Here is a 144,179-nt window from a genome sequence, read left to right as displayed (position 1 = left end):
ATTATATTAAAAAATTGTTTAGACCCAGATTAAACATTCACAAATCATTTTCTACATTTTTCTTAGATAAAATCAACATAAGAGGATAGTTGTTTTTCATGAAGAATTTTAAAGATCAGTCCGCGTGTTTGGCAATACACTACTGCCATTACTTGTGAGAATTACCTGGATTGTAAAGTTTTCAGTCCAGAGATGATGCTGCAAGTGATACGGTAGATGCTCAGGCAACACCTTTTCTTCTCTCACGATGCCCTGAAGTCAGAGAACATTTATTGCGTCTGATGTAATATAAAGTCAATGGCGTTTTGGTTACCTGCCATGTAAAGCCTGGACAGTATTATTTTTATGAGCTCACACACTTTACATTTGTATTGTGTGTGACAGAAATACTTTAAAAAAAGATGATTTAAACAAAGTACAAATATTGTTCAGGAAATGTGTTTCACCATGGAGTTGCTGATGATGACGTAGTAGGCGCGGATAATCCCGTGTTTGTTTACAGGCTCCTTCCACGTGATGCTGAGTGTCCTCGGCTTCTTGATGTCCACTTCCGGGTGAACAGTGAGATCAGTAACAGCCTCTGGTACTGTAAGGGAGGCAAATACAGCATTTGTGTTATCTGCAAAAATAAATCTGGTCCAAAGGAAAGGGTATATGATAGGAGGAAATCGTCATGAAAACCGAGGTTTTCGTCGATAATTCATCTGAAAACAATCGACTCAATCCGAAACCGACGAAAACAAAAGCAATCATTTTTTATGAATTAAGGAAAATACAACTAATTCGTTTCATACACTCCGTTATGTATACCAAAAGCACATTTTGTAGAGAGTAAATATCGTGTTTGATATTAAAAACAGTGAGAAATATAAAATTAATATAAAAGACAAAAATAAAGAGCTGTTGGCTTTGGAAATTCTTTTTGGCCTCGTGATGAAGTTAAAAGGAAAGAATTAACTCAAGGTTTCACTATATACTGATATCCAGGCACACAGAGCTAAACGTTTATTTTGTTGAGTGCTTAAAAAGAAGTCAAAGAAGAAAATAACTACAATAAATTGTTTTCTTTCTTCAGGCAGGCACATAAACTATTAAAGTAGATTGCGATAGCATGAAGTCTGGTCAGAGAGGTTCAGCAAATGTGAAGATAAAATAACGAGAAATGTGCAAAACTTAACGCAACAAAGAGATACAGGAGAAAGGAGGAACACTAGTGTTACACCCTACAATAAATCCCTGTAGTTTATTTTGTCAACCTAACGAATTGCGATGTCTCTGCTGTTCTCACCAAATTCTGCCGTTTGAAAATATTTCTCCTGGACTCGTCCTTCGCCCTCTTTGTTGACCGCGACGATGGAGAAGGTGTAGTTGGTGAAGTAGTCCAGTCCACACAGGAAGAGATTCGTTTCACTTGTATTTCTTGTATAACTTGGTTCAGTCGTTTCCAGTCTCGTGTCAGAGTTCTTTCTGTATCTCAACACAAACTGGAGTACATCCGAGCTGTTGCCGTTTGTCGGGTAGCCCCAGTCCAGTGCAAGACACGAGGCGTTGTGTGCCCCGCCTGAGAAGTTTTCTACTGCATCCAATACTGAAATATCATGTAAACATGTAAACATGTAAACATTACTCCTGTCTTCTTTCCATACTCTAAGTACAAAAATGTCATTAAATGTTGGTACACGAACTTTAATCAAGACAACAAAGACGATGACAATAAAAGCAGCAGCAACAACAACAATGACAATAAATAATGTGATAGGAGTGATGACAGTTGTCAGATACCTACACTGATCGTCAGTTTTTAACTGAACTGCTGGGCCTGTAAACTGTGACGTAGAAGCAGTAACCCGGATGTCGTAATTCTCGTACAGCGAGAGATTCCTCACGAGAACTGAGAAATGTTTCTCGTCTCCACTGAAGTAGGAAGTAGAGCCGCCCTGGACAGTCGCCTTTCGCGTCCGCTGAGAGAAGAAATAATTTGTACAACAACTACAATTAGCTTTACATTTTTTTTTGTTTTATTTAAAAGTGTTTGTTTTTAATTTTTATTATTATTACGTTGTTATTGTTTGGTTTCTATATTGTATTTTTGTAAGATTAAGCACACGTACAAGCTTCATTCTTGATTGTCTGTTTATCTAAAGTGTCTAACACTACTCACATGTTTGTTACCACAGTGTAGTTTACAGTGATTTCCCTGGCAAGTTAAAGTCTGTAAATAATTCCCGCCTCGTGTGCCAGTGACAGACAGACGATATTCTGTGATGACTCCATTCGTCACTTCCGGTCTGGACCATGAAATATTAAGGGACGTTCGATCTTGTGTTAACCGTTTGTATGTGAGGTCAACGACCGGCCCAGGAGCTGAAGAAATCAAAACATTTTTTTTGTATATAATGTTTTCTGATATTTTGTATAACATAGTCTGTTGGGTCATCTGGTATGGTAAGAGAAGAGAAAAAAAAAAAACAGAGTGAGAGGAACGAAAATAAAACCGAAGATTTGTGAATATGTTTCTATTAGACAAATCTTTGGTAGATCGCAATAATAAAATTATTTAAATTTCACTGGGAAGATTAGAAAAATTGTGCTTGTTGATAGTCTCTGTTACCCGGATGCTTAGCTAAATTTACAATTGAATTAACGTCCCAGATGTCCTCATGTAGTCAATTCAAGTGGGTGTTGATGTTGAACAAGAGAAATATCTAAAGAAGAGGCCAAATATACTGGATACCTTTCTCGGGCGTTGATATCCATTTGGTTTCAGGCATTCTTCTTGGTGTTCCGGTTACTAGGAGTGTCACAACGAAGCATTTTCCTGCGAAGATCGGATGCGAAGAATCCATTAAAGATAAATCTTATAATAATTAGATGCAATAAATATCATAAAGGTGATCTCACACAGCCCGTTTGCATACCATTCCTGTAAGTCTGTATTCACTGATAGAATTAACAAGTACCCGAATCAATCCAAAAGTAAATGACACAGAGAAAAAAAAAAGAAAGGAATTTGAATTATTACATACTAGCAAACTTACCAAATGAATTAACTGAGACACTGAGGGGTGACTGAGTAATATTCTGGTTGTAAATAACGGTTTCATTGTTTTCTGAAACTGTTAAAAGGAAGGCGACACCGCCCTTGTCTCGCAGAGGATGCTCCCATATAATCTTTAGAACTGGTGAGTCCAGTGAGGGATGTACCTCAAATTCACTCAGCCCTGAAACACATCAAGATGCTTATTTTGCTTACTGGCCTCTTTCACCTGAGAGCAGTTTATTTCTCATTGATTGACTACCTTATTGCTTACATTAGTTTATTGTCTTTTTCAATCAGTCAATTAAAATCTTCCTTTTGTGTCGAAGTGGAATGTACTGAAAGTGTTTACACTTCTTCAATTCTTGTGGCTTCAACACAACATGTATAACTGAATTTTTGCTGTCATCTTAATGGCATCTTATTTTCGTAAATCACTCATTATCTGTCAATCTGTGCCAAAAAGTAATAATTTGGGGTAAACCAGGTATCTACATATGGACTTGTCCCCTCTACCTCCACTACCTACCCTCTAGACTTGTGGCTCCACTGACAGTTGTATAGTCACTCGTTAAATTGCAGAACTTCACCCTCACTTTCAGAGTGTAGTTTGTTCCAGGAGTAAGGTTGCCCACCTTGTATGAAAGTTTATCAGTCACATGAACACGATCACGTGACCCGGGTTTCTGAACTGTGACCTCATACTCAAAACTGTCGACGTCTCCAGCAGGTGGGCTCCACTCAAGTTCAATCCAGTTATAACCCGAAGACACAACGGTCAATCTTTCTACCGTGCCCGGGGCTGAAATGTTTAAAAAAAAGTTTGTCTCGTGTAATTTCAAGAGAGAACATTTTTACTCTTAAAAATACATTAAACTAATTTGCATTTTTTCAAAATGGTGATCTTGGCTTGTAGTAATCTTGCAAAAAATGCAGCTAAACAAATACAGCAAATGGGGATGTCACCAAACAAGGCATTTGAATGACGAAAACTAGCATTTTGTTCTACCAGTGAAACAATACAGCGGTTAAAACAACGCGTCTGTGTACGCTCACGTTTTCGTATTATAGAGTTTTCATATAAACAAGTACCAAACAACATATATTCCACCATGTGGATGGAGGGTGACAAAGAGAAAAATCGTTGGGTCCTTTGGGCGCACAGGAGGTAACAAAGAGGTGTTCATAAAAGGGGGTGACCCAGTTATAGACAATATTTACCTGTACATTCTGTGATCTGTAAGGGGGAACTCTTTTTTCCATGTTTCACAGCTTGTATACTGATGGTGAACCTCGATCCATATGAAATGTGAATACGAGACGTGTACCTTGGTCCCGAAGGTGTCACCACACTTGGATTTATATCGGTTCTATTTTCAACTGTAACAACAAATTCTTTGTCTTTGTTGGAACCAGAACTCCACCAAATATCCACGCGCCATGTGTTTGTCAAACCAGTGTTTTGTAGTCTTCCGTCTCTAGGTTTGGAGGGAGCTGTAACAAAACTGAAATGCTTTGTTTCAAGACGAACTCACGCCCACACACACACACATATATATTTATCAAGATCTATAAAACGAGCTTTTACTCAAAGCTTGTTTATTAAACAGTTACTTAGATACATTAGACAAGTCTCACTAGGCACAATCAAACTATTTTCTTTATCTAAACCTTCAGCTTTGATACTCGTCAATACTTCAATTGCGTTTAAGGTTTGTTTTGATTTATTATTCAAATGTAATGAATAAAGTTTGTTAAATATATTAGCACTCACAAGATTAAAGCACAATACTGATAATAGTATTGTAAAATGTTACCTTCCTAATAACGTGTAAGTATAAATTCACGTAATTGTTTTTATTAAGCGAATATTATAATTAACTAACACATGGACTTCAACCGTACATATGAGAACCATTATCGTAGAAATGTATGTCAGTCCACTGAACTGTAACAAGTTAGGGGACAGACGGATGTAGAGATAGAAGTTAGACACATAAATAACATGGTGGAGTTTTACCTTCAGTTCTGGACGATTTAATAGTGTGGTTAAATGTGACTAAATGTAATAGCAGTTACATGTAAATCACGTGCCTTGTGATCTTAAACTCGCGTGATGTATTATTTATAACTATATCTATCGGGTGCGTTATTACCAAAATTACAAGTGACTCACTCGTGTAATCAGAGGTGGATGCGGGTACACGACTCAGGACTGAGTTACTCATGGCGTAGACAGAGACGTTGAACTGTTCTCCAGGAGACAGACCACAGTAAGTCCAGGTAGTCTGTGTTGTTACATGTCGTGTTCTTCTATCCAGGTACATGACATAGACTCTGTACTGTTCTGTCACACCTGTTCCAGGTGACCACTCGGCTTCCATGCACGTGTCGTTCACAAAGGTGATGTTGAGGCGTTGAGGTGAGCTAGGTGCTAGAAAAGCAGCAGAACGACCGTTTAACAAAATAAAAAGTGTACAAAAGGATATAAAGAAGGGTTGATCCCTTCATAGATGTCCTCGTCGTCTATAGAAAATCAAACTTTCATGATACTATGTACATGAACATGTAAGGCCAGTGAGTGTAAAGCAGAGTCTTTGTATTTCAATCTCAATCATTTATTACCTCAGTTACAATAAAAATAATACAATAGTAAAATGTATGTAAATATTTTAATTAAAACTGCTTTTCAAGGATTAGGAAACCACTTGCTAGCAATGTACACATTTTTCTTGAATCACATTTTTTTTTAAATGGCAATTTATTTTAGCATTTCCTGTTTTCAGTAGAATTGTTCTTAAAGAAATACAAAACAAAGTGAAGTAGCTGCTGAGATTGTTGGTGAGATGCTCAAGACTTACCAATAGTCGCATTGGCCGTACCAGTGGAGCTGTTTGAACCCCAGACGCTGACCACGGCTTTAATCCCACTTCCCGGGTGGATGGGAGAGAAGTCTACTTGTGTTCCAGTGACATTTAACATCTTGAAAGTTGTGTTGTACTTGTTGGAGATGTTGATGTAGACTGTGTACTCTATATTGTCTCCCTCCCAGGATATGTTTACTGAGTCGTTTCTCTGTGTTACTCTGAGATTGCGCGGCTCTGTAACACCCAGCATTACATTGTAATGACCAGACACTTGACACAACCACATCAATGTAACGATGCTTGCTAAGCAGGTTACAAAACATCTGGTAACAACCGATTTCGTTAATCGTAGGATGAGAAACAGAAATCACTGAATGAATAATAAAAATATGCTATTAGTAATTTTCACATCTACCAGATAACCTTTTATCATTTCTGCTAGTAGATAACTTTGTTAAAAAAAGGTTTAGCTCTCAATCTTTTATTAGCACTACCTAACATCCATTTAAAAAATATTTAGAAAATCCCCAGCAGAGAATAACACGAAACGCTTTCATCGACTTGGTTTATCTGCCACTTTCTCTAGAAATAAACGAAACTAATGCGCCTGCAAATGACTTCCTCCTCAAAACTGGTTAAAGTGCTGTAAAGAAAGTTGAACCTACACAGTAACTAAACAAATCTACAGAAAGAGAAAAATATTTATTTTTTATAAATTTGTGGGGTTTTTTTTTTGTTTTTTCTTTTTTTGTAGATTTGTTCAGTGTAGACTCCACTTTCTAAACAGCCCTTAAGGATCTCGACTTTGCGGATGACTTCAGCCTGTTGTCCCACAAGCAGCAACGTCCACAGACAAAGCTCACTCAGCTCTCAGATGAAACAGCGATGACCATCAACATCAAGAAGACGGAGGTAATGCTAGTCAGCATCCAGCAAGAAGCCCCACTCCAACTACATGGGGGATGTATTACAGAGTTTGACCGTTTCACATACCTTGAAAGCATAGTCAGCAAATATGGAGGTGCAGATGAAGATGTGAGAAGCCGAATAAACAAAGCCAGGCTTGCATTCCACACCCTGCGACCTATCTGGAACTCCAAGGCTTTATCTCTACACACCAAGATCCGCATCTTTAACACACGTGTAAAGTAAGTCATTCAATATGGATCTGAGACATGGCGAGTGACAAACACGATCAACAACATGCAGACATTCATCAACAGATGTCTGCGCCGCATCCTCAACATCAGATGGCCCGAGAAGATCTCCAACACAGACCTGTGGGGGAGAACCAACCAAAAACCTGCCAGCCAAGTCACCAAGAAACGGAAGTGGGGCTGGGTCGGTCACACGCTGTGATAGCCGACCGACAATTTAACAAGACAAACTCTGGGCTGGAGCCCAGAGGGGAGGCGCAGAGCTGGGAGACCTAGACAAACATGGAGGAGATCAGTCCACAGAGAGGAGGAGGCAGCTGGCATGACATGGTCCCAACTGGAAAGGGACGCTAGAACCGTATCCGCTGGCGTGGTGTAGTTGCGGCCCTATGCTCCACGGGGAGGGGGGGGAACAATAAGAAAAAAAAGTGAAACTATAAAAATAACCTGCATAGCAACGGGTTTCTATTTTGAAGTAGCCCTCAGCGCAGACACATACACCAGAAGCACAGGTGCTGCGGTTAATGTTTTTCTGGCAGTCTGAAGGTGAACGGCACGTGTCGCCCAGAACCAAAGGTCGTCGTGTAGTTGTTGTAGATGTTGTCGACATCTCAGTCGTTGTAAGAACCGTTGACATATCGTCTGTCAGGTGCTGAGATGCCAACATCAGCTCAGCCGACCTCGTGGTCTGCGTGTTAATTTGAGTGCTCTCCCCTTGTTGTGTCCCGCGTCGCACTTTCGTTGTCCGGACAGGTGTAACCCTGGCATACGTACTTCTTTTCCTGGAGACCTTGCCCTGGCCTTTCTTGTTACCTCTGGTAATAACAAAGTTGGGTACATCGGACTGACTTGTCAGGGCGTCGCTGGATCTGGAATGTTCGTCCGACTTGGTCACTTCCGTCCCGTACTGTGCTCCGGTGGAGTGTACGTCGCTGACCTTTTGGAGTGATGACGCATCACGTGACGAACTGTCAGCAGGTAGAGTAGCTAGATCGTCAGTAGACGCAGAATGAATGAGCTAAAAGGAGAGACATTTTAATAAAAAAAAATTAAATTAGCGAAAAATCATTACAGATTATAATAATAAGAAGAAATGCAAAATTTATAAAGCGCATGCTCACACTCCTAAGGAGATAGTCTTAGCGCTTAAGAATAAAAACGAAAATAGACAGCATACGAGTGAAAGGAAAACAAATAACATATGAACTATAAAAGAATAAACTATCCTACTAACGAAGAATAAAATCAAATACAGAAAACACAAAAAGGAACAAAATTATAAGAATAAGAACAACAGCTGAGTTTCTGGAGTTTGTGAAGAAGGTATACAGGGCAGCCAGCAAGCAAGGACTTGCAGTAATCAAGTCTGGATAAAACAAACACACAGACAAGATGTTGGTAGTGCATGTAGACAGAATGTAACGGATGGCGCTGATCTTGAGTAGTTTATAATAGGCAGACTGACAGACAGCTGTCACTTGTCTATTGTATTATATATTATGTAGAGTTGTCCTCTCTCTCACTAAATATGTAAGGATGTGAGAGACGAAGGCCTCTTCAAGATTTTCAAGCAGACAATGAGCTTCCTGCAGTTTTAGCCTCAGTGCGCATGTCCTACACCAAACTCCTCGCGCCCTCTGTGATGGCGATGACTACTATCCAACGTTCGTAAAAGGAAGATAACAGACGGCAACCAGGATGTTTGTTGAGGAAAGTTTCACTCACATCCTCATTGGCTGATAAAACCTCTTCCGCCGTAGTTTATCAAATTGCGGTTACTCGTTCACCATATCTATAAACTGATCACCGATTTCCACTACCATTATCTTCTCCTTCTTCTTTTTCTTCATCCTTGTAATCATCAAAACCATCATCAGGCAGGAAGTAAGTTACAAATTGTCACTACTGAGACAAAAAACGGGTAGAATGTACAGACAGTAAAAAATGTAGACATTGTGTGGGTGAAAGCCAGGCTGGCGACTTTTCGGGAGAAAAGCTTTATATAATAACCGTTCTGACATCATCGGGTGGCGCGCGCACACATACACACACACTGCATGTTTGGCTGAGTTGCTTTAAAAGGCATGCAGATGTCGGTAAAATGATGACTAGCAATTCCAGATACAATCATTATTCAACAGTCAGCGAACTCTTCTTTCCATCATTAATCATCTTTCCTGCCATTTTTCCTTGTCTCGTTCTATTAGATGCATCTCGATACAAACTCACGAAACCATGTCAGCAAACAGCTTCAGCTGTTAAAATATATTTTTTTCTCTTAACGCCATTTTAGAAGAATATGTTTTCTAGAGAGTGTCTATTTTAATAGTTCTCAATAGTAAAGTGACCACATCATATAATGAATAGGATGTAAAATGAAAATCTCTCACAGCACATCATACTTCCTCATTCGTCCCTCATATTCTGCGTTCACCAAACGATCTCGACCGTTGAACGGCACTACCGCTGACACAAGCACAAACACATCCACCAAACCTATTCTTTAGTGACAAACAATGTTGCTTACCACGCAATGCAGCATCACCATCATCGCCGTAACCACCATCTTGGCTGTCACCGCTGCTGTCATTGTCCCCAGACCAGTCTGTCTAAACCATCTTACCATGGTGACAGGCTGGTGAGCAGTGGAGACTGGCAAGAGATGGGAGCATGAGGCTGAAAGGTCCTGAACAAACTGGCAGAACACGCAGCCACACTGGTGTGACTCGTCCTGTGTAGTGCCCACTTCCGCTTGTACAGGATGCCGCCTGAAGTGGTCGGCCCTGGGTACCAACATGACCAATATATGGCAAGTGCATCCGTATACAAAATCCCGGCATATTTTCTCCAGCATCTAACCTCTTTTCAAAAACAAAAAAAATCCACCACACAAATTTGCGATTGGCTCTTTCTGCTAATAGGGTCTGTCTGTGACTGGTGCAATCTTCAAGACTTACTTTAGTATTATTTTTTTTGTACCTCAGTAAACTTCTTATAGAAAAACCTTAAAATTGTGCGTGCATGCTTGTGTGTATGGCATGTGCCAAGAAATCATTAGTGGCAGCCATTGTTTGTCAGCCGTGAATCCATGTGCTCCCCTGAGGACCTGCATCATTTAAGGGACGAATGCATGGATACGGCCGCGTGCAGTGTGTCTGTCTACCTGCTTGTGCTTTAATTAATCTGTATAACAACCGGAAGAGACCATCTAGGATTATTACATAAAGCGCTTTTTTTTGTTTTTGTTTTGGTGAAACCGATGTAGTATCTCGATTGTTGCTTGGATGACTAAAGCGGATGTCTGTTTCATTGCGATTGCCTGAGGGGCTCGCTAGTTGGTGACAATAAGCGGATTACAAAATACATCTAGGTATGTGTTAATATGATATTTAATATGTTATTTCCCGAATTTTTAATGTCTCCATTTTTTCCTCATCGTCGACCTTCACGGTTACAAACATCCACGTGTAGATATAGGTCAACAACCACCATCATAAAAATGTAACCAGTGAGCCAGTGAGACCTGTTTCTGTACTTGATTGTTCTGAAAAAGGAAGAGCGTTTATTCACTAAGATTTTGAAAAACAATGGTTAACAACGATTTGAAAGAAAAGGTTTACCTTCCTGTCTTGTGACTAAAATTAACACTTGTTTCCTTTGTTAAAAACAAGTATGTCAAAAGAAATACTGTTTCTTCGAGAAACACAGAACTGGCATTCGTTTCCTTATCATTAGAAAACATAATCAAATAGTGTAACATTCTGATTCAAAGGTAACAGGATTATCATTAAAGTTCCCAACAGAACCCACACAAACTTCCACGCCGTCGCGTCTCACTGACAAGGGAACTAACCCAGAGGGCATGTGTAAACGTGTATGAACAGCAGTTGTTCCCCTTAACATGCGCGTCTGTTTCTTGTTCGTCAAGTTCTCACACTAACAAAGTTAAAGTCTCAGTGCCATCATGAATGAAAAAGAGAAGAACAAATAGAGAAAGTCACAAAGCCTGTTTCGACTTCATGAACATGAGGCAGGAGCACTCACACTCCCCGTGCTCTGTAGGAGTAACCACTGACTCCAGTTATTGAAGACAAAATATATTCTCACTCTTTAAAGCACAGTTTCAAAAGACACAATGCTCCAGCCACCCTCTGTTGAGCAGCTGGACTATGTTTTGTGTAGAATTACTGATGACCATGCCCCAGTGTCTCCACATATGATGCACCAGTCCACATGTCTACTGTGGTATTTGAAGGTCGGTATTGAACTCCGTGACCTTAAGTGCACCCGCCGGCGAGCTGAGTGTGTTTAGTGGAAGACTGGACTCACTTCGAGAAATTACTCTCGGGCCTGACAATCAGACTATTGTAGCGCTAATTTATCCCGTCTTTCAGTAAATGTTCTTGTAATGATAAGTACGAGAAAAAAAATAGAAAATTTCCAGCGAGCAAAATTCTTGGGTTGACACCATGGAAGTGAGAAAAATTGGAGACAAAGCGTGCTAATTAAGAAGCAGACAACAAACCAAACTAGAATTGTGTCTAGACGAATCTGTCTTTTTCTGGGACAGATGATTACAATGGTAGAAATCGGACACGAATCGAACCGTCTGTTGGATATTATCTGAGTGTATAGCAAATGCTTCTATCCGGCAAATGGAACAACTGATAAAACTTGTTTAAAGAGCATATAAGTTCAGAGCACTTTTCTATCTATGCTAAATTCACTCATAATTTTTATTTGTATTAATATGTCTGCTAATGGCTTAGTTTCTGTTTGTTTACAGTTGTTACAGCAAAGAAAAGAATTCTTCGTTTGTCCAATTTGTTTATATATAATAGTTTGATTTTTATCTCTTTAAGTACAAATTTTAGCTCTATTCATTAGTTTACTGAACGTATTTTTTCTGTTTGCGCAGCACACACACACACACTCACAAAATACACTTACTGTTAGTTCTGTCTGTGTTTATTTCAAGGAATTTACTTTTGTGTCTACTAATTTTCACGTACTGCCTGCTACATACCAACATCATGACGAGTGTCACTGTTTCTGTCAGTATTTATTTAACTGCTCATAAGGGACTTATTTGCTAAGCTTAACAAAGCCTGCGCATAGTTTTTTTCGTTTGTCCTTTTATTTGTACTTTTTATGGCGTCTAACGAAAACGCGCGACATAACGGCTTTTGTTGAAGCTTCTGTACTGCTCTTGTTTTATTAACAGTATTATGCTTTGTCTTTTTTACTTTTAGTAATCTCTTTTATTCTAGAGACACTGTGTGTCCTCGTGCAATCCTGGTGTTGCCGTGCTAGCTGATTTCAACAAGGTCTAAACAAATTCGCTTCCGGTTTAACTGTCAACATCAAGAAGAGCTGACTACGCGAGCTCTCATATTGAGGGATGAACAAAAGCACACGCTTTATTGTCTTTGTGTTTTCAGTTGTTGGCTTCGTGTCATAAACAGATTTTTTGTAAACAAATAATAATAAACTAATAACAATAAATTAACAGAAGTATCTCAAGCCTATTGTTGACCTTTAAAATGTTATCTCGGTTTCGGATGTGAAACGGTCCACCGAGACCTGACAACCTACAATTTTGCGAAGTTAGTCTCGGACAGCAGTCCAAAAGACATAGAAACGACGTCAACGTTTGGCTGTTTGCGCATGCGTACAATAGTTCAGTGCCAATAAAAAAAAACCGGTCGCTACTCGTACTGCTGCGCCAGCAGCTGCTGCTTCCGTAAAAACACTCACTTCACTTGAAATTATTTTACTGTTTCCTTGCGAGTTCTTTGTGTCACCTCACTTCCACTTCCGGTGAAATCCGGATTGGTAATGCAAGGACAGCAAAGGGAAATGAATAATGCACCATACTGTTCCTGCGGACTTGTTGGAGCCAATCATCATGGGTTGAGGTTGTAGGTCAAGGACGAGGACATATGTGTCAGCTTTTGTTTTTTTAGGTCAGACCCTCTCAGACCGTTACTTGTAATTTCCACTGAGTGCACTTCTTTCCCGATGACGTCCCTTTCCTGCATGAGTAGGTTTTATCCACACATACATTTAGTCATTCATGCCTTTTTATGTCTCTGTCTTTATACTTTTCTTTGCCAATGTCTGGGAGGATGTCTGGGGATGTATGTGTTGGTGTCGTGCGAGGCTGTGAATGTCACTATTAGAATTGGTAAGAATTTATGGAAACATGCAAACGGGAGATAATCTGTGTCTTTTGGAGTAATACATTATAGAATTGTAGCGTGCATGTCTCTGGGAACTTAATGAGCTTTTGGCACGAAAGACTAGAAAGGAACTGAACCGTACAACAAAGATGGCTGTTTTAAGGCTTAACTTAAATTTTTCAAACATTAAAGTATTGTTCTCTAGTCGTTCAGGCCATGACTTACAGATTTCAATAAACTGAAGACTTGTAGCTACTGTTAAATTAAGAGTGAGAACGATTGGGCAAATGAGATTTGGTAATTTTTATGACTGTTGACCCGACTCCTGACAGTACAACAACAATACCACAACATGTTTATACCCTCCACCAAACAGACTCTCAGGCGTATAATTCAGAAGTCTAAAGATCATCGTACCAGGCAATAAATTCATGCAAGGCTATCCCATGGGTATCGTTGGTCTGTTAATAGGTAGTTAGTATGCTCTGGTCTTCACCATCGAAAATAAACTTTGCTTGATGTAGAATAATTGTGTTGATGTTAATTCTATATCACATCACCCGCCCTGGCTTTGATCAGTTTGCTGCCCACCATTTGTCCTCACTATTGTAAATATGCGCCAAGAGTTGCTTGTCCGTAGATGCCAATTGATCATACTTATTGGATTTTGTTATTGTGTCTTGTAAAAGTCCTTTGACCAGGCAGCCATTACAAGTGACCTGGGGAGCTTACGGCAATCCCGTTATTTGCTTAAATAATGCGCATTAGTCGTGAGTGAAGGAGTAGAGAGACTCGTTCGGTTGTAACAGTGTGCAAGGGAGCGTGGAAATAAGAGAGAGAGAATGAACCAGAAGATAAGAAGAATTCAGCTTCGTTGAGGACCTTTCACTGCTTCCACACCCTGTCCAACCCTTTTCCTGTTTTTCTTGCCTTTCTCGAGGATCACTTATGTTCTCATCTGATCACAAAAGAGAAGAAACGAGACAAGAAAGCAGACGGCAGCCAGCCAGATACAGTGTCGTCTGATGACCACAGGAGCCGGACAGCGATGCTAAGAGCGACTTCCAGCAGTCATCCGCCGCCTTTTACAGCGCACTGAAAGAAAAGTGGCGATGATTAGATCGAGCCTTTCAATACTGGTGATAATAGCACAGCGGGAAGTTCACCCGACAAGTGAAAGACCCCACTCAGAGTCTCCTCTACATGGTGGTCTCTGCAAAGTGGAGCCAATCTCAGTTATTTCACGACTTTTCCTTTACCTTGTCACGCCCTTCACCCCTAGAGCCCTCTGGGAGAGGTCATGGTCAACAGTTGACCATTGGGGTAGAGTGCAAGAATGAAGAGGTGGACATTCAACCATCGTCAAAACAAGCCATCAACTCTTTTAAAAAATTTTAAGTTTTTTCTGTAAAAAAATCTAGCAAAATAGTTGTGGAAAAAAATTATTATCAATAAAGAAATTAAATTAGATTGTAAAGCTCTTTTCTTCTAGTTAAAATCTTTATGAACCTTTGCAAAATTCTTAGCAAATTTAAGCTAATACAAGGACATATTAATAAGAAATTTAACGAAATACATAGACAACTGAAATAGAATCAGATAAACAGCTAATCTAATTTCTATTAAACAATTATAAAGATTGCTGATCAAATATCTGACCGACAAAGAATTGGTAAATGGAGGGACTGAGGCTGTCCTTCCTGAGTTCATGAACAGGAGGAACGCTGCCAAGTGCAAGAGTTTAGAGAGGAGGACAATTATAAATATATTTTTGTTGCATAAAATTCTGATGTTTGGCAATGACAGTTTCTAGCCAAGCTTTTGACCATTGTATAATCCTTTTAGAAAAAAAATGTATTTCATAAATGATTATTGTGAGTATTATTATTCTATTTTGTTTCTTCAGGAGAAATAACTATACTATTACAAATTCTTTTATCAGGAGAAATAAAAACGAAAATCAGAGTGCCTATGACAAATTTTAATCAACCTGCATAGCGAAGAGGGAAAAGTGGCTGTCTTTATTAATTTCATTAATAAAGCGAATGTACGAGGTAATTGAGCATGGAAAGAAAACTCAGTCATCTGTAAACATGCCATTTTCATTATCTGAATCCTGTGCCTGGTGTACTCTCTAGAGGAGGTGAGAGAGAAGAAAAAAGAAAGAGCAGCTGCCCCCAGGAGACGTTCGGAACCTCTGTACGTTGGCCATGTCATGGATGGTCAACATTATTTCGGACGTGTCGGTGACGTGTGGGAGGTCAAGGGTGACATTTATCCCCCACGGGGCTCGGCAACTGTTGTCCAATGGGAATCACTCATCTTTGGACCCTTCACGTCCCCAACCCCACATCATTCATTGCTTATACCAAAATGAACACATAATGAAATAGCTGCTTAAAAGTTCTCAGAGCTGCATTTACTTATAAAGAAACCTAATACTATTCTTTATTCTAAGTCTATTTTGCATTCTTTTTTTTTGAATTCGTCATTTCCATTTTTGTAAATTTGGCAAGAAGTGTTTATATGCTGGGTCCCTATGTGGGTTAATTCCCCTCTTGGTGCTTAATATAATTATTATTGCGCACGTACCTTTGGAGAGGGGAGGAAAAGCAGACGGGGATCCACAGGGTTAGTAAACATTCCCTCCATCAGCTCTAGCCCCCCCCACATTGCTATGAGTAGTGTATAGCTCCTCTCACCGTGCAGCTGGGTGAAGCTGTAGATGAGGGACTTGACAGTGTCAGAGACATGAGAAAAGAGGCATGCTGCTGCAGCATATCAGGACTGTTTTAATGACCGGGTATAAGAAATATGCGCACATTTGACTTCATGTACTTGTACACACACATTCTCTCTCTCATACACTCCATTTCACACACATGCAGAATCGCACAAACCTGATTGAATACTTGCACAAAACGTCTGTAATATTTAATCCAATATCTAAGAACAAACAAGACCACACAGATACAAAACAAAATGTGTTACTGTCCTCATCAAGCACCATATTTAACACCCACTTCCCCATCCTCCCACTTCCACCTTCGTACGCATGCGCTGTCCACATGCATTGCCGGGATCGATGTCGTCAGTTTAATTTCTCAGCTAAAACAATCATCAACCTTCTAAGATGTTAGTCGTCTTGATTGCGCGAGACTTTATGGTGAAGACACTGGGTGGCCATAAAGCCAGAAGAAGTAAATAAATATTTGTTACAGGACTTATAATGTAGGTGTGTAGAGATAACAGGTCGGGGTTGTGGACTCCATGTTGAACAAAATATTTGTTAAATTTCCAGAGCACGTTGTCAGCTTGTATGACTAACACACATAGATAGGCATTTCTGTCACTATGTAAAACATTGACAGACATTTACACCTGGAAATACGGCCATTGATGTGTCAACAGATCTTCCAGAGAGACAAACACACAGGCATGCACACACGCATACTCGCAAGTCTGATGCTAAAGTTTAACTTTTGTCATCAATAACAAAGGGGGGAAGCTTCGGCAGGAACTTTGAGATAAAACTCTTGCCGAGAAGAGACACAAGAATAATAACAAACATCCGGGCATGTAAACATGCACAGCATGATACAAACGAGTCTTTCTGGCTTCTGCGCCTGTTGGACAAAAAAGCGCTTTTGGCTGCACACCAAGGGTGGTACCAGGCCAGAAATTGTTTTGATCACGTGACTGGATGTAAAACACACACACACATTTATGGTCAGAGTTCATAGTCTCTCTCTCTCTTTCTCTCTTTCTTTCTCTCTCTCTCACACACACGAACGAACGCACTCACATAACAGACTTTGAGGAGACAAGGAGGATGGAACATCAGGGGACCAGGATGTCATGACGTCACTGTCGCTGCCGCAGCATCTGTTGTTGTTTTTGTCCTCGACAAGCCCCACAAATACCGATCGAGCCGCCAGAGGACGCTGTGAATTTTCAATTTAAAGTGCAGAAGTATGTCCGATTGAGGAAGATGTCTGCCAGCCTTGTGTCGTGGTCGACACGTCCAGCACTGTCCAGGTCGCTAGACCATTGCTGTGACTATGACCCTGTGTGACAATCAGAGTTACTGATGAAGCTAATGAAAGTTCAACAGTCAAATGGACGCCATTCTAGCAGAACTTCATGTTCCGAGTACCCTACACTGTTTATTTGTGATTTGAAGTCTTCATCTTTTTCTTCACAAATAGGAGTTTTGGTAAACGAAAAAAAAATTATTCATCATTCCTCAGAAATTTTGTGTTCGGTTCAAGTTCATATCATGATTGTAAATAATGAGTCACAGTTTAATCTGATTAACTAACGAATGATAAAGTTATAAACTCTTACTAGCATTAAAAACACACACTGCTAGGCAAAGACTTGCAGATGGCTCTTTAAAAAACCAAGATGTTTTGATGTTAAAGAAGAAAAATCAGAAAACTTATGAAAAGCAGAAAAACAAGGTTTAATTAAATACACACAAATGAAAATTTAAAAAATTAAACTGACATCGCTGCAGGCGTTCTTCATATTTTAATGCATGGGTGGTTGTGGAATTTCACATATTTTTGCTTACGTTTAAATTTAGTGGATTTTAATGAGGACGAATAAGGACCTGATGAATAAGAACCTGATATAAAAGCTACTTGCACATTACACGCACTGGTTTAGCATAAAAACAGATTCTCATGCCGATATTCTGGTCTGGGTAGGTCTGTACCTGACCCATACTCCTAGAAGAACTGTGCATGAGCACTACTCATCCTCGCTTCTCGCACTTATTCTCACACACTCCTCATTCACTAATCACCTTTATCATCCTTAAAAAATGAAGTAGGCTGTAAACACTATTGCCAGCTTTAAAAAAACAATTTACAAGACTTAGCCTTGCTCATAAATTACAAAACTACTACCCCTCCCTCCTCCCGTCTCCGTCCCCGTCCCTCATGCGTCAGCGTGGACGGGTTGGTGATGAGTACATCACTTATCTCGACAGCGGTCGTCCCCGGGACGCAGGCAGTCCAAGGACTCGTCGATTGCCTCTCCACCTCCAGCATTTCTTTCAGCCGCTTGTCAAGCGGAGTATGGCAGCACCAGTCAGCGGCACCGCTAGCATCCCCAGATTTCATTACATGGCTGGCACCAGGAAGTCAGGGCCGGCCACACAGGCGCCAATCGATGGCAACCATCTCCCAGACATTCCTCCGCTCCTCCTCATGTCAGGCTCAAAGCGAGGCTCGGGTAAAGGCAGAACCTTTGGCACTGTTCGAGGACTTACATCGTCTGTCTTGTCACCAGCGCAGGGTCATCTGCTTGTCAGATCCGACTGAGCATGCGCGAGCAGCAGGCACAGTTTTTATCTCTAATGAACAATCGGTGACAAAATTGTTCGAAATATTCAAGCTTACGGATTGATTGTACTCACGTGGTCGATCCAGAACCACACACGCACACTTATGGCTATTTAGAGTTCAAAATATCTCCTAGAGAGACGATTACAATGCAAATAATACTAAATAATATTCTGAATCAATTCAGGGATTACTTGTAGGTAATTTGTGCAAAACACTAGCTTGGTGCATCTTGGTACAAAGAGGTTCTTGTAAATTGACCTGTTTGTTTATATTTATAGTCAAGATGTTCGTGTCAGCGAGCGGAAAAGAATGAAGTTGTACTGACTGTTACTTCTTAGATGACTATTCACGCTGGTTAATTAAATTCTCTCAAATCCATGTTTACTTAGAAAATTTATTTATTTAGTTAGAAATTTATCTCCTACATACCTCCTGCTAAGCCAAACTGAGGGGAAAACAGACTACAGAATTATAAAGTGGACAGAAAGGGTTACAATATGACTTCTTCTCGCCGTTTGCTCCTTTTGCCTCGTTTAGAACCCGGATGTAGCGTCTGCAGGATACAGGCAGAGGATTTCATGCCAGCCTATAGGGCGCAGGACTAATAACACCCCTGACGGCTTTCCGTGAGGTTTGGACAAAACCCTGATTACCAACGTGTGAAGAGAGGCGTGAAGAACGGAGCATAATAATGAACATGTATGCAGAAGTGTCAGTCAACCGTTCATTCACTCGATGGTTAAATCCACGAGCAAATCAACGGCAAACCCCTCTTTAATCTTTCAAAACAAAGAAGCATTTCATGGCGTTGTCGTTGACCTCGTCCAAACTGGTTTGGCACCATTGATAGTTTGAGTGATTAAAGATTTCAACTAGACATAAATAAAACGTTGGGAACACTGCCACAAACCATATATCGATTTCCAAATTATTTTTTCGTCCCGTTTTAGTTAGCTTCATAATCTTTAAGTGGTCAGGTCATCAGTTTGAATCATTCGGAATTTTTAAAATTAAAATTCCCATCTTTCATTACACCCACTTCCCTCTTTTGTCTTAAAAGTGCAAGCTTGCGTGATCGAGATCTTAACTTGTTCGAAAATTTAGCAGAAAAGAAAAAAGTTTACGGAAAGTTCTTGAAAAAGAAATTGCATATCCCACAGCGCCATTACGCATGCGCGTTGGGCTTTTTCTACAAAGCACATCCGGCACAGAGGTCATCGCTGCTGTAAGGTAGGCGGAAGAACGCTGGTCTCCATCAATTTTTCACCGTGCTATTTCAAAGTTCACTGGTCTACAAAAGACACTGTAAAGAGCGAAAGCAATCATCCTTGGACCCGAAAATCACGTGATTTGAAACCCAGGTGGTTCATTTCCTGTCGTGCGCTAGGCGGAGCAAAGTGTCCTCCTGCTGCATAACCATTAAGTTAAGGTAGGAGAGAGAAGGAGAGAGGGAGGGAGTGATGGAGGAAGGAGGCTGACACGTGCAGGGACGACTGTTGGGACGTTTGGCACAGAGAAAAGGTTAACGAAATCCTCAGCAATGATCGATAGTCCACAACCTCAACCAACATCACCCCTGTCGTCGTTAATCATCATCACCTTCACATTCTCTGACCAATTATTGTGTCCAAACTGTGCATATCTCCTGTGCCCTCTGTCGGATTTAGCTGTGTTCCTGCTCCCTATATAACTAGTAATAAAGCATGTAACTCACTGGATGTAAGCAGCTTACACTGATTAATGGCGCTCACAAATGCTGGATATCCGGATGGATGGAACGTGAATGGAGGATTGTATGCACGGGCACGCTTAGGTAAAGAAGTCTGGCGGTTTCTTGGTTGTTGTTTTATTTATTTATTTATTTATTTTAGTTTTACTTCCGTCAGACTTGCAGCGCTAATGAAAATCACCTTCACTCCATTAATGGCAAGTGTAAAGCAATGTATGGACTAGATCAACTTTATTCCTTTTCGTGGCGTGTTAGAATTTTTGTTTTGCCTGACCTGTTTGTCTCTCATATTCAAGTCGTAGTACATTTTGTACCAGTGACATTTTCTTTTTCATCTCACACCTAAGGACTTCAGCATTCGTCATGTGGAGCTATAAGCATTTGTCATTATCTTCCATGTCACAACCGAAGCTAATCAGCAATTAAGATTTCCCGTGTCGCCCGAGTTTTCTCTGACGATGGGTTAATAAAAAGTGTCCCATGCATACTAATTAACCGGGTATTTTGCATAAAATGTGTTTTCGACTCTACCCTAAAGCTGTCATAAACAGTCCTAACCCCGACAGCTACCCGCGACCTGTTTCAAGTCCCACAGGTTTTAGTTCCAAGCAATTCCATGGTCAAATGTTTATCTACACAATTTTCCACAATACAAAGCGAATGATAGCTCCACACAACTCCACAAAAATATTTGATTACAAAATATATTGATAAGGTCAGCCGTCACACAGGATATAAAAGACTCAGGACGAGAGACAAGTACAGTTTTATAATGTAAGCGCACGTGCTCTACGTGTTTGAAATTTCAAGTTTCTTAATAAATTTTCAGTCATTGAGGCATCTGTTTCTTACAAATGACTTATAAAATAATGTAGGAAAAATGTTGCTGGAAACCTGCGTAAGTTTTGAAGGCCAAACAGGAGCAAAAATCTTTGTTTCGTTTTTGTTTTCTTTTTGGCCATTTAAGGAGCAGACCCTGGATGCTCTTCGCCGGGCAATGACAGAATGTTTAGAGAGCAGGCAAGGCAAATACCTTAAATTTTCTCTAGCATGACAAGGTCGCTAGATTCTCCTCACAAAACAAAATAAACAAAGAGGTTTTTTTATTTCACATGTTTTCTCTATTTCGATTCTGTTACCAGAATTATTCAAGTTGCTAAAGATTCTGTTGACCATGCAAGGAAACAAAAGTCGCAAGATTTCGTTGACAATTTTTCATGATTGACCAAGATCTTCAGTTCCGATACAAAATGTTTCAGGTGACATGCAAATCAGGACTTACTGTTCAAACCTTATTGACAAGGAGTAACACATCAGAGAAGAATGTCAGATGCTCTTACTTTTGGTAGAAAAATCACCTCTTACAGAAGGCTTGAATTGTACACGAGAGAGAAAGAAATTAAGTTATTAAAATGGATCATTTGCTATGAAACAGTTAGTTTTACCACCCCTATCACCACCACCACTACCTCACCAAAAAAAAAAAAAAATTACCATTGCAGGGCAGTTCAACAAATGTGTTTTTCCGATTTAAAAATGCAATATTACCATGGAAGGTAATCGCAAACTTGTTGGCTGATATTTATGGGATAGGATGGGGAGTCTCGTAAGCGTGTGTATATTTCAATCTTGAATAACCATGTCCAAAAATGGCTTTCTTCTCTGTGAAGTTTATGTAAAATCTCTCAACAACAGCCAGAAAAATTGGGAAATATTAAATAGTTATATTATCCCGTAACGGAGCCACACAATGAGAGGACAATCGCTTAACGACCTGCTTGTATTCAGAGCATCGAAATAACCTTTGGATGCGTGGCCTGGTCTCGGTGCATCTCAGTTAAAGGTTCACCACAGTACACATTTTCTTTCAGATGGTTTGTCAACTCGAGACAAGATAATATTTCACAAAATCTGCTTGAATGAAAATTACACACATGTGTTTTCGAAAATACATGCACAGAAAGATGTTGATCACGTGCCTTCACGAAAGTCTACGGATATTAATTAATACTTTGTGATTAACTGGCTGTAGTATTGACAACGGATGTGTACCCACTAAAATTCCCTAATATCTGGAGATTGGATAAATCTGTGTATAAGGTGATGAGTTTACAGTCATCTCTCAAGGATTGAGCAAATTACTCAGTCAGATTTTAGAGAAATACCATCGAGTACCACGACTTAGGAGCAAGAATATTAAGCGCTCATGTAGGCCTTTAAATGATTTTATTTGAAGTCCTTGTTAAAGTATTGTCAGTCAGGCCGGTGAATTATGGTTTGGGCGTGACTATGCACTGCAGTTTGTGTCGTGGACAGAGACAGTAATTGAAGGTAGCTGATAGCAACAATCATGGAATGAATGGATAAGCGACTGTTAGTGATGCTGTGATTATATGAGAAGACAGAAAGGTAAGTAAAGGTTAGGAACCGTAGCTGAATTGAAGTGCAATTAAATGCCTGTACCCACAGGGCCAAGCAGATTGAACGAAATGAAATGTTTATTACAAGACCACAGGCCACTAATATGGAAAGAGTCTGTAATAAAGCCACAGGTCTATATGACTTAGCCTATGATTAAATTTTTCAGGGACCAGAAGACAGAATGGATTTTGATGACATCCTGACCCTCCTGGGGGACTGGGGCAGGTACCAGAAACGGTTTTACTTCATGGTGACTCTACCAATCGCCTTCAAGGGTCTTCAGGTCATGATGGTCGTCTTCACAGTCTTCGTACCCAAACACAGGTAAAATCGGTTTAATCTCACCTTAGTTTTCTCCTCTGTTTATTCACTGTCATGTTCTTTGTTTGCCTTCTGGCAGTTGTCCGGCTGTAACACGACATACCTTGAGCTAAAGCTTCTTCAAGGCTCACTCTTGTTATGTCTCACTTTTGCAGAGTCTGGGCCACTATATCCGTCTTTTTATTGGCTTCTTGTCTTCTGCACTCTACATTGTTTCCATCTATATATATATGTCGAGAAAGAGAGTTTTAATTGGTTATCTCGCCATTTATTACCTTTCTTTAAACCTTTTTGGCATAACGAATTTCTCCCAAAGTTCCCTTCCCATTACCCGCGTCAGTTATGGATCATCGGCCTTCTTTATATTTTTATTTTGTGAGCCTAGCCTTCACCAAACATTTGAGCTGGACAGATGGTCGTCAGAAAATAATTGGAACTGTATGTCAAGATGTGTGTGGGTGACATGAACAGGTAGTGTCCGAGCTTGTATCCATGCAAGAAAGAACAATTTTAATAGGAATGGCGTTTTAGAGGTTGACACATTGACGAACAGCTTGGAGAAACTCCAGTCCAAAATAGCAAAGCTAGATAATTGAAAACTGTTATATCACGTGTTCAGCTACATTCCTCTCTGTACAAGACCCCATTGTCTTCCTTTCCTTTACTGGGTCAGACGGTCCCCTTTGGTCTTTGAAATGTCAGCAGTTCATTAGCAGACGACTCGCTTCACTCTTCAGTGAGATTAAATGAGTACAATTGACAGCCAGTACTCTTTTGAATTATTCAAAACCGAAACTATTTCAAGAAGTCAGTCGATGAAGAGTTGTCTGTAGTATGTTCTGATAAAAACTTGAAGATACTTTACAAAGAAATGCCCTGCTGGTTGCCATAGCAGCACTGACGTCATGAAATTCAGGAATATAAGATTCACTTGTTATTCTTTACACCATGTGTCTGAAAAACCTGAGTGTATATTTTTATAGAAAAAAATGAAGCGGTATTAGGTTACAGATTACGCCAGACGTCCTGGTGTGACTGACAAAAAGCAATTTTAATAAGGTCTTTGGGAAAGGATTATTTTTTCTTTTCAAATTCGGACAATCAAAGCTGTTCATATCAGTATGAATGAAAGAAGGTGGGTGTTTTAAAAGAATCAATGGATTCTACCCAACCTCTACACTTCTAAAACAAACTAGTAGAATTTCCCTTTTTATTTATTTATTTATTTTTTACAAGAGAGCTTTCTCGTATCTGAAAGTTTGGACTATCCCAGTTATTGCTGCAGCTATGGGTCACTGCGATTTGCCTCAATATAAACATTTATATCGGTATGTGACGGAGAAATTGAACATCTACAAAGTTCTTATTAGAACCATTGAAACTTTATAGTTTGTGAAGCATCTACAAGCTCACAACGTCCTGGGCATCCGGAAGTTTCACTGCACATGGACAACCTCTGATCTTGCTCCATTTAACTTTTTCGGTTTCCTAAAAATCAAGGGATCATCAAGGGGACTTGTTTGAAGACGTGGAGGTCATCAAAAGGCCTTAACGACAGAGCTGAGGAAAATTCTAGAAAAATCCTTGCAGCAGTGCATAGAAGCGTGGCAGAGAAGGATGGAATGTATGACTCCAGGGAAATTACTTTATAGACGAAATCGTGTTGTTTGATGCTTGGACTTGAAATAAATTGTTTGTAACATCAGTGGCGTTACTTTCCAGACACACTTCGTACAGAGGATCCTCTTAGCTCATTGGGGATAAACAACTAGGTGAAAAATCTCTTTCAAATAACAGAGGGCGTTGGTCATGATACATGTTGTCGCCTGTTGCTACTTAACATCTTCCTGCAACGAGGATAGTGGATGACCAACGTGAAGTAGTGGTCCCTGAAGGACCTGCTCAACACCGCACACCACCGTCTCGGGTGGCGCACCCTGGCCGCTGTTTAATCAGGTCCTTAAGTGACCAGTACCGAGTCCAGGTTATCTAGTGATCAACTAGTACCAGTCAAGTGACTGATGATGATGATGATGATGATGATGATGATGATGATGATGATGATGATGATGATGATGATGATGATGATGATGATGATGATGATGATGATGAGTTCACGTTGCAGATGTGCAATACCCGGGTATGAAAATGACACCTTTGCAATAGTTCAGCAAAGAACACAAACGCACCTGGTTCTCGAGAGCATTCCACACACGACTGTCAACAATGAGGAGGTCTTCGATTCTTGTCATGTCTACGTTGACGTCAACTCCACCCTCGTCAACGTCAGTAACAACAGGCGCGTGAAGCTGTGATCGCTGGGTGTACGATCAAGAAGAGATGGCTTCCACCCTGATTTCACAGGTAAATGGTTGCATCTTTAAACAGCTTATTCTCACATTTCTAGACATCTCTTTCACCTCCAATATTTGCGTTTTACTTCTATCTCTGACTGTCTAAAATGTTATATGTGTGCATGTTTCCGTTTGACTGTATGCACGTGCATTCTCCGTCCAGCAAATAGAGAACCTGTACAGGGGTTGTGAAACAAATCAGTCAAGCGAACACATGCTCTGCTGACAGCTTTCACTGTTGCTGGCAGGTTCTAGAAGTCTTCTTACAGGCCATCTCCAGAGATTGACCATCTGTCCGTGCCTGGAACACAGGCTCAGGCACGCACGCGCATGCACGAATACACCGGCACGCAATCACAGTTCCCCCATACCCCATCGCACATTCAAGAAATGTAACTTCCTCCTCTCGCTTTCTCCTTCTCTCTCTCTCCACCCCATCTGTCCTTGGTCGTTGTGGATTTTTTTGTTTTCTTTTTTCATTCCTTTTCCCCTTGAGAATTCTCTTTCTTTGTCATTTTCATTTTTTGCTGTTTTTGTTTCTTTCATTCCTTTCATTCTCTCTCTCTTTCTTGGGGTTACTGAGGCAGACAAAGACATAAATACACATTAACACAAGGGATTGGTACTACCGCCAACAACATTAAAACTATTTTATTCGATTAGCAAAAGCAGTCCATAGGACCTTATCAACAACACCCGCTTGCACTTTAAAGGTTATTATTGAACAAAAGAAGACAAAAACAAGTCTCACAACACAATCCTATAAACACTTTGTTTACAGTGGCGAGACCTAATCGCTTAGAAAGAGGAGATTAGAAGTTTAACTGTATCTTCTCCTTCTGCTACTCATTCTGTTCTTCCTGCTACCTCTTCCCACCACTCTTCACCTCAGCTGTCGTTGGATTGTTGTTTGTTTTTGTTTTTTTTCTAGTTTGACCTGGTGTGCGAGAACAAAGTACGTGCGGGCTCACTCCAACATGATGATGATGGCGGGCTTCCTCGCTGGCTCAGTGGTCGTCAGTGTCCTGTGCGACTGGTAGATGTTCTGTCATCTAGCGACACCTTGAACTTACTCTGGATTGATGTTATAGTATAAATAAAGATAGACATATGAGGATATGTGTGTGTGTGGCGAGGATGGAATCTATATTTAACTGCGATGAAAGTAACACTAGACATGATGATTGTTACATGATTGTTACAACTAATGCAGACGCTGTGGTGTGGTAGTTGTTGATGTTGATATTGTAGAAGTAGAGAAAATGCAGTAGCATTCAGTTTGTTGCATTTCTGAAATATATTTTTATTTCAGTTGTTTGTCTTGCAATTACAATGCATTTCTCAAGTATATTCCTCTTTCAGTCGCTTTTCTTATACCTTTCCTCCTTCCCCTGCTGCCACCCGATGGTGGTGCCAAGGACGTCCATGTTGCTATGACAATTTTGTCTCACCCATCATCACTATCATCATAGCCTTGTCCTCTATTTCAAACACTTTTTCTTTTTCTATATTTGCTGCTGCTGTTATTTCTTGTTACCCTCTCATTTCTGTAATAAAGGTAACTGTGTCACACGACTGATCTGTTTTATTAACATCTGAGAATGCAGTCAAAGGCACTAAAGTAAACCTTGAGAATATCATGAGTGGAAGAACAATTCTTCGTATTACCTTGTCTTTCATGCGCTTGTATCTTTTTAGGATAGGTCGGAAGAAGCTCTACTGCTGCTGTTTGATGATAATGGCGCTGGCTGGGATCATTTCCGCCTTCCCACAATCCCCTGCGGCTCTGTTGGTCTATCGTTTCCTGTCTGGCCTCGGTCTTATGGGAGTCATGGTCTCCTGCTTTGTGCTAGGTGACTGCATTTTTCAGCTTAGCTCATGACACTCTTTTTTTACTTTTAACTAACCTATTTGAAGGAGGAAAAAGATGAAACTGTGCCTCTGACATTTTTAAACTCTAATAATGTTTGTTATCTTAATACAAAATATTGTTCTTCACTGAGCAAGCACTAGCGCCATGAAGATGATAATCATCATCATCGTCGTAAATTTTTACTATAAGTCGAGACTTTTTCCCAAGCTTTAAACTCTGCCGCTGAAACAGCGATGTGCCTTGTTTGCCGATGTTTCCGGATTTTTCAGATTCCGAAAATTTTTCGCCGAGCTCCATGTTGACTGTCCACGTCGATACAGTGTTAGCTGTTCACATCTTAAAAAATAAAAGCCGAATACAATCGAAGCATTCAAATCAGTTGCTGAAGCACACACCCTCATCATGCCGCGAAAACGAAACGAAATGATAATGATGCAGCTTTCAAGTTCTAAATATTTGCGGCTTATTTGTGGAAAAAAGCCGAAATTAAAAATGTGTGCTCAACAGACTGAATTTTATGGTATTATTATTTCTTCAATTCACAGTCACGAATGGCATTAAAGTCAACCCGAATGCGAAATTATGATCATGTGACTTGGTTGAATTTATCACAAGATTTCGCTATTTGGAGAGAACAAAGTGTTCTGCTCGAGAGAATTCTTCAATGTTTTTTGGAAAAAGATCAAAGCTTTAATAAATAATTTTTAGGTTTTGACAACCCATCTTCAACAATTTCTGGAAGACACTCAGACTAGGTGCGGCATTGAAAATATCAACACCTGAAATTTAGACACACCTAAGTTGTTAAATAAATAAAAAAAAATAAATAAATATTACAAAGCAGCTTCTTCTAAAAAGCTCTTCTTTTTCTCAACCTGCCATCGATTTCGATATTGAATTGGACTCTCGTCAGCTCTAACATATTTTTTCTCTCCCTTTCATTTAGCTCCACCAAGGGGAATGAATCAGATGGACGAAACCTGGTCTGTCAACAACGATTTTCTTTTTTTTAATATTTGTGTGTCGGAATTAGATCAAATCGGTGTTGCAGGAGAAGATTTACCCCTTTCTCCCAAACCTCGCCTTCATCGAGAAACTATGAAGAAAGTGCTTCGATCGATGAAGGATGAAATCCTTGTTGCTGACGTCAGCAGTGGGAGCAGTTCTCAAACCTCGTGCAATCGCGCGAGACGCTGATTTCTAGATGATGTCCAGACTCTACAGAAATACTTAGGGGTTCCAGAGTGGACTTATATACTGGAGAAATACTTCTTGCAAAGTTTATTCAATTACAGCCTCTTGTTTGAATATATTCTCTCTACCAGATTGTGTATTTTGTTTATTTGGTTTTTTTGTTGTGTTTTCTTTTATTTTATTTAGTTGCTGTTTTTATAACATTTGTTTTAGTCGCCCTCCAGTTTGCCAAGTTAGGCTAATTTTATTTATTTTTAATATTTCATGTCAGCATTTGTTTTACTCGCCATCCACTTTGCCAAGTTAATCTTATTTATTTTTAATATTTCCTTTTTTTATTGAATGTTTTTAATTGTTTGCTTAATTTTTAATTTTTTTGTGGTTTATTAATTTCCTTTAAGTATATTATTTTTTTAGTTTATTACTTTCTTTTTTGTGATATTTTTGTTTTGTTTTACTGTCTTACTATCTTTCAATCTTTCAAATTCTTCTTTGTCGTTCTCTCTTCTTTTCTCCTTCTGTCTCTCTTTGTTGTTTTCGTTTCTTCTTGTTCTTTCTCCTATCTTTCTTTGTCTTTTGCTTTCTCTCGTCTTTTTTTCTCTGCCTGTAAATTCTCTGACTCCTTCTTTATGTCCCATTTCTATTTTTTCCTTCTTAGATTCTTTTCAGTCTCCCTCTCTGGGTCCTTGATTTCTCTCTATTCTTAGCTTTTGGTATATCCGCCTTCTACTCAACTGCTCCTTATGTTTCCACCTTCCCTCTCTATATACTTTCTCAGTCCTTGAAGCCATTGGTTCTAGTCCTCACTTTTGCCCTTTCTACTGTCCTTCCTTCATTCATTTTACTAAACAATCAAGCGACTTCCTGTTGCAGCCATGGAGCTGGTGGGCAAGACGAGGCGTGCCCATGCCGGAGCCCTGTACCAGATCGTGTGGTTGTCTGGTCCTTTCCTGATGGTTGCCCTCAGCTACTGTCTCCGGGACTGGCAGCAGATTCAGCTCATTGCTTCGGTGCCCACAGTCGTCTTCCTCCTGTACTGGTGGTCAGTACTCACCCTTCACCTCCGTATTCTCTGGGTGGGCGGACTCGCTGGCTGGAAGCCCTTCCGGCAGGTTGATTAATGCCATCTTTATCTTTAGGGATGCTTTCCCGACGACGTGGGCTGGGTAGACAGATAGGTGTAGGTTAAGCAGGCAGGAAAACAAACAGGAAATGAGGAACAGAGCTGATTACCTTACCTAGAGAGAGCACTGACCAACTAACTAATGAATATTGTCCGCACCATCACATAAGGGGTGGATTTGTTTACAGGTTTGTTACACAAGCAAAGAATCAAGTAAAATCTTTTACATATATAGAATTGTTTACACATTGATTGTAGTAATTACAATACAATTAAAGCAAAGTGTAAATATATGGAAAAAAGCATTTGACAGTCGAAACTTAGGGCAAGTCTGCGAATTATAATGAAGAAAATATTATTTACACTTGCACCTCCCGCTCAAAAAACCTTCTCGATAAATTTTATAGAGTGCTGCGCATCAACCTAAGCCCTTTAATATCACTAGAAAATCTTAATTTTTTTAAAATTTCCACTGAGGCAAGCTTAGACCAGAAATTGATTAATTTTTTATTATTATCTTCCGCAACACTGGTCACTTGTCGGGGATCTGAGGATGTTATAAAGTAATCTGTTTATTTTGTCATCTCTAAAACATCCGCAAATTCCAGCTTAGTAGCTTCACTTTACGGATGTGGGAACTTCTGGAGTTCAGCAACACAAGGATGTCAGCCCTGCCAATAAAATTTGACCCTTTCGGTGGAAATGTTATTCAAGATGCAGGTCACCTATAAAGTTTATTATCTGAAAAACAGAAAAATTGTTCATGCATCTTAATTGAGATAAATAGGATTAAGGGATAGCTAGTTGTCGACGTAGCTGAAGAAATAATTTTTTATGTAATTTGTGCGATTAAAATACAATTGATAGAGAATGAGTATGTGTGTGTCTAAGCGAGAAAACGATGAAATATGTCCCTAAGTATCTATGTATTCCTCACTCTAATAATATCCGGTATTACTTACAGAACCGTCGGTGTTGTTGTCAACTATGTATTTACACTCTTAAAATTCAAGGAGGAGAAAAGAGTCACGAAATTTTATTTCAATATGCCCTCTTTAATTTCTTAAGATCTGTTATCGGATGCGTGTTGAGCCCGCCATCATGTCCCTGCTAAAAACAAAAAAAAAAACATGGATGGAAAATAATTTTTCTTTGGTGACAGCAAAGACCTCCAATATTGGCCCAATCTGTAGCTGGGAAAAATTATTTGGTGCAAGGGTGGAGCTCGGGTGTGGGTGCCCCAGTGCCGTTACTCAGGTCATGTCTCTAGCATCCATCATGTGTTTGTAAATTGTACCCTCTGCTGATGCGGAAGGAAAAGCGCAACCCGATTACCTCCTGTTGCCTGCTTCAGTAAGCAAGCTGCGAAAAGGTAACTCTGATACATCGGAGTTGTGTCCCCTTGCGACCACTGCATCGTTCAAACTGTCAAACCCTCATTTATTATGCCTGCAGTAAAAATAAGTTTATTATTCCGAACGCATGCCGACGCATTGAAACATCGTGTTTATAATCTGCTTACACGGTCAAGCCATCAGTGCAAACCCACTTGATTCGATCCCGTGATTGGGCCTAATAGCACAGTAACCTTATTATTGTGTCATAAATGAAGTTAAGGCGAATAAGGCAAACTACTTGGAGATCAACGAATAGATTAATGTTGGAACAAACGATTGCAAGCTTTTCGAAGTCGTGTCAGGAAAACAAAGACGAAAGTTTATCTTGAATATAAAGTGTTGATGAAAGTGCGGCACATATTAGGACAACATGATAATTATTTTGACAGAGATAATTTTCTTTGATTTGTGAGAAATGTGGACATTCAATTCGTGAGCGTGAACATCGTGGGATTGGAAAATAATTCGCGAGTAACGGAGTGATCCAAATGTGAAGAGAACGTCACGTGACGTTTAGCCTCATTACTGTGTAATGTAACGGAAGTTGACGAGGACCTTTGTAACTCTGAAGTAATCTAGCTATCCATTATTCCGTTATTATTCGCACGTTTTTAGACTTAAAACATTCACAGCCAGCTCCGTGCTTCGAAGGTGCTTTGTAAGTTATGTAGATTTTCACAAGAAATTATCTTTTCTTTATTTGAGAAAATTGTATAGGTTAATTGCTATTTGCATTTTGTATATTATGATGTCAATTTTTCCACACACCTCAAAATGTTTGCATACATATGTACATAGTCGTACAAGCATAACATACAAAGTATATAAGTGTAGACATATTTTTTCTTCAGGATTGTTCCAGAGTCCCCTCGATGGTTGGTCGCCAAAGGACGGGTGGAGCAAGGGATGGCCACCCTGAGAAAGCCGCGAAGGTTAACGGCGTCATCTTGCCAGACGACTTAACATGCACTGCGCATGACAGGAAGCATGACGACTCGTCGCGCGTGTCATCCTTCGCTCCTCTAAGGCTCATCGAGTATCCCACAATGGTCGTCAGAGGAGTTATCATCGCTTTCAACTGGTGTGGTACATTGAGGTTTTTATGTTGAGACACTTGGTAGCTGTAGGCGCTGATGTCTTAACTGACAAAAATCTCTTTAAAACAATAAATGAGGGAGAGATGGAGACAAACTAGAGATTACAAACGTCAGGAGTGAATAAAGTAGAATTTGATTGTAGTCAGATGAGGTAAAGAAGACACAGAAAAGTAACACAAAAATCGTCTATATTTTGTACAAGCTTAAAATTTGAAATTAAGGTTTACTTTTTTTAAGAAAAGGAAGTCTGGATCTTTACACCTTGTATTACAGACAAACTATGTTAGCTATATTCAGTAATTATTGAAGAAGAAGTATACACTGTCAATGTCAAGCACCGAATAACTACGACGGTTTTTTTGTTTTGTTTTATTTTTTGCTGGGGTGGGGGGTGCAGGGCGGTGATCAGCATGGTGTATTACGGTCTCAGTCTCAATGTGTCGAACCTGACCGGAGGTTTACGGCTCAACTTCCTGTTGTCATGCGTGGTGGAGCTTGTTGGGTACATAGTAGCGCTGTTCCTGATGGATTACTTGGGTAGAAAGAAGCTGCATTCAGCATCCATGCTGACAGCTGGTATATCGTGCCTCCTCACAATATTTACTATCTTATTCGCAGGACAAGGTGAGCCCCACATCTTAATTCCCTATTCCCTTTCTTCCTCTCTTTTTTTTCCTTCTTTCCTTGCTTTCTTTATTTCTTTCTTCCTTCAATTATTTCTTTTTCTTTCAATCTTTAGCTGAATAATTTTTACTTTCTTTGTTGTTTTCCTTTACGAATTCGTTCTTCCTTTACCACAACTTCATTGACTTTAAAAAGGCAGTTGACAGAGTCTCGAGAGGGAGATATTGAATGTGATGTGAAAACTCAACATCGAAGAAGGCCTCGTTCAAGTATGGATGTATAAGTGATATTTTCCTTTCAAATGTTACTTGGCAGAGTTGCAGTGGATCACAACGACTTCTGGCGATGATCGGTAAACTTGGCGTGTCCTCGTCCTTCGCCATCATCTATCTGTACTCAGCCGAGCTCTACCCGACCGTTATGAGGAACTTCGGGGTGGGGTGCGGCTCCATGTTCGCTCGCGTCGGCAGCCTGCTCTCTCCGTACATCGTTGACCTCGTCAGTTCTGACATTCAGTTCGACTTTTCCCTTTTGTACATATCTAATGATGTGAATGACCTGTAAATGTCAATATACAAAGAGTCAAAATGAGCATGGTATGCATCACAGCAAATATAAAAAGACAGACTTAAAGCATAGGAAAAAAATAGTAGTTTGAACACTTGGCTTAGAGTTGTGTTTTGAATCAACTACTAAGTGCCAACAAAGTAAACAAAGCAAGATGGCACAAACAAACATCATTGGGCGCGTAATCTGGTCAGCAAAAAAATAATAATAATAATAATAAAATGTAGCGAAGAAGCTCGTGGCTGGTGGATTACAGCAAAGACAAGATTAATCAGTAAATCGGAAAAAATGAAGTAGAAAGGAGATGATTAAACCGTTTGTCGAGAAGTTCACAAGATGGGGAATAGGCTTTAGTAGTGGACAAAAACATTTATAGATAAGAACGACTTGGCACAGGCATTAACAGAATAATCCAGAACCAAGGACATCAAAAGTGCAAGTAGATCCAAGGAGGAGATAAGATGACAGAGTTCAGTCCCCTCGAGAGGGCTTTTTTTTTTTTAAAGAATAGTTGAGCTACTTTCACTATTGACCGTCACTGCTCGGAGAAAAAAGGTGGATGAATGAATAGATAAGTAGACGCATAGCTTTCATCGACATTTTCTTTAAAAAAAATGTTCTTTAAATAAATAAAATTGTCAGTTCGCTTGCTCTTGAACAAGTTTACTCATTTTTTTACCTTTCTTTTCTTTGATCATTTTAGAACTTGTCATTACGCCGCTTCCGCTATAGCCCATACCAAATTTAGTTTTCTTTCAAAAAGCTGTAAAATACCTCATTTGCACCAGACCTACTACTAGTCTTTCACTTTCCTTCCTCTCATTATCAACAGAAAATGAAGCTTACATCTAAAATCCACTGAGTGCTCTATCTTTGCAGGCTCTTTTTATAGAAGGTCCTTTTAGCCGGGCTCTTCCTCTCATTGTGTTTGGGAGTCTGGCGGTTGCAGCTGGACTTGTCTCCCTTCTACTTCCAGAAACCCTGCGTCAGAAGCTTCCGGAGACTCTGTCAGATGCTGCAATTTTTGGGAAGTGGGTGACAAAAATAATGAGATCACGTAGATATTTTAAGAGATATTTTAAATATTTTTCAAAAATAAAAAAAATAGTATATCTGTACAGATATCAAAGTAATAAGTTTCTAAACTTTTCACTTTTCGTAGAAGCCTCCTTTACTTGTCTTTTTAGTTCTTTTACAATTTAGTTATTGATGCATACACATTTTTTACCTTTATCTTCAGATGTTTTCGTTGTGATCGCCAAGTTCTCAAAAATGTAAAACGAACTGAACTTTATAGAAAAATATCTAGTTATAGTGTGTGGGAACTACATGGAAACTGCCTAAACCGCTGAAACAGAATGTACGTGAAGTCTTTCAGCATATATTTTACTTATAGAATTACTGAGAGAGCGGGCATGTTGTTTACAATAATACGAAAACCGTCGATGCAAATGGTGAATTTCTTTTGAGCAGGACAGATTCTCGTCGAGAAAAAGAAGCGATGATAGCTGAGGACAGCGAGTTGAACATACAAATCAAGAGAGACGACCTCCTGGAGACAACGTGACCAGTCTGATGAAGACGGCGATGTTGAAGAAGAGAGCAAGTGCAGAAATGTTGATCTGAGTGTTGAAGACGAGGATGAAGATAATGTCTACTTTTCTGTTCGTCGTTTATTTACTTTCGATGTCTGAAAGTCACTTGTAAGCTGCATCGTTATCTGTCAAGCGACTTAGGGAACTCCAAAAGCCAGGAATTTAGTTGTTGAAGTTTCTGGAGTCAACATAGTGTGTATGGAAATGAATTATTGTTTGTTAGCAGTGATCATTAAAACACTGTAGTTTATGTCATGGTAGATGTAGCTGCAATCGTTTTATACTCTTGTAGTCTTTTTTATCCTTCCCCCTTATTCTCTTCTGACTCTTTAATACATTTATAAGGACATTTTACTGACTTAGTTGCCTGGACAATCATCAATTAATTGATCAATCAATAAATAAATCACTAATTGTTTTCATTGAACAGTTAATCAATTAGTTAATTTATCTCTAACTGGTTGCAGTAAGTAAAAGGAAAAAAGCCATTTAATAAAGAAAGCAAGTACCACTGAGTCAGTTTTCCTTTTTATACATTTAAATACACTAGTTTGAATGTTTTTATGCCCAAGTGAGATGAAAGAAAGATTGTTTTCATGACCTTATCATCAAAAGGCTCTAAAGCCTTTGAGCATGCAAATACAGCCGAGGGACCCGTATGTAGATGTGACACTGTACCTCCAAGTAAGACCTTGAAGAAAGTTCTCTGATCATTTCATCCTCCACTCCACGGATCCGGAAGCGGTGTCCTCTGTAGTGCAGCAAAGACATCACTTCTGAGGAAAGCCGAGACGAAATTTAAACAATCTGTATGTCGACATCTTGACCGAGGGCCTGCTGTCGGTGCGCGCGCCTGGCGTTGACGTCATCAGGCAAGGGAGACTACTCAAGCGTTGATAAGGTCAAGTGTCAAGAAGGTTCGAGATCGACTGCACATCTCTCTGGCTCTGTCCACCTACAACAGTTCAAACAGTGCGAACTACACTCTGTACACATACGTTTCCAGAATTTTGCTTTTCTGATCATTTTTCTTCACTGTCTCTTTCCTCTTGTTTGTTTTCTGGCGACGAGTCTACGTGTACTTCCTGATTCCAGTAAACATTACTTTAATACACAATGGGGTTTTACTCCACGTAAATTCAACAAGTATATCAGTAATTATTAATTAAAAGTTTTTCAATTATTCACTTATTTGTTCATTCACAATTGGTTCCTTTTGAGTTTTGTAGTTTTCTGATCATTCATTCTTTCATTAAATCAATCATTTATTAATTAGTTTGGGGTTTTTTCCTTCTTTAATCTTGTCTGTAATTCATTCAAACCAATCATTAGGCCAAATGTGTTTGTTTCTGTGAGAATGTAATTGCAGTGTAGTTCTTTCTAGTTGTTCGACTCCAGTACATTTTTCATGTCTTCTCAAGCTGACATGCTGCCTACTTGCAAGGGAAGGAGAAAAACCAACACAAAGGATTTTTTATACTAAAAGAGGTTTCTCTAATGTTAGCATCAAACTCTAACATTTTATCTTGTTGAAAATCTGTGGCAGATGATGTTGAAGTCGCCCCTGGCAAGGCCATCTCGTCCTGGCTTGACTCTGTGATTAGTGATCCTGGCAGGACCTTCTGATTTTGAAGCTGCTCTGTATTTAGCTGTCACTTCATTATTTATTCGTTTCTCATGTGACAGTGGAAGGCTGGTGTAGGGGCTGAAGTGGAAAAGGTTAAGAATGATATTATGAAAACTTAAACATTGTAGATTTCGTTAAACTTCTGTGTTCTGAGTATAGGAATGTCAATTAGGTAATTATGTTCTAGCATGAACATTTATGATATTGAACAACTACAGATACTCAAATTTGAGGGAACACACGGCCTAGTACTCATAGCAGCGATGTCTGATCCTAAGGGTGCACACTCTAGCCTATTGGATACCCGAGTAACACAGTGCACTTCGCCCTCAGCTAAGTAAGTTTAACAAGAGATACCTGACTCTACACAGGCTTAGTGAATGTAATGCTGTGTAATGCTATAATGGATATAAAAAACACGCACTGCCATCATATAAGCTGTCTCAAAGATCAAAAAGGCTTTAATACCTCATTTCCACTAGTATGGCCAAAGAAATGTCTTTGCCTATATTCGGTTTGCTGCAATTAATGAATCTCTCACTCCGCCAATCAATCCTGGTTTTTTTTTAATGTTATTCCTCCAGTGCCTCATTAGCCAACAAGACTCAGTAGCCAACAAAAATAAATGAATTTTTTAGTTAATTTTATTGTAGGAAGATAAGAAAATGTTTTCTAATTTAGATATAAGTATAGACAGAGTGCTTTACGAATGTGTGAAGTCCAGGCTGAAGAAAACCTTCGGCGAATATTTTAGCAGAGGTTTGTTTCAAATAGTTTTGGTGTCAGGTTCCGAGTACTTAGTCTCATCCTCACTGCTGATATTTTATCTTCGTGTTTGTTATTTACGATCTCGAAACTGGACAAGTAGCAGTGCGTGTGACTAACTCTTCAGGTTCGAAAACATAAAGATGTTGTGAGAATGTTGCAGGAAATTAAGCGTTGAATTTTTCAGGAAACTAAAAATAGGCGAACATGACAGTTCTGGACTCCTCTTGATTTCTAGTTGTTTTTTCAAACCTGAAGGTGTTAGTAGGTCGTGAAATGACCTCTTTAAAGCATACTGCACGACAGAAAAAGGAAATATTTTTATTTCCAGGATGAAGTGAACCATCGCAGAAAACAAAAATATCATTTTACACCTATTTTCGCTGTCAAAATAATGACAAGTGTTTGTTGATAGAGGAAAATGGATTGTGTATGTTAAGGAATCAATCCTACAAAATCAGAAATGATTTCACCTCCCACCAAAGGCTTCTGAGACGAAGTTTGTCAGTTACTGCACCACTCCAGTCCCCCTGACAGTGAGGGTCGTCATTTTTTTTTTATACAACCGAGTTTTGCGACACATGCGCAATCCATTGGTGTGATTGAACATAAACCTTAACCCTCCATACCTGTAGCCATGAACCTAAAGCCTGTCACTAACCCTGACCCCAGATAATCCTAAATAACTATCTAACGCAAATCCACTCCTGTGATCAATTGTTCAATAACCGTCGATTTTCTCATTGTGGTCTAATAAGCTTAAAATTATTTTCAGAAAAATTCCGTTTAAAATATCCACATCAAAAAAGCAAATAAATCTTAGACAGGGTTGTTGTATTAAAAATAAGATTAACTTATTCAACTCAAACCTTCACCTTTTTACAAAATCAGCCATTGTTGTTGTCTTGTCAATAAAAAAAAAATCAACACTTAATTATAGAATAATCGGTAAGTCGCCTAACCAGGTATGGAAAGGAAAGCTAATGACAGGGTAACAAGTACAGGTCAATGGGTCACTGGACTGACTACAGAAGACAGGTATTCAAATCTGACAATGAAGTGAACTCTAGCTCTCGTTACTTCAGTAACATCTGGTCTGTTGTTGCTCTTCATTAGCATAATCTACAGAGGGCGACCACACATTTGTAGACCTTTAAATAAAACTTCCCATGAGGTGTTTCGCTGGAACTTTTTTCTCGACTCTTTAATTCCCTGCAGAGAACGTAACCGACTTTCTGGATGTGAGAAAGTAGAGAAGGCATGAGGGTGTGAAATGCACAGCAAAAGGAATGATTTCCGCTTTGTAGAGGATAGATGACTCATGAAATAGGAAAGGGACAGACAATCTTGTTCTCCTCAGTGGGTTTTTTTTTCTCTCCATTAATCTTACTTTCTTCGCCGAACGTCTCGCCCAAATTCCTCCGCGTTTCAATGAGATCTTCAGGAACTCAAGTTGCGAAAATCCTGTAGATGGCGCTGAAGTATTTTTCTTACATAATGAAATTCTGGATGTTTCTGCAGATTTAAGCGAGTGTAATATTAGTTTTCACGTCTGGACAAACTGCCTTTAGAAAGAAGAACATCCGAGATGTAGATTACTCACTCTTCTTTCAGATTAAAATGAAAGAAAATGACCATAGGAAGCAAATCCATTCCTCTGTGAAATTAGTTTAGGTGAGATTTAGGTAAGATGAAGGAAAATGACCATAGGATGTAAAACCATTCCTCTGTGAAATTAGTTTGCAAATGCGGGCCGCTGTCAGCACAGACCTGCACGCAAAGAAATTGCTAGCTCACCAGAATCATTTTGAAGTTGCTAAAAATTAAACCCTTTTTCCCCTTAATGTTTCACCTGTTCCCTATTGCTAAGGCAAACCCATATTTCCCTCGGTTATAACTTACAGACTAAAGTCAACGACAAACCCAAAGTATATCGTTTTCTCCTTGAATTTTGTTCTTTTTTTGGCAAGTCTTCCAGGATGCAACCTCATTTATAGAAATTATAGAAATTCTAACTGACTTTGCCTTTGATCATCCTGGCGATTGACGTCACAGCCGGTGTGGAGGCCGTTATTAAAGGTAATCTGTAGTAATCCACAAAGAGCACCATTTGAAGACACATTCATAATACCAGACAGAGCTAATGCACCTTACAATTTTTGTCGTAAGAAAAAGAAAATGCTCCTTGTTTCACCCTAATGGTGTCTAGCTCACATTTCACATTTTGAAATCTGTGCTCTCTTGTTCACATTTAGAAGTAGGTTGTTACAGGTGAGACATCCATAAAGGGTAGAGCCGGAAGAAGAGCTCATTTGTAAACAATCATCGGTCCTTTCAGCAGGTGTGCATGAGGAGGGTATGGAGGAGGAGGGGAGCATAGAAGTCAAAATAATAGGAGGGTGGGTGGTGAGACAGATGGACTGGCAGAGATTATTGTCAGGGATAGGTTTGAATACATCAAACAGATCTTCATTCTGTAAACCTTTGGAAATGTTTCTATAGGCTTGTCAAACCTAGATTGCACAAGTTCTCTCTCCTTTAAATCTTTCTCATTACCTTCATTTGTTTATTTTTCTTCTCAAAAAAACTGTCAGAAAATATTTTGTTTGATTACGACTGTGGAAATGACTTTAGTGTCTATATATATAAATATTTCTGCATTTCTTAGTTCATCGTTCTACGTATCTTGTTAGCCTTTTCCAAAGTTGACATCGACTCTTATTTGTTATCAGCTTTAAAAGCTTTTAGTTCAGACGAGGAAACCTTTTTTCTGAATTCGAAATCTCCTTCATATTGTTTAGTATAGCAGAATTTTTTATTGTGGGTTTGCTGTTTTCTCCAAACTCTTAACTTTATTGAATGGCCGGGACAGGACCTGAATATTGCAGATGAACGGGCCACATGTCTTCCAGCCATGGATCTAACAGGATTGCCTCCCGTGACCCGAAAACAGACATTTTTCCTTCCTTCCTTCTTTTTTCCGAAAGCTAGAGCCCTTGACCGGCTTTCGGTTTCTTCTTGCGTTTCTTTCATAACTTTTCTTGTTGCCATCAAGCCTGTGACAGGAGGCAATATATAACTGAATAAAGAAATTTGCTGATAGGATCAAGAAAGCAAGGTTGATTTGTTTGTCTGACTGCTTGAAAACTAAGTGCAATGACCATTACCTAGTACTTTATTTGTGTGCCAATACAAGTTCTCTCATTACAGAGACCAAAAACTTCTAGAATTTATACTATGTCGTAAAGCTATAATAAAAAAAAGTGTTGATTTAAAAAAAAAAAACGAAGAGAAGGAAATGGTAGCTTTTCTCCATTTAGTTTATGTCCGATCCTTTGCTCTGGGCTGAGAGGCTTGCAAAGGTTTTTGGCAGGTTCATGGGAAGTGCGAGGTCTCATCATCATGCGGAAGCACACATCCACAGAGTGTAAATCAGAGTTCAATGCCTGGGTGTTGACTGAGGACCCGGACTGCAGGAGCTTCTCCACATTCCGTCGTGAAGATGATTCAGGGCTATGTCCTGCAAACAGGTCTCGTGCATCAACGGATCTCATCTCTTACGGACGCATCGCACGTGAGGATTCAAAGGAGAGGGCTTCGCGATAGGTCGTCGGCTTATTTTTCTTTGTCTGCCAGTGCCTGTGGAGAGGTCGTAACAGTTGTCTCTTCCTCTAAGCTGTCGTGTGTATTTATTTCAAGTTGCTGTCCTCCATTCATTGCGGAGATGGAGGGCCATTGGCTACGATGATTCGGCGTCTCTGTGCAGATGATAGAAGTCTTAGGCCCCTGTTGTTGGTTGCTCCCAGACCGTTCCTGACCATTGTTAGTAAGAGCCTGGGCCCATCTTGGATTTCCAATGCCGAGTTTATCTTTTAACTTTTAACTCATCTTGGTACTGCCTCTGTGACTCCTTTCCTTCCGTTTTGCCTACTTTACTATCTGATCTGCTATCATTACCTTTATTAGTGCTTGATGCATCTGTTTATAATATTCTTCTTTAAATTCAATATTGTGCTTGGACAAATAGTGCGAGACAAGAGATAAGGGACGTCACTACCCGCCATCGTTATTTTGTTAACACTATTCCGGGGTAACATCATTATCTGGTTAAGATAATGTCCCGAGAACAAAATTTCTGAACATGTTTCTCCTTTTAAAATAAAATTAATGACCGTAACCTTTCGTCTAATGAGTCAAGAAACTTTACACATTCTTTCCATTAGCTTTCTCGTCTAATGTCAAACGGCACAGAGAAAAAAAAAAGCTTAGCGAAAAAAAAAAGCAGTGCAAGGAATTTGAACTCTTCTTTCTTTAATTTTTGTTGTTGTTGTTGTTGTTGTTGTTGTTGTTGTTGTTGTTGTTGTTGTAGTAGTAGTAGTTGTTGTTGTTGTTGTTGTTGTAGTAGTAGACCATTTTTCTTTTAGTAACTTTATATAAGCTCTTTTTTTTAATTCCTTTGATACTCTCTTCCACCGTTCAATTTTATTTGCCAAGTGCGTCCTTTATGCCTTCATTTCCTTGCTGTTCTTTCTTTCATTCTCTCTTTCCATACTGTATCTTGGTTACTTTATCTTTCTCGAAGTTACACAAAGACAAGATAATATCCTCGTGAGCGAATTCCCATCATATAGCGAAAAAACACACCCAGTGAAAAACACGAGTCCTTGCCAAAAAGTCTTCATCTTCCTGACGTGTAAAAATGGCGGCGTTGAAAGCCCGCAATCTAGTGACACTGGCGCGAATTATTTCAGGACACATGAGCCGCATGCAGAATCGAGGCTTTTCAATCAGATTGGGAAATGGGAATGGGGGGAGCAACGAAGGATGGCGAAGACTGAAATGCGTTCTAAAGCGATGGGCCTTTAAGAGCTGTCAGACCGAGGCTGCATTAACGTCACTTCCTGTGAGCTCAGATTCCTCGTGTGAGATGGATCAGGTCGTAAATCGGCGTTTGGTGCAAAGACATTGTTAATCAAGGAGGATTATAAGGAAATAGGGTGAGGGGACTATGGTAAATGGTGAGACCAACATTGTAACTGGAAAGAAATAATCTTAATCACACACACGCACGCACCTGACCACATCCTTATGGCGTAGAGATAATGTAAACTTGTACTGAATGGAAATCATGTTATAGGATGCAGCACCATTTCCATAAATTTCAATTCTGTCAGTTTAATAAATATCAAAGCTTTATTATTATGCACTTGTGCAAAAAACGGAAACAATATAGTTCATTATTCATCTATTTTATGTCATTAAATTTATTATACAAATAATTGGCACAAACAACAGATTCTCAAATATTGATAGTTTTTATGGCACGACAAATACACAGCATCTGAAAACTTGCATATAACCCCCCCTATATATATATAGAGAGAGAGACCGACAGACAGAAGAAAGGAAAAAGAGAGAAAGAAGAGAGCAACAGAGGCACAGCAAACGTGCACCTGCACATGCTTTTCGTTTCGAGACATTTTAAATTCTTGGGTTCACACACTTCTCTCTTCTCGTTTCTTGGAACAGCTTTTCCTTTCTGCGATCGAATGTCGGCCTCGGTGGCTTTACAGCCGGCATAGATCTTGCTCAGTCGGTCAATAGGACTGAACTTTGCAGTGTATGTTGACCGTTTCCGCTTGCTGGAATCGTTTCTTGGCGTATATCCTGCAACCTGCATCCAAACTTTTTCTGTTACAGCTCTCGCGGGCATGTTGCGGGCAACGGCTCTTGTCACTGCAGAAAGTCAAAGGTTCTTCCTGTGTCTTCCTTCAAGTTTTTCCTATTGTGTGTGTGCACGCACGCACGCACGCGCTATACACATGCACACACAATAGAGGAATGTGAGAGCGCGCATGCAGATCTGTCTTTATTTCCATCGACTGAAAAGAACCATTTCTTTAAAGAGCGTTTATCTCCTGGGAATGAGGCTGAGAAGTCTTGGACAGGTTTACGGCTTTTGCCTCAGGGCTGTGTTTTCTTGCACATCACGAAGATGAAAAGATTTCTGCGAAGAAAGAAAGAAAGAAAGAAAGAAAGAAAGAAAGAAAGAAAGAAAGAAAGAAAGAAAGAAAGAAAGAATGAAACAAAGAAACAAAGAAACAAAGAGAGAAAGAGAGAAGGAAACAAAGAGAGAAACAAACGAAACAAAGAGAGAAAGAGAGAAAGAAACAAAGAGAGAAACAAACGAAACAAACAAACAAATAAACAAAGAAACAAACAAATAAACAAAGAAGCCAAGAAAGAAAGTCAGTGATCTGTTTGCTGTTAAACTTGTTTATTAGTTTGCCCGACTCCTGCAAAGGGCAAAGTCGATGGACGTTGCAGCCCACGCGGTAAAGATGGCTTCTCTCTGTCGGGTGTTGAGACAGTTATTCTCTTAGTTATCGATCCAACAGCAAGAAATTAAAAGTTTCATTTATTTAGGTGAATTACAATCCCTTTTCAAAACAGGGTCATCGGGTACTGAAGAATGGAAAATCAGTCAGACTTGTATATGTGTTGATCTCACAGTATCCTCAGTTCGATAAAGTCACTCCCCTCTACTTGTAATGAGGATTGAATACCCCTCAGTGGAGAAGAATATACTAAATTTATTCAAAGAAGTACACATAACCTAGAAGCCAAACAACCTAGCCATTTTTTAATCCAAGATGCCTTACAACACCTGTCGGTAATACCGAGAGAAAAAACAGCCAAAGTCTGGTGGGATGGTTGCCAGAGATTGCTTCTCGATTTCCAAAGATGAGCAATGCCAGACAGTATTCTGGGTTACCATCAGCTTGCGGGACTGTCTACAATTTCGATTAAACTGTCGAAGTATCAACCTCGGATGTCTGCTCTCAGGCATTTACAAAAAAAATGTTTGACTGTTTTCTCCTACCCCATAAAGGCAGATGTAAACCTCGTCGGTTGAAGTCTTAGTCTCAAACCATAATAATGGCGCCGCCAGACTTGCTGCGGAAATTACTGGAGCATCTACACTTTGTGTTTAGATATGGCAAACAGAGTCTCTGATCTTTATGCATTATTAAAGTAATAAGTCAGCAAGGTACACAGAATATTCAGGAAATCGGTATTTCCCCAAGGAAATAATAGTAGAGAAGTGTAATCACCTACAGGAAATAATAGTAGAAATGTGTAACCGCCTACAGGCAAAGAGAGTAAGTCATCTTCATTCAAAATCGCAGCCATTGTTGATGAAAGACGTTAACTAGCACCAGTCGATAAGTTCAATCAAAGAATGCTAAGAACCTTCATTAACAAGTGTAAACAAAATCGTCTAAAACGTCTAGCCAGTAGTAATCTAAAAGTGTAAAGAGTGTGTTCAATAATGTCGGCGAGTGTGAAGGGGCTTTAGCAACGAAATTTACTGGTGATTTACTCTGTTTTCATTGATTCCGCCCGGGCTCGGTTGCCACAAACACTGGAGGTACATCTTGCCCTGAGATCCCCCTCCCCATCTACTAGACTCTTCTATTTCTTCTCTCCCATGTGACCAGAGCACCTCGACTCTCTAAATCAAACTTGTTGGCCATGTCCCCTGGTCCTCTCACGACTTGGGAATTGGCGCTGGGTGGGCACTGAAAGACGAGAACTTTGCTTTCATGAAAGAGAGGGATCAAGAGGAATAAATGTAATAATAATAATCATCGTCGTCGTCGTCATCATCAACAACAACAATGTAAAGAAACTATGACTGACAAAGATTAATTTAGTATTTACTTAGACCTTAGTCACACATTGAAATTTCTTTTTCTTTTTTTTGTAGCTTTCTGTGACATTAAAGAAGGGCTAGAGAATTGATACTGAGACTTACAGCAAAACACGTGTTTTTTACTACTACTCACAAATTTGACAAAAAAATCTAACATTGCTTCAACTAAATTGTTAGCAAACCATCAAACATTCTGTATGATACAATCAAATAATACAACGTTTTCATCCCCCATAGAAAATTCATTCTTACCAAGAATCCTGGTGAATGAAGTCTTAAACCTGTATTAATGGAAAGTGAAAAAAAGAAACAATTTCAAAGGGCAACGAAGGCTTCAGACTGTTTGTAAATGACCTGAGGGGCTCTTTTGATTCGTGCACTGGCTGACATGCTTGATAGCAACACTGACTGAAGAAGATAAGGCGAAAGCCAAAGAAAAATATCCATTACCAGAAGCAAGCAGAATCCTAAGACAAAGAAAATTTAGATTGATCGTAAGACGATCCCTAATCAGTCGAATGTCAAACTCTAAAAAAGCTGAAAAATATCGACTTCCCTAGAATTTTTGGGTTCCAAGGCATTGCACTGCCTCTATACTTTAAAGGGAAACACAAGTCAAATAGCTCGTTATGCTTAATATATTTGTATACTGAAGTTCTGAATATTTTCTATAAAAATGTGAGTTGCAAAATGACCGCCAACCTCGTCTTAAACACAGTTCTGAATGCCCCATGGGTGATTTTGATATCTATAATATTATTTACGGGACATATAAAACTATTTGCTGAAACCCTAGCCAGAAAAGTCTGGTCCAACTGTAGTTTGCATAGTGACTCAGTGACTACAGTTCCAGCCTGTCTGGCACTGTTGTCATGTGAGTCACCACCATCCGCCTTTTTGGTAATTATAGGCGAGACAAATATGTTTTGCTCCTATGAACAGCATATCAAAACAACAGTTTGAAGTCTTTATTATATCACTATTTTATAAATTGAAGGTTTGGAGAAAAAGAAAACTATTTTTCCTAACACGCAATTCTCTGTGGTTGCACCTCCTCCTGACTGACAAGTTAATGGCATTTACAAGGTGTCTACACACATGCAACGCCCACAAGCATACTTGCATATGCACATTATTAAATCCAAAACGAATTTTTACCAGCAAAACTTCATTTGCTCAACCTTTGCAAACATAAGTAAAGATGAACGATGGGCATTTCTAGACCTGAAACACTAATGTACAAATAAATATCAAAGATCCATTTTTTTTTATCTTGTAAGAGTCCGACATGGTCGAAAAAGCACTTCACGTATCAACAACCGACATCAAACCGGAAGTGGTCTACCATCGACTTGAGTGAAAGTCACATCATGAATAATTCTCGAAAAATCGCTCATACAGGCCGGCATCCTACAACATACGTGTCTGTACCGCCATACACTGATATGTATCTTGTACATCACGGACTGGACAGTCCTTGGCTTGCGTCTCAAGATTTGCATTTTATTATGACTAACCTAATAAAAATTTATGTTGCTATGGAAAAAGCTTATAGGTTTACTGAGTCTAGCCTTGGAAAAGCCGAACTTTTCGCACTACTGACGTAGGAGGATGTATTGGACATTGAGAGATGTTGCAACTGTTGCAGTTTTGCCGACTGATCGTCGCATCCTTAAATTATCGCTGGTTTGCAGTCTGCGAGAGTACGAAAAGTTTACACTCTGTCAAAAAGCAGAGTTTACGAGATATGTAAGTAGACTCCTCTCGGTTGAGTTACACTCTGGAAAAATCAGGGATCGTGTAAATATCTCACTTCTGTGTGTGAAGACATGGACAAACTCTACTGCCAGTAAAATCCTTCTCCTTTCAAATGGCACCAAAAGAATTCATTTAGTTTTGCAATAGAGCTAACAATAGCCAACACTTACACTTGCTTTTCCATTTAAGTATTTAGCTGAGGTAGCTTTCACTACGACGAGTTGAGAAAAACAAGGTGAGGAAATGAAATAAAAACGGACTTGAAACTTCAATGAAGGAAATATCTGGGCCGTTTGCACAACGTATTTAAACTTCAAAACTTTTATAAAGAAGCTAATTCAGTTACTCTTTTTCAAACAACTGTGAGCAGGCGCCTTAGCAAGGTTGCAGAGTTTTTCTCTTGCAAATTGGAAACAGCCAGAAGCTGTTATAAACTTGCAAATACAGTGGTGACAGCCATGATCAGGGTTCTGAGAATCAGGTTCAGAGAGAAACTGTGTTTTCAAGCAAACAAGGACTCGAAGATGAACTAAAAACAAACAAACAAACAAACAAACAAACAAACAAATTATTTCAACGGTTTGGATTTCAGCTGATATTTTCAGAAGTATTAAAAAAACTATTGACAATTGACAAACATCTATTTTGCTGTTTAAAACAAGAAGTTGCAGTTATATACGCATAAATTAACAGTCTTGCATTTAATTTACTTATTGCAACTCATGCTTTAACACATACTATTTATTAGGGTAATGAAACTTTTATTATTAAAGTAGATTTTAGTTGTACGTCCACCTTAGCTGCACAGAATGCCGGAAACAGGAGTCCTATAGAAAGTAATGGAACCTGTCATCTTTACCCAGGGGTTGGGCGTCCTGTGCTGCTAGAGTAGAATTCTCTATAAACTGTTTGAAGTCAAATTACTTAAGGTTTGAAATATGTGATGTAACCAGTCCCAGACAACAGCATTCACTGAAAATTGAGCAGTGGAGGTAAAAGAACTGGAGGTAAATCAGTAAACATAACATGACTTGTGACTAAAAATATTCCAAACTGCTTTGATCTCTTCCATTATTATTTTGCCAAGAAGTAGCCATGCCCGCCTTAAAGCAATCCGTAGTGAAACAGCAGAATATAACGCCTTAATTATTTTATATTGATCGATAAGGTAACTAATTGTCTCAGCAGAGTATTCATATCCACTTTTTACTTTATTGTGTGTCCCTTTGAAAGCTGACACGATATGGAAGTCTTTAATTTTCAACTTTGCTTTCTATTAAGCAGTAATGACAGTGAAACTTAAAAAAAACAATTTTTAAAGTAAAAAATAATATATGAAAAAGTCACTGTAATATCAGACTAAAGCTATTACTCATATAGAGCTCTCGACGTGTGTGGACTCCATGCGCAGACAGGTAAGTAGAGGAATGAATGCTTCTCACTCTTCAGAGCTAAGGTAGAGGGACAGCATCCAGGATGCACTGGTTGTCTCCCATTCCCTAAGGAGAAAACCTGCAGATAAGAGGACACAATATTATACTCCTCTGGAAGCCCATTTTGCCGGTCTCATTAAGTGATAAGGATGGCAGTCTCATTAACATCCACTGCCCAGATGCCGCATTTATGATCTTGAGGTGCTTCAGTACACCCACCTTTCTACTTTCACGTTTGTTTTACCCCACTCAATACTTACTCCCCTCACAAGAATTTTGTAGAGATACTTGCCTACACATTAGCCTTGGTCTCCTAGGTCTGCAACTGTTTTTAAAGGCAGGGCTCCAGCAAAGCTGCCCCTAACTAACCCTGAGGTAACATTGTCCCTGCTTCATGACTACCGCCTAGACATTAGAAATGGAATTGGTTTTACGCCGAGACAGCAATTAAGGCTATATCACGGCAAAGCACCCGGCCCTGTCAACATGTGCCACATGCAGAGATAAACAGCAGCGTGGCGAGAAGCGATGTGAACCGAGGAGCATCCAGTCCTCACTGCATTGGTGACGGGCGCTAACCGCTGCGCCACCGTGGCGACCCTGACAGTGGGATCGTGTGTGTGCGCATGCGCGAGCAAATAAATGAAAGAGAGGGAAAGACAGTCATGATTTAAATAATGGTGGATGAATTTTCAAGACTCGCGTGATTCCTACTGATAAGTTTGTACTGTAACTTTATGAAGATTAGTGCCTTGAACCATCCTTTCTTGGTGGGGAAAGGCTCTCATCATCATTGTCGTCGTCGCCATCCTCATCAATATCATAATGCATGTTAAACATATTAGTTGTGCTAAACATGTTTTGATGTGTATTTTAATACATGTTCGTTCGTTTGTTTGTTATTTTTGTACATTGATGTGTTGACCTATGTTTTATTAGTTTAGATTTATATTTACATATGCGTGCATTAGTTTCTTTAATGATATATGCTTATACTTACCCTCTAAATCGTGGAACGTTTATCTTGTATGTGAGGGTTTACGTGTGTATAAATGTATGGTGATAATGATATTGATGTTTCTGGTGAGCAACCAAGCCTTTGAGTACAGCAGGACACCTCTGACCCCTAGCACCGAGGTCAGCAGCAAGTCCCAGCAGGACCCAGTAAAAACCTTTGGCCAGCGAACTGTGGAGACTGGGATGCTGTGCAACACAGTCTGCAGGTGCCAATGAGACAGAAAGGCACAGCTGGCAGTCTGCTACTGATAGGTTTGGAAGAGCCGCAGACCTTGTTGCTAGTCATAAGTCAATTTGCGAGTTTGACGAGTTGCCTCCGATGTTTTGTGTTCATAGCTGGTGCCACTGCACACTCCGAGAGAACCGGTCGGTTGGTATGAAGTCTGAGAGATTTTTCAAAGGAATGTGTTTTGTTTTTGTTTCATTTCGAATCCTTTTTCTTTAAGAAAAATTACCTTTTTACAGGAAGAATTATCCTCACTCCGGCAGATAGCAAATTGCAGGGTTCATTTCTTGTTTCATCGTAAACACGTTCTCTATCTTTTTTTTCTCTCTCTCGCACTCATTTCCTTGTTTTTTAATGTCTGTAGTTTGCTCTTCCAACGGCTCAAGTAATGAAGTCTAAATCTTACAGCAAACTTTGGTCTTCTCCACCCAGTGCCCTCGGCGAACTTTGCACTCGGCGCTCTCCGTCCAGATTGCCATGTTGGCTAATTCTGTGAGACTACTCCTCTTCTTCTGCCTCTTCTTGCTTTCTTTTTTTATTCATTTCATCTTGGTGAGGTAGAGTAAGAGGATTTTGAGAATGGGAGAGAGATAAAGAAATAACCTTAAGGCAAACGTGAGGTGAACATGTCTAAATATGAAGGTTACTCTCTCTCTCTCTCTCCCTCTCAATTTCTATTTTACACCTGAGATTTCAGTCGTTGCAGTATGTAATAAAGACTATAATTATAGGTAACCATTTCCCTTACTTGAAATACCAGGTGCTCCTCCTTACGACTGAGGGAGTAGCAGGGAAAGTTAATAATAATAAAATAGATGTTATCTGTACAGACAAAAAACTCATTGAGTTTCCAACTGACAGATCTTCAGTAACTGATCTCAAAGTTCAAGTTTTCAAAATTTCTAAAAATGTACAGGTTTTTTTTGTCTAATGTTAAAATGCGATCAGCAATAATAAAAAAGCAAAATTCACCAACTGTCTTCAGTTATTAGCCAGTCTTTGTAATATTCATATTTCTATGTCGTGCTAAGAGGGTTAATCAGACACTAAGTGGGCTTCATGAACGACAGAGCATTGTGAAGTTATTATGTCGTTTTTCAGCTTACATTATGAAACAAGAAGAAGACAGGTGTGTAAAAAGCGGCAGAGGCACGTGAAATAGTGTGTGTATCACGTGATGTCCTATAAACCCAACAGCGCACGCGCCTCATGCAAGTTTTTTCTCCTAAGCATGAATGATGCGAGTTACATGGTCCATCTGACTTCTGGACAATCCTGTGGTGTTATTGCTAAGAAACCAATGTATTATCAAGCAAAACTGACTTTGTTGCGCGCAAAATTCTGAGTTTTTGTTTTAATCTTGTGATTACGGATGATTCATCGAAGGTTGTGCTGACATCCTGTATGACCTTTGCTGACATCACGAGCAAGAAACTTCACCACATCTTCAGTCTGTGTCCTTTTCGTGAAGAAAAAAACCCATTTTGTTCATTTTGTGAAGCCTTTTTAGCTCCTTTCTGCTTTCCAAATCGTTTTTTCATTCTTCCTATCCATATTCACATCTTTTCTGAAATATGTAATATGACGAAATCGCTTCAGTAATTCTAATAAAATGGTATAATCATGTGCTCAAAAAACCTGAAATTTAAAGAAAATAATTTTCAGCTGAGTCTTTTTTTTTTTTTTTAAGCTATCAACTTTTCGAAACTTTGTAATCCAATTATCCCGCCTTCCATTAATCTCAAGGGCTGATTATTTTGGGGTCTGATGAACATGTTAGAAAGAAGCATTGAGTAAAAAGATCTCAAAGACCTTAAAGCACTTGAAGATGTTTATTTTTGCTGGTCATCAAAGTGTGGAGTGATCATTGACCGGAAAGATCGTGTTCCAAAAAAGAGTTTTAAAAAATACACACACACACACACACACAAGCAACACTCGCATGTAACACGTGTAGATGGCGCTGTCTGCAGATTTTGTTACAAAGTTTGCGAATCTGTAAATTCAGGTAGAAAATTTTTTTAAAATAAAGAAAGCAGCCCATGTAACCCTTAAATCTGTCTTCACTTGAGACAGCAGATGCTAAAAGACACAATGAGACAACGAGAGATCGTGGCAGACATAACTGTCAGGTTCTTGTAATTTTTTTTTTTTTTTGTCTCTAATATATTACATTTTAAAGCGATCCCTGTGGATCGGTTTTATTGGTTAAGGGTACATGTGTATGTGAGAGGATCCTAACTCACATTAATTAATTGTGCCTGATTAAGGAACTGCCTTCAAAAGAAAGGGTCCCACAAGATATAAAGTTGTTTTCAACTCTCATTTCTTCAAGAACTCTGCTTTATGCCCACTCAGAAATGTCAGGTAAAATGGTTGAGGAGTCTGAAAGGAGGGAGAACTGCTGCCAGGCAATTTTGGAATTGAGCAATAAACTTACTCCTTACGAACTTCATCTTCAAGATAAGTTCAGAATTTTCCAAGCAATAAACTCAAATATTATAACCATATTCTTCAAGGGTATGCTTTATTTTTGAGTTCAGCTCAAGTGGTTAATTCATATTTGATGTGGAAAGTGTGGATCTGGGACGCGGAGCTCCAGCACTTGGTGACATGCTGGCCCTTTATCTGACTTCATAGAAAAATAAAATTATCTTGTTTGCTGATTGGCGATCTTCACCATGTCATTAGAGACTGAGCACCTCCTCATAGGCGGGGGAAGAAAGGAGGAACAACTGACCCGTGAAAGGTTGAGCCTGAGATAACTTACAAAAGTTGTATTTCGCTTCTAGCAACATTCACAAATTTCAGAAATTTTTTTTGTATCAAGAAGCAATTTCATCGTGTTTAAAACCCAACTATTTGACATGCTTCCTTGTCACAAAGGTTGAACGCGTGCACATTGTCGCATGCAGGAAGCCATCAGCAGCCACCAGCGCACGTGCCCGGGGCTCAGCTTCCCTCAAAGTGAAATTTCCGTCGCAAAATTTGAAGCTGGACCACTCTGCCACAGTTTTCTTGAAACAGCTTCATTTCTCGTTTACGTTCGGAAGGCAGAAATCAAAGTTTCGGGACACAATTGTTTTTACAAGTTTGTAAATTTTTCGTATTATTATTTTTTTTTAATGTTAGTTGTTGCAATTGAAAAAAAAATGTTTTGGAAAAGTTTGTGTCATATTAAACGAAACAGATACAGAAATTGAAGATTTGCATCGGGAATAATATTTCAGCAAAACATTTGCATTTTCCAATAACTGCACATAGTAAATACGTTTAAACAAGGTGTCTTCTTTCTCAGAAATTTGTAAATCAACAGAAATGTGTATGCAAAGTACGGAATATAAATTTCATTAAAAGGTCATGAAATTTCGGTCTGACACAAAACAGGGAATAAAGTAGAAGAACAAATAAAGTTTAAACTAAAAAATGCGATATAAGTAATGAAACAGTTCGAAAAATGAGAATGAAACTTTTATTAAATAACGATTTTCATAAGACATTCATATTTAAATAATGGCAAGAGGAAATGTACATTGAAAGGCTTTGCACGGACACAAAACTAAATTCTTAATACGTTAAGAGCAAGAAACTAAGCTTATGAACTATTTCTTGAGTGCTGTGAAAAGTGGGTAGGTGGGTGAGACTGAGTGAGTGTATTCATGGGTAGGTGTGTTTAAAGTATATTGTACTCTAGTATCATACAGCACAGCACAATGCTTTCCTTTGTAGTAGCGATACATCATAGATAAATACCAATACAAAATTCATCATAACAAGACTTTCACACAATAATGTAGCTACTCAATATGAAAGCTGTTTATAAAGCACTTGTATTATTAACATTCGTATTGTAACCTTTACATTACACCTACATTCCCACAAACGCATGCGCGCGCACACACACACAAATAATACACTAAACCAGATTTTCATTTTTACTAAATAAAATTTCACATTTTTCTTCAATTAACTTTCTCTCTGACCACACTTGTGTCCATTACTTCACAACGGCGACTACAGAGCAGTGTCTATAGTATAGTCATTCATTCGAGTTCATCCTCAGTCATTACCATCATGACCGTAATGATTTTATTATCATGTTGGTAGCAGCATTAGCAGCAGCAGAACCAGTTGTACTAACAGTAGTGGTTTCTAGGTAGTAAAGAATAAAAGCTCCATAAACGTGATATTGTCTCTACCCGCGTCTTGTACTTCAGCCGCCAGAAATGTAACAAGTATCACTCAAACATGAGGCATGCCCTCTCTCCCACACACACACTCACACTCACACTCACACACACATACACACTCAAACACACTCACACACACACACACACACACACACACACACACACACACACACACACACACACACACACACACACACACACACACACACACACACACACACACACACACACACACACACACACACACACGCAAACACACATGCCATGCAACTCTTTTTTCAATCTGAAAGGCGGCGAACGTGATCCTGACGAATACTGAAAACTCAACGAGCCACACTGTGATGACAATAACAACCTTGTGACCGATTAACTGAGAGAAGGTTGGTGCATGCCATTTAAAAAATAACATAATCAAAGAAGGGTTTTAAATAAACAGCTTCTGTCAAGGCTGAGTATAAACTCTAAATATCCAAATATTGTCCGACTTTAGGACATCCTCCAGACCAACTTTTTTACTTTGTTCAATAAATGTTTCCTCTCTGTACAAGAATAATACTCTCAGGCTATTAGGACCCATCTAAAATCACAGTAAGAAAACTCTTTAAAGTCTCGCAAGGCGTTTATGGAAGTGTAAGTATAAAAGTTTAAACACACTCAAGAAATCTAATATTATTTATTTATATATATATATCCAATGTCTTTACATTTTCAACGATTTTGCTTGTCAGCCTTGCGACGTACAACATACATAAAAGCTAGATTAGCCATTTGTCAACAAACAACACAACAACAAACTATTTGTGCACGATCTTGAGTAGGAAGTCCGTCATTTTGAGCAACATAACAGATTTGAATGCCATGGCAAGGAGTGCAGTCTTGTTTACAAACACATAACGGAACCATTTGAACACATGTTCCATCTTATCTTGGCAGTCCACGAAAATGCCAGTGAGAATCCTGACTCGGAGTAAACTGAACATTTCTGCTGATGTCTTCAGAGAGGGTTTCAAGGAGGTTTGTCCAGAGTCGACAATTATTTGTCAAAAGTCGCCACTGGTTTGTCCATAGTCGGCAATAGTTTGTCGAGAGTTGCCACTGGATTCACGAATTGCAACATTGTTTCTCTTTATCTCTCGAGCGATGCCATTCGAGTCTTCTTTGAGGACTTCCGGTTCCCCAGCGTCAAGTCTCGAAGGAAGCCTATGTGTCCTACAAGATGTAAACCACAGACTTGGTGAGAAATAACTGACTTTCCAAAAGCAAGATCCTCTTTTTCCTTCGCAAATGTGATCCAGAACGGATGAACTCAAAGAAGACAATTTTAAAGTAATCCATTAGGTATATTTCCCATCATTTATGGTCAGATATTCAAACACATTCTTTACTTCACATCTAAGCACTAGGTAGGGATTGATGTTTATTTAAAGGGCATATCTAGAATTTTTCTCTTATTAGACGAGGTTCGAGGATAAGAATCTGACGAAGAAGGTGATCACGAAACCTAATCTGACGTCGTGAACATTTTTGCTTTACCTGTAGATGCTTTTGAAGCTTTCAAATACCTAAAAATACGTTCTACAAAGGTCAAAGATGCGTGCAGGAACTCTTCAAACAAGTGCTTCAGAGAGGCCGCATCTCACCGACCCCTAAGTGCCTTAAGTATCTTCCGTAATGGCTTGAACAGCACTTCTCAAGCAAGTACTCGTAAGCAGATACTGCCGCTGGCTGGAAACCCTCAGAGGGCGCTAACATCTCTCACACGTTCACAGCTAAAAATATCCTCCATGGAACGGTTATGCCCGTAGCTGCGCAGCTCGGTGAAGTGCCGCCTGGGTATCACATCCGGATATGACATCACACTGTAAGCGGCAGTGATCTCCCCCTAGCTCCCACGGCGTGCCATCGCTAGGCGGCGCACATGCCTGGTTGTTGTTGGCCCGGCGACTCGAACAGTACTTGTGACGACACAGTTCCAGCAGACGACCGTCAGAATGCGGATGCTCGCCGCTGGACACGAAGCTGTAGTAAGAAGCCTGCTTCGTGGCCGACATCTTGACGAACGACTCCTTCGTGGAGGGGATGTGGCCGTGACCCGTGACCCGCCCGCCGCCACGGTTGGCCGGGCAGCCAGCGGGCATGGCGGAGAACTTGGCCACGTGAGCGTTCTTGCCTGCGGCGTGCAGGTAGCAGCGGTCGTCTGGCCCGCTGGGCCGCGAAGTCACGTGACTGTTGCGGCCGATGAACTTGGCTTTCAGCTTGTAGAAGGCGGGCAGGGAGTCGATGTTGAGGATGCAGCGGCACAAAGGTCCGCTTGAAGGCCCGCCGGAACTTACGGGACAGCAGGTTGTACAGGATGGGGTTGACGGTGGAGCTCAGGAAGTACAAGACACCTGCACACATAGGCAAACACACACACAGACACAGACACGCAAACACACACACACACACACAAACACATACACACACTCAGTCCTGTCATTAGGTTTTGAAATCTTGCACTGAGGATAATTACACTTGACAAATGAAGAAAGACAATGCCAATATCCATATATATATATATGCCAATATAACATGCATTAATGAGGGTTCTCGTTCCTTCCTGAAATGCCTATAATTGTATATTAATAAAATATTAATTGCATATTAACATTTTACACACATGATGAGAGATGAGGTCTTTTCTACTGCTCTTTCTTTTACTGACAAAACTACTTTGATGACGGAAGCAGCTGCGCTTCACTTATCAGACAGACAAGTGGCGAGTAGACGAATCTGTAGGGATAAGGTCACGTGTTTTATTAATATCCAAAAACAGTTATTAATTAAAACTTTGTGTTTTAACAAGTGTTAAGTTTTGAAAACTTTGAAACAAACTTTTTACCATGCTGGCGCTTAATGCAAATATCTCTACAGGGAAGTACGCCAACTTATGCAAAAAACAAACAAAAACAAAAACAAACAAACAAAACTTTAAAACCGCACGATGCTTCGGAGTGTTTCGCTCGTAATGGCGTTGGTATTAACAACTAATAATCTCTGATGTCCACGTGGAAAATGCTTTGTCCATTAGCCTCGTGAGTGGGTGGGCTGAGGAGAACGATTGTAGGCTATTTTTCTGTAGCTTTGAAAGTGTTGTTGTCGCCCGTAAACATAGGTAAGTGCTTGTGCAGGCGTCTTTGGCGAGAAACCGAAGGTGATTGTTATTTTAGACAATTGCATCCATCTCAGAAATAACGAACTGTTGCCTGCGAGTAATTTGCGAGCGGGTGTGACAGACGTTGTTACTATAAATACACAACAGCTCATGTGATCCCGGTGCTATAAATAGGACTGTAAATGAGTTCTCCACCATTACCTCGCCTGCGTTTTCCATTATCTATGTCTTCATCTATTCTTCTTTTTCCTCCTCCTTCTATCCCCACCCCTCAATTCTTAAGCTTCTTCTTCGTTTTTTTTTTTTTTTCTCTCTCCATCTCTATCTTTTCTTCTTTTTTTTCTATTGTCTGTAAATTATTCTTCCTCTTCTTTTTCTCTTGTTCTCTATTCCGTTGGGGAAACGGATAGTCGAGTGTTTAGAGGACTAACGTTGGCACCGGAAGGAGCGCCGGTTCTATTCCCGTGCGGCGCAGCGACCTCCCCCTCCCGCCATTAACCCCCAGCGGTCTGGAATGAGTACTTGCCACCATAGAGGGTTGGGAAAGGTAAGACAGCGAGAGAAAGAGAGATATAACCATCCTCATAAAATGTGGCCGCGAAGAAGTGTAGTTTATACGACCTTACCACCTCCCTCCAACCCAATGACCTCAAACGGTGAGGGGGCGACTTCACTTTTTATTCTTCTGTTGTGTTTGCACTTAAGTTTGTTGACCAAACTTTTAGTGTCTCTAATGTTCTTCCTGTTTTCCTGTTATCTACACAAGCAACTTTCCAAACGTTCGACATTTTACCTGCTCAGTACCGAACTTCTAAGTTTGTCCTGAACAACATTTTGCAGCTTTGAAATCTTGAGGAAAGGAGGTCTGGCTAGTATAAAGAGTTTAAAATAGAAACGTTTTACGTGGATCATAACAATGTATCTACTTATCCCCAGAGTTTTATATTTTTTGTAGTAGCAAACGACTTTAGATGTGGGGTCTGTGTAAGCGTGAAATGTAGCTCAAGCTACACCACAGCCCCACAACAGCATCCTGCTGGTAGGTTGTCGGGTAATCGGTCAACAGATAAAGATAGTTCAGGTCTTTGCACGTCCACGTAATTCTTGACATTTTCTTTGTCCTCCAGGGAATGCGAGGTCTTTATCCTCGCAGCAAATCAAGAGAGACACAGAGAGGACAAAAGAAAAATCCAAACAACGAGGCATGCTGGGTGGGGTGGGGGAAACAAAGAAAGGAAAACATAAAGAACATTTAAAGAAAAAGAACAAGAAAAAAAATAACACCAGAGAGTGGGACAGAGGGAGAGATTAAAAAAAGGTTTAGGAGGGAGAAAGGAAATAAAGACAAAATGAGTGGAGAGTGAGATTGTGTGTGAGAGAAAGAAAGAGAGAAAGTATGGGAGTAAGAGAGGGATTAAATCAGAGCACCAGTCTCCATTAAAACCAATCTCGTAAAAGTTGCAGGATTTTATTAAATTAGAATCGTGTAGTAGGCTTCAGGGACAGACACGCGCGTGACTGCGTGCTAATGTCAGTAAAATTTTTGTTGTGGCTGAGGTCTAGTCTGTCCTATCACCTCGACACGAATCTTCAAAATCCACCCTGCATAACTGAATAAAAGCTTTTTTTTTCCCCTTCTTTGCTCTCAACCATTAGTAAGTAAAGGTGATTATTAAATCGAAGAAACGTAAGTCATGCATCTGTCTTCTTGTCCATTATCTCCCTTGTACCACATCCGCTGCTGCGTCTCATTATTTTTTAAAGTTAATTTACGGTTACAAGTTAGCCTACATTGTATGGACTGTCTTTGTGGCCACCTGACTAAAGGTGTTTAAACTTTTACAGTTATTTCTCGAAGATGTGTGGTCTTAACTTAGTTATTAAGTGACTATCATCATATCACTATGCTAAGCTTCCACATGGGTAGAAGTAGTCTTTCGTAGGAATAGTGTCTAGTCTTTGCAGGCAACGCACATGCTTTGTCATGTCGAAGGAGTTAAAACTGAATTAGCGAGTTAACCAACATTTTTCTCGAGACATGTCAGCGGAAGAGCGCAGCAGTGTTCATCCTAACATGCCATCCAATTTCGTTTGAAGTTCACGTCCAGCCACGACAACAAAGAAAATATAAAAACCAAACTCAATGCTCTGGACGAGATCGAAATCCTGCGTCCCATCCACGTTACTTTGTGAATTGCCTTCGTATGCAAATCCTCTTTCTTGTTTCGTAATCAATCGTGAAAAAAACATTTCTTAATATTTCTCAAAATGCGTTTAATTACTGAAAGAGTTGATAGGTTTAGATGCGGCATTTTTAACATTTGATGATTTCATTTTCATAATCGACCGCCTTTCTCTAAAAGAAGTACAGCAGCGTTTCAAATGTACTTTTAGGGGTTTCTTTAATTTTTTGTAATTAATCGACATCATAAATTTGTCTTGTGACCAGTATCACATACATATGAAACCATCTATCTATCGTGTTAAGAAGGTCGTCTAAAGGGCACACAATCTTACAAAGGTTCTTTTTCTCATCTTACGGTGTCAGAGCAAGAAACTGGAAACTTTTCTTTTAGCGTTCATGATTCCGACAATGTTCTCCAAAACAATAAAGACAGCTCTATTTTTGTTTTCTTTAGAGTTTTTCCGGAGAGAAAAATGTTGCGTTCCAGCAAACAACATTAAAGAAACTTCCAAAGGCAAGCGCGAGGCAATTCACTCGAAAATTTTCTATAACAGGAGAATAAATATCCTAAACACATCGCTATTATGTCTGAAACTATTCCCATAAATCTTTCCTGGACACGGCGGTGAAAATATAAAATGAGAAGTAAATACTTTAGAGCAATTTTGGGGGAAGAAAATAGACTTTTGAACTATGTGCGTGCCTTCCGGTGTACGTCACTCAGTGGTGCGCGTGCGGCCTCGTTCTCGCGTGAACGCTCGAGATTTGATTTCCTGGAATTTGCCTGTCGATAGGAACAGATTTCTCCTGAGATCCCTTGCTTCTAACGACTCACCGTGAGGTCACAGCTTTGTACCCGATCACATGTGAAGGTGGCAATGAAACCTTATCACAGTTATTTCGCGGTGGCTATTGATCTCTTGCAAGTAATGGACGCACGGCATTACATATCAATACATTACATCTTCTCCCAACCCAAAGTCCTGACCAGCAGGAAATGAAACTCAAGTGTGAACTCTTTACTCCACAGAGTCCTGTACTTTTTTTTTCAAAAACACGAATCTAGCAAAAGAAGTAAATTAAACGAAATTTGCAAGAAAATTCAAACAGGGTGTAAAAATTAACAGAACAAATTACAAAAAAAATCATATATTTAAAATAAAAAAAAACCTTGTAGGAAAAAAGTAAAAAAAATTGTTAACACAAAAAACTTGTTAGCCTACCTCTCTTGAAGGACCACAAAAATCTTAAAAACAAAATAATTTCAGAAATTTACTACTTTTATGATTATCATTTCTTAACACTTAGAGTTAGCGAGCTGTAAAAAATCCGTTTTTTGTTAAAGGTTTGCCATGAGGTGGGGACGATAAATAGCATCGTCAAATATAGATGACAGTAAAAAAACGAAAATTTGAAAAAGCGCATTGTTGTTTTTATTTTTTTTTTAATTATTTTTATTATTTATTTTATTATTATTTTATAACGGAAATCTGAAAGAAGAAATAGCTGAGGAAAAAAAAATAGAAATCGGAAAGAGAAGGTAAATATAAGAAGACTAAGAATGCAAAAACCAGATTCTTATTAGATGTGCGTGTGTCCGTGTAAGAGAGAGGGCGTGTAAAAATTTCAATATCATCTCCAAAATGAGTAATTAGTTTCACATTCTTTTCTTATCATTATTACTCTTCAAACAGGCCAGAGAAAAACGGGAAAAATTATTTTAATATTATTGGTGTGTATGATATTGCGTGCTACTGGCTAGCGACACGGAAAGGGTTCAGTCAGGGGCGGCTTTTGTTGTGCTTTGATTAAATTATAATTGCGCAGCTGAACACGCACACAAACAAAAATATTTTATTCAGATCGTAACCACAAAACGTTTACTTTTTTGGTATACCTGTTGACAGACAGACAGACAGACAGACAGACAGACAGGCAGGCAGGCAGGCAGGCAGGCAGGCAGACAGACAGAGGAAATCGTAAGTTTTTTTCGCCGAGTGGTTTTACATCCTTCATTTCTCATTTCTATAAGAATAAATTCTCAATAACTAAAAGACTGAACAAAGGAAGTAAATTAATTCTATTAACACCTGCTTGTTTATCTGCTCTTATCTGCAGTCGGTCTACCAGGTAAACAAAGGTGGACTACCCAGCCTGACACGGGTAGCTGAACACACACTCTATTCATGCTCTTCACGCACACAGGTATACGTCTCCTCGGACATACATTCTTCTTGCTGCACGTGCATGGGTGCGCAGGTAATTTAATCTCTCCCACGTCACAAGGATAATCAAGTTCTCATCATCGTCATCATCGTCATCGTCGTCATGACCATCACTATTCCTGGCACTCGTTGTTACCTGAAACGTAGAAGAGGTGACTTTGAACTGTCAGGAGTTCCGGTGTCCACTGGGCCTGCTCAATGTACAACGTCATCAACCGCTGAGCGTGGAACGGAGCCCAGCACATAAAGAAGGCCACGACGACAGCAACTGTAACAGAAAGTATCAACAGTTCAAAAACATTTACTTTATCTAGGATGGTTTTAGCTACATATGTAGCTCTACACTGTCTCTGTCTATCATTCATGTTTGGTGCCTGAGTATGTCAGAGACAGATTAATACTTTACATTCTCTCTATCTCTTACTTTGTGTTTGCTAGCGTGCTCGTGGCTTGTGTCTCTGCTAAAGGTGTGTCAGAGAGTGCATAGCACCCATTCATTTGATCGCGCATGCGTACAAGCCAAGAAAAGTTCCTGTGACTTGAACTAATAACGCTCAGCGTCACCACCAACGTCATGGGGGACTCTGACCACAGCGGCGTAGCACGCAAGTCTTACGTCACTCATCTGTCACCGGAAGTGTGAAACCCGCTGGTGCGCAGTGAAGGTCTTGCCTTTCTCCTCCGGACAGGAAATCGGAACTGGGGGGAGAGAAGGGGAGATAACAAGACTTTTGTAAGGAGCTGGGCTGGTCTCTGGAGCTAAAGATTCGGTTCCTGGTCATGTCGAAGATGGCTGCCGGCACTTTTTTGTTTTGAAATTGTTGAGACAGAGGTGAGTGGGGTACAGTCACCGCGGGCAATGGGTGATGAACTCGTTTGATTGCTTTCTTTCCAGTCTGGCACACCAAGCCTTGGGACTTGCTTTTCCAAAACAGATAATGCGACGATGGCTGATGGCTAAAGCATACGCGTAGTGATACAATGAACCTTCTCCCTTCCCCCCTTTACACACACACACCAACAAACACACACGCAGACAGACCTCTTTTCTTTACTCACTCAACCCTGTCACTCGAAAACAATTAATTCAAACAAAATGGATTTGAAGGAGGTACCCAAGATACCTCTGCACCAACCCCACGATACTTTCCAGTTCTATCCTCTTTAAATGGAATTATTTTAATTTTGCGAAATTACGGATGATGATGAGGAGGACGAGGAGGAGGAGGAGGAGGAGGAGGAAGAGGAGGATTGAGCTTCTGTCCCACCAATGAAGGCGTGCTCTTACACATGTATATATGTGTTATGTTTAGTTTTGCCTAAAAAGTGAACACAACCAAATTAAGGAAACCCAATTTAATTAAAATTGATTTTAAATTAGTTTTGTGTGCTTTAAACCAGTCTTTGATAATCTGCATCTACAGAAAGCAATCGTGAGGCCTGATGGAGGGACGACTAGTAGCTGTAAGGGGCTGAGCATCATCAACTGCACGGCGTCTGGCGTCTGCTGCAGATTAAAGAGTAAATTGCTAAAAATAACTGGCTCGTCTCGACAGGATGGAGTTTTATCGTCCTTATCGTCTAGGCTTTCTAAAGTCTTTAGAGCAACAGTATCATTCCCTGTTGTGTCTCGCAAAAACGCTAGAAGACAACTACAAAAGGTGGGAGTCCAATTAATGTTTACAACTTTGGTTCGAAGTGTAGCATTTCACTTTTCTGGTAAAAGTTTTGAAGAGTTTTGTGTGTCTGGACTAACTGTGTTTACTGGAAATCACAAACTTTTACCACACTCTGCAGCATAATAGCCTACATTATCTTCGATGATGAAAAGAAAGATCTAGGAAAGAAGAGAAAGAAGAAGTGGTTGTGGTAATGGTGATGGAGGTGGCGATGTGAAAGTGGTGCAGACATTTAAAAAAAAAACACGTTCTTTCATTGTAGCGACCTTTTCTTGTTGAATCTACTGACCTGACCTCGGCATCGCAAAGATCAGTGCATATATCAATACGATCCATCCTAGTCGGACAGCCTCCCTTGTCTGTACCCGCCTGAGTACCCTTTGACCTTCTGTGGAGCACCGTGAGGGAGAGTCCCCGCCATCAAGTGTCTGAGGACGAGAGTCTCCATCACTGGAGGCAGCTGCGACCCAGTGCCAGCCACCGAGTGTCCTGGTCTCTGAGAGGGTACTTTACACCCCAGTAGATCACGTGACTCGCCATTAACCCTTGGCACTGTAAGCATCTACACTGCACCTACCCGTTCCCAAACTCAATTACGTCCACAAATGTTTTGGATTACTCTCACGTTTAAAGTTGCAGGCTAAAACTTCTGTTTGCTACACCCACCTACCCACACCCACCCTGTCAAATAATCTCCGATAATAAATATAATTTATTTTTTTCAAAAAATTCCCAAAGCTTGATCTTAAACTTTTGGTTAAAAGTTTGTTGGTAAGTGAACTTGCTTTTCCGAATATTTTCCACTAGACTAGTAAACACATAGACAGCCAAACAGTTCAAAGCGCTGTTCGGGTGAATTGCTTGCAAATACTAAAATCTTTTTAAGGGTTGGTTCTGAGATGTTTCAAAGAGACAGTGGTGAGTGTTGTTCAAAGAGCTGCTGTTCAAAGAGGCAGAATGATGGAGTGGAAAGTATTTTAAAGATGAGGACCTGTGTAGGGAGGGGCACTGGCCAGCTGTACCCGAGTCTGGTGCAGGAGTTGCGGAGGCAGACGGTATCAGCTGCTGTGCGATGATGAAGATGGTGACGATGATGAAGATGATGATGATGATGATGGTGATGATGATGATGAAGATGATGACGCAGAAAGAAAAAGGAGATTAGGAGCACAGTGACTATTCGGGCGAATTGTAAAGAGTTAAGAAAAAAACAAACGCTCAGATATTGTTGATAAAATTTAGTATAGCCATACATGCAACCCTCCAATATACATTCATTTTATATAGATCTCTCCTCCCCAACACTCACACCCACAGACAGACAAACAAGCAAACACGCAGTCGCACGGATACATAAATAGAAGCATACAGACAGATGCGTTACTTCAAATTGTTCTGCCCACAGCTAACATGTCCTTTTGAGTCTTTTTTCCAAGTAAATTGCTCTGGGCTACGACTTCTGATTACATTTATAAAAAAAGAGGATAGCGAACCGCCTGTCCATCAAACAGAATTGCGGCTGTCCAATCAGAAACACCCCCGTGGCTATCCCAGGATGCATTTCCCATGGCGACCTCCTGGACATATTTAATACCTTGAGAGTCTTTATTCTAGCCCCGCACTCTCGCTAAATCTTCTTCCCCTCTTGTTGCCAGCCTCCATCCTCCCACCTAAACCCCTTTGGTGATGCTCACACCATCCTTCTGTTTCTCTGGTCTGCGGTTTCTCTCGGCGGGTTCCCGACATTTCCAGGACGAAAACCACTATTTAACTCCAGCGGAAACGCGGTCGCCTCAACCATAAAAATTGTCTGGGGGAAGAAAGAATGTATGAAATATCAGCATGGCCTGCCTGATGAAACCTCCTCGAGTGTTGAAGTAATTGCATGCACCTCGTTGGAGGGCAGCAGTCTAGGAGATGTGCAATGTTATTATTTCGCCAAAATAAACCTCCGGTGTGTTGGCAAATTAGTGTGCTTTGGCATCTCACGTGTTATCTGAAAAGATGAAACTGCTCATCAATTTTCTGTTGATAATGATGTGTTATCGCTTTCTTATCATTTAAGAAAATAAAAGAATTGGCAGAATTTATACCGTTTGGAATTCTCTGCCAATGCAACTGTGACGTTCGGAGTTCAAAACCCACCTCTTTGAAAATTATTTTTTTATGATTCAGCAAACTCTGCCGCTTACTCTTCAACCGATCATCTTAGTCTATACTCTTTGTTCATGTTCACCAGGAATTTATCCGTTCACTGTTGTCTATGTGTGTGTGGTTTGTTTGTGTTTGTTTGTTCTGTTTTTTGTTTTGTTTTGTTTTGTTTTTTTGCTTTAGCTCTTTGGGTTTTTTCTTTGTACTTTTTTATGTACAGTGCATTCAGCTTACCTCAGAGTGGAAAAACTATTATTTTATTGATAATATTATTGTAATATTATGATTTAGTATACATGTTTGAATGTGTCACGCTTTGATTTGTCCTGTAATTTGTTTAAGTTACAATCCTACGATAGTGTACTATGGAGAATTTTCCATTTCAGTTTTTATTCTATGAATAGACAACCTTTTTTATGTATAGACAGACTATTGTGAATGTGCACTGTCGTGGAAACTAGAACTGTACAATCTGTAAGCATTAAGGTCTACTTATATTTTGTCAACAACTTTGTGAGTCACGTTGCCCCTGTCACGATGGCGATGCATTCCTCATTTTCGAAATCCGCAAATTCCATAGAAAAATACACCAGGAAAACAAAACCAAATAGCTCCACCAAGCATAACAACAATCTCAACACAGAAACATTTCCTTTTTAAACCACTTTGCCACCTATGGAGCAGCAAGGACATCAAAGAGGTGACAAGGTGTAAATAATGGGGAGGGGGAGCAGTGGTTGTGCGTTCGCTTCCTGGAGCAGACTCAGTTTGCTGCCAACTGAATGTCCGTGAAATAGGAATGTAAATCTGTATAATGAGCAGACGCTGCACGGTTATTGCATTATCTGTGGAGAGAGAGGGGAAAGATGTTCTTTTTTCTTCCTGGCAGAATTCAGCGCATCGGAAGGACACGGCGTTGAATTGGCGATCAGAGTGGAATATTCTCTGCACGGTTATTATATTAGGAATAGAGAAAGAATAGTCTAGTTCTTCGGTTAGTAACGCCACCATCTACTGATTCTACTCCTTTTCTTGGGGAAAACGTGGCTCAAAATGAAGGCAACAAATAAAAAACACAGAAAACAGGTATCGGTGGGAATGTAGATGAACGCCGTGAATGTTGCTGTAGAGAGGCACCAGACCTTGTGCTAAAGAGAACAATTGGAATTGTGTTTGTAGAAATGGTATTACACAGTACATCGAACACCCGACATCATCATGTAGCCAGAACCCGGCATCGTGTTCGTGGAGAGACACCTGTCATGGTGTTTGAAGAAAAAACCCGATTAGGTCTCCATTGAAACTCCCAGCATTAGGCAGTAGAGAATCTGTATCCTGAAGACAAACACTAGCACTGTGGATAGACGTAATCTCTCTTTCCTTTTCTTAGTTCAATATTAAATACCTCGTCACCGATAGTATTCTTCTTAGTCCTGTTTGCTCCCAGTGGATCATACTAAACCACACCACGCCAGCGGATCCGGTACTGGACGTCCTTCTGCTGTCGGGTCCATGTCATCCTGGCTGCCTCTCCGTGGACCGATCTCCTTGTCTTTCTTGGTCTCCCAACCCTGCGCTTCCCTTGTGGGTTGCAGTCCAGAGCTTGTCTCGTTAGCAATCCAGCCCCACTTCTGCTTCTTGGTGTCTTGGTAGGCAGGCTCCTGGTTGCTTCTTTCTTAATTGTCTTCTTGGAGATCTTTTTGGGCCATCTTATATTGAGGATGCGGCGAAGACATATGTTGATGAATATCTTAATCCTGATGGTGGTGTTTGTGACAAGCCGTGTTTCTTTCCAAGAACACATGTGCAATTGTCTTCAAGGTCTCCAGTAATCCTGTCCAGCTGCTGGCCTTTGTTTCTTGAAAGAGTCCCTCCAGTTCATCAAATCTGTATTGGCTCCACATTTGAACTTCTCTGGTTTCCTGTGATCTGTCAGAAACTGCACTTTAAATTTTTGGTGCCATCTCCCTGATGAGTCAGGGAAGGACCTCAGCTTGATCTTGATGGTTGCCACAAGGAAATGGTGGTCCGGAGCTGCATCTGCTCCATGCCTTACCCTGACATCAAACAGATATCTTTTCAACAGTTGATTGATGGTGATGTGGTTTTCTGTATTTCCGTTTTGTCTTTTGAATGATCCTGTGTCCAAATTCTGTGCCTACGACTACAAGGCCATTGAACAAACAAAAGTTTTGTCAACAGCTCGCCATTATCTTTGCAGGTGCCCACGCCGTGCTTTCCTATTCTGTGCTCTTTATCCGAAGAGGATATGTCGGCGAGCTGACTTCCCGAAGGCTTTCACCAAGACTTCTCGGCCCCACCTAAGAGGGATCTTCCTGTCCAGGCTCTCAGTGTGGTACTGATGTAGATGTAGTTTCTGTAGCAAGAGTGTTTTATGGGCTGAAACTGCGAGCACCAAGCTTAGCCCTCTTCCTTTATCGGGCTTGGGACCGGCAGGCTCCCTGGGGTGGAGGAAGGGGATTTCCAAAAGAAGTTTCGATACCGTTATAGTGTCTTCCTTTTCTCTTTTTTCTTTTCTTCTGATTCTTCCAGCTCCCTAACCCTAACACTTCCTTCCCTCCTGTCTTTCTTTTTCGCTCGAGTATTTTGTGTTTTGTTTTTATTTCCTGCAACCTTTTTCCTCTTTATTCCATTGTATTTCTGTTTTGTGTATTCAGCATCTTTATTTTTATTTTGCATTCTTGCCAACTTTTAATGTCCTCCAGTTTTTCCTTCGCCGTTTTAATGTCATCCTAAAAGTCTGGAACTAATTGTATTTACACTTTCAATGCTTATTTTGCTTAACTTTTGTCTCTGTTCATTTCTTAATTAGAACTATCTTCACCTTCCTATTCAGTTTTTCACCTGTAAAGAAAAATATCATATTTCGCCGTTAATTGAAAATTTTTTTTTGCAATATCAAGAAGTCGTGAAATGGGAATTTTCTCGTAAGTAGATTTTTCTCTTTATCCTCAGCCAGTTTTTCATTCTTTCATAGAATGCACTCGTCTGCAGTCGTGTGAGGAAATAAGTTTGCTTTTTGCGAACTGAGTTGGTAGTTGTGGTTGTATGCATGCGAAGTAATACAGGTATTTTGACTCGCAAGTTTTGCGGACAAGCCCACCTTTGTCAAACCACATTCCAAACAAATTAGGATAAGCTGTTAATAAAATGTTTGTGTTGTGTTTCTGTGTGAGTGTGTGTGTTACGGGGGAGAGAGAGAGAATGAAATAGAAAGAAAGACAGCTTTTAACTAGTGTTCTGAGCTGCACCTCGTGTCACAAATCCACGTTTACCCCACCAAGACACTCCTACCCCTGAACGAAAGCCACTGGCTTCGCTCACCCAGCATCCTCAGCACAGCGCGTCGTGCCCGGGCAGCCGCCGTCTTGGCTGTCTGCGACTGCGCAGCCCCCACAGAGGAGGCGATCTCCTTCCGGCGCAACTTCAGGCCGATGAGGATGTAGATGACGGTGATGATGCACATAGGCAGGACGAAGAAGACGAAGGTGGACACCTGGAAGACGTAGGCCATCCGCTGCTGCCACTGAGACGGAATGTTGCACAGCAGGGAATCCGGCACCGGCTTCCCGTCACGTGGGTCCGTCACGAAATAGAACAAGCGCGTGTGGATTGGGTAGGGCAGGGCGCATGCGCAGGCCACCAGCCAGATGGAGACGATGCACTTGACGGCGCGTGATTGGCTGCTGCTGCGCTGGCTGCGGATCGGGTGGCAGATGGCGATGTAGCGCTCGATGGTGAAGCCCGTGATGGTCAGCACCGTGGCGTAGGATGTCACCTCCATCAGGAAGATCTTGAAGATGCAGAAGAGCTCCCCGAAGTGCCACGGGTACGCCTCCCAGATGGAGAACAGCTCCGGGGGCAGCGCTGGAAACCCAAGAAACATTAATGTGAAGGCAAACTGTTTACAAAAGGCTACAGACGAACCATACGAACATCAAACAGATGACAGTGAGCTTCACAAAAAGCTTCATAAGCGGGCTGTTAACAAATAGGAGCTAATGTGTATGTGTATACTCTTTGTGGTATTATAATTGGATGCCTACATATTCTAGTCAATGAACCAATGTCTGGAATTAACATAATTATGTATTATATTTTAATCTATAAAGATCATGAACCTTTCAGAGAATAGCACTGTGTAACAATGTCAAAAAAATATTGTTGTTGTTGTTCTGAAAAAGAAGATTGTAAATGAAGATTCAGACTATTTAAAACTGTAAAAACCCTGCGTGTGTTTGTCACTGTGTTGTCTGATTTGTACGAGTTCTGAAATCTGTCATAGACTGCCATCACGGTCCACTACTACACCCAGCGAGCTTAGCGCCACCTCGTGCACCAGGGCCCAGGCTACAGCTCAACGTAATGTGCAATCGTGGTGCAGGATGAATAATTCTGCATAAATCAATAAATATTTCCCTTTTCGATTCAAGCGTGTTAGCAACATCAACGACTTTTATTTATTTTTGTTGTTGTTGCTCTCTGGTGTGCGTGCACGTGCGTGATGTCGTTATTATTAGATTGTAACACCAAAATAACTTCCGTTGCATAACGAACTGACTATTGTTTTCCATTCAAATTCTTTCTCTAGAAACATTAAATATCTCAAATGTATACGTGAATAAAACCATGAAATTTAAACATATCAGATTCCTTTGCTCAGAAGAGACAAAAACAGAATTAACCACAACAAACTAATAAATATTTTTTTATTCACTTCTTTTATTTGTTCATTCAGTTTCCTCTTTCTTTTATTCCATTTCTGAGAATATGGACAACAAATTTTGTCTACCTTTAGATGCAAACATGTTCAAAGTGGTTTACACGCAAACCTTTATTCGATATGCATTCAGAGGCACAACATCTGTTTAAATTCTAACCCTGTGTGATTTCAATAGAAGAAGGACATAGCCTTAGAACAGAGCCCCAAGACTTATAGCTAAACTGAAATCCGTCATTAGAAAGAGAAAAAATATATCAGAGCAGAAAGGTAGCATGGAGGAATGACCATAACACCCATAATGTTAAAAAAGGAAGATGAATTCTGCTTGCTGACGCACAAGCTGCTGGCGGTCTGACCTTTCCCTGTCAGAGGATGAGTCGAGGTCCTCTCACATTGCAGTCGCCATGTCGCCATCTCCATCATCTGCGGGATGTCTTCAGCACAACCTGATACCCTTACAGTTCAAAACAGATCGATGGCTCAAGTATTGCGTATGTGCGTGTGTGTGTGTGTGAGAGAGAGAGAAGCAGAGAGAATACAAAGACTAACGTATTATTGAACAGAGCCGTTCTCTCCTTCCCCCTCTCGCCATTTCCACCACCATTAAATGCGTTTTCCAGAAGAATACCAAACACCGACAGTTGAGTGAAACAAACACACAGCAGCAGACTGCTTCTGCTTTTCTGTGGAGTAATTCTCGCAGTTTTCGAGTCTTGGAAATCGTAGAACAGTGTGGTTTGAGGACATTCAGCAATTTACCAGCAACCTCTCTGTCATTAGCAACACCGTCCAAAGCCGCCATTTGTCTGTCTGGGTATCCCGACACAAAAGGAATTCATCCCTTAGTTGATCCTGGCATTGGTGTACATCAAAAAAAAAGCAGCTTGCATAAATTGTTAAAGGGAAAAGCAAGATCAATCGTAAAAAACATTGGGCAAAAATAATAGATGGTAGCGTTTGGAATAGTCAGATGAAAACCTCAAGTTACAAATCCCCTTCGTCTTTTCCGAATTTTCAGTGAGTCTCTGAGCTACAGTAATAATTATTTTTGAGATGCCAAGAACAATTCGTTCAGTTTCAGACCGCCCTTCGACACAAAGGTTTGAATTTGTTTTCAGCACACCATGACCACACTATCAAGACTGGGGGAAAGCTTTGGTGAAATTTGTGAACCGATGTGATTCTAGCTTTAATCAAGGATTTCAAATTGGATCGACCGCCATCTTTCGCGTGGCAGACAATTAGAGTAGTTTTGGGATGAATACCAGAATATTCCAGTCATAAATTCCCCTTAAAAGCCTCACTTATAAAATATTGTACACAGCATCAAAGCGCCTGTAATCTTGGTGACGAGAGGTAGACCGTGCAAACAGAAGTAAGCAGCTGTTTAATCGTTTAAATGTGTGGTTTTTTTTTCAAATTATTTCTTTTCCGTACCTCTGCAAGTCACAACTTCTATGAAGACCGTGCGAAAGCAAAAATACAGAATACCGCCACAAAATATAGAAGGACAAAGGATTAAATGTCTTTTCTATCTATCGATACCTCTCCGTGGCAAATAAAAACAAATATGTGTATTCTCCAGCATCAGATTGCCTTCGGGATATGGACTACAACATGCAACTGATACTTTCTTATATTGTGGAAAACATATGGCAGGGAACGTTAAAGGACTAAGGCAACAACTTTAATGTAAACTATGTATTCACTGAAAGTATTAAGAATAACCAAATTAAAAACAGCAAAAATATATTTAATAAGCATTTTAAGGAACAAAAATAAAATTTCATTAAAATATCTTTATTGCGTCCTTTCGATTTCGATATCTTCTAAATGTCATCACAAATTGAGTGCAGGTTGAGAAATGGAGACATTTCTTGCAGTGGAACTAAATTCAGCATTGGAAATATGAAAAAAATGTTGCAAACTGTCGTAAACACACACCATCCTGAAGGTTAGAATACTGACAAAACCATCTATGTAGCATGATAATATATTGAATTTAATAAGACAACACTCAAAATGTATAATGAGGTTAATTTAAAATTAACTCATTCCTCTCTACTAAAATAAGTCAAGGAATCTGTAGCTTGTTCCTCGCCTTTTAAAGGAATTGCAAAGACAAAATAAAACTGCTTAGAATCTCGTAAAAAGTAGGATCGGCTTGAATCTCGTCTATTCTCGTGTCTGTTCATGTGGAAAAGTTGAATATTTTTATGATGTTGTGTTTCATAGGAGAAATTACACGGGAAATCACACGCCTCTTTCGTCCTCCGATGACATCAACTCGATCCCATCGTCAGCTGATGACATGATATGATTGGACATTGCTCATAGCCATCTTGATTGTTATCACTAAGATATATATATATCACTAATCCAACTAATGACACACCACCGATCATTTGAGTTCAAAGTCTAACAACGACCGACACTTCCTGTCCCTCGCTGACGTCACACAGCACGCCACAGCCTTTACTATACCTTTAAGGGAGAAAGACTGAGTGAAGAGATAAATTTAGCTTTGAGGATAAGTCTGGGATTGTTCAAGTCGGCCGCCATGGGAAAATAAGAGTATACAACAAAACAAAAATAAATCTTTTCGGTTTGTGTCTGCTTGTTTTCCGTTGGTCTAAGTGTTTTCGGTGCTAAAGCGTCTTAAAGTTTCAATGAGCGCCTTAGCGAGCTTGAGCTGACGGGAGAGTGAGTGAGCACAGAAAATATCTGGCGTCTGGCTTCCGTTACCAGCAGCAGACAGAAGGAAGACGGTGGCGATGCTCGCTCCGGCAGCTTGAATAATGGCGGACAGCGTCTGATGCCTGTTGCGTGAACGTCAGCGCTCGCGCCAGCTTCTGCCTGTGCTGCCACCTGTTGAGTTGCAGTGGAAGCTGCTAGAGGAAAGTTAGACAATGCAAGTGTGCTATGTGCTGATGCATCCGTGTGCATGCGTGTGTGTGTGTGCGTGAGTGTGTGTGTGTTTGCATGCGTGAGTGTGTGTGTGTTTGCATGCGTGAGTGTGTGTGTGTGTGCGCGTGCGCGCCAGTGCTTGTGTAGGTAGCATGCCCTCCCTGTAGCCTGTATTTGTGATTGTGACAGTCTGAAGCTCTAAGCTATGATTGTGGTGCAGGTGGTGGCCACAGCGGCGATTTTTATGGTTTAAAGTCTACCTCATCAAACGCAAATTTCTGCCACAAAAATAATTCTAATATGTCTGTCTTTTCCTTTCACTCATCTATAATTGCTTTGTGTCAGTGGTTTCTATCTGCGTCTCTCTTTCTTCTCCTTCCATCCTCTCCCTCCCCACCACTTGACCTTAAGACTACCACAAAACTCGCTGCGCAAAATGTCAGCAATAACTCAACAAATCCATTTTTAAAATTCTGAAAAGGAACGATGGTCCTTTCCAGACAAAAAACAAAACAAAACAAAAAACTAGAGCTGAAAGTGTCTTGAGGACACAAGATGTCGATAAAGCAGCAAAACAATTCCCGCTGTCTGTTATTTTTTTCCCGACTAACCAGCTAATCAAACAGTCATCTCCAGTCCATCTTTCCCGACATTTTAAATGCAGGTGATGGTCCAAGGCAGAGATAAGTCCTCCGTTTACTATAGTCCCGGCTTAAGTTGTGTTGTTTATGGCTGTGTAATTGCTCGCATGTCCAGAGCTGGCAGAAAATACAGGACACGACAGCTGGCTTCCTCTATCTCTCCTGGCCTTTCGGGAGGGAAAGTGGGGAATTCCGAGGGCAACGACCGAGCCCTGAAGACAATTTACCTCGTCACGCACAGATGGCTATTTGGACCCTCGCCGACAGGCCCCATCAGCATTAAGCAGGTTAAACCTGTCCTCCCCTGTTCCTCCACAATCTAATATTGGATCCCTCCCGGTTCCATAGGTCATCTGGGATTCATGGCTTTACAACAATCTGCTGAGATATTAGTAGACTTGAATGATCTGTTTTAAATGTGTTTATGTGGATGAGAGCTGAACATCACTTTGGTAGGTCATTACACCGGTCTGCTCTGCCTTCCCCCCTACCACATCCAAGGCACCTCGTACCTCCCTACCCTCCTGTTATATTCTTAGCAAATTTGAGAGAAAGAAATAAAATGGAAGCAGTCTGTCAATCTTTCAGCACGAGTTCGAAAGACCCCAGACAGTCGGCCATAATAACTCTTCGCACGACAAGAGGCACATAGAGAAAACACTTCTTTTCTTTATTATGTACATTTTGCTGCAGTTTTGTTTTGTTTTGTTTTGACTGGGGTTTTTTTGTTGTTGTTTTTTGTTTGCTTTTTTTGTTGTTGTTTTTTTTTTTGGAGGTAGATATCTTCTGTCGTGCTTGCTTCTGCCACGTTTTTGTGTTCTTTGCCAACATTTCTTTTCTTTTCTTTTGAGTTTGATTGATTGAAGTATTTTTGGAGGATATTTTCAAGTGCATTCTCCGGCTATACGACAGGTTTTGAAAAAATGTGTCAGACAAGTGGCGATAATAATTTCTTCCCGACATGGCTGAATTCCCATAACGACTATCCAACCGACAAATTTGCGAGCAGCGGCTGCACGAGGGAATATCAAATATCTCAGTTGCTATGAGCTCATTACCGCCTGCACTTTGCAAAGAATGTGGAACTTCTCACGTTTGAGCAGCTGGGTGGATGGTTGGGTTGGAAGAGGGAAGTGGGAAGGGATGGGTTGTTAATGATGATTATGTTGATGATATCGATGGCATGTGTGTGTGTGTGTCCACGGTTTTTAAACAGAGCCGTAACATGAACGAAAGTCGGTCGAAATTTTGTATATTATTTTTTTTCAGCTGATTGTTTTCAACATTTACTGCGTTGATGTCACAAGGGAAGATGTGTTTGCAACTAAATACCGTCTCACTTCCTGTTGTAAACAGTCGCAAAGTAGTCAAGAAAAGTGCAAGATCTGCCCTTTTTGTGCCAGTTCACATTTCGTTGTTTTGAACTTTCTGGTTATTTCTGTAGTGTTGTAAATTAATAATAAATGTAATCGAAGTCTTACTGAAGCCTTATGTCCTCTGAGCCCAGCAAAATAAAATCTGAAAATTCGACAGTTAAAAGTCTTCAACTTGGACAGTACACAACAAGACTGCTTGCTCTTTTCATTAAATATAAATCAGAGAAACCAAACTGATGAAGCAGCGACCTTTGCCAAAATCCCGTGCCCAAATAAGTTGGCCAAAATTTCAGTGGAAAACAAACCAGACCTGCATGGGTCTTGTCAACAGGGTGTCCTTTAGTGCATCATGAGAATGTTAATCAGCGAGAATGTGTACAGACATATTTACTTTTACCACGTCCGAGGAATGAGTCGAGGTTGTTATTTTGTAGCAAAGGCGACAACAAAAAGTAAAATCCTTGTCACCATGACAGTTGCTTACGATGCTGGCAAGCAGCTAATCGTGGAACAACTCTTTTTATTTAAAGATCCTAAGATTAATTTGCTCCAGCTCTTGGCAAACAATATTGTTAAACAGCCAAGCAGCTTTTTTCAGAGCTCTTTGCCGAGACTTGTTGAGACCAGCGGAATCTTTGCTTGGGTTGAGCGGGAGGAGATGATGGAGGGATAACGGGTGAGAGGAAAGGAGGGGATGTTGGTGAAGAAGGCGAAATGGGTTTTTTTGGTGAACAGCCAACCACAAAATCTTTGCCAACTGACGAAAAATGAATCGTCACCCTGAACTCTCAAGAGACCGAAGACGAAACTGGGAAAAAGGAGATCGAAGCATTGATGTTTTGTGAGATTCGCGAGACGAGGACAAGGCTGGAACTACATCTTGTTCCGCACGGAACTCGAAACCTTGCTTTTCCCCTAAGGGACGAGCAGCCTGTAAGAAACATCTATCAAAGAGTTTGCCAGCCGACCCTCCAGCCACGCAACCTCAGAAGCAGAGATGTGAACGTAGATCGTAAGAACCTTCTAGAAAAAAAAGTGATCTTAAGTTCTTCCCGAAGGGACTATTTTACGCAAAAAGAAGATAGTTTATCGAAAATTACTCAATAAAATGTGTTTACGCCGTGTAAAACCGCCATCTTCTATGTTAAAATATGAGGCTATTATGTATGTCCATGAGATTCTGACAGGTTAGGCCTTGAGATACTCTGGTGATGGAGGTGTCAAGGTACTAAAATGTTCTTTACTGAGGTTCTGAGGTTTGGAGAAGATGTAAATCCAAGTAACAAGGTTCTCAATTGTTTTGCATTGAGGTGCCAATGTTGTGACAATGGCGGGGCACATCTCTCATGATGCTTGCAATTCAAGACATCGTTCACACTCACAAGGTCTTTCAGTCTGTCGAGGTGCCAAGGTTTACTGTGTTCTTGTGTTAGTATGTAGATGTTCCGAATTTTACGTTAAGGTCGCGAGTTTCTGACAAGTCCTGTGTTGAAATACCGAGGTTCTGATGAGCTATTTGTTGAAGGTGTCCCTCCATCCCTTAATACCTACACCCGTGTTCAATCTTCCTCCCTCTCTCCATCTCCAATTTCTGCACGCACACATACACACACACATGCAAAAGTGGAACTGGACACAGTCTGCGGCTAAACATACCTTCATCCTTCAACTTCTGTTGCCGGCACATTTCATCAAGCATCTATTGTGGTGCCATCGCTTTCCCAAATGAAACTAATAGAAGACACACAGACCACCCAGTGGAGGGACATTGATTGCATGTCTTGTCCACGTCTTCTGTAAGAGTCTTATCAAAGACACTGAAACCATTCGTCTGTGAGGCATCGGCACTGAGCTACAAAAAATGTGATTCAAGGAGTGATTAGGTAATCATGCTGCACGGACTCTTCATATTAACCCTTGACACATTAAAGCCGTCCATTTGTGGTTGGAATAGTGAATCTTTCCCAGGAGGCAATTGGTTATCCTCGCAGCTTGATGTGATAGTTCAGCTCCATCTTCTGCACGGCAGACTGGGAATTTCATTCGTAGAAAGATTGTTGGTTTTCAGTAGTAGTTAATATTTTATGATCGAATTAGAAATGTCTTTTAAGTAATACAAGAGCATGAAATAGATTAAATTTTACACCATCTTTTGTGGTGAATAAAACACATCATTGCCTTCTTTTTTAAATGCAAACCCTTCACTCTCCAACATTCCGACTGTGAATTAAATTAGCTTTAAGCTTGTCACTTTGTTTAAACTTGAACTCTTTGAAAATAATTAAAAGATGTGAAATAGAAAACCATGGTTAAGGAAACAACACAATGAAAACTACAGCCTGTAGAGAGTTATGTTTGTAAATGAAAAAAAAAGAGAACGTGCGTGTCCTTTAAACGTGATTTCTCCAAAACAATTCTTTGAGTATTTAATTCTAAGTTTCTTGTTTCTCTAAATCACATTAAAGCCGAGAATTACTTTAAATTACTTTGCTTGTGTGAAAATGATAACCTGAGAAGTGTAATCGTGTGTGTTAAATTGGGTTTTGCTTGGCTTAACCGAGTTACAGACAGGCTATGCAAACCACAACTCAAAATGCGCTGAGATGATTTCAAGCAGTTGGACTTGGAAGAAATACAAGTCATTATCGCAGCCAATCGTCATGCACAGTTGAAAAATACCGTGCTTCACCGAAAAAACAACTGGTTTTAATTATTTGCTTCAAAGGAGGTGTTAGGGCTTATTTTCAGGGCATGTCTTTTTTTTCCCATTACAAAAATCGACAATTATTCTAATACAGTCATGGCATCCCTTCCTGGAACATGTTCAGAATATTATTATTATTATTATTATTATTTATTATTATTATTATTATTATTATTATTATTATTATTATTAAATACACCCTTATTGTGTTTAAACAGACGGACGAAAGCTGACGATCACGGGTTTATATTTGGGGTAAGGTTTACATCACGAGCATCCTTGTAAAATCATTGTAGGGTTCATTTTCGGGGAAACACGGTAGAAGTTTAAAGTGCTGATCCCCTTTCGTCACGTGGAGGTCACGTGACCGTCTAAAAATAGCGATTGACACAGCCATGACCGCGTGTGTTTGCGTAGTTAACTGTGAAAGTAATAGACGGAGGAGGAGAGGAGGAAAGACAGTGTGTGCCAGATAAAACAAACAACATAAATCACTTCCTCTGTGCAGAGTTTCCCACGTCGTTCACACCTTGACCTACCTGCGCAGGATCTCATCAGACCGGGGTCTACACCGGCAATAAGATGTTTGGGAAGAATTTTTTTTTCTTTCTTATTTGTTGTTGTAGTTTTTTATCAGATTTTTTTATAGTATGTCTAAATAATATGAGAATATGCAGGCAGAGGTGGTAAAAACTGTCCCAATCAGTCTTAAACTTTGCAAATAACATTGAATGGTGTTATAAACACAACTAGAAGCTCTCCTCCATTTTGTTTTTTCAGATAACAGTAACATCACTTGAGGCATGACACTTTAATTAGAACTTGACATGATCAGATATGGTGCAGTCATTAACTAAAGATACACACAGACTTTTTTATTTTGCTTTTACCTCCACTCGGTATCCACAGTCATAGCAAGCTATCTGTAGTCATAGCATAGTGGGCATTATGGTAATAACGGAATAATTTACTTTAAATAATAGAGCTACTCGTACCTAAGGGAGAACCTCTAGGTTGTCCACCGCCTCCTCACTCGGCGAATGTTTCTAACTAAATCACTTGTAATGTTTCCATCCCATAGTTAACATTGAGCTCTGATAGATATCAGTGAATTGAGCAAGTCTTCACCAGATGGCAGATCATGTAGTAAAGGTTGTCTAAACAAATATCTTCTTTGACGCTTGACAGTGAATAAACTAGACAAAGAAAAACAATACAGGAAAAGAAATCCATATTATATATATAGATAGATATTCCTTGGCAGAAGTTAAAGAAAGAATTGAAGATGTCGCAATGCAAAAAAGCAGGAACTCGTGATACTCTCTGCCAATAATCGTGCAGCCTTGACCTCTTCTAACAGATTGCTTAAAGTCAAACATCTTTCCGTTAGAAGACCTCATCCATCAGCCAGTCCTCCAAAGATCGTCTGATTTCCTTCCTACCTACATTTTCACATCCAAAAATAAATCTCCAGATTTGCACATTAACACATTGGGTCCCCTCCAATCTGACCTCGTGCGTTCATCATTCTGTGAGTCATGGGTTATATCCTCTTGTCTAATAAGTCGATTCATGTCTGCACGCAAACATGCGCGTTCGCATGCGCGCAAATACAAACATGTCTGAACACGTACACACAGATGGAGGAACAGAGAAACCGCCCTGAGATAAACAGACAAGCACAAAGGTCATGCCCGCTTTGGGACAAGGACTAGAGTTACTGGCGAGACAACCAGCAGCTCAAGTTTTGTGTTCAAACTGTCTTCCAGAATACCAAAACTCTTTACAGTTTATTTATTCTTTTAGCCAAAGCCCCTTATTCGCTCAGAGGCTCGGGAAGAAACTCAGAACTGTAAATACCTTTAACAGTTTTCTTTTTCAAAATTCTGATTAAGAGGATAGTGAGTGCACAAACTGATTTAACGACGATCGGTTAACATCTTTCAGCAGAAAGATAAAAAAAAAAAAGACAAAAGAAAATAACGAAAATCCTTAGAAAATTGAAATCAATAATTACGCGAATTACCCTTTGTCACCCTTATTCTGATCAGTGGGGCGTCCTGCCATTGCCCTTCTGGTAGTTACGAAAGAGACAAGGGAGGCTATCTCGTGCGCTGGATGAAGCTATGCCCTCCTTTTTTCTTGTTACATGGTTTGTTCTAGTGCTATGGTCGTTCTTATTTCGTTACTTGGCCAGGGCACAAAATGTGTCAGAGATTGATGTCCCTTCGCCGAGCTGGCTCGAGGGGACCGTTCTCTTTATTTATTTATTTTTTGCAGTCTTGTTCGTGATCCAAGTCTCCCCTTGATCTATGCTTTCTTGTTGTGCAGTTCCCATTTTTATGAATTTTCCTTGCCTCAGACAGATCGTTTCCACCTACACACCGTTTCTCATCGACTATTCACCATCGATTGTCTGCCTCCTTCTCTTTCTAGCCATAACGGTTTCTTGCGCAATGCGCCGGTGAGAAGGTCACACAGTCAACGTAGTTAACGTCTTGATGATGACGACGATGATGAAACTTTTCCAAACACAAAACATTAGAAGGTAGAAACATAAAATTATTTTTGTGTGAGTAAAGGAATGTCTGTAATAAATGTCATTTTAAAATGCAGACACTTTTTATATTAAAAAATAACGTATATAATATTTTGTACAATGTCTCTGGGCCTATAATAGCTGCAAAGGAAAACGACAAATAAATGTAAGCAATTTTATTTCGTTTAATCTGTTTCTCTAAGCAGTTTCCTCTCGGTACATCTGCTCAGTCATGATGTAATAGTTGTCTTGTAAATGTGACTTTAAACTTTCATCATTTATAAACATTGTTCACCAAATTTGCTGATTTACATTTTGTGACAATAAAGATAGATCGGACTTATAAATATAATTTAGAAACATGTTTACCTTTCTTTAAACAATATACAAAATAAGAGATGAGGAATTTGTGGTAAAGATACGGTCGTACTGAATAACAAGCAGAAAGACTGTCAGAACCCTCGACGGTTTCATCTTTGATGCTCTTTGAAACAATAATGATTGTATGTCGCAATGTCTGTGATAAAGGTGAAGATAATAATAGACAGAAGATCACAGAAGATGAGAGGAATTCATCTTCAAAAAGCAAACCTTTGCAAATGATTGACAACAGAATGGCTGCCAGCGCTAAATACAGGGAAGCTGTCATTTTAAGACCTGACATCCTCCACTAGACAAAAGAAACCTTACTTTCTAATCCTTTGATATATTAGTAATTATGGCTACTTTGTTGGTCCTTGTTGTTGACCCTCTACATTGCCTGACAGCCTGACATTAATACGTGTTATAGTCTACACTCTGTCCTTCCACTTCAGCTCTTGACAAAGGTTTTGGGTTTCTTCGAAGCTCAGCTGATGAAAGAAGTCATCTTGGCTGCTCCCAGCTTCAACGATGTCATCATCGTTATTATACAAAAGGGCAAAGAAGGGGAAAAAAAGACTCAAATTCAGGTCTCCATCATTGGAGGAGCCGGGGGAAGTCGGCTTGCTGCATTGTGTGTGATGATGTCAGGATGAGTTTAAAACATGCCACCAAGCTTTCTTCGCTTCACTTGAAAATGGATTTTGGCTGAAAAAAGTTCAAAAAAGTTTTGTAGAACTTTTAGAAAACATTCGCTCTTCCTGTCGCTGGTCTAGACACGTGATCCTCTTAAGTTCCTCTCCCAATAGACACAAGAGAGAAGCCTATTTTCTGGACTTTCGAAAATTACCATGTCCCCTGGAGTTCACAGGTCAGCTACCCTTTAGTCATGATCAAAGAGGGGGAAATAAATCTTGCCTTAGAGACCTTTCACTCCTGTGTGGTTCTTGCTTGAAGTAATAAATGCCGTGACCTGAAACCTGACCTTTGCTTGCTGACAACATGGATGTCAGGCGTTACCTTCTATCAGAAGTCGCCTAAGACTCTACCATCTGATTGGTTTCCTTATGTGACAAGATGCAACACTGGGGTCAAAAGTCAAAACACGAGGTCAGTACGAGGGGATAGACAAAGACAAAACACAGCTTGGCGCTGTTAGGTCTTCTATCAAGACTAGAAATGAATCACCAATCGCAGGAAAAAAAATCCCAATGATGTACATCGGTCAGAAACAAATATAGGGCAAGTGAAAAGCCAGCAAGGTCTGCGGGTAGGTCATGACGAGGGTACTCAGTTTGATTGCTTTGCACAGCAAGAGGTAGGGCAGCAGGTCCTTTAGTCAGCAGAGACAGCGACGAGTGGCTTCACCCTCAATTCCGTGAGTGATGAAGACAGTATACCGGAAGCGGCAAGAGTTGCAGGTCCTTGCACTATTTCTTTGATGAAACCCAAGGCTAGGGGACGTTACTGGGAAGCGAAAAGAAAAAAGGGGAGAGCATCCCATGGTTGATGGCGGCTGTGATCAATGTTGTCTTGCGTCACTCCACTCCAGACAGTTCAGCGCGGAGGTGAATTGCTTGGAATTTAGGGAAAGTAAACGCAGGGGGTCCGGTCTGTAATGAAGTAATGGCGCGTGCAACCACAGAGGCATCGCCTAGTGGCAGAGGAGGGGCAAACTGACATAGGGTGTCGGATGTCTCGGGTATCCAACTCTCTGAACAGGCTGAAATATTTCACTCTTCCTCCCTTTTCTTCCTTCTATTATCCTTTTCTCTCTTCTACCCTTACTAACCCACAGTCTCTCCTCCCTCTGTCGGATTCTCTCCCTTACACGCTAATTCTCTGGCAAACATTAACTAATGAAAGATTTTCACCCCCGGGCAAATCCCAGTTATTGGTTCTGTTAGAGTAACCATTCGGGGATGCAGACGATTCTAAGATCAAAGGCGATCTAATTTGTTCTTATTAGCAGATATTATCGATTAATTTCTCTGTTTGTTTAGTTCAGAACAAATTCCTTGTTCAGTCGACATGGAACCACGTCTGATATACTTGCCATTCAACCAGTTCTGAAAAATCTGTCGATCTTTCACTTAGTTTTGATAATTACTTGTCTTGTAATAATTTTTTTATTTGGGAGATTTATTTTCAGTGAGGTTCCCAATATATCTCTTTGACTGGAGGTGGAAATTTTTTCTGTAATTACATATTACGCGTTCACCTGGATAATGATTTGTTTGCTTGGGATTTACTTTTTGTATTCAGCTTTAATTACTTGCTGATTTTGTTGATCTACATTAATTTGTTTGATTTCTGACTTATCTTTTCTTGGGTAAAGTATAGTTCCTAGACATCGTGACTATCCAACAGAATAGGACATGCATTAATGATAGTTTAGTTAACTCCATTAAGCTAGAGGGACATGCTGGCATGCTATACAGACTAGTCTTGGCAAGAGTTCTGTGGTTCTGTAATGACAAGTTACAACATGTGTACACAGTGATTTATTGGTAGCCCAGTATTGTTTGTTTACTTTCTTTTTTTATTTTAGCTTCATGACATTTCTGGCTAATTAAGGACGACATAGCAAAGCAACCGGCAAGAGAAAATGTTGAAGCACTCACTGATGCTATTTCCAGCAATTCTCTGCCATCTTTTACTGCAGACATCTATCGCAGGTGAATGTGCATTAAACCTATGTGAATCCCATGAAACTACAAGCAACAATACGCCGGTGGTTTATTTTTGAGCAGTTTCGATTCAAGCAGCCTGTCAGCACTGGGTGGACAAGAAGAACCAAGGGGAGATAATTGCGAAGCGTTCTCAGTCGGCTCCGCGCTCCCTGCAGGTAAGTGCCTACCCTCCTACCCGCCCAGCTTCACGACCACTAGACTACACAGAGCAAACCCAGATTCCATTAGAACCGCGACAAACAGGAAGATCCCCTCCACCCCACATGTCCCTCCAAAGTGGCCATCCTTCCCATGTCGCCAGTTGAATGAACAGCCGCCATCTCGGCTATTCCATCAGGCGTACTGGCATGGCCGGGACGTTTCTTTGTTGGTTAACATCTCCCTCGCTGTCTCCTCGATGAAGAAGTCTATTTTGTCTTTTCTGACCACTTCCTTTACATTTTTTATATTAGTTTTATTCCCGATGTCATGCTTTTATTTATTCTATTATTTTCTGAATTTGTTATCGGTTTCCTGGTTCCTATCTCCAGTTCTTGAGAAACCAAACAAAAACCTGCAAATAAACACGATTAGCTGCTTGAAAGGTCGTGGGGAAAGAAACAGAGAGAGAGGAAAAAAAAACTCCTGTTGTCTGCGGTGTTGACAGCGAATAAAATAAAACCGAAGGCTTTCGAAATCTTTGAAATTTGTTGGTTTTTAGCTTTTGTTCGCAAACACTGTCACCTCAGGTGCTTGTTGATTCACGGCTTCACTCAAAGCGCCGCCATGATGGCGTGAGGGAGCTGGGAAGTTGTTTCTTCTGGCAACAGTTTATCTTGCGATTCCTTCTGCATGAAGTCAGCTAATCTTTTAAACTCGCGTCGACGTTGAGGACGAACCTCGGCAACATCGTTACGGGCGTCGCTGTAGACTCCTCGGTCTGTCAGCTCTCATCAATTTAAAAGCCTTGTTGACAAAGACACATTGGCGTCTGACGACACCACCAATCGTTGCCTCAACCTGCCGATAGCTGTAGCAAAAGCATCGCTGTGTCTCATCAAATTAAGATTGTCTCAGGCAAAACAGCTATCCCCATGCCGGCAATTCTGTGAGGGACATTTTTCTGTGGACCCGGAGCTCGATTCAAATGAAACCATGCAAACATTAACCCAAACACAATTTTTTTATTATTTGATATTGATTTTCAACATTTTTATTCTTTTGTTTTGTATTCTTCTTTCACACCATCTTGATTGTTTGATTATTCTTTCCATGACGGGCATTTTTTCAACCGCGCCAATGATACACGTGAATGATTCTACCTAATGCAAATTCTCATTTTTTAAAGATTGAGAAACAATAGCATGTGGTGTTTACTTTCTCATAAAGAGATTATTTATAACTTTTTTATTTTTTATTTCCAAGTATTCCAAAGGTGACAAATTATCGTAAACATTGAGTACAAGAAGGCCATCAATCACCACATCCACACTAAGGACAACATGGACTGATCGCTGAAAGAGGTTAAGACCAGCATCTTCCCCAACCCCTGGGGTTCAAGCACACGTGCCTGCCATCTTTCATTCACTTGCTGGCTCAGTGGTGGTGAACAGGAAGCACGAGGGTGTGTGTCGGGAAGGGAAGTGCTGAGCACGTCCGCTGTCATTTATTAAGTTTTACGACCCCTTCCCCACCTGTGCTTGGCTTCCAGTGTCTCCCTCAGCTTTCAGTCTCTGCTAGGGACCTTGTGGGCAAAAGCAAGGCACGCACGAAAGTTTTTTCTTATTATTTTAAGATCTGCATCTACGAGTATAAGTTTTTTTTTCTCATCCCTCTCTCTTCGTCTTTACAATTTTCTTTCTATTGATCTTTGACTTGCAGACATGTACCTCTCTCGTGCTTGAGTCCATCCCTGGGTTGTACATGGACAGGGAAGGTGGATGGCAAAGTGCAGAGGAACTGAGGGCTGAAGGGAGCAACGTGTCTAATCGCGGTGATGTCTGAAGGGCCGCCACCGGCTGCTGCTCTACGATGCACCTGTAGGAACGAGCAAGCACGTGCTGTTGGGGAGAGAGGGGCGGCGATAGATGACTGTGAATATTAGAGAGTCAGTGTTGCTGCCTAGGGAACTGATTGTATCAACAAGTGCAGTGTTCACGCAATTAGTCTTCGTTGAACATTATGTGCGACTTTAGATTGTCGCTGATAGTGTGCGCCGGCCTTTAGCCTTAGCCAAGCGACAAATGATATTTCAATTATTTAATAATTATCACGCATGCTTCTGTGCAAGCACACCACCCCCGCCACACACACAGGAGGAGAGTGTGATAAAGAGGAAGATTAGAAATATTAGAAATAATTTTTGTCTAATATTTGATGTAACACGTGTGAGCACCAAAGTAAATATTGGACTGATTTTTTTAATGTTTTCTCGAAAGAATGAATTGAGCTCTTTAAAGGTCTAGTAGAGTGCAATATTTTTAGAGACTGGGTAAAGTTAGTGCAAGAGGCCTTTTCCCCAAATCTGGATAAATATTTCAGTCTGTTGTCGAGATGCATGCATACAAATATACCTAACAATATAAGCAACAGGCATGCACGTGGATTTTTTTTAAGTCATGGGAAAGTTATAACCTTATGTTAATTAGGAGTAATTATAGTCAAACCCGGGAAGAGTATATTGCTCTGAGCTTTAAATAACCATTAGAAAAATAAATTTCACCCCACTGGGCCTTTAAAGATAAAGATTGTGAATTGTAAAGTGAGAGTTTATCGAGTCGATGACTCAGTCTGGACGAATATTAATAAGACATTATAAGTAACATCAGCATCGTTAGCTGCTGCAGCCGTTGGCAGCTTCCAAAGGATTTTTTTTTTTCAGTTGTACAAGGGATACGCGTTACACGACAAATATTCTGTTTTGTTATCTCACCTTCCTCTCCCCTGTCCATTGACTTTCTCCTGGTATGCTTCCTGTTGCTTGGCAACCATCGGTATCAACGAGTCTGCGACAAGCAGAGTGCCAAGCACACCTGCCAGAAATTTAACGACTGCAGTCTGTGACTTGTGATCTTAAACAAGTGATCACAGTCTGGTGGTTGGGTAAAGGTAAAATAGCAAAATAAAGTCTACCCGAGCTACCCTTCGTTAAAGTCATGCCATGAAAAAAATGTCGATTTTTAAGCAAAGGTTTTTGCTACTGATGTCTTCACACACCCGATCACTTTTGGTAGAGGTGAAGAACGCATGGAGAAAGCCAGCCAGCGAAATGCAATTTACTCAGGTTTGTCAGATAAATCGTCGAGAGTGACAGAATGTGAGTAAATGAAAACTTGCAGGATCGACCTTTTACTCATCCATCTACCATCTGGCGCACTGGCCGCCGATATTGGACCGCAGCAGGCCATCCGTCAGCAGCCTAGCCAGGGATCGATTCCCGTGTGGAGCTGCTGCCCGACCGCACCCAAACATCACGTGACTCCTAATGCGTGGGCGGGTGCGTCTACACGTGTGCTAGTGTGTTTGTGTGTTTGTGTGTTTGTGTGAGTGGCTTGGTGGGTTAGTGCCTGTGTGTTTGTCAGTGCGTGTCTCTATTTGTGTGTGCGTGCTCACACCATTTCGTTTACGCACGTGTAAGTACGTGTGTATGTGTGTGCGTGTGACTGCGTGTGACTGCGTGCGCGAAAGTGAAGGTTGGTATGAAGATTAAAAAAAACAGGATTTAGAGAAAATGTCGGAAAGATTGAGCTTTCTCTCTCTCTCACACACACACACAATCTCTCAGCTTCTCTCAAAATCTCTCTCAATCTCCTTTTTCAATCTCCTAAAGTCTTAACTTCTCTGTCAATTTCTTTCAATATCTTAATCAAAATATTCCAATTTATATTTTAATCGCTCTCAATTTTTTTTCAATCTCTTCAAATCTCTTCTTTTCTCTTTCTCAATCTATCTCAATCGGTCTTTTGATGTCTTTCAAGCTATCTTTTAATCTCTATTAATTTCTTTTTTAATCTCTCTCTCTCTGTCTTTTTCTTCGTCTCATTTGTTAAGATCAATTGTGGTTTTCTTGTTTGTCCTGTCATCTGCGTGTTGTTTTTTTTTTCCAGATGAGTGAACACTAGAAACTTTGGTGTACGCGATTTTATGCCGAGACTTCGAAATGAATAACAATTGCGATGTACCTATCATCCATCGAGATGTTTATTTCTCCATTTTGTTTCTGACCTTCACATGATAATAGGGGAGAAGAAGCCGACAGTGGAAGTGACTGAGGCAGCAAGAGACTTCTCTCTAACCTGTTGATGATGTCATTTCAACGACATCCACGAAGCTTAGTATCCGCATTGTCTCCCCTCTAATGTTTGCCTCCCTTAGTCATTAATTGTAAATAGAGCCTTGGTCAGAGTTTTTGTCTCTTTGGTTAACTGATGTAGGACGGCCTGCTTTAATTAAGCTATAGACATGCTTACCAGGTTATGGCGAAGGTACCTCGGAGAGGGTGAATGAGTATCGTCGGTCTAGAGACCTCATGGTTATGAACTGACCGGAAGTCGGTGGTATCTGTGGGAAATTGTAATTAATAATTCAGGTTCTGTGTTTAAATTTTTTTCCTCCAAGGCAATAACCGGAATCTCTATGGTCACTGCTCTACTGGATCTCGAAGCTAAACCTACCAGTGAGAGCAAAGATGTAGTCAGCCAGCCTCCCTTACATCAAAACTATTTGAAATATGAGAGAAGTTATAAAAGACATCTTCGTTCATCAACAGATGTGGATTGGCCGTGTAGTGGCAATCAAAATAGAAGAAGAAAAATATGTTGAAAATGCGCTACTTGGTTCTTGATGTACGATCTGAGATAGGTTCTTCGCTGATCAACAGACCGATGTGATGACGAGTGTCATGGCGGCAAAGGATGTGTAAATATCCTGGGAGTAGCACTGGCATTGTCAGTTATTGTCATCAGGCCCTGGATACAGACTTTCACTTTTAATGAGGTTTTTTTTACATTGCAGGAAACATCTCTTGAGAGAATGTAACTTTTATTCCGGTGTTGCAGAAGGTTAATGAGCTGAGCATGATATGGCTTCCTGCACTCTAGGTCATTAACCCTAGGAATGAGGACATCATGTAGGAGGCGCTTTTTGTTTTTCTTCTCCCGCACGCCAACAATTTTATTTCAGAAACCTCTGTGTTTCAGAAACCTTTCTCGTTTCCTGTTTTAGGGGCCAGACAGTCGTTTGTCCGAAAGTGAAAGAAGTTGGTTAATAAGACTGAACACTCTTTCTGTTTGCTGTGGCTCACTCTGTCGCTGTTCATTATCAGCTTTAATTTCTGTGCACTTATTTATCTTTACTTTACTGAGAAATGTAACTGAAGACATTGGCTAAGAAAGTTTGGCCCTCTCTTGAAAACATGTTCCTGCCATTTTCTCATCGAGTCACAGTCGCTGTAGAAGTAACATAATCATTGTTAAGCATCAGGGGTCTTATTTTCTCGCGAACCAGAACACGAGGGTTAATAACGGTAACAGTTTTCTCGTGTCAGTGTCAAAGACCTCACCTAGCAGACAACAGTTGCAGCCCCTCATCTCTCACTTTTCGAGACTTCCCCGTGTTGACACGTCACGATACCCTGACATACAGACTCGCTATGTTCCATGAAGCCAGGGTATGGACCAAGACAAGACTCAAGTGTCTTGGGGGATCAGAGTGTAATTGGGTGACCCTTCTCCCCTAACCCTAGTCAGAGCTGTTTTCCTGTCCAGCAGTCGTGGACCAAGATTTCACGCCAGTCTCAAAACATTTTCCCGTCACTTGCAATCAGAAATCCGTCTAGACCAGCCCCACGCCAGTGGTGGCACGAGCAAAGAAGAGGCATCTGGCTTCCCGGGAAAGAACAATGTCAGTCGTGCTGATACAAGCAAGCTTTTGAGGGAGGTAATTGACTGAAAATAAGAAGTGGAGCTAACCGCAAGCTATCTGGCAGGGTTCGTTTTCTAGTATATCGACTGTCTTGAGTAGATTTGTACGGCATAGGTCATCACTAGATGGGCGAGGGACATGGGGCGAGTCGGGTGATGTAGTCATCGACAGCTCATTCTTCATCAAGGGCAGACAACTTGTCTGTAAGAGAATTGCAGCCCTTGATTGCCATGTACAAACTGATTGGAAAAAAATAATCAATGGAAAAAGATAAAAGAGTTAATTTATAAATAAATATAATCATCGCTCTGTATGTAACCCTAACATAACAATAATCTGACTTTAAAATTAATCTAGTATTTGTTTTCCAGACAATATGTCAACTGCCTTTATTTTAAGTCCTTCTTAATATTGGTTTAAGTGCCTCAGTATTACCGCACCAGGCAGTATCCACTGTAGTTATTTATTTCCCCTATCAGCAGCACACTGAACACTCAGCAATACTTGATAGGCACTAAAATGTCTCTGGTGACCCAGCCATCAGTGTGTACAGAATAGTTCCCATCAAATTAGTTTGCCCTGTAACAAGTTCATATATTCCCGGACTGTGTTTGCTGGAGGCGGTGACCAGAATAGACAGACTATGGCTCCAACCTGTCGTAAATGATGCATGAAAGCGCCATTGTGGTTTATTAACAGACGAGCAACTCAGTCAGAAATATAAAGTGTAATCAAAAGTAGATTAACTTATGACGAATGAGTCATTGAACATATTAACGATTATCACGATGTTTATATATAGAACAAACCTATCGAAAAATAAACTTAACGTTAAATAAAACGGAAAGATTGAATTTTACAGTTGACAGCAGAGCATTAGACTGTTTCATGAGATATTCTTAAAGTAAAATAATGAACGCAAAGCTCATTAAAAGTAAATTAATACTAAATTATTCTCGATTCATAGAGAACCCTGGACCTGTTTGATTTATTAGGAATATTTCGATGAGAAATGCCTTATTTCCCATGGCAATAATCCGAAAACTCTGTTCAACCCAGTAAATAAATATGATTTTTCCAAATTTATGGTAAGGAGTGTAATAACAATAAAATAATGTTCTTTCGTCGCCAGAGACTGTGAGCATCTCGCGCTGCCATAGGGTATCGTGTATCGGGTATCAGGTATCGGGTATCGGGTACAGAAAGCCTTCCTGTCAGTAAGAAAGCACTGTATGAACTGAATTACATCTACATGTAAATGTTTACCTCCTGATCCAGAACAGTATGGACGTGACATCTCCCCCAACATCTGCTGTTGGACAAGGGAATCTCGTCCCCACTCCAGACACAGAGTAAAATCACCGGAGATGACCTGACCAGCCCTGGATTTTATTACATTTTTTCTCCAGTTACACTGTGAGTGCAGATAAAATTAGATGTTTGTGTACCTGGTCACACGACTGTTTTTTTTTTTTTAAGGTGAAGGACACTGTCCTCACGATTGACATACATACGTCTACGGTTCAGATGAAACAGTTTCCACTTTACTTTAATTCTATTTAATTGGATATTCTGTTACCTTCTTAGTTTGAACTCATGTTCCTCCCTTCAGTCGTATTCTTGTTACTTCTCTGATGAGAAGCAAGTTGAAAGCACCTTTTTAAATTACAGGTTGTTTGTTCTTTTGACCAGCATGTTCTGAACAAACATTACAGAGGAAAACAAAGTCTCAGGAGAAAATCTTTTTTCATCGATAACATTTTTAAAGTTTCTCCACTTCATTTGCCTTCTTTCTCAGAGAATATTATGTTTTTTTTTTATCTTTCTTGGGTTTTATTTTTGCTTGTTTTTCTGGGTGGGCGGGAATCAATCAAGCCTCGCGCACCAACCTTTTCCTGCTTAATTAAATCGCATATCTAAAGCAACATCGTGTCCACGCCTACCAACAAGCATAATTAATCCATGTTTCTGCTTTCTTTCAAAACCCTTGCAGATGACTGATTTATCAATTGTATTATGTGGCCCTGGTGTTTTTCAGCTTCAGCGCCATCTACATGAGTCAGGCGCCATCAGGGTTACCAACGATGCAGAAAGATGCTGGCAGCTGCCAGACTACTGAAATAGATACTAAACATCTTTCTGTCTGTTATTTTGCAGGGAGGATCATGAAGTACGTTTGAAGAAATTGGTAGTTTCATGAAATGATCACGTGAGACTAGCGGAATAAACTTTCAACATTCGGACCTCGAAAGAACTTTGAAATGAAGAGGGTGGACACAAAGAGAATAATTGGGATCGAAGAGACATGACAGACTTCGACAATGGCAGAATCTGTGTTACGGATGTGTTTATTCTCAACCCTTTATGCGACGCGTATTCGATTCGACTGATGATGATGATGATGATGATGATGATGATGATGATGATGATGATGATGATGAACAGCGATTTTTTGCTCCATGCGGCTGCTTTTTCCCTTGCTCACACTTAACCTTTGACTTTTTCTCCTAAACTAATGCTTGTTCATTGATCTCGGTCGTTAGATTAAAAACTCGTTAAATCGGTGTTCTAAAATGAAAGAGAGAAGGAGAGCAAAAGAAAGACAAGGGTAGACAAAGGAGAAGAAATCCCCTTGCGCAAGAAAAAATTTATTTACATCGGGAAATGAGAAACCATGTCATCAGCCTTTCGACCACAAGAAAGTCAGTCTGAGAAACGCGAGAGGACTGTTAGTGACATGTCAGCGAAGAAAACAAAAAACAAGTCGTACTCCTCCTACGCCTTCTTTTTGTGAGATTCTATTGAGAGATCGAAGGAGACGAGAGAATGTGAATTAATTTAAAATATATATTACAATCCTCCACCTGCATTCATTATTGGCTATTTGCTTTTTCTTTTTCTTCCTCCCACTCCGTCTTTGTAAATTTCTTTTTTTTTCTTCCTCTTTTTTCAGTTTTGTCTTTTCTTTGTGTCCATTTTTTTGATCATTTTCGTTTTCCACATTCTGCTGTCGTTACCTTCCCTTTCAGCAGCTTTTTTTTGTCGTGAACAATTTATCTCTCTGGTAAGATTGTGAACATTGAAAACCCATAAAATGTTTATTTCCCACCACCTGCTTTATTCGTTGTTAATGTGTGCGTGGGCAGAGGCCTGACAGACATGTGACACACAATATATGTGACTAACACTTTCTCTGAAACAAGAGCAATGTATCTACTATATTTAAACATCAAAATTCAAATTGTCGGCTTTTTTGGTGTGCAATTACTTAAAAAAAAACTAGCGGTAGAGCAGCGGTGGATCACCTGACAGCAAACGCACAGAATTCTTTTGTAAAAAAAAAAAAACAGTTTGTCTGTCTCTCCTCTTGGAGTATCTGTTCTCTCATGTTTTATCCCCCAAATGATGCAAGATACAGTGTCTTCTGTTCCCAGTGTCCCGGATGTTGTAACCGTATATATTCTAGCATTCAAGCCGATCAATCACTGGTTTCTACTTTTTTTATTTTACACTTTGTGTACCTGAAGTCGCAAGGGAATGAGTCCCACACGCAAAACACTACAAACATTCGACACACACTCGCCGCTTAACACACGAAAGTATCTTCGAGGTGGATGGCCCTCAGATGTTTCTTGAAGTACAGAGTTCGATGATGTCCTCGCCAATCTTAGTTGCCTTCAGAGGAGCAGTGAGACACCAGACACATCCCTCATGTCATCACGTGTCTTTCCCATCACCTCTAGGTCATAACTGCTGTCTAGCACTTAACCGCGCCTTGTGATGGAACCAACACTTATCCACCATCTTCGACCAAACAGCTACTGGTGCAATGAAGAGTTGAGCACTCTCTTACAGGTCTGACCTCATAAGGTCATGCTGCAGTTAGTCACGATTCCCAGACTAACTCTCAGACTAACATCTGACATAAGCCACCTTGACCCTTCTCTTCTACAACTTTCCCACTCCAGAGGCTAGTAGTCCCGGACGTCCATTTTTCGGTCGTCATGATGGTATGTCCTCAACCCCGGGGATCACCGTATCTCACGATTGGTCAAGCCTACTATGCACTCACTTCCAACCACTGTTACCTAGCTACGTCCAATCGTTACAGAGCTAATACATGATGGACAGGTAGTCATTGTACTATACTATGCGTGTTGACTCAAAAGATGTAAAAGCAAACCAAGCAGTAAGCTATAAGTAAGTAAATTATAGACACTGACGTTTGGAATCACGCCCAGTCAGACTTGCTTTGCCCTTTAAGTTGCCCATAGATGTAGAGACCGGTCATAAAAGAAACGTGTCGCTGTGAGCATCACCCATTTTTTTATAAAAAGTAAAGAAATGTAAAACACTCAATAACCTGCTCACCGAAGGGTTAGGTGAAAACGAAAGGGGTGGTTCACCATTTCTAGGGCAGGGCATATAAAAGGTAAAACCCAACCTTCTACTGCAGCATGTACCCACTTCTGCTGGTCATCTGCGGCGTTGGGAACAAAGTTTTCGAGACACCAAATTTCTGCTCATTTATTTAAAAGCACTTATCTTACCACCAGGCTATAGGACTTTCCTCTCGAACACACTGTGATGCTTTAAGCGATTTTTTTATCGTCAAGCCACCAGATTTCTCTGAGCGTTTAACTTCAAACATCGATAACAATCCTCAGTCCAAGGGTTCTACGGTCAAAGCCGTCGGATAAAAAAAAAACAGTTGTGCCCTCTGGGACCTGTTCCTAAACAATCCATGTGGCCACCAACGCCTCTCTTCAAGACGGGGATGTCAATGCCAAGAACGCCTGAAAGCCAAGGAACGCCACGCCATTGCCAGACGGACTCACACCGGAGGAGAAAAATCAAGTCTGCTGGCATTGCCCCCCCCCCCCAAATGTCTGTCTGCTTGTGAGTGTGCCGACACATTGTTGGAAGACTACAAGAACAAAGAAGAGGGAAAGGCTCCATTACAACTGTCAAAAGAAACGAAAACAGTTGTGCTTCACGAAGCAGATAAGATTAGAGGTGAAGTAGGAGGTGGCAGGATGGACTTAATTGAGCTGCTGAGAGAAAAAAAAAAGGTTTGACATGGAAAGAGAAGAAAGATCAAAGTGTCAACAACAGCTTTCCTCTTAGACATCGCTAGCCTGTCTCGGTAGGAAGATAATAGCAGGTGAGCGGATAAAAAAAATAAGCCACTGAAGGGATTAATAGAATAACTGACAAAACTAAATAATCAAATGAAAACACGCTGCCAATGAAATGAAAATGATAAAATCAAGCTAACTGTGTTGTTTGGCAGGCTGGTCTTTTGCTGAAAGTAGATACTTGCTGGAATATGAGTTAAAAATGTGTCTGACCTGAAACTCGGATAGGCAGAAACAGAAGTGTTAGAAAATTCCTACAAGACCATCATTTATTCTAAGAAGTATTTTCACGGTAGCTGATGTAGGATATATCGGGTAGCACGTGTGTACCTCGCTTAATAAAACAGACCACGCATTCCTACTAGTCAGCTCTTGTGGTGATGGAACAGGAGATAATGGGTAGGTGGCAAGAGTATGCCAGGGTTATTACGCTAATTCTTGACTTTAATGCGGTGGCGACTCTTCACGGGGGAGGTGGAAAATCAAAAGAAGCACACATTATGTAGATGTCTCCAAATGTGGAGTAAGCTATTCAGCCTCTTCCACACAGACAGACAGGCAGGCAGGCAGGCAGGCAGACAGACAGACAGACAGACAAGAAGAAGCAGGAAAGCGAGCACCGTCGAGTTAAAAGATATCCGGACTATTCGTCAGATGCATCTCGGGAAATCGAACCATCGACCTCTGCCCAGAGACAACCATGGGCCTATACAATGGCAATAAGGCCAAGCCTAGACCCCGATGATCTCAAATTTAGCAAAGACGGGACATAAACTTGCCCAACCGAGAGCAATCAAATGTTTTCTTTGAGAGAATTCTGAATGTGCATTCTACTGGGATACGTTTCAACAGTATGCTGATTTTTTTCAATTTTTTTTTTTAAAGAAATGGTACCCGGTTTTATCACCATATGAATCACTTGCGATTACGCGTATGACTAGCTTAGTGGAAAATTGCTGAGCGAGAGAGAAATATGATGAATCTGCATCACAAAGAATGTTGGTGCCTTTGATCAGCTTGTGTTGCCACTGGCAACGTCAGCACCCCCACCCCACCTTCTCGATTCATGTTCACATGCTTTCTGATAGCTTCTTGGTCGTCGTCAACTGATTCTGCGAATGCGCGCACACACACACACACACACACACACACACACACACACACACACACACACACACACACACACACACACACACACACACACACACACACACACACACACACACACACGAACACCCACACACACAAGTGCCTCACTAAACCTAGACAAACTCGGTTGTGCTCACCATCACATATTTTTCACCCATCAACAGACTTCAGCAGCAGGCGACTGCGGTAATTCCATCTTGTGTTCTGTATGTTTGCTGGAATTCCTAGTGTAAGGTTTCACAAGAAAATACCTTCAGCCCGAAACTCAATCAAAATATTATTTCCTTCGTTTCCCCATGATGGCCAGTCGAAATTGCATCACTATAAACGGATTTTAGACCTTCTAGAATACCTTTAAACTAGATAACTGTGTTATGGCAAGTGAACAAAACGTTTTGTGATTTCTGCAATGTGGAAAGGAAGATAGTTTAGCAAAGCAAATCACTTTTGGATCTGCCTTTGGCGAGCTGAAGCTCTCTCTCTCTCCACAAGCATGTAGTATTTTATGGATATTGTATATTTATATAATATATTGACCTGACTTATACATTCATGTGTACTGATGTGGGTTACAATAGTAATAGCTAGAGTCTCACCAAAAGGTTTAAAATGAACGATCAGCTTAATTACATTAGAGTATGGATGCATTTACTATTTACATCTATGTAAAAATGTTTTTCGTGTTTTCTATGTTTTCATACTCACCCTCTTTAGTTAAGGGTATGGCCCACATTATTTCAAAATTTATCCAAAGACTAGTACGTCTTAATTTGTGTGGGTGTTTGTGTGTGTGTGTGTGTTTCGTTTTTTTATTCATTGTTCTACAATGCATTTTCTCTACTAGCAACATTACCGTCGCTTGTATACTGTCACCCTTTTAAGTTCAGTAGAACATCAGATAAATACAGCAGAACAATTAAAAGCAAATTTAATTACAAGCAGACAAGATAACCGACTTCGAGAACAGAAATAAATAGGCCATAGAGATCGGTCAAATTACTACAACTTTTTGTCTTAACCACTCCACTTGCTAATGAAGCAAGCGACGTGTCGAACAGATACCGAAAAACATAAATACAACACAAATAATACCAGACAGGCTTTTTAAATGTTTCACTGTCTGTCTGATTATTTTCTTTTATTTTTTTCTCTGTCTTTCAACTTTATGTGCAATGGTGTTAAGCTCCGAAGCCAGCGGCTCAGACTGATTGAAGAGTTCAGAAGCGAAGCACGTTCCTCGAGACTCAGGTGATGCAGGTGATGCATCCTTTAAAGTGATCGTTATTTTCTCACCTGCAGGGAAATGACACGTGCACACCGAGATAAAAGAGAAGTAGGTTCCAAACATCCCGATCTCACCTGCTCACCTATGCACGTGATCACGTCTTTCCCATCAGCCACCTTGCCCTCACGTGTTGCATGACTTTTCATCATCTACCTGTGGACCTCTAGTAGTCCTTCTCGCCATGTGTCATAAATTGTAAAATCTTTACCTTTCTTTATATCATTGCATTTAAAAAACTTTCTCTTTCCTATTTATTGAAATAATTTAACTTAATGTCTGTTTTTTTATTTACTTTGATTTCTTCTGTATTGTTTCCCTTTTTAGCTTTCATTTGTTTAATCTTCTTTTCGTTCATAGTTTGTTGGTTTAGTAGAAAAGTGCTTCCACCTTGAGGCGATTTCGCACTATGGGGGAGAGGAAAGAGAGGAAACCAGAGTACCCGGAGAAAACCCCCGACGCCCAGTTCATTCATCTTTATTTTCATTTCCTTGCAATGTAAGAAGGTGTAGAAATGATTTTTTTTCCAGATGCTTTTCGGGCCACTGCCTTGTGGGAGATTTTGTTCTGATTTTTTTCTGCCTTCTGCTGGTAATCAAAGACTGAAGCACATTCTCCTGAATATTCATTTTACTTCTGAGATGTTCTCCTTTTATCAGATCAAGTCCCTGTCACACAATACGAGAGATTTGATGTAAGGGCATTGGTTTCCTTCCAAGAACGATAACCCGCACGTGCACTTGCGGTTACTGTTCTTGCTTCCTGGGTTCAAATAGTGTTTCGCCCACTCACATACCTCACACCTCCCAGCAACATTTCCCGCCTCTGTCTTTCTGTTTATTTGCAGTTCACTAACCCGGTCGACATGAGCGCTGGGTGGTGGCTGAGGTGATGGTGGAGCAGCAAAGAATTTATTCTCTGTTCTCTGGAGGCAGCAGCCACAAAAACCTGAGCCTGATGACAGATGCATAAGTTTGTCGCTTGCTTCTCCTCCCTAACTCCCAGTGTTGTTTGCCAATGTTTCTCTCGCTCTGTTTCTCAGGCCACCTGCTTTCCTCCCAACATTCAAACTGCTTGGCTACCAGGGTGGGAGAGTGATGACATCTCACTGTGGGTAGAGCTCTAGCGAGGATGACTCACCCACCCACATTACACACACACATGCTCAGGTGGGCTAACACAAGCAAGCACCCCAGTTAGCCAACTGACCTTTAGACCATCATGCAATCCTTTTTTCTTTCATTTCTTCTTCCAATCATCATACTTCCCTCTTTCTTTCTCTATCTATCCAATCGTTTATTTATCTACCCCTCCATCCAACATTTTCTACACCTGTCAAATCATCTATTTGTCCATCTATACAGTAAACTATCAATCTATTCATACATCCTTGCACCTATCCTTGCACCTATCATCGTCTGTCAGTCTCTAAATATTTTCCGTGCCTTCATGAATCTGTTACAAAGTTACATATACCCGTGCACACTACCTTGCATCCCTTTTTTGAGGTCAAAAATATCCTCTCACACAGGAGTGTGCTCGTGCTGATGTAACGAGGGTTTGGCACGAAATCTCCCGGTGTTAGAACACCTCTGAATTCTGCCACCACCGCCGCCTCCTCCGCTCACCTTGCGAAGTCGTGCACGTGCCTGGTGTTGCCACGTGCGTCTTCCATTAGGGTCAACACCCTTCCTGTGGGTTCATTGAAAAACTTGGCAAAAACTGTCGAAGAAGATTGCTGACGTGCACTTTTTCCTGTTGGGTTGTATATTGTTTCTCCAACTTTCCTCCTCTCGCCTTGGTTCTGCAGGAGAATGTTTTGTTTATTGTTTGTCGCGCCTCTTCAATCTAGTTTGTCTCTATTAGTTTCGTCTTACGTTGTTCCTTCATCACAATTTTTGTGACGGTTCGTTCCTTTGGTTTGTTTGTGCTGTGCTAACTCAAACAAATCAAACAGCTAAAAATTAACATTTTTTTTAAAATGAAGATGCTGTCCCTAAATTCATGTGCCTTTCGTGTTTCCTTCTGACATTTACAGTTTTGTTGAGACATATTCACAGGCTTCCTGGTTCCATAGCTGTTTTCCTGAGGGTTGTCTGAAAGACACTGTCAATGATTGACAAACTGCAAACATATAAAGAAAATATTGTTATTTGTTTGAATATTGCATGCTTGAATACTTTATGAAGGTGTAAAGAGCAAGACCTGAAAACTGGGATTACAGTGAGTTAGGTTCCAGTTTTTTTTTCAAATGTTGAGAACTTGAGAGCTTGTTGAGAACGGACAGGAGGCGCGAAGGGATTAAACCTGAATGTTAGAAAATAAGATGTAGTCTTGAACTGACCTCAACCCAGTGATTCGAAAAGAAGGCATATAGTAAGCTTTTTATTCTTCTCTCTCTCTCTCTCTCTAATAGGAAGAAAGTTCCACGCCTCACAAAGCTGGAAGCGATAACTTTCAGAAATAGGATGTACTTCTAATGATATCCAAGCGCCAAAATCGTTGAGTCCTTACCTGCTAACCTTTCACCGAAAGCTGTTTGGCTTCTACCAAAATTCCTCCTCCCATGACATGAGAGGTAAGAATATGGTGCTACCCAGAGGCTCTGAAGGATCAAAGGGTTCAGTTTCTTGTGGTTGTTAACTTGGAGAAAGAACTGACTTCCTCAACAGTTAAAACACCCGAGCAGGTCGCTTTGATGATCGAACCACCCCCGGAAGCTTACTTCAAGCACGAGGTGATTAATACCTCCCAAGATGATGGTAACCTCTTCCACCCTGCAGGAAGCCTTTTTGTTTTGTTTTTTCTTCCGATCAAAAGGCAAGTAATAACAAAATTACTGCAGCTGAGTCGTAACAAACAGGACAAGGCCGACATAGAACAATAAGGGTAAGGGTCGAAGTTCACTGAAGTTTGTTCACCAGTACATCAGACCAGCCATCGAGAACTGAATTCCACCAATCTTCTCGGGAGCGAATAGGCAACACGATGAGTTTGTAGGCAGACTGATTCAAATCTTCCCAATATACCCGGAGATGAGAGTTTGATGATTTACAAAGCTGATTGAAATGTAGTCCTCAAAAGTACTTACGGAGTCAAACGAAATTATTAGAAAATGTGAGAGAAGACCTGTCGCACCAATCACCATGGTTTTATCCACATTTTTTTTCAACTTAACAACCAGCATCTATTCTGGCACTTCAGGAATTCATTCAATGAATCAACAAGGCCAGCAACCTCTGGGCAGCAGAATCCTACAGAAAATTATCTACAATCCGCATAGATAGACAAAGACTACCACAGCAATGAGCCTACAGGTTACAACTACTGACTGCGTAAGATGAGTGAGGAGAGATTTAAACCAAAATACCGTTGTGTCCCGAAACCCAGATTTCTTAGATTTTTAAGTTGCTCACTATCCATCTTTCATCTTTGATCAGTGTTGAAAGGTCTCTGGGTATTGGAAAAACTTTTTGCCATGTGATCTAGGTGTAATGAAAGACGATAAGTACATTCCACAAACGCATTTTAAAACTTTTTCAAAGAGCAGTTGGCAGCTCTGTGGCTACGAGACTTTGTTAAAAACAACAGAGCGCGTTGATGCTGTTTTGTTTTCCACGATGGCAATGGTCCTTTGCTTGCTCGAGGCCATCCGTTACTTGATAACAGCATGAAGACCTCTCAGGCGCCTTGGAAGAAACACTTAGCGATGCTCTCAGAGTAGTAGGCAGGCTTACAGTCGAGCTGATCATCTGAGTGTTAAAAATGTGTAAAAAATTACTCACGGCAAAATAAATCTGTTTAGAATCTCAAAAAGTGTATGTTCATTTGGATTCTTCATCTTTTTTCGTGTTTGTTCATATGCAAAATTTGAATGTATAAGAGAAATTACACCAGACCCTTTGCTTCAACGAAGTCTCGTTCTCCGTCACGTGACCCTATGACGTATGCTCGTGACTGTTTACCAAACGAAACAAAGAAGTGAGCTGCCAACCTATTGCCTAAAAAAAGGTGGAGGGAGCTAGATAAAAGTGTTTATCAAGTGTTATCAATTGACAGAATCTTGAGAAGAGAGTAAACATAAAGATGAGAAGACTCAGCTACTAAATTACAAAGCTCTTGGAGCCTAGAGACTCGGACACCTTATACTCAAAGTAAACATCTTCTAATTGTTTACGAGGACACGAACAAGCCAACAGTGAGCTTGAATTGTGCCTGTCACCTACCTGTGTACAAACACTACCACCACTTTAACCTTCAAAGCAGTTCCCTTCAGAGCTAGAATGGACCTCAATGATATCCCAGTGCCAAAAAAGATTCACTCACAGACAGTTTAATCAACACTACAAAACCTGTCAGTGTTTTATATTGTGCTGATACCTTACATTTTCTAATTAAAGCATTGTGGATGGAAATAATTATCGAGAAAAAAATTTTTGACGTGGGTGTTTCGCACTCTTATGAATTCTTTCAAACCTTTTATTTACACAGAAAGGCTGCTGTTTCTTTTCCTATTGCTTTTAAGTAATATTGTTTATTCTTTTATAGTTCATATATTATTTGTTTTTCCTGTCCCTCGTATGCTGTCCTTAGGAGTGGGAGTATGCACTTTACAAATTTTGCATTTATTTTTCGCAATGACTGTAATGTAAAAATTCTCCTTGGCTTTATCGTTGTGAAGCAAAATTCATGGAAGGCCACCCGCTAATAATAATAATAACAAAAACAAGAACAATAGCTCTCTTTAGTCTTTTTTAAGGCTTCTGTCCCGCAATAGTTCCAAATTTTCTTGAGATTTTTTGTAGGAATCATAGGAAGTCACCCCTGCTAATAATAATATTGTTGACAGCTGTTTACAGTCTTTAAATTAATTTGCAGTTATATATTTCCAAGATTTTCGTTACACAGTTTTATTTTCAAATATTGTTTACTTTCCACTTGTCTGCTGGTCGCATACACCGTCACGAAACAAAATGTCTATCACGCCATCTACATTTAATTTCAATCAGCCGCTGGGAATAATCCTCCTTAGTCGTCTAATTTTTAATATCTGGAGACACTGATGGCCTGTAAAAGCTTTCCCACCATGATTAATTTTAGCTTGTTACAAACAAAATCATTATTTTCCCCTAAAACTAATATCTTGCTGTAATCAATCAGTCATGTGGAAACAATTTCACAGTCAAGCCTCTTTCCCAAAATTTGAAGTGACTAACTCTTCTCCGTTCCCACATACAAATATGATCACGTACAGAATTTTTTTTTTAAAAAATACAGGTATTGTGCATGGATACATTAAAACTGTCAAGGCTTCAGCCAATCAGAGAGCTGAGACCATATATCTGTGGGCAATGAACCGTCTCACAAACAGTGGTTGTCACCAGTCCTGCGAGGTCTTACAAAGTGCAGCTTGAATGGCTGCTGTCAGTGTTACCTAAAGAGTTATAGGTACTTACGCTGAGAATAGTCTCCCCTATCACATTAGCCAAGTAGCCATTAGCCCGAGCTTGTGTTCCCTGTGGAGTAGTGGCACCTAGCGTGTGCAGGTACTGTTACTCTCAACTACCATGTTCACAGTACTTTCACATTTCCGATGCTCAATGTGTGACTATGATTGGGTCCTGCCGGAAGTGACCAACTCTCTTTGGTCGTTCTCGTGCCCCGAGATACTTTCTGTAGCCGCTGGGCTTACGTTCATTGGCTCTGACGACATAGCCAATCAGTTTCTTCTTTCAAAACAAGTGGAAATCGCCTGTTGAGTGCTTATCCGCTTCAGGCCGTTGATGATCTAACTACTCGACTGACCTCTTCCTCAAAACAATAATAACAGAATAATATTTGTATAGACGTTGCTTGTCCATCATGAGTGATTGCTGCAAATAGCGTTGTTGTTGTTGCTATTGTTGAAATCAAGTAATAACATTTTAGTTACAATATTATCAGTACCTTTAACTGAGCTTTGCCCACTAGACCTTTAATTCACCTTTTCATCAAATTGACAAGGTGTGTAGCACTTAGGTGGGAACTTTATTTTCAGCTAAATGTGGGAGGACGAGTCGACCACTCGTGGCCATGTTCCATGGCTTCACACGAAACCCTTTGCCTCAAGGACGATCTTCAACCGTCGCCACTCCCAAGCCCATTCTCTCATCACCGCTCCTCTTCCTCATTTCCGCATCAATAAACCTCTTTGTCGTCTGCTTTATGACCGACATAAAAATAGACTTTACGCATGCGCCATCGGGATGTTGACTGTGGATTTTGTTTCTCTCCGTTTTCACGCGCGACCTTCATTAAGGGCTCTTTGGCAGGACGTTCTTCTCGAAGCCAGCAGTCACGTGATTTATAGCATTGTTTGTCCGGCTGAGCGTTTGAAAATTCGTTTTAATGTCTTCGAACTTCTCAAAGACTTTCACTGACGAAAGATGGGTTTTCAAACCGATTATATGATTATATAAGATTCCCGGAAACAAATCAGTAATCTTAGATACCACTGAGATACATAGGATACAAAAATGTATATTTTTATTTATTAAGTAAAACTAAGAGATCGTTTATGTTTGTCTCTGTATTATGTCCTTTTGTGTGCCTGTGTATGTGTGCTCGGTGTATGTGTGTGCTCGGTGTGTGTATGCTGGTGCGTGTGTTTGTGTGTATTTTCTTCTAAATTTGCATTAATTAGAAAAACAAGTCAAGATTGTCAGTTCAGTTTATAGCGATATACTTTCCATTTTCTACATCAGATATGGGATATTGCACTCTACTAACTCTTTTGTTAATCTTCTTTGTATTTTTATTCAGTTTGTTGTTTTTGTTTTAATTTAGCAATTGGCAGTTATTAGTGAGAAACGCTTGCACAATTACATTTATCGTGATTTTTTTTACCCGATAGCATGGCTTGCTGCCCCGGAAGTGTTTATTACAGAAAATCGCGGAGATTCTCTTGCACTTTGGAAGAAATCTTTCCAACTCTTCGTTCTAAGTTGAAAATAGCCCCTTGACATCCCTCCATCTCACGAGATGCTGAGGATGCGAGCAGGAAATGTCTGGGAAGCTTGAGTATTAACGGAGTATTAAACTGAATGACTAGAAAATGTTGCATCCCTCGGCGGTCTAGCAACTCTCGTCCCCCATGGCGCATTCACATTTTTTTTTCTGGTGGTTATAGGAAGAAAATGTTTTTGGACGTGTGGGGAATGGTCGATGATTGCAAGGATTTCGCTTTTTATCGGCGTTATGCACCCAAAGAGCACACTCTTAGCAACTCTTTAGAAGTTTGTGCTGCAACTTTAGAAAGTATTGCAGGTCTTGAGAACAAGATGACACGTCAATGAAACGCTTAGCAACAGGTTGTATTGCAGGTTTAGAAGATGGGAGACAGCCGCTGTATTTAATGTGATGAGAGTGCATTTGTGCACGTGTATGTATGGGGAGGGGTGGTGTGGTTGGTGTAGGGTTAAGCGATCACAATTTGAGTTCATGCTTGATGTTTGTATTTGTGTTGTGGTATCGCAAATATTTCTTACCTACATATGTTTGTTAAAAACATTTACGATATAAAGTAAGTAAAGATGATAAAATTAAGTGTATGATTTATACAAGAGAGGAAAGATAAATAAAGTCATGAAGTTGAAGAGATTCAAATTTAAAGAAAAGCGGTAACGCACAAGCATACTAACATATGCACACGCACACAACCCAAAAAAAAGAACCACGCACACACAAACATACTCACATATGCACACACGACACACACAAACACACACACACACACGCACGCACACGCACACACACATGGCCTTTATCACAAAGTATTAGTGCAACAGATACAGAAAGCCATAAAGAACACACCCAACATAAAAGACATAACCACCAGTCACACTCACCTTGGCCGCCATAAGTCCCTCGAGAGTCGGAAAGCCTCGATCTGGCCTTCAAAACATATTTAAAATGGCACATGATCTTTCATGCACTGATAGTCATCCTTCATCTCCGTCCTTTCTGTTCAATGTTTACAACTTTAGTCAGAAAAAACGACATGCTGACTAAACGAAGATACTCAAATAATTACCAGAAATTTTTATATACGAGAACAGATTCGTCGGAACGAATTTCATTCAAGAAACTTTTGTGTGCTCCAACCGTACCATCGCATCATCATCATCATCATCCTTATCAAAATATTTAGTTGCCCTTAAGCTTTCTTTAAATGACGAAAGGTTCGAAAATCATAGGAAGATAAGAGAGACCGAAAGAAAACATACCGGTATAACATCCCCAAAATACACAACAGAGACCTGTAAATAACATAGATAACATCCCAAAATACAAGGACTGTGTCGCGATGGCTGTAACTGTCAACTCTGTTACCCGTTTATCAACTGTATCAGCGCAATGTAAAATTTGTGACCCAACAGCAGGTCAGAAAAACACAGTAAAGCCCTGGGAGCAGAGTTCTACGCCGGCAGTCAGGACACAAAAATGAAACAAAAATGTCTGACAGTCAGATAAGAGAAACGAATGGCTGTCAACAGCCTGGAAAAGCATTTGCCAGTCAACGATCAAAACACTTCATTTTATAGTTCCCTCCAACACATCCTTCAAGACAGTTTACGATCGTCTGCCAACATCTCATGAAGTCAATGACGTGCTGGCCACGTGACCAGAACGGGTTCGACTCCGCATTCCTGGAAGTTAAGAAACATTGTGATTGATGAGTCAAAGGTAGTGACGGCTGATGGCATCCCATTCGCTTATTTCTTATGAGCTTTGAAATCGTCAATCCATTGACTTTCTTTCCTGGGAATTTTTTCTTGACAAAGTTGTAGTATCAGTCTTGTCGGCGATGAAAGCTGATGACAGGAAGATTGTGGTTTTAGAACACAGACAGGTGAGCAAGCAGATAAAGTGACTGGTTAATTAATAAACTATCGGACCAATGGAAGTGATGACCAAAATCCCCAAATACTACATGGAGCGCAGAATACGAGCAAGTACACAAGATTCTCATCCATTCTCCCATCATTACAATTCAATTCATTGAAGAAGCCGTCTGGCGGGTACTTCCTCATTAGAAAGAAGGATGAAGGAAAAGCGAATCAGTGGAGTGAAAGATAACGGAAGCAGTCAGACCTGGACAAATTGCTTTTTAACACTCAGTGGTTCAGGGCCAGTGTCACTCAACCTATAAAAATTGTGTAACGATGTTAGAGTTCCCGTGACCTGACCCAGTTCTCCATCCTGCAAAACTGGTTCACTGAAAGTAGTGGCAGCGCACGAGGCATATTTTTAAGACTGGGGTATGAAAGAGAGCCCTTGATTTGCAACTCAGTACTAGCCTAGTGTTAAAAACCCATGCAAGCTGACTTTTTGTGGTATTTGCTCTGATAGTTTGTTCTCGGCTGTCTGTCTGGATGAAGTGAAAAAGAAAATTCTTTTGTCAAAATGTTCGAGATAGAATGTCACTGTAAAGGTTATGCAGTACACCAGACAAATACTCGCAACAGAACACTGTGAATTACATTGCAAGCGTCTGCTGTATAAGTACACTTCTGTATAATAATCGATCCTTTTTTTAAAAATACGACCACAAAACCACTTATTGAATAGTGTTGCAAACAACAGAGATTATCTTCATTGTCATCTGGGCAAAGTCGGGTACCTCTGCTCGCAGTATTACAAAGGATAAGCTTTGTTCCTTATGTAACATTATTTGTGTGTTTAACATACAGCAAAATGTATGTTTTAGGTTGTTGTTTTGGTTTGTTTTTGTTTTTTTGTTTTGTTTTGGTTTTTTTTGCTGGTCAGCAAAGTAAAATAATTATGGCCATAGAATAGTTAAATGTTTTTAAAGCCAAAAATCAGTATCTCGTTTAGGAAAAACTATTTCAGTGTCGTCCTCATGCCCAGGTCAGTTACTAAGGTAAAGAAACCGGCTGATACTGAATTACTACAGCGAACCAATTAAAAGCCAGCTATTCATTATCGTCCTTGTCGTCACTTCCGGATTTTCTGGTCCAGCGACTGTCCCGAGGATGTTGGCTGGCTCCCTGAGGTCTGACAGCTCCCCCATACACTGACCTTTTAGACATGTACATCGACTTTCTCCACAACTCAAAGTCTTCGTACTTCACGTGGACGTCTGAGGTTATGCTAATCCATGGCATATGAATTCAAGTTTACTTCCGAAAGTGTCGTTTCGAGATGGAAAATTTCATGGACAAATTTGCATAACAGGAGGACGAGACAAGGTTGGCTGCGTGTCATATAGATCCTCCCTCCCCTCAGAAAAGGCACCAAAGTCACGTGGTAATGGCAGCGGCCAGACAAATGTGATGACAGTGGATACACGATCTGGGGAACGATTCATAAACTACGTTTATCCTATCTGACTTGGATAAATATGCTACCCCGAAGATAGGATTAAAAACCCATATTTGTGGATAGAGTGCCCGTCGTTTTATCAAATGGCGTCCCTTTTCCATCTAGGGAAAATACAAAGGAGATGAATTATTGAAAGAAGAAGAGAAAGCATTAAAAACAGAATTTTTCTATAACTTACAAAAGAACTGGATAGGTATGAAGGTAGTGACCATTTTGGTAAATACCGTTCTTATTGAATTCATAATCTAAGAGCAGCAGGTAGTAACAAGCGACACTGAACATTGCAGTCAACATGGTGCCCTTTGGTTGGTAATTTTATTTCCTAATGAAACTAAACTAAAACTGAATCCATCTCATACCTGATCCAATTTTCTCAGCTGCTTGCATTTCCTATTTTTTAAAATGCGTTTGTATTGCCGTTCTCCAGCCGTGATCTCTCTCTCTCTTTCTCATCGCTGGCCTTTGTGCACTCATTTGTAAGATTTGTGCATCACATGACCGCAGCCAGACAAAGACTATTAGTTGTCGCTTGCTTGCATTCTGTTCGTTTAATTCTTCGATCTGTTCATGTGGCAGCCGTGATGCGCACATCCTTTATAGCCGCAAGATGGATGGACGCGGACTCACTGGGTCATAAACACACACAAACACACACGAACACACACGAACACACACACACATATAACGTGTGTATATCAAGCTAGACCCTCTCTACATATTAATAACTTTTCCGGTTTCCAGATACACGTGTAAAAACATCGCCATGCGGCAAAAATATGTCAGACCTCGTGGTTGATAAAGAAAACGTTTACGGTGTCAAGACCTCAGCCGGTGCGATGGTTTGTATGTGTGTGTGTAGGGGGGATGTTGTTATACACAGAATCAGCAACTGCGGTTATATCATGGCAAATCAGCGAACCCTGTAAACAGATGTCACATGCAGAGAAAGAGCAGCATGCCCGAGACGAAATCTGAACCAGGACGGCCAATCTTCAATGGTTTGGTAACAGGCGATAACCGTTGCGCCACCGGACCGCCTCCCGTGGGACTGTACGGTAATTAAATGTTAATTATGTTAATTATGTTAATTATGTTAATAACGATGTCATGATTTTGACACCTTCCTGTGTTTTGTCATATTTTCATACATCTCCAGAACACCAGAGAAGAAATAATATCTTGGACTAAACTTTATTCAACTATTAGTAAACAAGTTTGTACCCACTAGGTCTTTAACATGGGAGGTCCCTCCCCACCACCCGGTAAAGTGTGGATCTCTTCTGCGCGATTCTCACCGACTGACAATCACGTGAAATTTTCTTCAATAATTTTTTGTAATGAACTAGGAACACAGGGTTGTACCTTACAATTTGACCCAAGAAACAAAAGTGCCTGCAAGCAACACTGAAAAAAGAAAAAAATAAAGAAGGAAGGAGACAAAAACATTTCTGAAGATTTAAACCGTGGGTCGCTTACAACTCGAGGCGTGGCGGCTGTGGACCATTGTACTGAGCTGACAACATGTGGAGCAGGTGATGGGAGCGCCTGCAGGGAGGGACTAAGTGGTGCTGGTGATGGCCGCTCACTCAATTAAGGGAAACGACGGGGACGTGATGCTGCGCGCTCCTCATCCACGCGCTGGAATGCTGGCTCGAGCTCTGACGTCACAGTCAGGCAAGGAAACGAGAAATTAGGAACGAGGCTTCTTCCTTCGGTGGTTTTTAGTGCTGCTCAGGTGAACATGGAATTTTACCCAGACAGACAGACAGACCGGCGAACGGAATGAGAAGAAAAGACAAAAAGTTTAAAGAAGTGATAAAGTCGGGAGAAGAGATGGATAGTCGGACAATGTGGATTGGTATGTAAACAGATGGTAGATATATATGTAGACAGAATGACAAAATTATGGGTTTGTAATAGGTTTCTACAAAGGCAGATAAAAATTTGAGGTGAAGAGGTATGGGAGTGTAGTTGGTTATACAGACAGGCTGATAAAAGTTGTGTCGATAGGTAAAATGGAATCTGGTATAGGTATATATGTAGACATGTGCACATGGGTAGTAAAAGTGAGACTATACATGTTCCAAAGACTTTAAAGACGAAAACGTCAACAACTCCACTGTAGAGGTATTGAAAAAAAAAACAAATTCTGTTTTCATTTTGAAAGAAAATGTACAACTTCGACGATGTCAGGGAGAGACAACAACATCTTTCTGCAGCCTTGACAGGTCGCAGGTCTATCACGTGAACCTCTCAGACTATTTATGGCTTCCTTCTCAAGAAAAGACTTGTATTTACAATCACAAAGTGACATTAAGGCAGCTAGGCTGACCTTGTGATTTCCAGACAATACACATCGACCAAGAAATAAGATTGTTCTTTGGTATCTTTTATCCGCTGGGTCAAAGTGCACTGTCACATGACTGTCGGGAACAGACGAATTCCATTATCATTTATTTCTCTCAGACCTACAGTTTTTCTTATCTCTACACAAATTCACGATTCTGTCTTATTCAATGTCATCAGACTCAAATATGTTATCATTCAGGGTGAGGGTCACACATCAGGTATTCATATGTGCAAGACATTGGGTCTTACGACAGGATTTATTGCAATATTTCCTCAGCCCTGCATCAGGTCGAGATGACCATGTCACTGCTGGCCGATACTTCAGGTGCCGTTACTTTATTTAAAGTCTTAATTGAGGATATTTATTCGCCATTCTTCCACAGGTCCATATCTTAATTTTTCTACATGTTTCTGGTTTTAGAATCCTCTTCCTGTTATTATTTTCAATAAGAACGGGCCATTTATAACCAAGTTACGACTGAGCTTCACCTTAAGAGTTCTTAAGAGTTATTGATCTGTAATGATGGGCAAAGAAGTGAAGAAGTTTATTGCAAAAGCCAAAAGTTCAAAGTAAGTCTTACAGTTAGTTCCATATTTTGCCTACAGGCTTACGACCAATCTTTGCAAACAGAAACTGAATCCTTCTTATGAGAATCAAACTGTTGATAATTTTTTTTTAGTATTTTCGGTAAAAGAGAGGCCGCCATGCTTTTACATCACACAGCCCAGCCAAAAAGTCAAATGCCTTTCGAATGTCTTTAGCTTAGACAACACACCATCCCGATGCGAATATAGACCGCCAAGACGACATTGGTAGTCAGCTAATAATTGGTGTCAATTTTCAAAACAAACAAAAATAGCTATGAATTATTTTCTACTATACTGTAGTGATTTCTTCCCAAGAATTACCAGGTTAGACAAGCTGCTGACAAGAAGTAACGGCAATAACGTATTTTGCCGCCTAGCCAATGTTTACTTGCTCTGAAGCAAATATTAGTTCTGCAGAAACTGAAGTCTTCAGGATGATTAGTAGTATGGGGCGTCAAGTACTGGGCGCAAAGAATTGACTTGATCCCATACAGGACCCCGTAATTATTTATCAATAAGTAGTAATTTAGATTCTTCGTGTCATCAGATAAACGCTACATCATTCGTTGCATAAAAATAATGTATTATCAAAGACGTCGTGGCTAAGTTCTGAATAAAAAGTATTTCTTCGCAAGAAAACATAACTTTATTTTTTTTTTTTCTCTATTTAATATTTAGCATCTTTGGCAGTATTTTATTTGTCATTTACATTGTAATAAGTTGGGTAAATTCCCTTTCAATTACTCATGCAATAGCAGTCAGTGGATTATATAGATGTACCCTAAACTACGCATTCAAACCCCGTGTAGTAAGGCAAGCTTGGGTCACGTGATGAGGTAGGTGTTAATTAGGCTTGTGCATCATGTGTTCTCATTACCATACCATTGCCCTGTCATTATTTATGGTCAACTTGTCAACCAGCAAGTTGGATCGTTAGTAGCTAGTTACACAGTTAGACTAGTTTCTGAAGTCGATTCTCTAGGAGGTCATGGTTGGACCCGGGCAGGAGTCTTGAAGGTGAAGAGCTCGCCGGTCCATTCCCTCTGCTGTCCCTCCTAAAACTATTCGATTTCCGCTATGGAATCTATTCTAATCGGCAGTCAGGATGAGATCAGCCTTGTTTGTTCCCACTCATCGCCCGCACCCAGGGAATTCGATTAATTCCTGAGCTAGGAGAAGGTCAAGGGTGTCCAGGTCATAAGGCAAACACCAACTCCGAGGGAGGACCGTGTCCCGAATATCCTCCTGTATGCCGTCAGTGCCACCTTAAAGGTCGACTGATTTCTCCGAGGGTTTTATCCTAAGATTTCGGCTCTTCGCCAGTTATTTGCTCAGAAAACGATTATTAATAAATCATATTGGATGTTGGCTCCAGAAGTCCAGAGCCTTCTGTGTGTGTACAAGCCATCGATAGACTTGCAGACATATAAATATTTCTCCTTCTTTTCCTTATCATCATTGGCTGCAGTAGTACTCGTGCTATTGCTATAGAAGTTGTTGTTTTGTTGTACAGTAATTGAGTTATAAAGTGAGTTGTAATGAAAAAGGTGTAATATTTGTTGTTTGTTATAACTAATATTTTAATGTGTGTGTGTGGATTTTATTATTGTTTTATTATATATGTTGGATGATTGATTGATTGACTAATTGATTTATTGATTGATTGATTGATTGAAGAGTAAGGGTGTGAGGGTCTATCAAAGTAACTATACATCACCTTAAAATTAGAGAAAGAAAAATTTCTTGAAACTGTCCCTATTCTGTGTTTTCCTGTTTGCGCAGGAAGTTAGGTTTCTTTTCTTTTTCTTTTTTTTTTCTTTTTTTTTTTTTTTTTTTTTTTTTTTGCTTCAGCAAAGTGGAGTCCGTCTGCAACAATGAACAATGTACAGATATTATAAAAATCTCCGGAATAGTAGCATCCTCTACACACACTGAAATAACATAAACAACAAAAATAGATAAAAGGAGACTTTGGTCAAACTCACTCCCAGCACCACGTGAGATGAAAGTCTGCTCACAAAACAGCTCCACTCCCCTTGGCAACAGTATTAGTTCCCGTATCGCCACTCAATCGACGAAAACCTCGTCTCAAACGATTATCATCGGAATAAGATGGAGACACTTTCACTGCCATGTAAACAGGGATCCCCAGTCACTGCCTCAAGCAAAGTGAGCAGAGATTCTTCATTTTTCTATGATGGTCAGGTCAATACTGATCCGACGCACTTCATGATCTGAGGATGTGGACTATAAAAACATCACCATGTACAGAAGCTCGTGATGTATCAAAGATAAACCTAATTAACATACGGTGTAGCCTCGATAGTGTAAACATAACCACCTGATGTTTACCGGAGAGCATAGCCGTCGCCGACCTTTTCAAACATGGCGGAGTAAAAGGGAGAGTATTCATACGAGATCCTATGACGTCACGTCGTTGCTTAGCCCAGTGGACTCCCTAATTAACCCTTAACTTCCCCCTATAACATGACTGATATTAACCAATCAGCAGTCCCGAAGGAACTCGTAAAATACTCCGAAAGTTTCGATGATTGATCCCCCGTGATTTGATCTGATTGGCTAGCTTATGTCACGTGGGCCGTCTTTGTCATGCGCTGAGCTTTGACATCTGTGTTTTTGATTTTTATCTAGACATGGTGATGTTTGAAGGCGTGTATCTCGAAAGCAGGAACGGAAATATTCACCCTGATTTCAGTTAAACTATCTTATTTGGAAGAAAAGGCATCTAGATCTTTGATACCTCGATACAAAAATGTTTGTATTGCCGCACCGCGGCTGTAAAAGTCCAGTAAAAAAAAAAATGGTGAGAACCTGGACAGCGGGGGACTTCTCTTCACGTGATCGCGTGAGATCCCGGGCAGCTGGGTGTGTGTGGCCGATTACATAATTCTCGTGCAAGTTGGGGGAACTAGCTGCCTCAGTTGTTAAACAGTCTGGTGATCAGCAACGGCGAAAGGACGCGAACCACTTTCAATTATTCACCCTCACGGCCCAGTGATTCCTTGAATGCACAAAGACAGCCTCAGCAAACACACAATTATCTGTGTGTGTGTGTGTGAGAGAGAGAGGGAGAGAGGGTGTGTTTGCATGTGTCTGTGTGCTTGCCTGCTTGAATAAAGTGTGCGCATTGATGTTAGGTGGGTTTTTCCTGCCTTGTGTCTGTCTTCCATATTGTTCCACGCAAGACTGCTGTGTTGACAGCTTTTAAAGCATCTTCTTTGAAAAGATTTGTCAATATTTAGTTGGCTAGTAGTTTTAAATGAGGATGTCCGGTTTAAGGAACAAAGTATTTGTAGAACTGTAACAACAAATGACACCTTTGCTTACACAGACAATTACATTTGCCATTTCTGTATCTCCTGTACTCTACAAACCTGTCGTGATAACCTGTCGCTTAGTATTATTAATCAGTACACTAGTTGGTTATATTTTCTCTGACAACATACAGCACCACAAGCTCTTCCTCAAATTACATTTTCTCCCTTTGTGTAGTCCTACTAACCGCTTTTTCTCCAGACCGCCTTTGGACAAAAAGTGCTGTATCCCAAACGTGATTGGATTCCGGCCTTTGACATTCACTCTCAACAACGATCTTACATCGCGTGAGCGAAGCGAAATGGCAGACAAAAGCAGAGGTCACACCAACATGCCTTTCGCTTTCATTATTTATTGCCGTGCATCGCGTGCCGCGTGTTCCAAAAACTTTCTTTGTCCGGGAATGTTCTCGAGGCTGAGGACCTGCGTTGTTCAGATACCTACGGTCCCCCACACCCCTTCCCTCCACACCTTTCAGTTCCTGTTTCCTGGCCAACAGACCGTGTCCAATGGTCTTATCTGCGGGTAGGAGGGGGGATGGAGGTGGGGCAAGGGAGGTAAATCAAGCAGCGTGGATCAATGAGGTCGGCGCGGTAGACAGGGGCGAGGAATGGCGCCGTGATAAGCCCAATCTGCTGTGTGCAGGCTGCACATTACGTGCTCCAAATAAAAATTGGAAACATTCTTTTGATATCCTTCTGGGCAATCCGACAGCTAGTTCTCTTGATTCTGGGATAAAGGTATCGGGAAATACTACTGGGAATGGAGAAAGAACTGGATAACTTTTGAAAGTTTGTGTGTGAGTGTGTACGTGTGTGGTGTGTGTGTGTGTGTGTGTTCTGGTATCTGTTACACAGAATAACAAACAGTGCACTAGTCTTTACCTGTCAATTTAAAACGAATTCACTTCCTTAACGTGCCAACTATGCAAGTCCTTATCAGAATTTCTGCTTTATCTACAAAGCTCATAGTAAGAAACAAATACATATTAACTTCAGCTTCGAGATAAATGAGTTACTCCTCTTTTATACATCACGTTTTCCTTATCCTCTTCCTCATCCTAATCCTCCTCATCCTCATTATCATCTTCGTCTGCCTGTTCATCCCTTAAGTACGTCATGCTCGATGCGCGACAGGAAATCCACATTGTCTTTATTGAATATATTACAACTTTATTGGATATATTACAACCAGCTGTCATGTCTGCAATACTGGAGCCAGATAAGCTAGGGTTCATCGATACATGAGTATCGAACCTTGCTGATACACAAAATGAGCCCCTCTCGGCACAAAAGCCTCCAACAATTTCGATACATACATCCCACGACCCTGTATAGATACGTCTCAGGCACTGCACTGTTTACCCCCAAGCCACCACCACCACCACCACCACCACCACCATCGTATAACGACATAACTGAGGAATGCGCAGTCCCAGAACCAATCCAAGGAACGGCCGAGCCCTGCAGAAATTCATTTAGACGCTGATGAAGCTTAGTTCACCGGCGTGAAAGGATGGCTGGACACATGACGTATGTGTGGCAATTGTCTGCAGCTTACTGACAGTCACGTGGTTAGCATGAAGATACTCGGGGTGGGGGAAGTGGTCGGCGGACTCAAAGACAGACTCCCCTCCTCCTTCCCCTGGTGCTTGACCGACTGAAGCTGATCAACCGACCTGCGACGCTCCAGACATGGTGGCGCTGTACACACCTATTACAGCGCCCTCTGGGTAGGTAATTAGGTTCCTCTGACAGCTTTTTTCCTGCTGGTTACTCTCAGTCTGACATTGCATGATTGTGTGGATGTGGAGATTCCAGAGGCTAGTGACAGTAAAGGGAGGCGGGTGCACGGATGTATGGAGGTGGGTATGCAGGTCCCGCCTGTGGTTGTGTTGTGGGTGTGTGTGCACGTGTTGCATGCGTATGTTTGTTTGTGCATCTGTGTACCTGGGTGTATAGGCTTCCTGCACCGTCTCTTGTTAAAGTGCCACTGTTTAAATTGTTTCGCGTTTTAACCCTTCAACCTTATCAGCTTCAAGATAAAAAGAGGAAGACAGTGACTAAAAGTAAATGAAAACTCCCTTTTATTCCAATTAAATGCATTTTCTGGTAAGCGACAATGTCATAATGAGTTCTTGAGAAGTAAGTTTGGAAATGGAAGTTAAAGATTGAAGGGAATGAGTTGTATGATTTAAAGTTATGATTCTTATCATGTTTGTCGTTTGCTGCCAGCTGAGGCAATATTCCAGACCCTGGCTTTCGGGACTTGGGCGCTCGTGCAAAAAAAAAATTGTAAAATAAATGGAGACAAACAAGACAGACAGAAAGACAAAAGATGTAAGATAGAAAAAGAACAAATTTTCCGATATGAATCAAAAGACACACCAGCATGAGCACACACACACACATACACACTCTCTCACCTACTCACACGTGCTAAGAGCGGAGGGTGACAAGCAGATCCCGGCAGCCATCAGTCACTCACCTATGTTGTCAGCCCGAGGCCCACCAATAGGGAGCTTTGATCAAAATGTTCATAATTATTTTTATCCATGGCTAATCAAATTAGGTGGCTGAAAATAAGTGAAGGTAGAGGGCAGATGTGGTGGAGGTCCTCATCAGGAAGACCCTGGCGTGCCTTTCACATGTTGCTGACGTCAGCACAGGCTTGGAGAATGTTGGAGGTGGGTGTCAGGGAGGAAGAATGAGGAGACATGTTGTAAGGAAGGATGGAAGGTGGGAGGCAGAAGAAGAAGAACAAGAAGAAGAACAAGAAGAAAAAGAATTCAGTTAAAGTGGTGTTGTTCTTGTGAAAAGAAGTAGAAGAGAAATTATATCAATTTGTGAGGGTGGTACAATAAAATAAATAGAAGTTGTGAGGGTCCTGCAGTCAACAAGAATATGAGGGCGCTGCAAGGAAAGTTTGTTTGTGGTGGGAACGATTTAACTTTCCGAGTTGGCAGTTTGCTTTAACCCAAGGTAGCGATTTTTAGAAACAATGTCCATATTGTCAGTCACATAAATATTTTAACCCCGTTTTTTTTTAACAGACGGACTGTAACAGATGTCTTCTGTGTATCCCTTGCAAGATATGAATGGCTTTGCCAACGTGCTCTCATCGATGGCAGAAAGTAAATAATAAGAATAATGAGGCTATTTAACTGTTCATTGCTCCAAATATTTCTCAGCGCTCGTGGTTAGTTTTCTCCCACAACAAGCAGAAACCCACTAATCGCCGCAGTTTTAGCATCTCTCCCTAGGAACCTTGACCTTACAGTCCAAGCATACTTGCGTGAAAAATAACCCGCAGTCATCTGCAATCTCCCATCAGGCTGCCCTGCGGTTGTTGTTGTCGTTGCTAGCCAGCGGGTGTGAGCACGTGACCTTAACCCTCTCTCTTGTAAGGACCTTGCCTCGTGGTTGTATCGCAGCTTTCAGGCGCAGACTATACTGAATTCTTTTATCCGAGAAAAGTAACACAGCAGAGTTTTACCATTTTTCATGAGAACAGCGGGGATTTACAAAACCTAAGTTTTCGTGAACAGCTCGCGGACATGTTTATATGTTTATGTGCTTGGACATAAAATGAGTTATTGTTGTCTCATTTATTTTCTCTTTGACACATCCTTCTGTGCCTGTTATCTGATCGCATTACAAGTAAACATATCTTGGTGAGTGGTAATACGAATAAAATAAAAGATGATGATGATGATGATGAATTTACACGACAGAAGTGCAAGGAGCAAACAGACATAGAGCACTGATCCCAAATGTGTCGAGAAGAAGCAGAAGTATCCGCAGATAAGAAAAATCGAAGATTTGAAATGTCTGTATTTTTTTTAAATTGAATATTACGAAATCAGTGAACCAGGAGAAGTTAACTTTGCACTAAACTGGAAATACTCCTACAAGTCAAAAAAACTTCACGAGACGGCAAGAACGAAGAAGAGGCTGCAGGTACCGTTAGCGGACGATGATGTTTGTAGAGGGAAATGACATGGAGTGTGCCAGAAATACAACGCAGACCAGAGGTAAACAGCGCCACAAAAATCACAGATCAATAGGAGACACCAATGGCGGACGAGACAAAAATGACAGAGTGCAGTCCCCTGGAGCCGGTGAAGCGAAGGGACATCACTCTACGTGCATGTAACTTTTTTTTTCTTTTTTATCTTTTTTTTTTTTTTTTTTTTTTTTTTTTGCTATTCCTACTTGCTGTGTGATGTCAAGTAAACAGGTCGAAATCAGCATGATTTTGAAAATAGAAACTACAGGACGTGTTTGAGAAAACAGAATGAGGAAGGTGGATTCAGGTCCAGGTGGGTGAGGAAAGAGTGAGTGTCCTTGGAAGTGTTATCTTTCGTTTATTTTATACTAATTTCATATTTATATTTTAGTGTGTACTTGTACCAACGTCAAAACTATTCCATTTTGTATTTATTTGATACTTTTGTCATACTTACGAATGATTCGTAAAATTTCATTGTGTCCGTCACAATCATAGAATTTGTAAAGCTCTTTCCCCGTGTTGGCCCACACGAAAGACTTCAAAGGAACCGACAGCCAACCAGACATTAAACATAAGTGTTTACAAATAGCTAACACTATACAAATCAAATAAAGTACTTAAGAAGTGGACGCGACAGTTCTCTTGATTATGCAAGACATTTATTAAAATGTAGAGAAAGGGGAAGAGAATTTCAAACAGTCAAACAGTCATGGCACAGACAGAAGAGCAACACCAACAGACAGAAGAGACCGACTCGAGTGGCATGGTGTCCGTAGGTCAGACAGGTTTGCTGGGGTGAGGCCGTCGGTCACGTGATCAGTGTGAGCTGGGACCGGCAGCAGTTGAAGATCTCAGAGGAGGGACCAGCATGGGAGGCAGGCCATACGAAGGTGTTATTCTGAGCCCCTTGAAGTTTATGCCGGGGGCAGTTAAGGAGATTGACGAAGAGAGAGTTGCAGTAATCCAGCAGGGACAACAAAAAAAGGCATGGGAGTTTTTATGGCAGAAACTGAGAGAAAGGGTCGGATAGGGCTGATTATACAAAACTCGCGAAAGACTTACCAACTGCATTGATGTGAGATTCAAGAAATAGTGATCCTTCGAAGGTAACACCCAGATTCCGGACAGTCTGGGATAAAAGAGTTCTAACCCTAGAGAAAGTAAAGATCATAAAGAAGGGCACACATTGTGCAGAAGGACCTTGGTTTTGTCGTCAGTCTTTATTTATTGATGGACCTTCGGGTCTTCATAGAGTGTGTTGGTGCAACCTTGCTGGAGTTGGGAAAGCAAAGCCATACGATAGGAACTGTATATAACCGCCGTACGTATGATACTGCAGGTCCAAGAGGCGGACGGTGGAATTAAGTGGTAAGATGTACACAGGGAAGAAAAAGAGGCTCAAGAACAGACCTTTGAGGCTCTCCGTACTTCAAAGAAGCGGGCAAAGTTGAGGGGCCTATAACTACCACAGACTTGGAGTAATCGCTCCAGTAGGACCGGAACCACTTCAAAACAGTGCGAGAGAGACCGGAAGTAAAATGATGGACGGGAGAAGGATGTCAAGGTCCAGAGCAGGCAGATCCACCATTGTCAGTAAGAATATGGGATCTCATTCCCAAGCAGACAAGTTATTCACCGCTCGCAGCAAACGCCATCTCAGCCGAATGATTCATACGATGGTCGGACTGAAAAATGTTCCAGTAGATTATGGCTCAATAGCTTTATACTTATTATTTTCTGTTTCATTTTGTGCTTGTTTGCACTAGTTTCCTACTATTTCATTTTTGAAAACCAAGACAGAAGAAAAGCATTTTTGTGATAGGTCAAGGCTGAGCGTAAGGAAAATGGTAACAACTGCAGTACAATGACCTTTTCTAGAAGTCTGAAGAAAGATGATCCCATGCAAAAGAGTCCAGACGAAAGGAGCGTCAAGGACGGACACTGGTGCAAATTGTCATCTACTTAATTCACCACCTTAATGTTTGCTGAATGTTGAACCTCATCGATCTCCGGATGGAGACTCTAGAAGGTTCTCTCGTCTGAGTGTCGGCCGCCAAGAAATACACCCCTTGGTATAATTTGAAATCCAGTAATGGAATTTTTCATAAAAGTAACTTTAGTTTCAATGTACGTCAGCAGTTAAAAAGATCGGAAATTTATATCGTTGCACCCTAAAGATTGAAAGGTATACTGAAATTCGAAACAAGACTTCCAGAAAGAAAACTTTTTGCAGTGGATTTAGAGACAGCCTAAAAAGTACAGAATCTTTTTATTCGGCCAGTGTGGCTGGACGCGAGTGTAGGCAGGCAATTATTCGGCCAGAGTGGGTCAGCATGGTAGTAATACCTTCCACATCATTGAGTCCTGAATTAATGCCCCCCTCGGTCAAATTTACACTTTACACTTTCAGTCCAGTCTCAATATCTGGCACCAATATTGGCCTGTGACGAGCGAACATGTCAGACCAATATCGCAGTAGGAAGTCGGACTTGTCGTTGTCGTCATGGCAACCATCTAACATTCGTGCGGTTGGAGTTTCTAACGGTTTTTTCGGTCTGAGGAAGACCTTTGACACTTTTATGCCAGGGAAAGAAGAGGAAAATGTTGGCGAGAAAGTTCAGGACAAAGAATGAGAGAAAACGTGGGTGGTAGAAGGAGCTGAGGCTTTTTTAATTCTATATTTGTCTGAACTATCAAGCCTGTGAGGAAATGGAGGCGGTGAGTGAGTGTTCATAGAAGGGAGGAGAGAAATTTTAAATAAGTATTCTGAATAAATGACGATATAAATCATAGTTGAAACGTCTTGATTAACTGTGGTATGTATACAATATCTAGGTAGAATAACTTTATCTTTGACATAATGATTATATAACCCTGGATTTACTGAATGCTGATAATTCCACCTAAGTCTGCTTCAGATATGGCTGAGGGTTTGAGATGTTTCAGCAAGCTGTAGACCTCCCTAAAGTCAATAGGACAACATGCAATATCAGTCATTAGAAGGATTTCTTCTCTTCTTCCTGCATCAAGATAAGGTAAGCAGGATTCGAAACAAGGAGATGCGATGATGTCCAAAAAAATGATTTGTAGCTTCCTGACTGCTTCTAAGCTTTACTGACAAGAGCGAAAAAAATTAACAAGATCGAGGTCAGAGAGAACCTGAAAAATTCATCTTCGTCCTTCAACGAAAATAACAAACAAGAAACAAAACAAACCACCTGCCAATGTGTTTCCATGAAAAGACCCAGATCATTATAAAAAAAAAAAAACTTCTCTTTTCTTGATCCTCTTTCTCTTCAGCCATTATGAAAGTAATTTGTTTTGTGTCATTCCTGAGATTACTTCTTTGCTTTCAATGAATAAACTCAGTTGTCTATTAAATATTTTTTTGTCTAAGCTGTTTGAAAACCGTGATGATGTTACATCTGTCATCAACACTCTTTGCAGGTGTACAGCATCCTGACGGATCAGGTGTGGTGAGTTTTGTCCAAGAAAAGTTTAAAACACTTTGATCAGAAAGTTCACCTCCTTCAGAATACACTGGACCGAAAGGTGCAGAAAAGTCCGAAGAATAAATAAATTTCGGATGTCTCAACAGTTTGTGGAATTAATGCTCGATGAGTGAAAGTTCGAGCTTAACGGGATAATCCGATATAATCATGTCAATAATTAACATATGATGCATAGTTCTTGGAAATAAATAATAATGTTGATGAAATAATAAAAGTCAGAAAAAAAAGAAAAAATAAAGAAAGCGCTTATAGGACGTTGTACTCACGAGGGAGTGGAATGTTCGTGAACGAAAAAGCAGCATAAGAAATAAAAGCAGTTTCACAATATTGCAGTAACAAAAAATGAGAAGACAGACAAGATGGTTACATATTCGGGGTTGTTGCTGCTGCTGCTGCTCTTAAAGAGACATTAAAATAATTTTCTCGGGCATCCACTCACCAAATATGAGGGTCAGGACATCGGAGACCGCCAGGCTGAACAGGTAGTAGTTGGTGACGGTGTGCATGTAGGAGTTGCGCGCGATGACGATGCACGTGCTAATATTCCCGGTGACCCCAGTGAGGAACAGGAGGCAGTAGGTGAAGGTCAAGGCCCCCACAGAGTACAAGTCCTTCCGCCGGGCCCCCAGGATCAACGTCAGGAGCTGCTCCACGTCCACGGTGGTGATGTTCTCCAGGGTGTTGGCGTCGATGGAGGCGTTGAGGTCGAGTCCCAGTTCCCCGTGAGAGCTGATGTTGATGGCCATCCGGAGGACGGCACTTACCGAGTCCTCCATCCTCAAGAGCGCGAGACCAACCAAGTGCGTCCGATCACACACTGGGATGAAAAGGAAACGTGAAGGACGAGGGGCCTGAGGGATTATTTATTCGATTATCATGTCCTCGAATAGCTGGTGGGACGGAAAACATCTGCTTACCCATATCTCACATCTTTCTCGATCAGAGCTGCCCCTCAGGATGGAGGCGGCCCGCTAGTCGGTAAAGATCAAAAGATGCAGACTTGCTCCGTTGCTTCAGGGTTGAGTAGTTTGTGTGTGGGGATGTTTCTTGTCCGAGTGTGTGGCCGTCGCGATGCACGCAGGACTACAGACATGCGCAGTTGATGCAAGAAGTCAGCCTCCAGGAAGCAACACCAAGCTCCCCATCTGACATCCTGTCTTTAGCGATGATGTCAATACGGCGACACCGTCAGAGGTTCTTCTATCATCCAAACCAGAAAAAACACTGTTGCAAACAAACTCACATGTTACAGGTGGCATCCATGATAGAACTCTGCTAACAACACACGAGAACAGACTCCTGTAGATGTTTTTTCCCAGATAACATGCCATAGTGTGATCCTGAGCTGCCAGTCCGTGTGTCATCGCCTTCACGATAAGCACTGTTGCCACCGTCACTGAAGTTTTCGTATTTGAAGAAAGGATGTATGTCTGTCGACAACAGCAATTGTTCTGTTTGCTACTTACAAAAAAGTCCAGGTCAAACACCAACGTCTCCAAAAAGAAATCGTATGTATTGCTATATCCGCTTGTAGTCTTATGTTTTACACCGCCCCTATCGTTAGCAATAAAATTTACTGCTGGACACACAACATCCGGGTTACCCAACCGCAGGCATATTTAAAGAAAGAAAAGTAGAGAGACGACTGAGATGTTACAGCTACAATATCGCGATATTTTGTAGACTCAATGTAAACCTGTGATTAAACTCTTGATTCCATGTGACATGTCCGTACACACATCACAAAGATCCTTTTTGAACTTTTCAACGAGCGTTTGTCTTCTAGGTTTGGCTTTTCTAATCTGTCAGTACAAGTTTTTTTTTATCGTAAGCTCTTTAAGTCTGTCGGCGCAACCTGAGTCTTTGTCGGTCACAGTGTCCACAGTGGTTACAGCGATGCCGAAGTGATTGTGGAGTGGCTAGCAAAGCCTAGACAAGTCTCACCGCGGATGTTCTCGGGGTGGGACCCTCCTTCCGTCGCTTCCAAAGGTACGAGCGCGCACCCGGCGCGCGTGTGAGGCAGCTGACGCAGGCGGCTACGGTCTTGGCTGCATGTCACGTGCTGCTCCCCCCTTTCCCAGTTCCCCTCATCCCCTTCTGCTTCGTCAGACCGGCGTGCATTGCGAACAAGTGTCGAAAGACTGCACGCACGTGTGTTACTGGGCTTCGACAGAGTCGGGCGCCTGGGGAGGTAAAGGAGGGAAGTGGGAAGGGTGTCCGGAGGATCGGGGGATGTGTGGGAGGGGATAGGATGAGATGTAAAGGTAAGTAATCTCCCCTGCCTCGGCAGTTCGACCGACCACTTCATCAGTGCAACTGCCCTCACCTTTCTGTTCTCACCTGTTCAACGATGAAAAGCGACGAGCCGCACACACACAGACATCGACCGGAATCTACACCTACCGAACCTACTTCTCCTTCAATAAATAAAGACCTTTGATGAGCATCCTTCTGTGTGAGGCTACTGTGAACTGGGAATTGATTGAGGACGATGGCACTTGTAAAAATTAACACGTTGGTTTGTTTTCTTCTCTCATCCAAACTAGTTTCTTGTCATTTAATGCCTGGTTTCATCTGATCAAAAGAACATCGTCAGATCAGAAGAAAAGAAGTTGAAGAAATAGCCAGTAATAACCGTTTCTGCAGGTACATGCAGCTTGAGGACAAAAATAGAAAGAAAAATGTACAGGTGACTGCTTTAGTCGGAGCTTTACTTTAGTTTAGTAGTGGGTACAGTAAACGGTTTTCAGTGCAGACGTTACAGGTTCGTATCTCTTATTCTTCTATGTATTTTTTGTAGAGATTTTAGATGTTACTGTTTTATTTGTTGTGTGTGTAAACCTGTTAGCTCGGCAAGTTTGCATAACATACTGTAAAGGGTTAGTTTAGGGTCAGTTTGGGTTTAGGGTTTGGGTCTAGGATTTGGAGGTAGGTTATACTTTTTATACTTCTTCAAAGATTCAGCAAAGAAAACACTCAATGGATTTCAATGTTAATTAAGGTGGCATTATGGTGGACTGTTGGCGCGTTCGTATATTCAGGTCCGTGAAAGGTAAGCGGGTCAAGGGTCGACAAGAGAACGATGGTGGATGTCTTCAATTAGACGATGACTGCTCCACAGCACAGGACTATCAACAATAAGGAAGGAAAGAGGGAAAAAAACTAAAGGACAATTCCTCCGAAGAAAAATTCGTCAAGGGCCTCCATTTCTGCTCTCTACAATGGCTTTTATCATTCATTATCCAGATGCTGCTGCTAATTTGTTTGGTAAAAGAAGCGAAGAGCATACGCTGTTGGCAAGAGAAAAAAAAACACACAACGCTTTCATGATTATTCAGGAGGCTTCCGACATCGCTGGGCTTTTAGCAGCCTTTGTTCTCCTCGTTACCCTGGATTTTCCATTTTTTGTGTTGAATGTAAATATTTATTATTTATTCTCAGAAAATTTTTTCTTAAGTTTTTTATCGTTTTACCTTTCTTTCCCTCTCTCACACACACGTATGCAGACGGACACAAGCATTGAGACACATACCAGCGCTCAAAACCTATTGACAGCAAGGGCAAAGAACTTCTTCATCAATTTATAATCGTCGTGTTTTCATTTTTTTTTTTTTTTATTCTACACACTGTCATAAAACCTGCTCCTACGTATAGAAGTGTCTGGTTCGCCATTTACCCATGACAAAATGCATATTTTCTTTGTGCAAACGCGTGTAGTCGGATAAATCTTCTTCCTGCGTTCGCTGAGAGAAAACAAACGTTCGCCATCAATATTGTTAGTAAGATTTTAATCACTCTATGCTCACTTCTGTTTGTAAGTGTGTGCACACGTTAACCAATTTATTCAGTCAGCATGCAACACTCTCAGCTCCTAGCCTTCAGTCAGCAATTTCACACGCATTTAAATTAATTTTACTTTTGCGAGAGGCTTGGTCATCATTAAATTTTTTTGTTATTTTATCTCTTTTTTTATTGAAGCCTGGTCCAACCTTTACATTTCGGAATACTTTTTTAAATCGATGATGTCCCCAATACACCACGTGACCTACACACCCTGCCCAAATCGTTACAGAAATGGTGAAGTCCTGACTGTCTCCGCGTGAACAGCACCGAACTACTGTCACATTCACTTTGCTGTGGTGAAAAAGAAGCTGAAAACAGCTGATGACAGGAGAGAAGCCTCAACAATCTTGCCTCGTTACGACACCAAGATTGTACCAACAGCCACCAGTCGGCAAAGCAGGCCACACCATCACATTGAACTCGTGGACGGGAGGAGAACATTGACAGGGTAACGATGCGAGAATACCGTCTGAAGAGATTAACCTCTCCTTCCCTCCTTTTCGGGAAGAAACAGCAAGACCCAAATGAGTGCTTTTCTCAGCTTTCCCCTGGAAAAAATTGTCGCCCTTACCAATCAGTAGTTGTTAGTTTAGCTTTTCTATGTCCATAGGATTTCACCACCGAAATCATCTTCCTTTTCCACCAACAGAAGAGCTCATTGGGGTGAGTGAGGGATGGAGTGAGTGAGGAAGCTGTTGATTATTCTGTGATGGAATGAGCGTCGCGGGCAAATTAATAGAAGCTGGAAGCTGGGTGATTGTGTGGCCTGTTACATATCAAAATACATACTGAGTTTTAAGACTGTTGCTCCATTGACAGACCTCTAAATAAAATGGGAATTTCGCAGACATAAACAATGTACATTGTTTATGAACACAGCTTGCCTTTTGCCCTTCCCCACCCCAGAGAGAGAAATGACAAATTTTATTTGCGAGAGGTGGGGAGGGGAAGAGATGGAAGATTGTTATTAACGTATATAAATCTGTCAGGAAAGGTAGATATGAAGCAAATATAGGTTTTTGCCCCTGTTGCAACAAGAAAACGCGAGAGCAAACCTCTTGTCTCCACAGTTATCAAGCTACCCCTCAGATCCCCGGATGCTGCTCCCCGCCCCTCGCCGAGCATCTCTGCCACCCAACGGCGCCAGGTCTGGACACTGCTCACCATAAATTCATGAAGTTGAATAAAGAAGAACCCAAGGTCTGTAAATACAAGTCAAAGAGTGCAGATCATTGCCCTCAGTCGTGACCTCGTTAATTAGCAAGCGGCCATGGCAACGACACCTTGCTTCTATCACCGGGAAAATACTCAGACTAATTAATCTCTCTAGAAACACTGAAGCGCATGCCACAACTCTAAATCATGCATTAGGAATTGGTTTTGTAAATTTATCATTATTATTATTATTAGATTATGGAATAGAATATTATAATAGCTTGTTTACATCTTAAGTTGACAATATGACTAGTCTTTTGTAAACAGTTTGAAAAAAAATTCTCAACATTTTGTTATTGGTGTAATGAAGGACGGATAGCTGTTTTCCTGCTTTGTTCAATAGTTGTTGTTGTTGTTGTTGTTGTTGTTGTTGTTGTTGTTGTTGTTGTTGTTGTTGTTCAAGTGCAGAATAGTCGCCTGTTCTTGAAACACCCTCATATGTTACTGCTTTAATAAACATCCTATTCGCACAATGCTCTCCTCCTATCCATTAGTAGCTCCCACAAAAGGATTGCTCGCACACCGCCATGTGGTAACCTGACAGCAAAATCTCCCGACATTTAAGTCCTGGATTAAAAATTTACCACGTGTCCACGGCTAGACACCCCAAAACTAATTTAAAAGGCCTTGTGTACAAGCTTTTGGAGAACACTTAACGCAGACGGCAGTAGGTGGCCACAGAGAGAACCCAACCAGAAGGTGGCGCCAGGGTAGCGGCTTTCCCCCTCCCCTACTTCCCCTCCTCCCCATCAGAGGTGCGAGTGTCGTCTGGAGCACAAGGACTCCTCAGACGGTTAGACAGAGAGAAAACATCCGAAGTCGTTTTACACCTGGTAGGAGGGTGAGACAAATAAAGTCCAACGGCAACATCAAATCAGCATCTAGAAGTTTCTTTAGTACCGTGCGCAAATTGCAAGACGGGGAATGAGGGATTGTATGAGCTTACAGCATTCTTTCCTAGTGAGTGTCTTCTACAAACCACACAGTTTCAGTCTCACTGACGTGGATAAAGAGCTTTGTGAAAGAAAAAGAAATTCTGAGTCGCTGTCACAGTTGCCTGCTTCTAACGAAGTAATAGTCTCGGGTGGCGGGTAGAGGAAACAAAGCAAAACGATGAAAACGAAGCCTGATTAATGGATGAAAGAGTCTATCACTGTCTTTCTGTGTCTGGCTCTTCCCCCTGTTACTGTGGCTGACCAGACTATTTATTGTCTGCTACTATCAACACATTACTTCCCGAGTGAGGACAAGTAAACAGAGAAGTGGAGCGGATTGAGAGAAAAAAAACCTTTTGTCATTCATCGGCATTGTAGATGTACAGCAACAAGCATCAACAATATATTATTGAAATTCACAACAATAAGCCTCATTTAATAATTAAAACTAGTTTAAAATAGCAATAATTAGCTGGCTGATTTATTTCTCTGTTGGTGCACTATCTATTTTATTTATTTGAATGTACTTACATAGCAAAGAGGACAGACTCCTCTTAATTCAAAGAAAATGATGTTTGCTTTCTGTGTGGAGGAGGAAGGTTCGATGAGTGGGTCAATGTGCGATGGCTGGTCATAACCACTATTAAAATCATTATTTCTTGTTTGATGATTTATGTATTTTTGATGACTTGGCAATCACGAAGTTTACAGACAGCAGGCAGAACACACAACTCCACATTTCTTTATCTCTGCAAGGGTTTGTTTCTGTAATACAAATATTTATTGTCAGATAGCTTCGTAAATATTTAAAAATGGATTGTAAAAGAGCTGATTTTTTACATTTTTTTTCTCTCCTCCTGTTATTTCGGAATCAATGGCTGATGCTGAAACACGCTTCTTTTTCTCCAAGCCTTGGAAAATATGTTCGAGTTTACCCTATAATCGGTCCTTTTACCCGCGGGGTTAATATTTGTATGTTTTTCCTGACTTTTATACCCAAGATAAAATATTGAGACCAAGCTAAATCCAGCAAGGTTGTCTGAAAATCTTGATAAAAAATGTTGACTGTGTACTGTTCAGTTTGACTGTCAGTAAGAAGTTCTCTCTCCTCTCGGTTGCAACCACAATTTTTGCCACTTGAGTTCAGAGGTATTTGCCATCAGTAAAGCAAATAATACTTACTTTTCTCCTACCTTCTTTTAAATCCGACAGTTTATAACACAACCATGATTTTTTCACCATCTCTTTACGTTCGTATTTTCGGTAAAGGCAAGTAAGTGACTAACTAACAAATTGATCCCCACTTCGTTTTACCCAGATGTGTGTAGACTGCTCTTGCACTGAATAATCCACGAAATACAATCTTTGTTTTCCACCCCACCACCTGTAGGCCAGACTAGGACTAGTCGGTGGCCAGTGGGGTGTGGTCTTCATCTCTGCTTGCACTGACTAATTGATGATGGATTGATGGACGGACGTGGATCTGACGACTGCTGGCCGTCCGCCCAGACCATCTCTAAGCTTCTTGTTGTAGGCTTTCAGGTCTCGGTGAACAGTTTTATGTTCGGAACCGCGATAAAATTCTTCATGTCAACAATAGACCTTCAATAAATTTGTGACTAAGTTACTTTTTATTTCTTTTTTTGGTCCTCGGCCTCCACGTTTCACAGCGTAGAGCCAATAAACTGCAAACACAACAGACCATAAAGCCTGACCTTCTGTGCCTCACGTGAAACTATAGTGCTTACTACCCATAATCCTCTGCACGGATGACGTCACCTTGCAAGACAATGGAGTGCCTCGCTACGTGTCAGAATAACGGTTGCTGCAAAGCTCCATTGCAAGCAAAACCTTGAAAACATTGCAATGTGAGAACAGCCCTCAAAAGTCCACACCACACCCTGCTACCCGTCTGTCACCACCTCACCACCCAGACACACCCCTTACATGTTCTCTTAAAACAATCAGTCTAATCGTGAGTTAATTCCTCAATAATCGTTGCTGCGCAGAGATAAATTACAACTATTTAACACTTATCGGAATTGTTGCTTACAGATATTCCAGTAAACACAATCCTCCCTTCATTAACAGTAATCAAAGCTCGATACACTTCGCTCTCCTTCCACCATGTCCACGCATAATTAGTCAGTCAATTGCTCCCCACACAAATAATTCAGTACGAAACTGGGATTTAGAATATCCTTAACGGAAATATTTCTTGTGGTCACTTCGTAATGGCTACTCTTGACATGTAGCTCTCAAATTAACATTGCAACTGACAGCAAATAGTTCTTCTACAAATATACTGGCACACTGACTCGGCATTGGCACTTGAACTCATTAAAATATTTTGATAAAAAGGTCTCTGCATATTAGCATCCAGGTTAAACTTCAGAAAAATCCTTCACTCATAATCAAACGTCCACCGTTCAGTCCCTTCTCAGATATTTATCTCTTTTACTTACATTTGTGCTCATACACATTCAGACTCACCGACATCACTCACTGGCACTATCATTGCTAGTACAGATGGAACCACTCACAACATTTTTAAGGAGCCCTAAGGGACGATATAAAGTCCAGTTTCTAATACACATATTGATATTTGTTCAAAGTTAAAATAAGTTGGGGGAACGGACTGGTCCTTGAAATTTTCACATTACTTATATGATAATTAGAGTTGATTGGGAAAAACAACACAAGTGGTGTAGAGGAAGACCTTGATGAATATCTCATTATCACCGATTGCACTTGAGCAGGCAGAGTGCGAAATTAGAAACCATTAGAAGAAATTAAATGTGGTTTAAATGATTTCAAAAATTTTCAGCCTGCAATCGATATTTTTCTCACATTTTTGAGACAAATTTCGGGAAAACGTGACTGTTCATGCAGCTGCCAGCAATCACAAGTAATTAGAATCACGATTTCTTCCACCCATCCCACCTTCTGTCTTCAGACTTCTTTATTCTGTAAAGACTAACGCCCACCACCGACGACAGGTAAACAATTGTCATGAGCAACATAAACATTTTGTTATCTCACAAAGAGAAGTAACCAGACTAAAGTATATAGCTGGGTGAAAGGAGATAAATAATTTGGACAACATAGACAACAGGTCCGACATGTTTCTACCAAGCTACGAGCTTTCTTTTGAGCATCAAAGCTAGCTATTATTGCTCGCTAATGTTCATAAGCAGCTACTTCCCCCATCTATCTTTAATAACCTACACAAAATCAAAATGTATGTTCAAAGTGCTTTTCACAATTAACAATCTGATTATTTTATATTTAAAATAATGTCAGTCGCAGACTTGCCAGTTGGTGGTATGACGACCATATACTATATACACTGTTGTATATTATTTTGAGAAGCATTGTTAACTTCTTCTTCTGTCTTGGGTAGGTAGTGCAGCAGGTTCATGCTGACAGAGGTCAACACTAATACCACGTGACGCACGCGCCCGAGAGAACTAATGTTTGGATCCGGCTGTTGTCATCAGGACTTTTGGGTGTGGCCAGCGGTTTACGGTCTTGTTCAGAAAAATAACTTGTCTGACTTCTAGTAAAAATAACTTATTGCAATGTGCTCACCAGACTTGACTCCTGCTAGCTTTTTTTAACTTTTAAAATGGAGTCCATACATTGCGACATCTTCAGTCTGAATGGCGGGAGTTGCCTCTTCTTTGCGTCACGCTGCTTTCTCTGTCATGGCTGCATGCGACACTTTTGTTCTGGTTTTTTCTCTCCTGTTTATGTTTCAATCTCCCGTAGCGATTGTATTCTATTCCTTACCTTCCACAACAATAACATTCGTCGAGAACATTTATCATTTAGCGTGTTTGTGATTTCCTGTTGCGACTGATCAGAGAACGTTCCAGAAATACATCCTATTTGAGGTCTTAGACGAAGCCATCCGTCTGGCTTCTTTGGCCATCAGACGCTGGGAGGCCGGCTAAATGGATGATTGGTTTTTTTCATGGTTGGAAAGTTAAGATTTATTGATGGAGAAAATAAGTCAGTTCTGAGCTGTTAGTAATATATCTACACACAGATGGGAAAATTGGGGAAGAGGGGGCATGGCTGCAGAAACAGGAGCCGAGGCATCTGTAGTTTTAGTTTTCGCTGGTGACGTACATCGACCATTAAGTGGTTTGTTTTTGACTATGGAAGCACTGAGTCATCAACGAACCAGTTGTTGTTTGTGCAGCTTCCCGACGTCCACATACCACGTGACCTGTCATAAGCACAGGTCTGGTCTGTTTGGCTTCGGAGCTGCTGAACATTCGAGTCCTGTCTCTGGCATGTGTTTCACGTCGCCATGCCAGACTACAAGACCTGCAGGACACTGTCATTACAAGTCATTGACTACAAGCCTGCCATCGACTGTGCCATCTAAAAGGTTAGCCAGAAGTCGCTAAGGTCTTCTAAAATCTTTTTTTCAGTTTGGGTTGTTTTTAAATTCTTTTAATGAAGTTTCTTTAATAACAGGAAGGTATCTATATCTGCCAAGCAATAAAGAAGTTTTTAATGGTAACTATGGCAGTTTAAGAGGTATTAGTTCATTGTAGGTCCTAAGCTGTAAATAATAAAAAATATAAGTTTCCAAAGAAACCCAATAACTAGAAAAATCGAACATGGTGGAAAGATAATAAGAGAACATCATCAACATCATAATCACAGGTAACATTATCACTCTGCAACCAGAACCATCTTCATCACCCTCTTTACTATCATTGTCAACACCATCCAATGATCATTTTCTAAATGATCTCTCGAATATCACTGATTAATAGAGACATGATACTGAAAGTACAGAAAGTGGACTTAAAAAATAGACAGAAAGACAGATGTTTACAAAAAGAAACTTTGATGACAAATGCGAGAATGGAAGTCCTCAGATCTTCAACCTTTGCAAGTCTGTTTAGCGCACGCTAGTCTGCACCGACTCCAATAAATAAAACCTTGTTTCTTGCTTTTGTGTTTTTTTTTCTCTTTTCTTTCTTATTTTGTCTATCGTCTATATTTTTTTTCTTTCTCGCATTTCTCTTATTATCCTGCTTCGTTCCATCACTCTTTCCTCCTTATTTTTGCCCTTTCTATATAACTCTATTTCCTCCCAGCTTACAAAATTCTTTAATCTTTTCTTTGCTTCCCCTTTCTTTTCTTTAAATCCAAAAAACAAAAACAAAGGGAGCCATCTGCTGTTTGTGATGTCCACGCACTAAGTGAACTTTGCGTAGCTCGCCACCTTTGCCCTGACAGAACTGGTTTGCTTGCCTCCCAGTCTGTACCGAAAATATAAATTCGTGGAAAGTTATTGCCTGTCATGTATGTAAATTGAGAGCTCTACTTCTTAAAGATAAAAAAATAATCAAGAATGCATAGACTGTGAGGGAAATCTCCAGAATTTACGGCAAATATCCGGAACAAAAAAATAAAAACAATCTCTTCACTTCCCCTTTAGACTGCGGATACAATGAATGTGAACGCTGCCTCGGAAATCTCATCCATGATTCATCGCCCAAAGAGTCTCAGGGGAGAAAGGTGGAGGAGGGGCAAAAGAAAATTATCTGTGATTATTTGTGCGCAACTCGAGATGCCGGGGAAATGTTCCCAGGACCAAGCTGCACGGTGCTTGTCTTTGGAGAGTCGCCTGTGGAGTGATGTGCTCTAGCAAGATGCCAGAAGAAAGTCCAAAGAGGCGGACTCAAATTTAAAAACAGTAAAATTAGGAGTTTTTATGATCGTCCTTATCAATGAGAAACCCAGCAGATTGTAGGAAGGTGGGGTCTTTTTTTTTCTTTTGAACCATCTTCTTCTCCTCTTGTGACTTCAGCTCGGAAAGTAATAGACATTCAAAAATCATTTTAATTTTCAAGCTATCCATTGGTGGCTTTTAAGTTTGATTAGCGATATAAATAATTAAGAGTACGGATTTTTATATAAGCTATCTTCATCTATCATTAACCGGAGCATAATGCGTCTCCCTAATACGAACTTGTGTTACTGGACTGCTTGCAGACAATGTTTCCAGGTAACTACTAAAACGAGGCAGGTGTGTACAAAGCTTCCGGTTTAGCCACGTTTCGGCTTAACACGGCTTAACCCTAGCAAAAACACGGATTGTGACTTGGGCATACGTCTCATTAAATACCTGAGTTCACGGATGTCTGGGAAGCTCGTAAACTAAAATGTAACAACCGAGTCAGACACATTAAAAGGAACAGAGTACAGGTCACTAAGAAGAACAAAATTCTAATGGGTTGTAAATTTTTTAATGACCAGGTTTGTTCACTACAAGACACTACTTTCTGAACTCTTGATGAAAAACACTTTTTCCGTTCCCGAGATAAGTCTTACAAACATCAACAGCATTAAAAGAAGTCAAAATCTTGAAGTTTTGTTTGCAAGAGATACAGATGTACACTTCAATATATGCAATAGGTACACTTAAACAATGAACATATAAGTCCAAGCTCTCCGTTGGTTAAAACCTTCGAAAAGGAAACTTCTTTACGTACAATCCTCCTGTCGTTGACCTCTTGTGGATGGTGAATGGTAAGCGTATATCTTGATAATAGAAGGCGGGTATTCTTCCAGATTTGAAGAAACAGTATCCGTCTCAAATTGTTTCTCAGACCATCATATTTTTGTGACCAACAACTGACCTGTCTGCAACTTTCAGTTTAATTCTATACCTTGGCTCGAGGCTGGTTTTTAAAACCTTTTATCGTCAGTATCCTGATCTCGCCTATATTCTTGACATCAAAGTATCGCTATCACCAGACATCGCTTCTGAAACACGCATGCGCAAGCAAGAAAGGGTAAAGGTCAATGACACCCACCTTCTGCTTATCCTGCAGCTAGTTCAGTGTTTATCAGCCTCTGATGCCAGGTCTGTGGTTACGCAGTTTCCTCTCAAGAGTTTTCTCCACTTTATGTCATTAGTCTGCACACTCTGATACAGTTCTCATTGACCTTACCAAAAATAATTTTAGACGAACTCCATCTTCGTCCCCACCCCCTGAGCCACTCACTCACAGTCGGCTGCTGTTTGTTTTAGCCACAGGAAGTTTTAATTACATTCGCCTTTTCTTCATTAGGAGCTACTTCCCCAGCTCCAGGATTCTTTGCTTCATTATTGTTGGCAGAAGTTCTTAACTCCTTTGAATCGTGTTATTTCTAAACTTATCTTTGTCTCTTTTTTATAATTTATTTTCTCCAGCCCTTGTCCTTTTCTTTCTTTCCTTTCTTTCATAAACCTTCCGTAAGAGATGAGTCACCTGCCTGGCTGTCTGACTGCCTGCCTGCCTGTCTGTCTGTCTGTCTGTCTATGCCCCATTCATATATATATATATGGATGGGTGGATTGAAGTGGAATGGATGCCCAAACTACTACCGCGTTCTTCACCTTCTTCACCTTCCATTCCACCTACTTTCCGCCCTCGTCCCTGCCACTCAATCAGGAGACGTCAACCACAGAAGAACCTTCAAAGTCACTTCTCCGATCCCGTTGACCTCTCGTCTCGGGAGATTTCATTATGAGTCCAACAGCGGGAGCAGCAATGACAGTGCAAGAATAAATAGAAGTATTCAGTACCCAAACCATTAATTTTTTCCACATTTTGCAAGTCTGAAATATGGCAATACGATAGTCCCCTCGGCTCTTTCTCGGCCATACTTTAGAAACTTTGCAACTGCCGCCTACAGACACAAGAGCTGTTGTTCCATGGCAAGAACAAATCGTTAAATTGATACCCTCGCGATGTGATTGATGCATTTTACATTCGTCTTGATAAGTTTTCTGTGTATCACTTTCGTAAGGAAAAGAAAATGGTGGACAGAGAAGTATTTTGTCAGCACGTGAAACGATTAATGTCTCCGATCGTTGACCGACTTCGTATGGGAACACTGTGTCACTTGTTTCTCTGGCTGTCCTCTTGCTTGGGACTTGATCCCAGTTACCAACCCTAAGACAACTAGGTCAGTATGTTAAGGAGAAGATCCGGCTTTGCTTTATAGAAATAACAAAAGATGTTAACAGACCTTTAATAACATAAAAATTATTCAGATAAGATGTCGACTTTAAGAAAAATAGGGCACATACCGTTTTTAACAAATAGAGGAGTAAATTCAATCGAAGGAAATGTTCAACAAGAAGACAGGTGACAGAGCTTAAAGGTTAGATGTGAATAAATCTGTGCAGGTTTTTATTCAGGCAAAATAACTTTTGTAACTTTGCAATCACTAGTGGCAATCACTACATACTTAAATTTCGTCTCCTATTCTCGTGCTTGGCAAGAGTTCATTTTCTGAAGATGAGTCAAAAACATTGCAGTCTGCCGACTCGATCTTGTCTTTGCTGTTAGTCATTAGAGAATAAGAGAACAAAAACAGCTATTGTCCTTTTTTTCTACCTTGCAAAATTTCTACCATTCTGGCATATGTTCAGTAATAATATATAAAAATGAAAGAAGAGAATAATTATAAAATAAATTAATAGTATTCTAATTACAAAGACACTCAAACATTTATTGCTGTTCTTATTCCATTAATGTCGATAGGTGAGATAATTGAGTTGTTTTCTAGAGCTAATGGACTTTTCTTGCTTTGATTAAAATAATGCAACTCTATCTCTCTTCTCTCGTTCTCTTTTTGCTCCTAAGTTACAAGAAAATGAATCCTCAAAGGAAAGGGAAATTAAGTCAAGAATGCGTTGGTAGTTTAGTTTTCTACTCCTCGAGGAGCAGAAGGCCTCAACAATATCTTTCCTTGAAAATAGATTGTGAATTTCTATTGTTGTTCATTCTCATCGCTTCAGTCTTTTTTCTGCTGAGGTTTAATCCATTTTAAATCCAGTTTTCTCCTCTTTCTCCACTAGCTCATTCAGTTTGGCTTGTACATGTTGTTGCCGATAAAATAGGTGACAAATGTAATCTGCAAAGTCCAGTTCCTCTAGCTGTTTGGTGAAGGTCCAATGGATGCCGGTGTTGTTGTCTTGGGTTGTCTTGTGCATAATCCAGTCTATGACCTTCAGGAAGATTGTCAGTTTAGTGAGTTTGCCATTATGGATAACTTGGCAGGAGGAGTCTTCGTGCAACCCCTGAATAATGTTTATGACCTTAGGCCGAATACCAAAGTGGATCATCAGCCTCCAGATGACTTCCATGTGTACAGCTGTCAAAGGCCTTCTCAAAGTCCACGAAAGTTTTATATCAGCGCATAGGTTGTTAGCCCAAAGTAAACCCCCCAACATGAAGGGTCAGGGTGCAACATTTTAGTCTGGCATCTACCTTGACAGACCTGTTCGACTTGGTTAGACCTGCCGGGAGCACAAGGCTCCCACCGACACAGCTCTGTAGATTGAGAAGGCGCGCAAGCCACCTCACCACTACAAGGTAAGCAGCATGCCAATCACAGCGAAGTTTTCTGTCACGTGGACATGAAGCTCACATAAAAGAACATGCACACATGAACACGCAGGCAAACACTATGGAAGGATAATGTTGCGAAAGGGAAGGACCGATAAAAAGTACCCAATCTACCGACAATAAAGATCAACGAAGCTGATCCGGGTATTCAAACCATTTCATCGCAAAGCTCCTACAGCATTATGCATTCTTTATGTTTCAGTTCGTAAATAACCTTCATTAACGAGACACACATTTGTCAAATATCTGATTCTGGCAAAATTGTGTACACGACTTAATTCAAAAGAAAAAGTGCGCAGGGGAAGTAAGCCCACAGTCGACAATGTGTGTCGATTAAGAATGTCCGCTTAAAAGCCATCTAAGTCCTGTGTCTACTTGCACTGGCGACTCAAAGCTTTTTGACTGTCCATCACAGACTATTATGCCAATCTCTGTCTCTCAATGTCGTTCAATTATCTCCTCGGTAATCTGCGCACACACTACGCGGTAGAGTCGTCCGCGCGCGCCTAATAGCTTTTGACCTCTACCCTGCTGAAGAACAGACTTGCGGTGGGTAGGTCGGCTGATCTATTTCTTTGTCAGGACAGGGAATGGGGTATTTGATCATGATTTACTTCCTTGGAACGTGAGTATTATGAATTCGTCTAGCATGATTTGTTCGTCCCTTTTAGCAAGTAATGAGAGGGGAGCTTACTCTTTCTTCCCCCAACCTTTTTATTCCTAACGCTTTATTCTCTTTTCTCGAAAAAAGGTCCCTTTGTCTCTTTTCATAATTTACTTTTTTCACCTCTCGTCCTTGTCTTACTAACTTTCTTTTTTCTCTCTTATTTCATTTTCTCATGTTTCGTCAGAGATGGGTCTCCTTTAAACTCTGCTTAAAGGTAAAGGTCGTCCCATGACCTTTTTCTGGTCGTCAGGGAGTGAGATGTTAAAGTCCTTAATTTTTAGCTTTACATGAGGACCATGCCCATCTCCTCTCCCTTGCTGTTCTACCTTCCCCAATCCTTTACGGAGTCATGTACCCAATCTCGCCAGCTGGGTAGACTGGGGGAAGTGTGCTGCGCTACGGGTATCAACCCGGTGCGCCCCTCTCCTTCCAGGCCAGAGCTCTAACCACGCGGTTATCTGCTCCCCAAGACATAATGATAATAATAATTACTGTAATTATCCATGCTAGCAACACATTGAAGTAGTTTTTAACAAATTATGAACTCATCTAATGTGTACAGATCATAGGCTTACACCTGGTTGTATAATGGTGAAAATTCGGATCAAGAAACACCTTTACAACCTTCTGGGTGATGACAAAGATCTTCGTATTTTAGGGGTTCGTGGTTTTTTTTAATTATTATTTTTTCCCCTTTAAATGTTTTTCTAAAACACAACCTTCGGCAATCAGCTGGTTGGTTCTATTCTTGCAACAGCCAGTCATCTTTCCAACTTTGCTTTTTGCGCAGGTGCACGGTTAACTAGCGGAGGCACATTTTTTACATGCTTTTGCTCATCTTCACAAATATTCGCACATAGTCACGTGTTTTACACAATTTCCGTCCGCAAGCATAGAGAAACACTGAAGTGATTAGCCTTTGCCTATCAAAGGGAAAAGAAACATTCCTAAACGAGGAATGTAGAATCACGTTTTTGCTTATTACATTTAAAGAAAGGGAAAAAAAAACATAAATGCTCTGTTTATCGCAATGATGGGAAAGAGCATGATCATATCACCAAGTTCATAGCTTCACTCAGTCCTGATATATTAAACAGATTTCGGAAATGGTGCACAGTGTTTGTCATCAGTGTGATCATTTTCATGTGTGTACTATACAATTATGATTTTTTTTTCTTTTTAAGAATTCGTTCATGGATCGAATCTTGCTGTTTTCAAAACATTCAAAAATCATATCAAATCCCTAGAAGGAGTTGCATCGCTCTTGAAAGCTTCAAACCAAAACTGCATGTCATAATGTTACCTAATATTTACATGAAAAATAAAAAAAATAATTGGCTAATTAACATGTATTGGAGAGTTTCGTTAGGCAAGAGAAACAGCTAGGTCAGCAGAAGGCACAGCTATTTTGGTCTACCAATCTTGCACAACCCACGTACATTGTTTGTGACAAATCCATGTTTTGGTTGTTCTCCTGTAATGGGAAATGCCAAAGCCGTATAAGGACTGCTCCCTAGCTAAGCGCGGATTTGCACTTCGAGGAAGAAACGAAAGCAAAACAGGTCTGGAGAGAGGGAAGCAGAGGAACGGTGATTGAATTTCTAACTCTTAATGATTTGAAACCAGACAACATATGCTTCTCCTACTTTTTTAACCTATTTTTGCTCTCAGAAAATATTTTTATTGCAGATTGTGAAATAAAAATGACTATAGAACAAATTTCTCTTGTTTCTAATTACATTTAATGATGGGAATGGCCTCATAAAATGAACACCTTTGGCAGTAGAGTAATTCAAAAAGACAACAGCTTTTTTTCCGTTAAAAATTCTATCTGTAGATACGATAATGTTTATACGTTAATTTCCCAGGTTTGAAATCTTTTAGAAACAGGATACCTTCTATACTGTTGTATACAGAAACATTGCCTTTAGTGAAAAGTGTTTCACTCCGAATCTCACTTAACGGATTTACAAGTCAGAAAGATGGAACACCTTACGCCACCTGGCGGAAACCTTTCATGACCCTCATGACTATGCAAGTGTTCATTGACTGTACATGCAACTTTATGGATTGCGCTGTTTCAGAGAACTTTTCGTGTCATCATTTCATTAGAAGAAAATGTCGCTTTGAAACTGAAAGACCGATAGAAAAAAATCCAAAAAGTGAAAGAATGTTCCTGGGGGTTGGGGAGGTCAGGCTGCACATTATACAAGACAGACACTGGAACCAAACCATCTAACACATCCAGGAAAATTCAAGAATGGTTTGGGAGTAAGTTCATGAATAAAAATTTCTCAACAGTCCCCTAGGGATAATTTGTTCCCGCACAGATGTTAAAGAAGGAATTCGAGAAGCTGTATCAATCAGTTATTGCATCAAATATTATAACACCTATTTTTAAAAGCAAAAACAAATTACAAAGGAAGTGACATAAACTCAGCATCAAGCCTTGCTGTGGAATGTAATTAACACATAATGAAGAAAGGAGCAAGAAGATATCAGTGCTTGAGGCAGTTTACATTTTAAATGAACAAACTAATAGCTGAAGTCCTCTCACTGTTAACTTGTTTAAACCGATTATTTGCCAAGTATCAAGTTTTGTCATTTCTAACATGTTCGTAAAGCCCATAATCAGGAACACTTTATTTATTTTACTTACTTAAGACTGGAGACATCCTATGTAGATAGAGCAATGTCCTCTTGCCGGAGGACCATCACTTTGGACCATGTGAATCGTAATAGGAGGTGAGAAAGTCTGTTAATAGTTTCACGTCCTTTGAATGGATTTGTCTCCAAGCTCATTGCTTTGCTGAATACCAAAATTTTTTTCTGTTCTAGAGAATTAGATATATGAGTTGTAAAGCTTACGAAGCGCTGTTCAAAGATACTAATAAATAATTAATGACGTGTGTCTCTCTAGGTTATGACACTAGGAGGCGGTGCGGTTTTTCTAGATGTGTCGTGCTAAAAAGACTCCACGACCGATTTAATTTCTCTCTCACTCACACACACACCCACACACACACTAGAAACATACTAAAACCTCTCGTCCACTGTCAATCCCATTGTTTTTCTGCAGTATTTATCCCTGAATGTCCCTTCCATTTTTCAGACTCGAGTATTAAGTTACAAATAATTTCCTACATTTCTTTCACGAAATAATTGCAGCTAAAACTGCTCGTCGCAGTTACAAGTTTCTTTTCACGGACAGCATGTGATTTATTCTTTCTTTCTTCGTAAAATATTAGTTCTTGTATTTCCTTCGTGTCTTTTGATCGTGAGCCGAAGCTGGTGTTTTACAGGTTAGGCCTGGTGCAGAGAGGTTGTGCATCACAGAAACAAGATCCCTGACTGCTTTGGATTGATTTTATGTCATCGAAGACAAAGCATCAATCTTTTTAAGACATACCGATTTTTCAAATACTACTTGCAACACAAACTCTACTGGTTAATAAGAACAAAACGGGGAAATGAAAGAAGCGGGGGAAACAGGACTGACGGCTAGGCTAAAGTTCAAGGGAAATAACTCAATATAAGGTACGAGCAATGAAGGATGACATTAATTACTTCCCATTATTAAAAAGGGGGAAAATAAAATATATTAAAAAAAAAAATAAAGATCAGGCCGGGAGGGAGACATTTTTGTAACCTCGTGCTTTTGTAAACAAATAAAAGAAATTTTTAATAAAGAGTTCGACGCTGCTTTTTGTTTACCCTGTCTAGCGCTAATCTTTCCGTTCCTCCTTTTTAACGATTAATTTACAGGACAATATTTTTTCCCTCTTCGCATTCTCTCCTGACAGTGTCTAACGCCGCACCCGTTGTTTATCGTTCGATGAGAAGTATATTGAACTTGTAAATTTCATTTGTCACCTCTCTCTCAGTACCTTGAGTTCTTATCGTATCGGCTCTTTGTCGTAAAACAAGCTTCATAAATAAATTGTCTTTCTATTAGTTCTGATCGTCGGGACGCTAAATTAAAGTGTAGCATGATGTCCTTGCTAAAAAATATTGGAATGTACAGCTTCAGCAAGCTTAGAGAAGAATTAAAATCGATTTCGTTTTTGCTTGTTCTGATCAGATGTTTCTAAATAAGCAGAGATTTATTATCATGTGGATGAATATTCTTGGTTTCTTACTGAGGTTACCAAACATGCACGTATACAGATATATCTGCAAATCATACTTTAAAGCTATATGCATATGCATGTACTTTAAAGCTATACATATACACTTTTAAACTAATAAAATCAAATTCATTTCCATCATTTCATGACTGTTACAAAGACCTTTTTATTTAATGTTCAAATCGAAACACTAATCAATTTTAAAATTTAGCCAATGTCGTAATATATATGTCATCATCTACAGGGTCTTGTTTTATCTTTGTCTTGTTTGCTGTGTTGTGTTTGCTGTAAATCGCTAGCGATGTCGGTATATGTATGAAGGGAATAGGTGTAAAAACTCCTGTCCAGTTTTGGTAGTAGCTTGTTGTGACACCTCATGTATGAATTCTGACGCCTTGTCTGTTGTAAGCGTTGTGTACAACTCGATCCGAACACAACAGCCTTCCAATCAGTTCCCAATCCTGGATCACAGCCTGTCCTCATTCACCAATAAAAGATGGAACTGTTTCGGTTACTTATGAATGCAATCTCGAAGGCAGTGAGAACGTCACTCCTCTGGCGGTGAATGACAAACTGACAAGGGCAGTAACCCTGTAAAGTTTCCGGCGCTTCTTCATGACGTCACAGACAAGGTCGTCCCTCCATGATCCCTATATAAGGGCGCCCGAAACACAACAAATGAGACTGAAATCCCACAGCAACGTGTTCTTCTAGAAAGAGTGGTGCAGTCTGACAAAAACAATGTTTCTTAAACAGCTTATCGTTGTTGTGATGACGTGCACGACATCTGTGGCTAGCACTCTGCCAGAAGGGTCATCTGACAGGGACCAAGTTGTCGCCAAGATGGCCAGCCGTTTGGAAGAAGTAATGGGTGAACTTGCTGCACTTAAAAGCAGGCTTGGTAAAGAAACTATTGTATATTTATGTCCATCTGCAGCCATCTGCTTTTTTGTGTATTTATCTCAAATTCATTTTTCATGCTATGGTCTTTGTTCTTGAACTAATTTAGCAACGTATATTTTTTCTCTACTTTAACCAAAAGCTATATACAAAAATACACGGATTTAATGGTCTAACACCTGTAGCACTTTGTAAATAAATAATTTCAATGGCTATCGTCAATATCTTTCTGTTCATTTTCTGCAACAATTTCTTTGAAAATTTTCACGAAAAGCTGTTGCAGTCTCTGCGTTTTCTTTGTCATTTTTCAGATCTCGTTCAGTGTTCACCACACGTGGGCTTTACACTAACGCTTGATGTCAACCTCACCGTGGCACCGGAAGAGATCATCAAGTTTGACTACATCATGTACAACGAAGGCCAGGGTTACGACCCTGAGACCGGTTACTTCACGGCGCCTGTCGGAGGGATGTACTTATTCTTTGTTCAGTAAGTATAACTCCGGTCAAACACTTGAACAATTTTGTTACCAATTTTTAAAAATTATTTTTCATATTATAAAAATACACCGCTTCCCGCTGCGTAGTTTTTAAAAACTCAATCAGTATTGATAATGTTTTTTGTTAAAAAAACAAAAATTCAAGAATTACACTTATATTGAATAAAGGTTTGCGTTTCAGTATTAAAAAAAAAAACCACTTCATTTAACATATATGACAAACTTCCTAAACCGAACATAAAGATAATTACTGTCATAAATATGAAATCATTTTATCTCAAAAATATTGGAAACTATGTACAAAAAGATTGAATTACTAATTTCTGTATGCAAAACGTATTTCAAATATTTCACTAAATTTGCTGCAAAGTGGGTGAGTGAAAATTATAACAGGGAGTTAGTAAACAGGAAATGAAAATTGTCCATAACTTATAAAGACCACCATCCCGGATTTTTTCTGTACGTTCCATCCAACACGTCCTTACTTATGCTACTTTCCCATCGTTTTATTTCCATATTTGTTGTCGCCATGCCCGTGCCGCCTGTAGGGCAGAGACGCCGCCAGGAGCTGGGTTCGGCCTCAGCCTGATGAAAGAAGATGCCGAGTGGGCCTACATCTCCGGCAACAACGAGGACTCACGGCTGACCCTCTTTGACGAGGTCGTCTTGAACCTTCAGCAAGGGCAGAGAGTCTGGATCCTAAAGCGAGACAACTCCAACCCTGTGATCCGACACCGATCTAATTTCGGAGGCTTTCTCATCGCCCCTGACAGGCAGTGTGTGATCCCTAATAACCTGAGTTAAATCCCCTTCAGGAATCCATCTCAGAGCCTAATTGACTTTCTTCAGTCTTTTCAGAATTCTGGGAAACGATATTCTTTTTTATGGCTGCGTCAAGCCCAATGTAGGCCACATATTTTTTCTCAAATCTGGGGAAATATTCCCTTCTGTTCTTCAATCAGACAATAAATTGTGCATGCGACCTGTACCACTTAGTGTCCTGTGTATGAGGTGTAAGGTATGCACTGCAGGGTGGATGAGCACCACCCTATACACACGACTGCACAGAACCCTCAAGTGAACAGGCAACTGGAATGGTTAAGATGCCAGCAAATATTGCATGCACGACGCAGAAGATACAACTAAATAAAGTCAAAAAAAAAATTTTTTAAATGCAAGCTGGAATCAGCCGGACACCTGCAAACACAGCAACACAAATTTATAAACTTTATTATCCGTACCGCTCAGGAAACCTGTGATGTGCACTCATTAACTGCACTTAATGAATTCAGTGTACATAATAATAAAGAATGCGATACAATTGTTATTCTGCATTAGTTTTGCATCCACTGCATTCGCTGGCATGTCTAAATATATATAAATGAGAGGGGGAGAGAGAGAGAGTGTCCGTTTGTGAGAGAGGGGGGGAGAGAGTGTGTAAGAGAGAGAGAAGGGTATGTGAGAGAAAGAGAGAACTAGACTTGAAAAATTTTATTTCAACAACACAAATGTCGCAAAGGTCAAGCTGTTACAATGTAAAAATAGCGCGAACCGTGTTAGAATGTCCGAAAGGTTACAGCAAAATACACTAATTACAGTATGCAGTACACACTACACAAAAACAATGTGTATATACAGGAGGTGAACGATCCCAGCGTGTGACAGCAGCTTAGCAGGTCTCTCTGATTTTTACCAAATTACTTGATGAGGATTATGAAATTATGTCGCTGTCATGTGGTGACTTAAGTGGAGCAACTGGTCAGCAGTCGAAGCGACTTCAGCCTCTCTAAGGCCGACTTCACTTGTACCTCAAGACCGAGTCTTTAGTCTTTACATTTTGGACCTGATTTGAGAAACTTGGTACACATTTTATATTCAGACATATGCTCATGCATTTTCTAAATGGTATGCAATCCTCGTGATTTTTTTT

General features: G+C 40.4%; 3 protein-coding genes and 1 pseudogene across 8 annotated transcripts in view; 2 read left to right on the top strand and 2 right to left on the bottom strand.

Moving 5' to 3' along the window:
- The window catches only part of LOC112566270 (receptor-type tyrosine-protein phosphatase delta-like), a 42,043-nt gene extending 32,170 nt beyond the window's left edge, over positions 1 to 9,873 (bottom strand). For 4 of the 6 annotated variants that reach the window (XM_025242325.1, XM_025242331.1, XM_025242330.1 and 1 more), the window contains exons 1-13: positions 9,589 to 9,873; positions 7,509 to 8,079; positions 5,899 to 6,138; positions 5,214 to 5,471; positions 4,259 to 4,531; positions 3,567 to 3,839; positions 3,039 to 3,221; positions 2,735 to 2,842; positions 2,162 to 2,364; positions 1,787 to 1,961; positions 1,289 to 1,588; positions 447 to 586; positions 166 to 252 (exon numbers count right to left, since the gene is read on the bottom strand). In XM_025242325.1, coding sequence (XP_025098110.1) covers positions 166 to 252; positions 447 to 586; positions 1,289 to 1,588; positions 1,787 to 1,961; positions 2,162 to 2,364; positions 2,735 to 2,842; positions 3,039 to 3,221; positions 3,567 to 3,839; positions 4,259 to 4,531; positions 5,214 to 5,471; positions 5,899 to 6,138; positions 7,509 to 8,079; positions 9,589 to 9,858 — 3,081 coding nt within the window. In that variant the 5' untranslated portion in view covers positions 9,859 to 9,873. The remainder of the gene's footprint in view (positions 1 to 165; positions 253 to 446; positions 587 to 1,288; positions 1,589 to 1,786; positions 1,962 to 2,161; positions 2,365 to 2,734; positions 2,843 to 3,038; positions 3,222 to 3,566; positions 3,840 to 4,258; positions 4,532 to 5,213; positions 5,472 to 5,898; positions 6,139 to 7,508; positions 8,080 to 9,588) is intronic. The other 2 variants (XM_025242326.1, XM_025242327.1) reach the window with 2 other exon arrangements.
- A 12,701-nt stretch (positions 9,874 to 22,574) lies between these two features.
- Positions 22,575 to 35,398, top strand: LOC112567091 (annotated as a pseudogene).
- A 19,502-nt stretch (positions 35,399 to 54,900) lies between these two features.
- On the bottom strand, positions 54,901 to 122,780 carry LOC112566910 (pyrokinin-1 receptor-like). Its single transcript, XM_025243337.1, is given in 5 exon segments — positions 54,901 to 55,925; positions 55,927 to 56,015; positions 61,326 to 61,457; positions 68,365 to 68,907; positions 121,072 to 122,780. Coding segments are annotated over 5 exon segments (1,608 nt in total). The 5' UTR covers positions 121,409 to 122,780; the 3' UTR covers positions 54,901 to 55,418.
- An 18,745-nt stretch (positions 122,781 to 141,525) lies between these two features.
- On the top strand, positions 141,526 to 143,414 carry LOC112566428 (complement C1q subcomponent subunit C-like). The gene is made up of 3 exons (XM_025242610.1): positions 141,526 to 141,751; positions 142,062 to 142,239; positions 142,798 to 143,414. The coding sequence occupies exons 1-3, from the start codon at positions 141,592 to 141,594 to the stop codon at positions 143,051 to 143,053; spliced, it is 594 nt and encodes a 197-aa protein (XP_025098395.1). The 5' UTR covers positions 141,526 to 141,591; the 3' UTR covers positions 143,054 to 143,414.
- Positions 143,415 to 144,179: the final 765 nt, after the last annotated feature.

Source organism: Pomacea canaliculata, linkage group LG6 (assembly GCF_003073045.1).
Source record: "Pomacea canaliculata isolate SZHN2017 linkage group LG6, ASM307304v1, whole genome shotgun sequence".
Lineage (NCBI taxonomy): Eukaryota > Metazoa > Mollusca > Gastropoda > Architaenioglossa > Ampullariidae > Pomacea > Pomacea canaliculata.
Note: the sequence above shows the minus strand (reverse complement) of the source record. Positions and strands in the feature narration are given on the sequence as shown.

Excerpts from the sequence above, each read along its gene's own strand:
- LOC112566428 (XM_025242610.1), top strand. The coding sequence starts at position 141,592 with ATGTTTCTTAAACAGCTTATCGTTGTTGTGATGACGTGCACGACATCT. Across the intron at positions 141,752-142,061 it reads TGCACTTAAAAGCAGGCTTG|ATCTCGTTCAGTGTTCACCA; the intron begins GTAAAGAAACTA and ends GTCATTTTTCAG. Across the intron at positions 142,240-142,797 it reads ATGTACTTATTCTTTGTTCA|GGCAGAGACGCCGCCAGGAG; the intron begins GTAAGTATAACT and ends TGCCGCCTGTAG.